Source organism: Ricinus communis, chromosome 6, assembly GCF_019578655.1.
Source record: "Ricinus communis isolate WT05 ecotype wild-type chromosome 6, ASM1957865v1, whole genome shotgun sequence".
Taxonomy (NCBI): Eukaryota; Viridiplantae; Streptophyta; class Magnoliopsida; order Malpighiales; family Euphorbiaceae; genus Ricinus; species Ricinus communis.
In genome coordinates, this window is record NC_063261.1 from 16,331,942 (window position 1) to 16,465,114 (window position 133,173).

Genomic DNA, 133,173 nt, shown 5'->3' on the forward strand with positions numbered 1-133,173 from the left:
TGCTAGTATTACATAAATAAAAAGAATGAAGTATATTTTAATAGGCTCGGTGAGGTGATGTTTCCTTTTGTATACTGAACCGATAGATGATTGATATATATTTATTAGTTTTAATATATCAATTATAGTACTAAAATGTACACTTTTATAAACATGTCATTCTCTTATTTATTGTGATATATACATAAAGCCTAGAAAATTAACACATTGAGAACATTTGTGTAAAGGACTAAGAAAGGGGAGAATCAAGTAACACTCAAGTACAGATCTTCAGTATTCAAACTTCATTTCTTTCATCATTAGCAAGGCAATGATTAGTCTTATGTAAATTTTCTTAATCTCGAAGCTTTACATAATTAACACATGACCTTCTTTCTTAGGTTAGATGCTATAATCAAACAAAAATCTGCATTAAGTTGACCTAATTTTTGTCTTTTTAGATGGGTGTGTAGAGTCTAATCTATTTTACCTACATCTTGTTTACTCTATTTAATCAGATAATTTCAAAAATATAATACCCACACTAGTTCAGTAGATTTAAAAATCACATTTTCTGAACTTAGAATAATATATTAAAAGTCCTTATGATCAAGCCCTGGTCAATTTTAAGCTAATTATAAACTGTTAAAAAATAAGCATACCCTCCAACTTAAACTTGACCATCCAATCTCTAGAGAGTTTAGAGAACATATGAAAGTTGATTTATCAGACTCAATAATGGGTCAAAAAATTTTGTTCTATAAGCCAATTCAAAAATGTACACTGTAAAGGATAAAGAAAAAGGCAAAAGAAAAGGGATGTGAATGAAAATAAGAAAGAAAAAGGTCCAAATGTACAATTAAAAAAAAGAAAAGAAAAGAGAAAAAGTTAAGGGCAATAAGATATATAGGTACCATTTTCTTGGGTAGTAGCTAATTAATTGGTGAGAGAGACAAAATAATTAGAGTATAATATAAGAAATGAAATAATTGGCATGTAAAAGAACATTATTGTCCTTTGACAAGGAGAGCCCTCACTCATGAAAAAGAAAAGCATGAGGCATAAGAAAGACAAACCACATTTTAGTAGCCATCTTTGCTTTGTTTTCAGGCTTAAAACCCTTTGAACACCTTTGGCAATGCCCTAAAGAGCTTTCCTTAAAAGATGGATGGATGCACAGGTTGTGTTCTATTTAAAGGGTAAAAGGAAAGTAAAGTAAGTACCATTGGAAGGTGCCAAATGGCCAAATGGTCCTCATCTTATTATGCAACCGTTGGAAAAGGGGAAAAAGAGAAAAAGGAGAGGGATTGAATTTAAAGGTAAATGAAAGCAAAAAAATAAAAATAAAAATAAAAATATAAAAATGAAAAACAAAGATTGCTTCCAGTAAAGCTTGTAAATGAATAAAGTCTTGTTTATGCTCTCATTCCTTTTATATGTTCTTCAAATTTATGGCCAGTGAAGAAATGAATCTGATACTTGATTTGTGTGTGGCTTGAAATCTATAAAATTTATAGAATTTATTTTTAAATTTAAAATTTATATGCTTTGAATAAAGTAAAAATTAATTATAAATTTTATATAATTAAATTAATATAGATTCAGTTATAGCTAAACTAAATTCTAATAAAATAAGTATAATTTTTAAATAAATTCTATATTAGTTTGTCAACATATTTCATAACACATGACTATCTCTTTCAACTCTATTATTCTATTTTTTTCTCATGCTTTTTTTTTTCAAATAAAATGAACTTCTTAATACATTTCAACCAAACATATTTTATTAAAACTAAGCACAAATATGTTCGGACAAACATATGAAAAAGAAAATAGTAATAACTAACAATAATGAAATCTAGAGATTTACTAATTTAGTTGTTTCTCCATTCTTTATCTCATTAGTTTTTAGAGAAGTTTGAAAAGTGAAAGCAATGAATTTGTAAGATAGAATTTGACTATCATAAAATATAAATACAAGTTAAAATAATTTATTTATTAATTTTCAGATTTTTTTATTTTAAAAAAACTTTTTAGTGCATATTTTTTGAATTTTTCTTATTTTATTTTTTATACATATTTATCTAATTATTTATTCTATGGATGGCATTTGAATTTAAAACAAAATCAACAAACTTTTGGATTAGTTTGTGTGTTGTCAAGCAAATCAATTCAAGAAGATCAATTATGCTATTTAAAGCTCCACTGCAACTTTTTGTCTTTTGCATAAATAAGAAAATATGAGAGCCAATTGGTAATTAAAGAGAATAGAGGGGAATGGCGGAATCTGAATTTTTCTTTTCTTATTATTATATAAGATATTGATATAGTCTGTTCAGGGAAGTTGAGGGACTAATTTGAATTTTTTTATCTATCATGGTACTATTATATAATTATTGCACAAGAAAAAGAAAGAAAAGGGGGCAATAACGTCCTTAGTCACTGTTCAATGACAAAAGTCCCCTATAGATTGAGTGATAATATGGCAGTCTCCTCCAATTCATCATCACACAAAATTTGGTGAGAGCAATCCTAATAGGGCTATGGAAAACTGTAGATACAATATAATTTAAAGATTTAAAAGCAAAGTCACCATTATAATTTTAATTTTCTTCCTCTTATCTATTTTCTTTATGCATTCTGATTTGAGTATCGACGTGGATAGTAAAAAAAAAAAGTATATTTGTCACTAGCTCGAACTTTCTTTACCTAAGTTGATTCACATGATAGAGCAATTCCACATTGAATAGTTTGTTATTGATTATTACTGTATTATTTATTTATTGCAAAATGTATTTTTAAGCCTTTAAATTTTTTAGTTCTGTTTTATTGAGTTTTTTAATTTTTATTTTGTACCATTGAACCCTTTTACTTTTATTTTTGATCTTATTGAGAATCTAATAGTCTTTAATCAAAGTAAAATTAAAAGTACAATGACTCAATAAAATAAATAAAAATTTCATAAAATATGTGTAAGAAGTCCTTAATAAAACTAAAAACAAAAGTATAAGACCTCAATAAAATAAAATAAAAATACAAGAACTCAATAGAATAAAACTGAAAAATTTAGAGATTTAATTTTTAATTTTCCAAATACCTATTTGCCAACTAAGAATCATTATAGTATATTAACCACATTAAAACAAATAGGTATTTGGAAAATGCACAAAAAAATATTATGGTTAGGCAATTTTTTATTATAGTGTGACATTAATATAAAACTTCAAAATTAATTTTTCCTATTAAAATTTTAAAAATATATACTATTAAACAAATAGTAAATCTATGAATGGTGAGTTGAATATAATTAGTTATAAACTAAATCACTCGATAAATAATTTTGTTATTTAAAATCTATATTATATTAATATATAACTGTAGAATTGTTTTTTTGGGGAATAGCATATTAAAGTATAAAAAAGAAAAAAAACTATAAACCCAAATGTCAAATAAAAACACTAACACTTTTGTGTAGAAAATCGTTTAACCAAGCCTTTAATATTTCTACCTAGATTTTCTTTTAACTGATGAATTTGATCAATTTGTATAACCAATACTCATTTTCATTGAATTCAGCGATGATGAACTAAATTAATTTAATCTATGTAGAACTTTTTGACCCATCATTTATTTTTCCAATCAACCTTCCTTATCCCCAAGAAATAATAATAATAATAATAATAGTAATAAAATAAAATAAAAATTAAGGGAAAAAAGAAAGAAAGAAATAAAGAATGGTAGGTAAAGAAGTGGAAGTGGGATTCACTTTCTACAATGAAATTAATGTAGAATCTTTGATTAAAGTGAACATACACAAACTAAACAGCAAAGTAACCAAATTAGACTGCTGCCGAGAAAGAGATAGAAAAAGAGAAAGAAAAGAAAGAGAGCACAGCTCCCTAGTAAGATAGCAGTAACTAGTAGTTCTCAATCAAATAATTAACATACTAAAGCAACAACTCAAAATGGTTCTTCTTCTTCTTCGTCGTCATCATCATCTTCTTCTTCTTCTTCTTCTTCTTCTGTTATTGCACTTCCATGGCTGCCTAGTACACCCCTTTGGAAGTTATTTACAGTCCATACTCCAATAGGTATTCCTGTTTCAAGGACAAAAGTAAACACCTCTCTCTCTCCCTATATAATTAACCTTTTGCATAACTTGCCCTATCCATATTTCTGCATGCCAAATTTGTTAAGATATGTTAGATTGATCATTTTTTTAACTTTGTATTTAGTTTTAAATTTTAATTTGTTCTAGTTTGGTCTTTTAATTTAATTTTTTTAATTATTCATTTTTCTAAATAAAATAATAATGTACATTGTTATTTTATCAATCCCTGATAAAGATTGCTAAATTAATTAGAATAAAAATAAAATTTAAATAATTAAAATCAAATGAATTAAAAATTAGAAACTCACTTGAATGATTGTTGATATAATTACTTTGATATAAATAGATCTCAATCATGGGACATAAATTTTATAACGAAAAATATAAAGAATAGAGAATCAAAATCCTGAGAAAAAAATAGTGAAGTGTTCTTCTATTCATTGCGCAACCAAAGTTCTACTTATATATGGTTTAATGCGGAGTCAATTACTTTTAATATCTTGATTTTAATATTTCTTTAAAAAAATATAAAAGATTTTTTTATTTTTTTATTTTTTATCAAATCTATGGAATTTATAATTTTTAATATTTTTAAATTACAATTTTCATTATTTTTTGATAAAGCAATCGAAAAACAATTGAAGAATAATTTTAAAAAAATTAAAAAATAACTACATCGTAAAATAAGTTAAAAAAAATGATCTTTTCAAAAATAAAAAGTTTACACGGTAAAAATTATATTTTATTAATTTTAAAATATTTTTGAAAAATTTTCTATTTCTTTTAATCTTATTTTTAGGTTGCGTTCCCAAATAGAATATCTTAAGAAATGTCCCCTAATTCATAATTACATTACGTCCCAAACAGTCTAAAATGATTATTAATAATTAAATGGTCATGGCGCAATTAAATAAGTCTTGGCATATAACATTAAATAACTAGAGAAAGAAAAAGCATAAAAGAATTTACGCATTAGTAAATCATAAAAGTATCATTAATGAACTTAATCATCAAATATTATATAAATATAATATATCAATGTTAATAGGGAAATGATTAATTAATTAGTAGCTCGACAATATAATAATACAGATCATTGCAGTCCAATATCAAAACCACGGATATGATTTTGAAGTTCAACATATAAAAGGGACAAGAAATCTCATCCCAGATTTCTTATCCAGACTGTCAAAACCACAGCCGAAACACCAACCTATTGTCCTCCTCACCTCAACGGTTAATTTTCCTATAATCCTCATGGCTTCTTCGTCCTAAAAAAACCCTCTGCAACCTCCCTCACTACCAGACATTCCCATGAATCTCACAACAAGACAAGTCACTGATTTTGCCAAAAATATGATGTTCCATTATTTGGCAACTATCCAACAAACTTTCTCACTGCCCATTCAACCCAATTTCTTTTACCCAGATTACCCTTGGTGCCTAATTCATCACATCTCTCCTTCCCATCCACAGATTGAAAGTGAATTATGGTTTCTATGGTGTCTTTCCACAGTTTGTTATCACGCTATTGACATACCAGTTATGGATCTCCTATACTTCTTCAATAGTGAAACAAATACGGGAACATATCCATGGAAATACCTCACTTGGTTCAAAACCCCATACCAATGGAAAAGGGAACTCCTCGAGGTTATTCATGAAAACAAATTATTTACAGACCTTACCTTCAGTTCTCAGAAGACACTTATGCAACCCAAAACATCTGTCATTATTGGAGGACGATTGAAATACCTTTGCATCTTGCTCCTCCAACAATTACAAAGGATATAAAGCAGGCTCTACAACTAAGAAATGAATTAGGGACGACTGATGTTTCTACACCATTAGTCTGCACTTACAATGGACATCTATGGACTGAACACTCCATTATTGAACATTCCACTTTTCCTATACTACCAACCCCACTGGATGATCCGAATCTGACCAGTGAACAGAAGGATGTCATTATGCAAGATTCTCAACCTATGGATGATGATGACTATGACAGTGTTTTCTGAGCTGGCAACAATAGTGGTGCGTACGCTGGACATAAAGATAAGTCTTCTCCTCAATAATTCAAAATGTAATGAAAAGATGAAATATCAATTTCATTTTTTACAGTGCATTATTTTCTATTTTTCACATGTGTTATGTAAGTGTATCGTCTTATTAGGCATGTGAGCTGTCAGTATATTATTAGACCTATCTTTTGTAAGTGGAAAATCTCATCTCTTCCTCTAAGAAAGACATGTGTCAAAGATAAAATTTTCACCTTATCTTTTTCTGTCGTATTGTATTTACACTTCTCTATATAAAGGGAAGTCGACATGTAACGAAGTAAGCAAGTTTTCCTTTCATCTATGAGCATAATATTCTTCTCTCTCATGGCTTTCTAAATCTTTCATCTCTTCTTCTCGATCCATTGGCAATGAGCTGATTGCTTGCACGATCTATTCTTCTATGATCCAAAAGGGCTAACTCGGCTATAAGAATCAAAAAGAGCAGAAAGACCTGTCATTGCGAGGTGCCTCTATACGGTCTTAGCTTGAGAATTTCTCCTGCCTTGAGTTTACAGCATGAGGATTATATAGAATGAACAGCTCTCGGCCTTTTTTGGTATCAGAGCCATGGTGACAGAGAAGAGAAATCCAGCTATCATGACTTCGGAAATCACTACTCACACCTCTACTCTACAACTCTCTCCTTCTTGCAGAAAAACCATATCCAATAAAATTGACCATCTTGTGGAGATTTCTCATATTCCTGAGAATGTCCAAATTGAAAACACTTTTGTACCTATTATTAACCCATATAATATCTTTAAAAAACAGAACTTTGTTAGAAAAACCTTCAACCAAATCATCCACAAACAACCCTTATCCGTAAAAGAATATGTTCAGTCTTCCTCTCTTTCACAATGTTCTCTTACTTCTACCACTCAAGAGCAGTATGTTATTCTTGAGATTCCAACATCTTTCATAGAACAATGGAGGAAACAGGGATACACACATCTACATCTCGGTGCTGTCAGGCTAGTCCTCTCATATCATGGCAGGATGGGTCTACCAGTTACGGCCCGTATGTCGCTTTTAGATACCATATATCTTAGATACGAGCATGCAGTGATCCCTATCTGTCAACTGCACTCAAGGTCCAAGTCCAGATCACTGGAGCAAATAAAGTGACCGATGCTCTCTCTGTGACCCTGCACCATCAGATTGTCTACAGATTATAAGATCATGCCTTTAATCTCCAGATCCCAGGCTTTCAAGCCTCCTCTGATGCTTTATTTATTATAGCTGAATCAGGCCAAATTCCTACAATAGTCCAGGCCCCAAGGCAACTGAAAAGAGAAGATCTGCAGAAGTTAATCCCAACTGAATAGGTAACCAATTATGAAAAGCTTCAGGTATCTCAGGCCAAGCCTGTTGAAGCCACTGACCTTCTTTTTGTTAACCAAAAAGATGGTACTGTAAAGACAATTTTTACAAAAATGGGAGAATCTTCTTCTGCACCTTCTATCTTTCAGGCATCAATGATACAACATGTGTCTAGACCTAGGGAAAAGATCCCTATCCACTCGTTCCAATCCTCTTGGCATCATATTTATGCAGCCAGAATAAAGGGACACTTTATTTGGGATGTTGACCCAGGAATGTGCAGATCAGACTGCACCTGTGGAGATGATCTCAATTTTGCTGAGCCATGTTTTCAACACTCTAAGCAAAATCCAAGAGGCATGACTCCAGAAACACCATGTTCAGTCATGGAACCAAGACCGGATGATCGGGATCCAGACGGTCCTTGGATTGGCATCCACAGGAAACAAAAAGAAAATCAGAATAAAGCTCCTCTTCCTATGTATAAGGAAGTCTTAGGTCTTCTTGCAAAAGAAGGAAAGACTGTCATTGACATCACCTTTGATGAAATGAAGGCACTTTTGGCCTAAATGGGAGTTGTATTTGGGAACAAGCCTTCTGCTACTTGCAGAGAAGAGACTCATTCTGATTTACCAGGAGTTTAACCACCCCATGCAATCCAAAGCTGCTTCATGATCCAGCCTGAAGATTTTCCTCCTCTAGGGAAGTCCGAAAATAAAAGATCGGAGATCCTCCCCTCAAGGATTACTCCCTCATGATCCATAGAACCTCTCACTCCACCAGAAGAGGTCCTGAATTGGCAGACCTCAAATTCCATAGTTCAGAATTCCTATATGAAGAAAATAGATGGAAAATTGGATCAGGCTCTTCATTTGGCTCACAAGTTGGGCCAGAAGTTGGACACCTTCTCTTAAGAAGTACTCCAACTATATTCTTCTCTCACCGCCAAATATCAAGCCTTGGATAAAGAGCTTCGAGTTCCTCAACCAATTACTCCAACTTTCATTCAGAAGAAAAATGAAATCTCAAGACTCAAAAGACAGATTGATCAAATTGAACATGATCTTAGAAAAGATCAGTCAAATACAATCCCTTCCTTCACATCAGCAGCCTCTACATCTTCTGCTATTGCTCCCTCATATTACTCTTCATTTCCTTTCCTCCCACAGCCAGAATAAGAAGGAACTCTCTACCAACCTTTTGGCACCTTTTCACATTTATACCCAAAAGACTCCTTAACCCAACAAAAGAAAATATCTCCTCCTTCAGTTTCTAAAGAAAAATTACCATAACAATCACTCATCAGTCCTTATGATTCTGATTCTTCCTCAAATGCCTCGGAAATAGCTGATATCACAGAGATTCTTATGAATACCTCTACTACTGAACCCAGCCCAGAAGTAGTGGAACCTGAAGATGGTCCAGAGGATGCACAGTCATTTTTTGCTCCTACTGGAGCCTCATACCCAAGGTCAAAACCGACAACTGGCACAGGACCTTGGTTCTCCTTTGATGATTTGCCTCCATCAAAATGGAAGGATAAGCTTTCTAAATTACTGGCATGGATTGATCTCCATATGACTTTTGATAGTGCCACACTTAAACAAGTTCTTACTGAATTTGTCACGAGATTCACACGAAGTCTAAGAGATTGGTTCCAGTCACAACTTGAGTATACCAGGCTCCAATTTGTGACACTACCAACTCCTTCAGCTGCGGTCACAGTCCTCCATAATCAGTTCCTTAGAAGTTATGATATTGTAATACGACAACAAAAACAAGAATACTTTGATCGAAAGTGTTGTTCGTTGAAAATAAAGGATCTGGAAAGACATTATTCTGCTATGTCAAAACTATATTATGTTATTGGAGGATATGACGGTGATGATACATTGAAATATACTTTCATCACCTCATTACCAGATGAGATACAACCAGAAGTTAACAACATGATCACTGCAACAAAGAAACCAGTCACCTCCATCACTCTTGGAAAAATTTGGCAATTCACTCTCTCTTCCATCAAGAGATTATGTGACCAACAAAAATTATTCAGAAGGTTATCTCAGCAAGATTTGATTGTTCAAAAGGCCTGTAATAAAGATCATCTCAGAATTAAATGCAAAGCCTCAAACTGCATCTGCTCCAGTCATAAAAAGAAGATTGGGCATCATTTTCAAAAATACCCGTGCAGAAACAAAGAATTCAGAGGAAGAAAGCCGCGCTCAAAAGGATTCAGATATTTCCGGAAAAAGAGGAATCAAGGCCACAAATCAGACAGATGCTATATCTGCCGAAGAAAGGGACACTATGCTAAGAACTGTCCCCAGAATCCGGAAAAATCAGTAAAAATGATACAGCAAGTCAGCATGTCTATGTCTCTTCCAGATTCATTTGAAGAGGATATAGAATCGCTCCTATCAGAACAAGACAATCTTACTCCAGAGAGTCTCTTTGGAATAGAGGCAGAATATTCAGACTCCACTGAATCCCTAAACCCTAGACTCTGATGATAGTGAGATTCCAATTCTGATGATCAGTATCTCCTCAAAAGAAGAAGAAGATATCTTGACAAATGTGATGCAGTACCCTTTCTCTCCATATCTACTTCCTAAGTTATCTCAGCTTGCTACCAAAATTCCTCCAGTTCCTTATGTTCCTGTACAAGTCTTGCCTTCAAAGTATGCAAAACCTGTTCCAGTTATAGCTTTCTTTGACACTGGAGCTCAAAGAAGCATGATGAATCCCGAAGTCCTTCCATTTGAATACTGGAGGTCTCATGATCAGTTTTTTAGAGCAGCAAATGGTCAAACTTTCAAGACTACTCTGATCACAAAGCAAAAAATCGGGATACAGTTTTTCCCTGATTGCGTGGTATGGACGTACATCATTGGCTCAAATCTCCCAAACAAAGACCTCTTAATAGTGTTTGATGTTTATCATCAGGCTCAGAAGCTCCAGATTCTTCCCAATGGTATAAAATTCAAGAGACATTTTCGTCCATACACAGATACCTCTCATTTGTTCACTATAGCAGAGACAGAACCACCATTCTTACAATACAGAGAAAAATTCCTTCCTTTTTGTCCAGAATCCCATTCACATCTCCAACATCCTCTTCCCTTATAGAAAAATCTCCAGTTCTATATCAGCCTCCCTTTCAAGCTCAATGAAGATATCAACCCAACAAAGGCCACTCATCTAGGAATGTCTCCTACAGACCTATCCCTTGCCAGATCAGAATGCTTGACTCTGTTACAACAAGGCCTCATTGAGCCCACAACCTCACAATGGGCATGTCAAGCCTTTTATGTGGAAAAAAGGTTTGAGAAGTTACGAGGAAAAAAGAGACTTGTTATAGATTACAAGCCTTTAAACCATTTCTTGCAAGATAACAAATTCCCTCTCCCTCGAATTTCGAACCTAAAAGTCCATATCCAAAAGGCCCAGTTCTATTCAAAATTTGACCTCAAAGCGGGTTTTTGGCAATTGGGTATCCATCCCTCAAAAAGATACAAAACAGCCTTTTGTATCCCAAACACCCAATATCAATGGACAATCATGCCTTTTGGACTCAAAACAGCTCCTTCACAATTTTAAAAAACCATGATAGAAATCTTTGGGCTTATCCTTTACTCCTCCCTGATCTACATTGATGACATTCTCCTATTCTTGGAAACAGCTGAGGAACATCATCAACTTCTGAAACAGTTCCTTGCTATCATCCAAAAGTATGGCATCATGCTGTCAGAAAAAAAAAAAAGAGTCTTACTGGCCAACAAGAGATAGAGTTTCTTGGCATGTACTTCAAAAACGGCCAATACACGTATGGTCCACATTTAACAAAGGAGCTTGATTATTTTTCAGATGAGAATCTCTCTGTAAAGCAAATACAACAGTTTCTTGGAATACTCAATTATGTCAGAGAAGCCATACCACACCTGTCCAGTTACACATGTCATCTTTCTAAGATGCTAAAAAAAGACCCTCATCCTTGGGGAACATACCAGACTACAGCTGTCCGGAGACTAAAAGAATTGGCTCACAATCCTCCACCTCTCACCATTCCATCCACAGGAGATCTTATCCTTCAGACGGATGCGTTTGATCATGCGTGGGGGCCATTCTCCTTGAAAATCTCAACAACAAGGAACAACTGTGTGGTTATGCGTCAGGACAATTTTCTTCTTCAGAAAAGCATTACCACTCAACCTACAAGGAGATCCTGGCAGTCAAATACGGGGTAAAAAAGTTTGAGTTCTTCCTGATTGGACAACACTTCCTGGTTCGGATGGATAATTCTTCATTTCCAAAAATCCTTGAGTCCAACCAAAAGACCTTACCAGAACCTCAATTATTGAGGTTAAAATCTCACTATAAAACAAAAGAAAAGAATTTCAGTTCAAGGTTTTGTTGCTCAATCCTCACTTTCCATGTATTTATTAGTTTATTAATTGATTAAGTCTAAAGTATTATTTAATTTTTATAAAATGCACAATAAATCGTGAACTACATAATAAGATAATCATCTCTCTGTATGTATTATAAAAATAAAAATTTACTAATCCAGAAAAATTAAGGACACATATTTTTACGGTTCGAATTAAGTATCAAACATTAATACCCATAATAAATTTTTAATAACGGATATTTTTTTTGTATCGATTAATATATTAGTAACTTGGTTTTCTCAAAACCTTTATAAAATAAATATCAAAATAAAGGAAATCAAATGCATCAAAAGGACAACTCCACAAAGAAATGTTTTGAGAAACAAGACAAAATAAATAAAAAACCCCAAATATGAATAAAGGCCTTTAGGATTTTGTCACTAAGCTTTGTCAAAGTGAACAATAATGCCTCACAATCTGCAAACTCTTTGTCCTATTATATTTAGTTGATCAATCTTTATTACTTAACTTTTGTGCCATTACATAAATAAATTCCCTAGCAGACCAATGCCACTTTACAAGAAGATCATGTTTTTGGGATACTATTTTTTCTTTTCTTCAATGCCCTTTGCTAAAGATCTAATATGCATTGTAAAAGTTCACAGCCTTATACCACAAACAAACACATTAAAATCTGCCAAGTCTTTTGTTGTTTTCTGGTCCAGAATTTGCATTTAATAATGTCAAAAATTATGCATGCATGTTATTATTTGCATTGAATTTCCCATCAAATGCCTTTTGTGTTTTTTCAAGTGATTTTGGTGCATATTTAAGGATTTTATGTCTTCGGCTAATTTGTCCCAATTACCAATGGAATGTTTATAAATTAATTTATAAACTTACACTAATTTAAATTTGTTCCGTTTTTGTAATTGACGATTTACTTAATAAAACAGTAGAATACGATAAAAACTATTTTAAAAAATTATATTTCTTTTTAAATAAATTTAATATAAATAATATATAAAAAGAACTACTTTTTTGTTTGACAGGACAAAACTAAAAATTTTATTCAGTTAAATAAGTAAATTTTTTAATATATATATTTTTAACACCCAATAATAGAAATTCAAATCAGAAAAATAATCCAAGGTTTCTATTATTAATTTAATATGTATTAGTGATGCATGCAAGATCCTTTTAGGAGGCCGGAATCCTCTTTTTCCACAACTCTCACAGTAAAGACTGTTGACAATTTTATCACTAATTTTTTTTCTTTTTCTTTTTTTGGAATGTGCGAATCAGAGATAATAAATATTTTATTTTCTTATGTTTTTTAACCTTTAGCCCAAAAGAATATTTTCAAATGAAGTAAAAAAAATATTAATAATTAAATGAATTTCTAAGAAAAATTTTAAAATCTCTCTCTCTATATATATATACATATATATATATATATTGTTTCCTTGATGAGATTATATATAAACGAAATGAAAATTCAAGGAAATCAAGATATATGATTCATAGAGCTGAAGGAATTTTGTAGGTTATCCAAGAAGAGTTTGTAGTAAAATTTACGATTTCTGGTTCAGTAAAATAATAATATTTTTTAACATTTTTTTTATTATATAAAAAATATAAATTAGTTTTTGAGCCCGTCTATAAAGCGAGATATAAGATCAATTATTATATTTTTAATTTAATTTAATTTATTATTTTAATTAGAAATAATTATCAATTTTAAGAGAATAAAACTATAATGGACTTACATAACACTAATTATTATGTTTTTAATTTAATTTAATTTGTTGTTTTAATTAGAAATAATTATCAATTAAGGGAATAAAACTATAATGGTATATGTAGAATAGAGAATTGTAAAATGATAAGGTTACAAAACATATAATTTGATAGCCATTTTTATCTTGTGCGTATATATTATTATTAATTACAGTTGTAAACATTACATATATTAATAATTAAATTTAAATAAAATAAAATAAGATCAGTCTTAAAATAACTAAATATTTAATAATAAGATTATTAAAACACGTAACTAAGTAATTTCTATAATTCATATTGATATATAAATTTATAAATAAAATGATTAAATAAAACTTTTAATATAATCAAGCAAAAATAATAAAAATTACTAACTTGAATTGTGCCAAGTCATAAAACTCCTCAACGAATTAAAATAATTTTTTTGAGTATATCTTTTGAGAGTTTTTAAAAATAAGATTACAAATTATTGTAATGCTATTCCAAAGGTTAAAGATAAAATTGAAAATGAAGATGAAGATGTATAATATAGAAAATATGAATGACAAAATAGTGATTCATTTTAAAATGGTTGCGATGATAAACAATGATTTTTTTTCTAATTATCAAAAGGGAGATCATGAGAAATAAGATTAGCAAAATATAAAAATTAGTGTTGTTAATAATATATATAATTAATAGAAGAGATGTATATAATTATATTAATATTAATTACTAATTAATATGATTTTAAAAATGAAAATAGTTATTTTATAAAAATTAAAACTAAAAACTCAGTACAAACTAAAAATATGTCTTAAAAATTATAAAAAAAAAAATTTAAGCGAGGAGAGAGAAAGTAAGAGATAAAATATTCATTTCATATATATATATATATATATATATATATATATATATATATATATATATAGATATAGATCTCTTATTTTTTCTCCATTACTTGTTTTTAAATTTTATTTAAAGATGGAGATAAAAATAAAATTGAAAATGAAGATAGAGATAGAAATAAAAACGAAAAATATAGAATTTATGAATGATAAATGGTGATTATATTAAATTTTTCTAGTGATAAATAATCACTTTTCAATTATTAAAAAGGAGATTATGAGGCACAAAATTAGCTTAAGGAAGATCAAAAGACATAAAATTAGCTCAAAAAAATTAAGAGATAAACATAGTTATATTAATAGTTATTGACAACTATTATGGTTTTAAATATAAAAAAATAATACTTTCATAAACATTAAGACTAACAACTCATTACAATCCAATAAATACCTTAGCTATCATAAAAAAATTTCAAGTAAATTTTATAATATTTAAAAAGTTAGACAACTTATTAATGTTAAGAGTTTTTCTTTGAAATAATTAATGTAAAGAGTTAGCCGCCCAAATAAGTAATTTTAATTATTCTGGTAGAAACTAAATTAATACCCAATAAGATCTAATTCTTATAAATATCAACAAAATTAATGGATTTATATCTTTTTTCATTTTATTAATTATTCTTTCCTCTTTCTAAATTTAATATTGCAGTAAATAGTATTTGACATAATTTTTAATATTTTATCAGGACGTTCGGTAACCCGATCGACTATAAAATGTTTGATATTTATTCTAAAGTGATAATTATATATTTAATCAATAATTGCATTGAGAGAGAAGTGTGATAAAATTCCATATTATTAAAATATTAAAAATGTTAAAGAGCTTATTGAAAATTTTTAGTAATTAGTTTTAATTATTTTAATAATAGTTGAATTCAATTTAAAAAAAAAAAGAGAGAGAGGCTATAGCACTTATTTTAACCTAAATTTTATATTCTGCTCATTTTATTAATTGCTCTTAATTTTCAAAATTCAGTAAAGAAGAAAACCAAAAACGGAATAAAATAAATAAGGAATAATAGAGAAATTGGCAGAAAAGGCGGAACAGGAGAATCTATAGAGAAATATTAATAATAGGATTGGGAACCCTACAATTTCAAGGTCTGCGCATGGAATGGATAAATAATTTTAAAATATTATTATTATTATTTTTTTATTATTATTTATTATTATTAAGTCCCCATTTGACATTATGGGATTGACCTTTGCCTTGTGGGGTTCCCATTACTCTGGCATCAGTGGAAGTCCATCTCATACTGTCCACTCTCTGTCTTTCTTTCTTTTTTTCTTTTTTTTTTTTCCATCTTTACCAAATGATTATTATAGTATTTAATGCTGAAAGAGTTTAATTTTTCTTTTGACAAAAGAATTTAATGTTGTTGTGGTGGTGGTTGTTGTTATTTGTAGTGCAAGTTGAAAGGTTACCCTTTCTCTATAGTATTACTATGCATTGAAATTTCAAGTGGGTACTTGAAATTTTCATTGATATGGTCCTTGAAATTCTGGGTAGTGGGGGCACCTTACTTATAAACAAGTCCTTTTTTTTTTTTTTTTTTTTTGGTTGATGGGTTGGAGATCATATCTCTGTTTGTGTAGTCAATGGAATCTACTTATTTTCTCAAGGCCCTATAATGATAATAAAGAATCTGCACATGCTCTCATGTATATTAGTAATAATAACATCAACATCAACATCAACAACAACAACAACCTCAATTCATCTACATGATTAATTGTAAGGAATTAGACAATGACCATCCACATTTTTAATTTGTGACTTAATGTGAAGCATTTTTTATTTATATCATAGTGTAGTTTGATATGTCAAATATGGCATATTATATGATACATTGCATATCATTTATTTCTAAATTGGACATTGATGATAATACATTGTGAATCATTAAAGAATTTCGATTTTTTTTAATATTCTCCTCCTTGAAATTAACTAGTTAGAGAACTAGAAGTAAATTAATTATCCATAGTTCATAATTTAGAGGAAAAATTAATACTTATGCTTGTAGGTTTTGTTGCATTCAAACCAATTGCTATTCCTAAGCTTGGGTGAACAAATGCCTCTCTCCTCTAATAATTATATACTTGATTGTAAAAGAGCTGAGCTGAGTCGAGTCTATTATTTAATTGAATTTGAACTCCTGTAATTTAAATTTAATTTGTTAATATCTTATGAGCTTAGAATGTTAGCAAAAAAATTAAATATTATAATATTATATTACTTAATAGCTAGTCTACATAATTGATTTTCATATTAGTGAAGTGCTCATAAGCTTTTCAAGTTTTTTTTTTTTTCGTTACAAATTAGGAGATAAAAGATTTCAATTTGAGACCTTACTTAAACAAGATATACACCTAACATAATGTTTGATTTAATTCATGAAAATAAAACTTAAAATTGTAAAGTTTAGGCCTACATAGTGGGGCCATGCTAGGTCTAGACTTGAAAACTTTAAACCCGATCAAGTCCCGCCTGAACTCGGCTCGACCTGAAATTTGAACAGGTCTAGAGGCAGGTTATGCCTCCACTTCTTTTCTTTTATTCTTTATTTTTTTAAATAATGATAAAATAAATTATAAAAATTAATAATATATTAAAAAATAGATATTGAGTAAATTTGTTCATATTTATGAAAATTATCTTTTCACCCACACGTTATATAACTGTCATAATTATTCTAATTTTAAATAATAATATAAAATTGAGTTTAAAAATAAATTAAATAGAAATTTAATATTTTACAATTATTTATTATATCTTTAAAAATAATAATAAATTAAATATTTTTAATTAGTTATACTTTGAAAATATTAAAATCGATATACTTCCGATAAATAATAAAATATATTATTTATTAAATTAAAATAATTTAATTTTAGGAAGTCTTCGTATACCAACAAATATATATTATTAGTGAATGTAAGTAATATTTTATGCACTTAACGATTTAAGAATTTCATAATATGTAATTGATAATTTCATGATTAAAATTTTATATTTTTGCGATGGACATTAATATTTATCATTTATAGGCACAATATTTATTATTTATTGTAAAGATGTTCATTTTTTATTACATGAACTTTTAAGTGTTTATTGTTTTAGTGAAAGTTGTTTATCATTTATAATATGGGTATTCAATATTTATTCTTGTTAAATCAATAGTTATAACTTTATATATATTCTTCATATCACTATGAAATATTTTATTGGATGAAAATGATGTTGGCTCTTTACGAAAGTTAGATTAACTGTTTTTGTGATACATATTAAGATACTTTTGTTATTGACATAAGCATTCATTGTTTATAGACATATAATATTCATTAGTTTATTAATAGATATTCATTATTAATAAACAATATACTCATTTCATTCAAACAAACATATATAACATAGATCTAACATAAATTGTCTTTATATTTAGTAAATAAAAAAACCGAACTAAAATTCTATTACATTTATTTATATTAAATATAAATATTTTTTTAATAAAATAGAGCTAGCAAATGGTAAACATATAACATTTAAACAATGGATACTAAATACATGTTAAATAAACACTTAACACATATTTAATGAATATAAATTATTTTCTTTAAGAAAACACACGTTTCAGAACTTTAAAACACGTATCAGAAATCTGATATGTACTTTAAAATTGTGACGTACGTGTTGTATCTGAATCATATCTCAATATAATGTAATTTCAGGATTAGAATATAAAACTCCTTCTACATTTTAATATTAAATGATCAACGCATAATTTATAATTTAAAATTAGTAAATATAAATTAATTATTTATAACTATTATTCGAGAATTAATAAATATGGGTTAATCGTTTTATGTGGAAATGTATATAAAGGAATTTTTGTTAAGACTGGTAGGTTAAGTAATGGGGTGGCCGCATTTGGGTGCATTGGGCAGGCTACTTCGCATAGAGCTTGCTTTAATGATCAGGTATAATGGCTGGCTGTTAACTCAAATTCATTACAGCCAAAATCACCTTTGAAGCCCAAAAATACTTTAAATTTATTATTTAATAATCTTGTTTTCTTGATTTAGAGTAATAAGTCCGTTAATGAGGCCCAAGTGAAATTGAAGGCCTTGACTATTTACCGTTCATTTATTAAAATTCATTAATCTAATCCCATCATATAGATAATAATAATAATAATAATAAACGAGTCGAACCAATAAACAGAAGGCAAATCGGATTGCCGGTTTTATGCCATTTGATGGTTTTATTTTATTATTTTCAATTATAATAATATCTTATTAATAACATTATAATAAAAAAATAAAATTATGAGAAAAATACACAAAAAATAACAATTATTAGAAAGAAAAAAAGAAGTTAATATGTGCTATGGATGTTGGAAATCACAATGCAACTAAATTTGATTTTAGACTTCTGACGATTCAGGTACAAGAGTAGTTCTATTGTTTTTTTTATATATATTATATTCTTTATTTTAATAAATTATATTATAAAATAAAATTTTAATATATTTTTTATCCTTTAAATATAAGGTAGATAGTCAATTAAATTAAAACTAAATTTACTGTAAAGTTTACTATAAAGTAATAGTCAATTTGAATAGAATCAAATTTACTCTATGTTCTATATTTAATAAATATATCTTAAATTTATATGCATTTAATTTAATTGTTATCTTTTATTCTTATTCTTTTATTGGTAAAGTTAATTTTTTTTATTATTTATAAAAATAAAAATCAGATGTATAATAAAACATATTAACTTAAATAAAATATTTTATTTTTTAAATAAAAATTATAATCTTTAAATAATAAATACCAATGGAAATGCTGTAACTATTCCCCGCCATCCGGTGCGATGTATCAAAGTCTAAAGTCAGAAGCCGTTGAAAGCTCATCCTATTGGATTGGGCTGAAAGCCCAATTCATCTTGTCAAGTCTGCCTAAGCGGCGTCACTGTAACACCCAAAAGAAAACCCTAACCCTAATCCCAAATTATCCATCCAACGGATACTAACTCCCATAGGATTCTAATCTCAGCCGTTAAATCTCATTCAAAAGTCGCTATAAAACGAAAAAGAACCCACCTTAACATTTCTAGGGTTTTCATTATCTTATCATCACACAGCATATTTGCAGCGCCACTATTGTTTCCTCTTGAGGTACTATCGTTCAACTTTGGTACTTATTCACTGCATTAGCTAACTTAATTAACGCTTTTCGTTTTATAATTGATTTAAATAGACTTGGGCATAAATCTATGGTCTTTGATCGTGTAATTTGCTGTGTAATTATGTGTAGAATTGGAAAATTCATTTTTTTTCCTTATAAAAATTATGCTCATTGTTAATGGTAAATATATTTGATATTGCACTTTGCCTAGTGGTGAATTGGAAATGACTTCCCTTATTGAAAACTGGTGAGAAATCAAGGCTGGAGTCTCAGAAAAAGGGCTCTCTTTTTAACCGAATACCTAACATTTGGGTACTTGGAAAAGGAATACCAATGAGCCCTAAGAGAGTTGGTGTTATTTATTTAATGCCATAGGCCTTTGGTTGGGAAGCATCTTTCAATTTCATTTACTGCGGTTCTGGTGTTAGACATCGATATTCTTTACCGTGGTCAATGGGCGAATGTCTATTTCTTTTTTATTTTAAGTAATGTGAATATGAAACCTTTTTGTAATTTTTGGTTTCAGCTTATATCATAAATATTTATATGAACTGTGAAATTTAGTTTTCAAAATGTGTGTGATAATTTAATTTTGGTTTTGATGACTTCTATGTTTGTACTGGTTGAACTACTATCCATTTTAAAATCTCTTATGAGCAATTTATATTTTTAGTTAACTTGAATTTCTATTTTGATACTTGTCAGTATTTTATTATTTTGATGTCTTGTAAAATCTGATATATTAATTCTTTTAAAACATACTTATTGTTGTGTAATTCTATTTCAAAATGAAACTAATAAGGAGTAGCTACCAGATTTGTGATCAAGCCATTATCTGGGAATTTGTTGTTCTATGTTGTTACAAGTATTATTATGTTCAACTGAAAAGAAGTTTGAAGTTGTTTAGTCTTGCAGTTTTATTACCGAGTTTGAGGTGTAATTATGTCTCATCGCAAGTTTGAGCATCCCAGACATGGCTCCTTGGGATTTCTCCCAAGAAAGAGAGCCTCGCGCCAAAGAGGAAAAGGTTTATGTTTACCGATTTTATCATGTTGCATGTAACAATGTAGCTTTGATATTATTTACTAACTTTTTTGTTTGTAGATACTATATTGTTATGATGATACCAACCCTGATAAGTCTTTTACTTGTATGATTAATAATCCAGTAGTGAGGATTTGGGAGGTTCACATGCTCTTGATGTCTTGTCTTGACATATATTATTTTGTTTGCTTTGAACTTGTATCAAAGATTGCTGTTGCATAATGAGGCTGTCTTGAATTCTAAAGTTATTGTCTTTAGTAAAGATAGTGTCTGAAAACTGATTTACTGTTTATTTAAGTTTTTCTTTTCTTTAATTTTGGTAATTCTGTAATTCTAATAAACCCAATACGTGATTTTGTTAAGTAGTGAGAGAAATGTTTGAAGGGTTAAACCCTGTTATAACAAACAACAGACTCCTTTTAAATCATTTTGTTAGTTTCTTGTTACTTCACAAAGAATGTACATTTTTTGACCTGTTATTATATTATACTATCCATTGAGGAAATCTTGATTTATGTTCTGGACCTGCAATCCAATTTTGATTTCTCACCGACTATTCTCAGTGAATGTTCTTTATTTGCTGACCATCTATGCTTTGCTGTTGAAATTAAAATTTTTTACACCGCAACTGTTGATATAGTATTTTGATAGTTCAAGATTTTGATACAGCATTTTTATGCTGTATATCTATAGTTTGTTGTTCACGAGGCTTGTGTTACTTTTGTACAATTTGCATTTATATGTTCTTTCATATGTTTCTTTGGTGCGACTTGACGTATTAGTTCTCATACTTCTGTTGGTGTTTTTACAGTGAAGGCATTTCCCAAAGATGATCCAAAAAAACCATGCAGATTGACTGCTTTTTTGGGTTACAAAGCAGGGATGACCCACATTGTCAGAGATGTTGAAAAGCCAGGCTCAAGTGAGTCTTCCTTGCATATTTGTTTTGGTTATATACTCGTTTCTTACTATATTAGAAGCTAAAACTATTCTAAATGAGGGCCTGTTTCACCATTTAGTTACAATTATGCATGTCTGATTTTTAGGTAGTCTCCTGTCATTCCCTTCTCTAAGTGTCATGCATGCGTTGTAAATAAACTCAATGTTGTATGCTCATTAGTTTTTTGTATTTTGAATTTGTGGCTTTCAGAGCTACATAAGAAGGAAACATGTGAAGCTGTTACGATCATAGAAACACCACCCATGGTGGTTGTTGGTGTTGTGGGTTATGTAAAAACACCTCGTGGTCTCCGTTCACTGAACACTGTATGGGCCCAACATTTGAGTGAGGATGTTAAGAGGAGATTTTACAAGAACTGGTGCAAGTCCAAGAAGAAGGCATTCACTAAGTACTCGAAGAAGTTTGAATCTGAGGAAGGGAAGAAAGATACTCAAGTTCAATTGGAGAAGATGAAGAAGTATTGCACTGTCATTCGTGTCTTGGCACACACTCAGGTACTCTATTTTCTTACAAGTTCTAGTTCTTTTTTTCCCTTCTAGCAATTAGTTTTTCTATTTTCTATAGGATATCATAATCTGGCATTACGTAATGAACTCATTATGTTAGCTATGGTTCTCCTGGTGCAATATCTTGAGGATATATGGTTTTACCTTTTGCTAATTTTATCTTATGTTATGAGGTGCACATTGTTTCTCCTTGATTCTATATTGATGGACCATGATTTTTTAGGTGCAAGTGTTCAGAACCTTAGTCTAATTCTTGTGTTGAAATTGATTCTGCGACTCCTGCAGATTAGAAAGATGAAAGGACTGAAGCAGAAAAAGGCTCATTTAATGGAGATTCAGGTGAATGGTGGTGATGTTGCTCAGAAGGTTGACTTTGCATACAGCTTCTTTGAGAAGCAAGTTCCTATTGATGCTGTTTTCCAAAAGGATGAGATGATCGACATAATTGGGGTGACCAAGGGAAAGGGTTATGAAGGTGTTGTTACTCGTTGGGGTGTCACCCGACTCCCTCGCAAGACCCACCGTGGTCTTAGGAAAGTGGCTTGTATTGGTGCGTGGCATCCAGCTAGGGTTTCATTTACTGTTGCTAGGGCTGGGCAGAATGGTTACCATCACCGCACAGAGATGAATAAGAAAATCTATAAGCTTGGGAAGGCTGGCCATGAGTCTCATTCGGCAATTACTGAATATGACAGGTTAACTCTCCTGTTATTGGCCCTCCTAGTCTGTTATAAGACGATATACCTGTTGCTGTTTTTCTATTGCATCTTTTATAGATTTCAGCATCTGTCTATGTTTCTCGTTTTCACATGGCTAATATCTGCAAATAACAGGACTGAGAAGGACATCACTCCTATAGGTGGATTCCCCCACTATGGCATAGTGAAGGAAGATTTTTTGATGATTAAGGGATGCTGTGTGGGCCCAAAGAAGCGTGTTGTAACCCTGAGACAGTCCTTGTTGAATCAAACTTCACGGGTCGCTATGGAGGAGATTAAGATCAAATTTATTGATACATCCTCGAAGTTTGGCCATGGTAGATTCCAGACAGCACAGGAGAAGGCCAAATTCTATGGACGCCTGAAGGCTTGATTTTACAAGAGAGATTCTATATTTCTTCTTAGTTCATTCTGCTGTTGGTTCAGTGACTACAGTTTTGCTGGTTCTGTTGTTATTCACTAAAACCTGTTTTTGAGATTTTATAATCAAATTGGTGTGAATTTGCAATATATTTGCGGCAGAATCATGTGTATGAGCCTATTGTCTGCTTAATGCAAATTATGATTGGACAGTTTTGTTAAAGACTTGTTTTTATCATGCTTTTTCTTTATTGTTTTCATCTATCGGGACATTTTTCCTTCTTTGAGTTCCACATGGATTAGTAGTATCTTTTTGCAAAGATCTTTTGTTTTTTAACTTCCATGAGAAGGACTAGAGACTGCAGCTTTTTAAGAGTTAGTTATAGTTGTTGATAATTAAAGTAACTGGCAAGTATCGCTGCTGAAGCTTTAGAGGATGATGCATCTCTAAGTGGTGAAAAAAGATGAACAGTGACTAAGAGTAGCAGCAGCAATGTCTGTGGTGGTGGTGGTGGTGTTGTGCAAATCCTTTCTCTTTTAGCTAAGTAATTAGGGTTTCTTGCTTAGGTTTTTGGGCTATATTTAATTTTCTTGAGCCTTCTTCAGCTTTCTATTTCTAGATGGAGTTTTAATTTAAAAGAATTAACATGAGTTTAGTTCTTATTATTCTAAACTGAGAATGCTATACTGTTTTTTGGGTGACCCATTAATTAATTAGCTTATGAAAATCAGCTTGAAAGTTTCCTTTGTTTTTTGAGAAAAGATCAACTTTATTCATCAATGCTAAAGGTGCCTTGATAAAAAACCTTCCAAGTAAAACCCAAAAGAAAAATATCTTAGAAAACCTTCCAAATAAAACCCAAAGAAGGAGAAAGAGTGCATTGCCAAAATAAGGTTATACAGAGCATACAAGAGTTAGCAAGGATTCCGAAAGAGTTGATTTGATGGAATTACTATAGAAAAAACCATCACTATCTGTTATGAAAAATAAAATTTGTCTACTGAAAAGAAAATAGAAAAAAAAAAAAGGGTAAGTTTACTTAAAATACTGATAAAATATAAAGCAAATTCCTCACTGAAATCTTCTTCCTTTTTTGTTTTAATAAAAAAAAGAAAAAAGAAGAAGAAAATATAGGGATACAGGATTTATCCTGGACATGATTATTGGCTATTATGTTCTCTAGTTTTATGTTTGTTTTTAGGATGATGAGAACATAAAAATTGTATTTGATCTTAAATAATTTTATAATTATTTTGTAAGAGGTTTTTAAAGTTAATTTTTATATTTTTCCCACTAAAATCTTATAGTTAGTCATAGTTTGCAATGAGACACTTTAATAAGTATATGAAAGTTTTGAGTTTTATTGGAGTGTAAGAACATAGAAAAGTACATAATTATGCAATTTTGAAATTTAGTTAATCAATATTGAATATCATTTTTAGAGGTGTGGCCTGTGGGCAATTGAATGATAATTTCAGTATTAATTTTTGAACCACCCAATTGCATCATTCATACACGTGTGTGCGAGTGAAGGGCACATGAGCCAAGTGGGGAGTCACTTGTGAATGTGCCAAAACAGGAAAAGCAAAACCATATTATTCAACAAAATAATCATACACCATAGTAATAATAATAATAATAATAATAATATAGAACAACATATGATGTAGATTTATCATACAAAGGTATCTTATTGTACAAAGTCTTTTGTTTTTGCTAGTAAATGATATTAATTACACATTTAAATTCCATCAACAATGGATTTTGGATCATTCATGTTAATTAGTCATCTATAAATTATGTATACACCACAGTTATATATATTAAATAATAAATAAAACTCATTATTAAATTTTCATCATTTATTTTATTAAATTTTTAATTATGTTATATTTGTTGAAAAATAACACTAAAAAATCACAGGAATATGAACAAACAAGCAAAAAAATTAAAAATACAAGGATTTAACGATGTTCGGTAATGTGCCTACGCTGCACTCCACTCGCTCATTCCGCTCCGCTCCAGCATCTGTCCCTTAAGCTGGTATATGAGCCATAACTAATAGTATTAAACCCTTCTTTTTTCTTATTTATTTATTTATTATTTTTACATTTTTTTTTTTGTTACAAAATAGGGAAATACCCAGAAAAAAGAGAAATTAAGCCAACACAAGTCTTGGTGGTCTCATGGCTATCAATGCAAGAGATCCTTCCGTTGGACAATGTTTCAAATTGGCGCAGATGTGTCGTTCGTTAATAAATTCTTTTTGAGAAATTCAAATTTTACATATGTTTCGTGAAGGTAATCCTCTCGCTAATCATGCACTGAGTCATGGGTGTAAAATTATAAAACACATAGTACCACACAGTTGCTTTTAAAAAAAATAATATTATTTTTACTTTTATTAAGGAGTTATTTGACGGGCTTAATAAATATAATTAACACTGTTAAATAAAAGAAAGTTAGACTCTAAAACTTTAAAATTTATTTTATTAGGTCTCTATATTTTTAATTAGGACTCTAAAATAAATAAATTGTGAAAGAGTTTTTAAAACCTATGAAAAATAAGTTCCTCATATGTGCAAAAATAAACAGATTGGAGGTTTAATAGAATAAATTGAAAGTTTAGGAGCTAAATAGTTAATACAATTACATTTAAGTATTTAATGAAAATTCAAGGGTTTAAAAACAAGTTTTGCCTAAATAACATTAAAAGTTAAGTAACATGCACTAGATTGAATAGAAATATTATTTATGCTAAATTTGGACTAACATAAATGCAAAAACAGAACAGTCATCAATGGCTAAAGTGTAATACGCCGAGAATAGCTAATAACTTTTATAAATCTTATCACTCCAATATTAAAACTTTTGACGTAATTGAATAAAGACTTTACAATTCCGAGAAAATTATAATTTAGTGAAGGTTTTAGTATTAGTTTTTTTTTTAATTTAATATGGTGAAATGATAATAACTAGAGATAAGATACATTAATATCTTGTCATATTATATAAATAAAACTGAAAAGACAAAATAATAATACAGTAAAATAAAATATAGTATAATATATATTTTATAAAAATATTACTATATAGATGACTATGTTCTTAAAATGAGACTTGAAAATTTTATAATTTATTATTATTTATAGCTGCTCTAAATTAAGATCTATGCAAAAATTATTGCTATATATAATATTACTATACAAAGGTCTTATTATATATATATATATATGAAACCCTTTTGGTTTCACTTTATAAATATTTGTTTTGTTATAAGAATATGTAAGGACATACATATGTTGGTAAAATTGTTGGAAAAGCAAAGGGGGATTGCTTGAGATGGAGACTTTAGATTGAAAAGAAAGAAGAGAAAAGACAGACAAAAGAAAAAGGAGGGAAATATATGCTTCAATCTATTTTCAACGTCTGCTTTAGAGTGCTTTCTTCTCATGGGACCCCCTTTTTCTCTTTTGCAATATGTCTTACATGAAAATGTAAAGCAATTATCTATCTTTGAAATGACCTTTGTGCATGAAAAATCTCTTTTTTTTTTTCTTTTGTTTTGTTATAATTTTGTCGTAAGAAAACCAAATGAAATGTCACTCTTGCTTTTTTGATCTGATAAGGTATGAATCTTGGGTTCCTTTACTAATGCTGTGGGAATTTTCTTTTTCTTTTATACATCTAAGAGCTCACTCCACAGTATGAAAATCTCAGAAACATTTTGCTATCAGAAGTTGAATTCTGAAACCCAAAAACACACTAGGTTACGAACATTCGATTATTGAATTATTAAATAAACAATAAAAGATTAGTTTTAGATTGAATATTCATATGGATATAAAAAACAAAACTTTTTAGGTTAGATATGTTTTAAATGTTTAAACTTAAAAAAACCCAAACATTGCAAAGGTTGTTTGTTTGCAACATCAAAGGAATGATGTCCACTTTCAAATTTGAGGATTCTGATGGGATAATATAGGTTTGGATAGGCTTTCATGATCATTATCAGACAAGGTGATTGTCATGTTGACAAAAGAGTCCCATTCAATGTTTTGTAGGTGAGCCCCTCTCCCTCTCTCTCTCTCTCTCTCTCTCTCTCTCTCTTGGGTCTTTTTAATAATTTTATTATAATTATTACTACAGTTGCTTCATTTCTCTTATTGAATAATTTCAACTTCAGTAGCAGAGAGGAATCTTATTTTGGTACTAATCTTTGTGTGTGTGTGTGTGTGTCTTTGTTAGCTGAGGTGGGTGGAAAGTGGCTCAATTTGGCACAGTTGTGAACATAATAAAAGGAAAAAAGAAGAAGATATATTTATAAACTCACTCACTCTCCTTCAAGAGAAAGAGGAATTGCTGTGATGTGCATTGTTCAGAGATTATTTGGGTTTTGAAATGATGCCTATTGGCTCTTTAGTAGTGTTCCTAACAAAAGTAATGGGTTGCTCTCAACAGGTTATTCTATTTTCATTATTTTCTTTAACTAGGGAATGTGGGGAATAAATGTGGTCTACATCAACCCCTTTTTCTAGCTCTGTTCTTTTTTGCAACTCTCAATTTTTCTTTCTTCTCTTGAATCATGGCATTTTGGTACTGCATAGCTGGAAGGTGTTACCAAACATTTATTCTCTCTCTCCTTCTCTAGCCACCTCTCTTTCTTTTCTTTTCTTCTTGTAGATCTTCTTTTTTTTTTTTTGGCAAAAAGCATAAATGAGCCCCCTAATGTTTGCATGTTTTTATAATTGGGCCTTTCAAGTTTAAAATAGTAAAATTAGATCGTCTTACTTTACAATTTGGTCTCCTAAATTAACAGACGTTTGCACGTTTGTTAAGTTGTAATATACAATGTTTTGAACTACCACTCAATCTTACACCTTTTTTTTTACTACTCTCATAGTTGAAAAAGAACAAAGTCTTTCTATCTTGATAGTAGTACGTGGCTCCTTTCTATCTTTAACCTCACAGTTAATGATATGTTCTTTAAGACGATGCACACCATCTCTAATAGCTTGACTGGTAAATTAATGTCTTCTTCATCTTATAAGTTACTTGAAACTATTTCCGTTGCTTAAATTATATGAGATAAGTAATTGTTACTTTTTTGCTTCTTTTTTTTGAATCTTCCACCATCACAATTAAGAAAATCGTGTTGCCTTTTCTTTTTGTTTTCTTGTTCTTGTCAGACCGTTTCTTGGATCTCAAGATTTATTGGCTCAGATTCTTTTTCCATTTATTAAAATTATAGGATCATATTCTTCCTTTGATGAGTACTTTTCTGTTGAATCATTTCTAATAACTTTATTATAATCAACAACAATGCCAAAAGCACTTAAAGGCTCTGATTCTTGGTAACCAGCTTCTGGCCATGGACATAATTCCATATTTAAATCAATAATCAATATTATATTATCATCAAGATGATCTGAAGAAAAATATGTTGAGATATAGTATGGAGGGTATAAAAATAATTTATAGAATCTTTTGTAGATATATTTAAGACTTCAAAATTCCAAGAGTGATATACGAGATAGGAAGAGAGATTCTCACTTTCAATCTTACTCACATTTTCTTTCCTAAGTTAAAAGAAAGATATAACCCTAATTCTAAAACCTAAATATCTCTCTTATACACATTTCTGTTTCTATTTTCTAAAATTATGAAAAATCCATTTTTTATTTACTCTTAACAATGCCATATCAAATATAATACACTTTTTTCTAAGGGTTTAGATAGGGAGTTGGTGACACAAAATCGTAAAGTAAGAGTACCCAAATTTACAGTTTTAAACATGAAGGGCTTATTGAAAAAAAATGTGAAGTTCATGGGTCCATTTATGCTTTTTGCCTTTTTTATTTTTATTTGGGTGCTTTAAATTCTTTGTTCTTATGCTTGGCTCTTGTTCACATGCCTATTAACTACCGAAACAAGACTCATAAGCTTACTACTTATTTTATGTTTTTTTCTGTAGCAGAGCAGCTTTTGCTTTATTTATCTTTTCTTTATCTTTCTTTCTCTTTTATTTAGTGGAAGATTATGTGTGATTATCTATAAGATATTGGCATCCTTTCACATGATTACATCTCAATACTTATGTTGGATTTGAATTAGGTTAGATTAATTATAATCCAGGTTAGTCATTAATTATTATCCCATTCCATCACAGTTGACCCTTTTGAAGATTTAATCCACAAGGTAATAATCATACTTAATTTTCTATCTCTTGGCGCCTAACCCATGTGTGTAATTTTCTTCCCGTATATTATGCAGTAACACTTGATGATAGTTGTAATCATCTATCATGTGAAATTTGATCAGGGTTTAGTGACAAATAGTGCATATAATTATTTGTTAGTTCATGATTAGATTTAGGAGAGTTCCTCAGAGTCTAATCAATAACCAACTGGTTTTAATGAAAGGTTAATGGGGTGGATTAGTCATGGTTAGGAAATTCTCAATATATATATATATATATATATATATTACTAACTCTTATGTAATTCAGAACATAAAAAGGTGATCACTTTTTAAAGCACCAAGTAAGCTTTAAGCTCTCCAGACATGAAGGCCCATGCTTTTGATTTCTTTTAAGTCTGGTTCTTGAGACAAAGGTATAGTATCTATTAAGTTAGGCATCAATAGCAAGAACATCAAAACATGAATCTTTTTTCCTCTTTTATTATTTTTTTTCTAAAGAAAAAGAAAAATTTTATACTGTTGAGATTATCATATAACTTTGTCTTTACATTTTGTATATGGGTATAAAGCTTTTTTCTTTTTTCTTTTTTTTTTTCTAGCTGGGGCTCAGCTACATTGGGTTTAAATTATTCATTGAGAAGTGTGGATGTCTTGTTTTTTCATGGCAGCTAAGCTATAGGATCTCAACACTTAGATTAAGTTCTGCTCCTATTTCTTAGGACCAAAATCAAAATGCCTTCCAACTACACCAACTACTACTCCTCCTCCTCCTCCTCCTCATTATAAGGTTAGTTTATTTATTTATTATTATTTTTTTGTATACTTTCAGTTTGATATATAGCTTAATGTAGCAATTCACTTGCATCACCATTTGACCAGAAGAGCTTCATTTCAAGTTTCTGCCTCTATTTGATTTCTTTCTGTAAGTTAAACCATATGTTTTTTACTTTAATTTTCTCTTGATTTCTCTGACCATTTTAATAAATCTTTAGCTTGTGAAATGAAGTGATGCTACCTTACATTAGCTTACACTATGTTACTAGATTGTCAGAATCAAGAGTAGAAAGTGAGGATAAGTTTATGCCAATTGGACTGTTTTTCTATTTGTTTTAGCTTCTGCATCTTTGTATATATCATTTTGCCTTATTTACGATGAATCCTGTTTCAGTCTGATCTTCATCTGCAGATTCCATCTTAAAAGACCCATCATTGGATTCTTCTTCTCTTCTTTCTTTTCATGGCAATTAATACGAGTCTATTCCTTCCCTGCAGAATTCTTTTGCAAATAGTTTTTTTTTTTTTTTTTTTCCTAATGATGATTGCTAATCTTCTTAGAACAGAGATTTGTAATGGATTGCAATTTCTTGCAAGGTTACTTTCCAATATTGGTTTCAGATTGCATTGTTTCGTGATTATTAGATAGCTTTTAAAAAGGGCAAGAAACTAAAATTAACAGATTGAGGAAACTCCCATAGAGACAGGTTTCACCTGTAAATCTTCTGGCACACAAAGAATGATATATTTTAAGTGTAGATTTTGTGAGATGTTATAGTTCAGAATTAGAGTAGCTGGAGTCGTCTTTAGAGCTGCAGGTGATTCGAACTCCAGTCAGAATTAAATGAACTCCCAAACAAAGAGTAGCAGATAACACCTAGTTCAGTCAGTAATCATCTTGCTCAGGATAAATCCATTTCTTGAAATTTAATACTCTCATTACTTTTGTTCCTTTCGAGAATCTTCTTCCACAGCAAGTAATCGTAATTCTTTTATGTATCAGAGTCTTGATGCTTCTTTTCATGGTAAACCTGTTTCAGGGCTACTGGCAATCCACAAATGAAAAAGGACATTTCTTTAAGACAAAACAAGTATTGAGCAGCAAGTCTGTTAGTACATACATTCGACCCAAAGAAAAGTTTCAGAGAAGAAACAGGACAGGACTATGAATGAGTTTGGTTCTGAAAGATCAAAGCCCTGGAACATATACACAAGTTCAGACCCTACCCCATCTCAGACGGGAGTCATAGACCGTGAAGCTCCATGGAAAAATTTCGGAACATCAATGAATGCAATTGCGTTTGGTTTTGTTGCAACAGCTATACTAATATCAATGTTCTTGATCATGGCCATCTTCGAGCATCTCTTTAGGCCAAACCCTTCATTTTCTTCCCCTCAAGAAGTCACAACAACGGACAGGTCCCTGGAATCAGGACCTGCAGACAAGCTTGGAAATCCACAGACAGTAAGCCTTTCTCTATTTCTCTGATGTGTCTGCGGTTCGGACATATGCGCGCGCCCATTCCCAGCAGCAGCATCTGATGAGAACATGTGCATCAAATGCTGCTAGGAATGCGTCTGAAAGTATCAGTTGTATGATTTTATTGGATTGATCGTAACTGATTTGTGAATTTGGTGACAGGTGACAACCTCTTACGCATCAGATTTTTCTGTAGTGATGCCTGGACACCACTATCCAACATACATAGCTCAACCGGCTCCTCTTCCTGTTCCATGTCCAAGGGAAGGGATTTATTGGCCTTCACATGAACATAACAATCTTGTATTTCCTTAAATTTAGTATGCTATATTTATATGTATACTTTCATTATGTGCACCAGAAAGAATTGCTGTTTATAGTATAATTATACAGAATGCCTCATCACTTCTACACTCATTTTTCATCAGTTTTGAGTGACGTTATCTTATCTTCTCTTCAGGAATTCCCTTTCATTATAGGAACTTGTGATAATTTATAGATCCCAAATGGATCAAAAAGTTCATCTGTTGCTTCACAAATATTCGCCTAATTACTAAAATTTTAAACTTTACTTTTTTTTTTTAATTAATTTATCCAACTTAGAATTTGAAAATAAATATTTTTATTTTTTATTTTGTTTTCAAAATACTTTTCTGTGATAATTTTATAATTTTACAGTAAAAAAAATAATACGGTAAATAAATTGTGATTATTAAAAAGAAAAAATTAATAAATTAATAAAAAATTTGATGAATTAATAATTACACAATCAAATTTAAAAGAAAATTTTTTTTAGGGACTTATAACTTTTTTTTTTTGGTAAATACAATCTATTTGGCAAATCATTTACAAAAATTATTGCTAGGAAATTCTTCTTAAAATAAATCAAAAGCATAAATATTTTATTTTTAAATTCTTAAATAATTTGAGAAAAATAATTAAAAATTTAATTAGTAATGAGGACTATTATTTTTTTGGGCCAGGTTTGTTGAATATGATATGCCGGAGCAGTCGAGTCGAGTACTTGGACAGGTTCATAGTCTGTTATCCTAATTTTGAAAATGGCAAATGAGCAATTTGATACAAAAAGCAAGCATAGCATACCAACTTACAAATTTCTACAAGATCGATAGGCAAATTCAAGACTAGAGGGAAGAATAAAAGAGATGCTATGGGCAAGGAAGTCGCATAGTCTTGTAGATTATACACATCTGCTTGAACCTTGCATACAATCTAAGTGGCTATCTCAAGGAAAGCTAATTCATCAAAATCTCCTTAAGCATCATATTGCAAAGAATAATGATACCCATTTTAGGCTAGTCATAGAAAAACTCATGCATTTGTATTTAGTGTGTAATGAGGATCAATATGCACGCCACCTGTTCGATAAAAGTCCCCAGAGGCCAAGAAAAGTCGTTATATGGAATATGTTGATAAGGGCATATGCTTGGAATGGACCCTTTACTGAAGCTATTAATTTGTACTATAAAATGCTTGAATTGGGTATCCAGCCCTCTAAATATACTTACCCCTTTGTTCTTAAAGCATGTTCTGCTCTTCAAGCAATTGAAGAAGGTAAAGAGATTCATATTCATGCTAAAAGACTTGATCTTGATTCTGATGTTTATGTTTCTACTGCTGTGGTCGATATGTATGCGAAATGTGGGTGTTTAGATGATGCAGAAATGGTATTTAGTGGCATGCCTTATAGAGATGTTGTTGCTTGGAATTCTATGATTGCCGGGTTTTCTTTGCATAGGGTGTGTTATAATGAGACAATACAATTGCTTGCCCAAATGCAAAAGGATTTAGTAAGACCAAATTCTTCAACAATTGTGGCAGTTCTTCCTGCAGTTGCTCAAGCTAATGCTTTGAGCCATGGGAAGGCACTCCATGGTTTTTGTGTAAGAAGGGGTTACATTGATGATGTGGTGGTTGCAACTGGGCTTTTGGATATGTATGGAAAATGCCAGTGTATAATTTATGCTAGAAATTTTTTTGACATGATGAGCATTGTTAGGAATGAAGTCACTTGGAGTGCTATGCTCGGTGCGTATGTTATGTGTGAGTTAATGAGGGAAGCTTTGGATTTATTTCAGTACATGATGAGGATAAAGGATGCTGCTGTGAAGAGTCCGACAGAAGTCACTCTTGCTACTGTACTTCGAGCTTGTGCAGAGTTAACTGATGTGAGTAGAGGGAGATGCATACACTGTTACACAATTAAATCAGGGTTTATTTCGGATTTAATGTTGGGAAATACTCTACTTTCAACATATGCAAAGTGCGGCACTGTCAGTGACGCTATAAGGTATTTTCATGAAATGGAACTCAAAGATGAAGTTTCATACAGTGCTATTATTTCAGGATGCATGCAGAATGGTAATGCAAAAGAGGCTTTGTCTATGTTCCATAGGATGCGATTGTCTGGTATGGATCCAGAATTGGCAACCATGGTAGGAATCCTGCCAGCTTGTGCTCATTTGGCTGCTCTACAGCATGGTTCTTGCTGCCATTCTTATGCACTCATCAAGGGCTTTACATCTGAAATCACAATTTGTAATGCTCTCATTGACATGTATGCAAAATGTGGAAGGATTGATACTGCTAGGAATGTTTTTGATAGGATGCATAAGCGGGATATTGTGTCATGGAATGCAATGATAATTGCTTATGGAAATCATGGGCTAGGCATGGAAGCACTATTGTTGTTTGATAACATGCTGGCAGATGGTTTAGAGCCAGATGATGTGACTTTCATTTGTCTCTTATCTGCTTGCAGCCATTCAGGACTTGTCAAAGAAGGTAAACGATGGTTTAATACCATGAGTCAAGATTTTGCCATTATTCCTAGGATGGAGCATTACATATGCATGACTGATCTGTTGAGCCGAGCAGGGCGATTTGAAGAGGTCAAAAATTTTATTGAGCAGATGCCATTGGAGCCTGATGTTCGTATTTGGAGTGCCCTGCTTGCTGCTTGCAGAGTCCATAAGAATGTTGAACTTGGGGAAGAAGTGGCACAGAAGATCCAGAAGCTAGGATATGAAAGTACAGGAAATTATGTTCTTTTGTCAAATATGTACAGTGCTGTTGGGAGATGGGATGAGGCAGCGCAGGTTAGAATCACTCAGAGGGATCAAGGCTTTAAGAAAAGTCCTGGGTGCAGTTGGATTGAGATAGGTGGGGTTGTTCATGCATTCACTGGTGGAGATAGGTCGCACCCACAATCACCTAAGATAAATGAAAAACTTAATGAACTATTAGTGGAAATGAAAAGGTTAGGCTACCATTGGGAATCTAGCTATGTTCTTCAAGACGTTGAAGAAGAGGAGAAGGAACAAATCCTCCTTTATCATAGTGAAAAACTGGCTATTGCATTTGGCATTCTTAGTCTGGGCCCCAATAAGCCCATCTTAGTGACTAAGAATTTGCGAGTTTGTGGTGATTGCCACACTGTTATAAAGCTTATCTCTCTGATTACCAAGAGAAATATTACAGTTAGAGATGCAAGTCGATTCCATCATTTCACAAATGGAATTTGCAATTGCAGAGATTTCTGGTAAGGATGAGGATGCAGATTCTACTGGATGGGGCCTACAGTTAATCTCATGAAGCCTTGCTTTCACCTTGCTGGCTATGCAATTATTGTTTTACATCAGGTAAATTTCATTTTACATTAGATTGGCACTTTGAAATGCTAGCTATTAAAATATTTTTGATCTGGTGGAATCAAATGTTCGAATAAAATTGGGTTGGGTTTAAAGTTGAGACTGCCTCCTGGTTTAGTAAGCAATGGCTCTCCAAACAGAACGGCAATGAAATTTTTTCTGTCAAGAAATGCCACTTCTATAGATTTTGCTGATGCTGTCATCATCTTGATATTGATGTTTTAACTCTTACTGTCATTAATTATCTGCTTAGGCCTAACCATTGTTTTTTCCACCTGAAGAACTGATCAAGATCGCTGCAGAATCTGGAAACTAGGAGGTACATCGAAATCGAGAAACAATAAGTCTTCTTTCACTTCATTTCCTCAGGAGTTGATGGAGAGAGGCATTTTTATATTGGGCTACTTATGCGTCTGCGCCCACACACTTTCACAATGCTGTCTTCATTTTTTCGAGTCCTATATTCCCTGCCTAATCTTATTCAAAAATACTCCCCAATGAGAGAAGCAGACAAACATAGAGAATTAGACAGAGAGCATCTGAGAATCTTTTCCTTCTTCGTGTTATGCAACAAATACAAGAAAGAAAAAAGAGAGCTTCCAGAGAAATGGACGCTAATACAGAACTTTTGAACATTAGTCTCTCTGAGAACTTTCTCACAAACAAAACAAAGAAATTAGTTTGGTTTTCCCAAATTCAAAAATAGATGTTCTCCACCACCATCCCTTTCCCATTTACTTCTCCATTCTCTGTCGTGTTGAATTCATCATATCTTAGGCTGAACTGAGTGATCCTTACTATTAGGAAACATCTCTTATTTCCGCTACCAATTGATGTTGGAAAAACAAAAATAAATTGAAGATCAGGAAGTTTATATTTAAATCTTCTGTTCTGCTCAGAATCAAATGAATTTGAAGTCCATTTCATGGTTTCCTTTGTATATGAATGATTGAATTATCATATCTGGTGTGTTATAAAAGTTAATATCTGAAATTCATTTCAAATTATGAACCTATTACGACAAATCTCAAAAGTATTCATCTTTATAGTTTACTGTATTTGATAGAGTTTTAACTCCATTGAATTAACGATGAGAATTGTAAACCAATTGTGTGAAACTCCAAACATGCAATTATGGAGTTCATTTGTTTTAAGGAGCCTCTTAATTTGTGTTTCTTGCTTTCAATACTCTGTTTTAAATCAATTCCTGAACGTCCTTGCTGATCTCTCAATGCAAGGTATACTTTCCGTGGGCCTCAGCGGCTTTATACTTATTGATTACTCAAACATATTATTTTTTGGTCATATTTTCTCCTCAATTCCCATTGATTCCGCAAGATTGAACCTTTAGATGAAAGTGACCTAAATCCATATCTAAAGTTGGGTATTTTTTTTTAAATGGTTTGACTACTTCTTTAGATCAGTAAAATGAAAGGAATAACGCTAAAGATGGCCGTTTTGATGTAATTGTTGCCTTTCGGCTAGCTCTTTTTCAGATGCATATTCCTGTAGCTACTGTTTGTGAACAAGATGATTGACAACTTCGTAGAAGATGGCTGATGAAGATGGGGTTGCTCCCTGGGTCGAGACCTGTCTTCTGCAAGAACCATATGATCATCCTCAAATATGGCTTTATTGGTACATCATGGCATCAAGCTACATAGTATAGCAGGTGCCAATCCCAGTATGAGCAGAAGTCTTGCGATCATTGCACACAGATGAATAAGAAATGATGTCGGAGAGTTCATAGCTAAAAGTGCTTCTGTTTCAGAATCATCATGTTTTGGAAATTGCCAATGGAAACTACATATATTTTATGAGTCAATATTATTACTATCTGATCCGAGTTGCTGATATAGTTGAAAGAGAACTGGGGAAAATAGATCTAATTAGTTCACTTCGTTTCGCTCTGTACATTATAAATGGAGAAAATGCCTTTCTACATTTTCAATTATCAGTCCTCCTGCTATATCTTCAAACTTCAAATGCCTTCTTGGACCCAGTTCTTGTTGAATTTAATATGGATCCATAAAGAAAGCTGCAAAATTATTCACTCATAAATGCAGAAAATTTTCAATCGTTATCTTTAGCACCAGCGGGAAGAAAAGACTCCAATGAAAATTTGACCTTATGATTTGCCACTTGTATTGTATTATATTCGGATCACATTTGAGTTAGCTTCTGGCATTTTTTTCTAGGCAGCATGGGTTATTCTGGATAATGTCAATTTGGCATTTTAACTGATTGAGGTCACCAGGAGTGGAATGCTAAAATTTTACTTTCTTTAACTCCCAATCCCATGGTTATACTCAAAAGAAAGCAAAGATGCTAGAGATATGCAAAAAATACTTTGCATACCTGCATGAAGAAGACATAAACTAAGCTCCACATTAGTGCCCGCTCGCGATTAACAGCTAAATGAGGATGTAATACCTTGTAATCAGAGCGCAGGCAGCAACTTGAGGAATCTACAACAGAAGCAAAATTACATTTCACGGGGAAAATATCAGTGAGCAGCAAAATATTACAACAATTTCTCAATCACTTCCAATGCTATTCCTTACATAAGCTAAGGGACCTTCCCACATTCACAGCCTGAAACAAAGCCAATAATTCATGACCTTTTTATCCTTTTTTCCCCCTTGGTTCATTTTCTAATTTTCTTTCGTATTCTCTCTTTTGGTCAAGGGCGTGTGGGAGAGAGGAAAAGAATCAGCTACTGCTCTGGTTCCAAATCTTCATCAGGTAATACTACAGTCAACAAGGAGTACTTAACCCGGAGAGAAATCCTGCCCTTCTCAACAACTAATCTTGCCCCAGATACAACCCAATAACCTGGAGTTTCCTGGGGTCCTCTTGTCATCTCTGTTGTGTCAACAAATTTCAGAAGCTTAGGGACTTGAACAGGCACTGGCGGGCCCCCAGGGTACACAGCCGAATTTATATTTACATCAGCTGGTCTTGGAGGTGGCTTCTGAACCGATGTAAAATGATGGCTAATTAGTGTTGAAATGAGACCAGATTTAGGTGCCAACCCTGGTGATCCATCCCACTCTGGATGCTTTACAGCTGCTGCTCCCGTCACAGTTGAGAATCGCAGTCGTAGAAAGAGAATATTTTTAAACCCAGAATTCTCAACTTGTAACTGACCTCCGGTTACTATAGAAAGTTCCTCATCAGACTCAACAGGAGCTGTACAGACATGAGAGAAATTCTTCCATTGGACTTTCTCATAGTATTTACGATCATAGGACTCCTGATTGAAATTACCATTTGGATCGTCTGCAAGTTGGAAGACTTTTGGAAGAGATGAAAGGTGCTGCAAGTGTATCGCTAAGCGATTGCTCCTTTTACCTTCTAAATAAAGTCGAAGGCCAGTCACTGGCCTCTTACCAACATCGACCTGTTAAGGAATTTACAAACTTGGTTCTTAGCAATAAAAAAATAACAATTCAAAGCAGATCTACAGCCAGTTCTGATATTTTCTGTGTCATCAGTGACTGCATAATCTAAAATCACGATACATAGAGGCAGCACCAATAATGGCCGTATCTTTTTCCTAAATCTCCCCATAAATTTCATATTACAACAATAAAGAAATTGAAAAATGCCAGTCTATTAGATATGTATACTTAAAAGTTACACCTCGTGACTGTGGCAAAAATCTATTCTAGACCCCAACAAAGCATTATTATGTGAGGAACGCACACAGTAATAGTCCCTTAGCCAAGTCAACAATTTCACTATAAAGCCACTAAATCTGGTCGATGTAGCACACCTCAAAATATTCTATTGCATGCATAAAGTAACACATATTGTGCATGCGTGTGAAAGTGAACCCTTTACAGTAAAACAATCAAGTGCATCAATGTGAGAAATGCAAGATATAATTCAATAAGGAGAGAGGCCTCACTGGAGTGGTATTCACAAAAAGCTTAGGCCCCATGAGACTAAACTGTAAAGATGCTGTGCTTTGTTGTTTCCGTTGTGGGCCAAGGGGAAGTTCACTGAACACTGGAGCCCACTGCCTTGGCAGCTGAAATTCCAAAAACTGGTGTAGCTCTTCAATGGGGGGCTTATCTGGTAGGCATAAGCAAAATGGTGAAAGTTATTTTCGATGATCTAACAATACCTTGCAGCATTATGAATATACGAAAGCTATTGATAGATCAGATTTTATATGAAGAGATATCAACATTAAGAACCACATGCCAATGCTACAAAGACCTTATGGAGAAAAAGGGCAAAAAAGAACGGGGTGGGGGGGTGGGGGGTGGGGGTTGGTGGTGTTCTGAAAAAGAAGAAATAGATTATGCTGTTGCCAATATGAAGATCAAATTGGTCACAAATAGCAAAGATGCTAATCCAACAAAGTAATAAACTGAAGAAGAGTTTTACTCACATCGCAGGTATAGATTAATGGCATGGCTCAAGAATCCACTCCCTGGGATTCCATTCAATAGGGAGGTAATAGGGATGAAGGACATTGAGATTACATCAGGCTCAAATTGAACTGTGTATAACCACTCACTATGGGAAAGACGTTTATCGTCATTTCCACCTCTCCTTTTGTAAATTCTCACGATATCCTGCAATTTCCGTAATCAAATGAGAATGTAACCAGGGTAAAAACATTCAGATCTTATAATTGACAATATAATATGAAGAATACTATGGGAGACGGAACAAACCTCCTTATGTGAATAAGAACTTGAGGGACTGGTATCAACAAACCTCAGTCGTTGCTCCCTGACTTCCAACTGAAACAGCAACGATTGAATAAGATGCCTAGTAAGCATATTATTTCTGTGCATGTATCTCATATAAAATGCAGGATATTGAAATTATGCCAGTATTACCTGTTACATATCAGTTTTTTGCTTACTGTTACATGACAGTCAGTTTCACGAAAAATATTTGAAAATCACAGGAGAAACAATCCATTGAGGTTGTTATATCTTGTTGCAGGTCATAATATTTTGCTGCTATGACCATTTCAAACATCACTTTAAATGAACCCTTTCTTTTTCACCACATAATATTCTAAAATTTTCATAATAGCACCAGCCACAACCATTACAGATTGGCCATGACCCAACAGCCAAACTGCTATCCAGTTTAAACCCCTGGTTTTGCATTATAGAAAAGGGCCATATAGGGCTGATGAAGAAATTGCAGATCAGCGCACATTATCAACAAGTCTTGATCATTCCATCAAAATATACAACCTTATGAAGATAATTATTACTTTAAGAGCATCCTGACTTTGAGAATTACTAAGAGAACTTTAAACTTTTCATTAGGTGAAATTGCCAAAGCCCGCAATTACAGGCAGACACAAAAGGCAATAAATCATTATGGGACAGCACTGCAACTTCTCTTGCAACTATTGAAAACTGAAAAGGTACAACTAGAAAAATCTAGAGGATGCATTTTCAGCTAGGCAAGCCAGTATATTATCTCGTCAAAAACCATATGCCCTTCCGATATCTAGTTCAATCAGCATTTCACAGATTAACATGGAACAACACTTCTACTCTCCATCTTATCTCCTGAATCTCAATGTGAACAGCGTATTAAAAGACTTCTAATCCACTTTGCAATATAGGGTTAAAGGTATATTCTGTCGGCCCAATCCATAATTAATAATTAAACTATCCTGATACAGATCCACCTCATTAACAGTCTATCTATTCAGCAAAACCTCAGTGACCAAGTATTGAGTAAAGATTACTGAAGTTCCAAGGAAAGGAATATACATTTTAGTTGGGCAACCATTGCAATATCAGTGTACCAATTATAATCAGATTCTAGGAATTCAAAGCAAATAATAAAAGTTACTGATGCCAAAATAAAAATTCAGTGCTCAAACCCAAACCAAAATACAATAAAATTAAAAAACTTTCTGTACCTTATTATTCGGGAAAACTTGTTCAGAAGCCATGCCATATGGTCCACCGGTATCTAAAAATCTCTTATCAGCCATTTCCTTTAACCTCTTCTGTACATCAGCTGGCTGAAGAACTGATGAATGTTGCTGTTTCATATATACGACGTCCTTCCCACCCATCTTCACACCAACAATAATATGCGTGCCAAATGTCTCAATAAACCTGGAAGAGTTAAGTGTCAGAATCTCATTTCCAAACTGAAAACATCACGCTTATTTTGGTTTAAATATTCATTGATTCTCCACCTCCTCATTGTGTAATATAAGTAACCAAATAGAGTAAATATAGTGAAGATCTAACCAAAATAGATTGCAATATTTTACTAATGCAACATAAATGCATGTTATTCAATGTGGATAATCATTTCTAATCAGATTTCAGGATAAGCTACATCCATAACCATTATATGAGTGATAATTCCCATCATTCCCGATGTTATCATTTCTCAGGAGTTTATCAAAATCCTGGTTTCACAAATAGTTTATGAATCTACCTGTGACAGTAAAAAAGTGTAAGTGCAGCTTGATATGAGTATAGTCAAATTGATCATTTGAATAAACAAAGAAAACTATTATCCGATAGAAGGTGCAGGTCCAAGAAGTTATTATCAGAACACAAAATTAAGTTTTTACAACTCAGCTGAAGGATGAAGATTGACATCAATTTCATCATTTGACTGAAAATGGATCCCTGAAGACTTACTTTGCTAGTGCTGCCGGTTCCCATGATGAAGGGACAGCTTTCTTTACATGATCACGGAGCACCATTTGAGACTTTTCTAATGCAACTGTATAAAGTGTAATGAATACCCCATCAAAAGCTAGGGTTTTTGTGTTAGCTGCATCTTTCTGCCAACAACCTGAGAATTCAAACATGGAATTGAAGAGACCAGAAGGAATTTTTCCAGTCAATGACATTTCCTGATTAAATTGCTCTGACATCTGAGAAAGACAAAAACAAGAAAAGATGAGGTCACAGGATAGTCACAGATACAACAAAACATGACGGGCACTCCTTATATGTTTATAATATATTTTTTCATCTGCCAAAATGCATAGAGTGCAGTTCAAGGGAGAAGAAAAGTGAGTCCTTCATACAGAAAACTCAGCATCTTAAACAACAGTATGCAATCTCAAACGTCACAAATCCTCAGCATTCACAAACATGGGAAAGTTCTGGTTACCAAAATAAAGGAAAGCATTTATTTCCAATGGCAACCTCTATCAAAGGTTAGTCATGATGTAGCAATATTATACCACATAACTTTCAATCTATGTGATCAGAAATCAAATTAATTGATGATCATATGAAAGGTAAAGAGAGAGAAATAGAGAGAAATCACCTGCTGGAATGAGAGGACATCAGAACTAAACCTTGTTCGCTCCCCTTTATCACATTTTATTGATTTAGACACCTTTGGAATTGAAATTCCACCCGGCAAAATAATCTCTCTGCCCCCACCGTCATCAATCTCAATTAACTGGCAATTATTTCCTTCCCCTTTACAGTATTTCAACCTCAAATCTGCTGTTATATCATATCCACGCCCTATGGACCCAATTGCAATCTTAGCCGCCTCTGGGGCTGGACGTTTAAGCGCCATTAATCAGCACATCACTGCACTTTAGCAAATGCAGATCCAAACGCTACAGAAAGTTCAAATTTCACATATTTAGCCTCCAGTCTCTAGCTAACAAACATACAAGCGTCTCCAACATCTAAAATACACATGTGCAGGCAAAATTCATGATTTTCAAGAAACAAAATCAAAGCCCTAATCTTAGTTAAGAAAATATATATATCCGGTAAATTTAAAAACAACAAACACATTCTTCAGTCAACGACCAAATATCCAAACTTTATAAATAACACAAGATATACAATGCAAGTGCAAATCAACACAAGTACATCTAAAATAAGGAAGAAAAGAAAAACATAAATTTAATTCTCATACTTGTAACAAAGACAAGCAACAAATTCACACATTTGATGATAAAAAAAGAAAACAAATTAATCATAAATTCTTACAAAAAGTGACCAAAATTTATAAAAGCTCTCAACATTAAGCTGATCCAAATTCTCTACTTGTACATCTAAAGCAAACTTATTTAACTAACAATTAAGCAAATTAAACTCCTTAAGCAACTCAAAAACAGATCTAATTAAGCTTTTTAAAATAAATAATAGTAACAACCCAGCACATGCATATATTCATATTATTGATTAAGCTAAAATCCAAGCAAATTCCATACATTTTCCACAGTGCCAGAATGAATAACTTCTCTCCAAATCACTTTCTTCCAAACCCACCAAGACCGATCGAGCTCGAAATTACACTAAAAACTAAAGCAAAACAAAGCTCAATAGTATCCTTATTTCATTACAAAGATCACTAACAAGCTCTAGATTACAAACAAGAAAGAAGGAGAAGACAGAAGGAAAGTTAGAGAGAGAAAAACCCTAAGCTGAAGAGAGAGAGAGAGATTTGAGTAAATGGTGAAAGAAGTAATATATTTTTATTTTTCTTTTTTAAAGTTTGACCAGAAGGAAAGAGAGTGAGTGAGACTTAACTCTCTGTGTCTTAAAAGAGAGATTTTAAAAGAACTTACTGTTCTCCAACGGATGAGTTGAGGAGAGAGTGGAGATAACTTCACGGGGTTGTGGGACATTGAATAGCACCCACCTATTATAATTGAAATAGTAAATATGATAAATAATCAATTTTCATGAGTCATGAGTCTGTATTTACCTCACCGCAGTTCAAATCCACTATCAATCCCTAATCAACCTCATCGCTACTTAATTTAATTTAATTCTAATCGGTGATTTATACGATTGTTATTATTATTTTAATTATAAAATTAAAAATAAACTTTTTTTAAAAAGTAACGGTTTAAAAACCCAAATCAAATTTTAAAAACAGAAAGAAGAACGGAAGTTAAAGTTCTAACTTATCGGTAAAAAAATGAAAATTGGTGAAAATGAAAGAAAGCTAATTTTGGACAAACGCAGGATTGCTTCAACACTATTTTTGCATTAGGAAGAAAAATAGAAATTTAATTTAACAAGCTGATACTTATTTGAGTTGGTTTCAAACTTAACTGAGGTTAAATAATAATTTTTTTTTTTTTTTTAAATTTCTTAACATATAAACTCTTTAATTATTAAATAATTTTATAATTGTTATTATACACACGATTATTCGTACTTATATAAAATTATATATTTTTAAATATTTATCATATATATATATATATATAATAAAAAAATAATTAATTTATAAAATATAAATATAAATATTTTATACTAATCATATATAAAAATTTATGTTAAAATTAAAAAACTTATTAACTATTTCATATTATAAGATGTCAAAATATATACATATATATATTATATATATATATATAATGAATTGGATAAAGCAATAGTTTATTTTTTAAAACTCGATTAAGCTTGCAGGCTGAGTATTATGGAGTTTGAACTCGACTTGATACATCGAATCGATCTCAAATATTTTTTAAACCAATTTTAAATAGCTCGCAAATTGGCTTAACTCGATTACACATCTTAGTTTAGATTTTTCCTTACAAGTACATGTAGCTATATATGTATTCCCCAATACAATATACACATATTCATACACTAAAAAGTATTAACAACTACATATAGATAATAATAATAATAATATTATTATTAATATTAACATAACGAAAAATAATAACAATTCAATATATATTAGTCAATGCTAATCCGAGTAATAATTAATCTGAAATCATGATTCAAGCATATGAATGAATTTGCTTAAGAAGAGGTCTAATGTGGCGGCTTCATGCTCTCCAATGCCTGCTGCAACAACAACAGCAGCAACAATCTCTTACCAAACTCAACCAATATTCTTTAATCATCAATAATTATTAATTAAAAGTAGTGTTTGTGTTGTCCTCATCTTCCACAAGAGGAAACTTCATTGCACTAAATTAGCTTCCAAAGTTGAATAGGATGAAGTTGTCAACCCTTCATATGCAAATGGTTCATCAATTTTAACTCATTTTATCACCAAATATTGATAGTAATAAAGTACAATAATCTATATTTGGAATTCCATTTTCCTAAAGAAAAGTGTGAAATTATGACATTAATATCTTTGCTTGTAAGTAATCTTCAATGTCACTATATTGCTCAGAGAAAATTATTGCAAACATGTATAGCAGGGGATTTCTTTTCATTGAAAACAATGTGAATATTTATCTTCAAGCTTTCTATTAATTTTCATTTCTACATATTTGTGTCTTTTGGTAATTTTTAATTAATTCCTTTATAATGTTTTGAGACTTCTCAAATAATGATCTATGGTACTTCCCTCCTTCCACCTCCACCCATATGAATATCAAGAAAATTAGTCTTTATTATACAATATATATATATATATATTTACTTTTGAATTAAATTAAATTATATCATAAGTTTATAAATAAAGAAAATCATTAAACCGGTCGTAAATTTTTTTAATTGGTGCTTTTATTGTGAGAGGTTTCTAGTTCTTTAGTCTTATATTTATAAATATTAATAAGAATTTATTATCTTTTATGATGAATGCTAGGAAATATAAAATATAAATTAAATTAAATTAGAAATAACAATGTGTGGAATAGGTAAGGTTTGAGAGTCCTATTTTTCGTTTCATATAAGAATTAGGAAGGAGGTGACATTAGATAAATAATTTTTGGAACATATGTATAGTGAAGAAAGAATTTTTATATGTTTTTTTAATAATTTTGATGCTCTTAAAATTTTATAATTTATATATTTAAAAAAATAGTATGTATTAAGTTTTATAATATTAAAAAATAAAATAAAATTTTTAATAATACATTTCCTTAAAAATGTTCAAGAGAGACGAGTGAGGAAATACTCTATCCGAAAATCTTCCGGTAAAATATATATTTGGATTCTTAAACTTTGGTCATTTAGTAATTTTATATTTTAGTCATTTTAACCTAATAAAAAAATAAATTATATTTTTATATCTTTAAATACTTTTATTCTATATTTGGTTGAAATCTATAAAAAATTTAATTTATTTTAAAAAATATTAAAGAAAGTAAAATAAAATTAATAAAGTTAAAAGAGATATTTTGGTATTATGAAATATATTAACTTATCAATATAGGAGTGTATTTAGAAAATCTATCTATTTCTTTATAATTTAGTTTAATTATATAAAATTTTAAATTAATTTTTATTTTATTCAAAGTATGTAAACTTTAAATTTACAAATAAATTTTATAGATTTCAATCGAATACAATATTAATTTTCAATTTAAATTAGAGAACTTTCAAAAATACTTTAAAATCAATAAAAAAAGTTATTTTTACTATGTAAACTTTTTAAAAAAAATAATGTTTTTTAATTTTTTTAAAAATACTATATGGTTGTTTTTTAGTTTTCTTTGATTATTTTATAAAAATAATAAAAAAACTAAACAACCAGTACCGTATTTTAAAAAAAAGTAAAAAATTGTTTTTCTTTTTATATTCTTACATAGTAAAAATGAAAAGAAGTTTATGCCATATTCTTAATAAAAATTTTATCAGGCACTTAAATTATGTTTTTAATAATATTTGAATACAATATTTATTAAATAGATATAAATATATGGAATAAAACCACATAATAGAAAGTATTTAAATATTTAAGAGAAAAATCATATGAAATATCTATTAAATTATATTAAAGATTAATAGTCTAAAGCAAGCAAATAGTAAAGTTTAATTGTCTAAATATAAATTCGGCTTAAATTTTCCCATGGATTCGCGGCATGCACAGAATTTATATTCGGACCAATGCGATTTTACCATGTGTATTATAAATACATTATCACTAGCAAAGATAAGGGCTTTCTGGACATGATACAATAAATTCAGGGATATTCTAGTCAACGTAGTCATCATACAGTCCACACTACTACAACAACCTCGATCTTTCCATCCGGGCAGCCCGAAATTGCAATCCGACGGTCAGTATACCTGCCCCCGGAGCAGCCATAGATGATTCTAGAATAAGTCCACGTGTCACGACCTAACCCTTAACTCTCTCTCTCTCTCTCTCGCTTCCTCTATTCTCTCTTTCTTTCTCTATAAGCCCAAAACCCTTTCTTTTCTCTTTCTCTTATCTTCTTTATAGCAGCCTCTCTATCTAACCACAAACTCTACTAAATTTAGGTTTTTTTTAACAAATTCACTCTCTTTTTGAGTTGGGTTTTTGTTAAATTAATCTCTGTCGTCAAGTTATTGCTTAAAGTTTCAATCGTGACACTTTAATTTCTTAAAAAACCCTAAAAAAATGGCATCATCAACAGCTCAGATTCATGTTTTAGGTGGAATTGGGTTTCCTTCATCAAAATCAAGAAAACCCAGTTTTTCTTTTCCAAAAAAGACTGTATTTTTAGGTTCTAATCTAAAGTCTCATCAAACGGCGGCGTTTTTAAGACAAAGCAATACTAATGCAAGGAGAAAGTATGGACCTTTGAGAGTAGTGAATGAGAAAGTTGTGGGTATTGATTTGGGTACTACTAATTCAGCAGTTGCAGCTATGGAAGGTGGGAAGCCAACAATAGTGACAAATGCTGAAGGGCAAAGAACGACACCGTCTGTTGTGGCTTATACTAAAAATGGCGATAGGCTTGTTGGACAGATTGCAAAGAGGCAGGCTGTTGTGAACCCTGAAAATACTTTCTTTTCTGTGAAGAGGTTTATTGGGAGAAAGATGTCTGAGGTTGATGAGGAGTCTAAACAGGTTTCTTATAGAGTTGTTCGAGATGAGAATGGAAACGTTAAGTTGGATTGTCCTGCTATTGGTAAACAATTTGCTGCTGAGGAGATTTCAGCTCAGGTATCTTCTATTGAGGAAATGCTAATTTGTTGAGTTTCGTATTGTGGGTCTGTTGAGTTATTGCTAAATTAGCTACTTTTATATGTTTTTTGATGTGACTTTAGCTAAATTTTCAGAGTCATATCTATTGTGTTTTGAGATGAAGTTATGAGAATCTTATGTTCTTGTTTGCTTGTTAAATATAGGTTTTAAGGAAGCTTGTAGATGATGCTTCAAAATTTTTGAATGATAAAGTGACTAAAGCTGTAGTTACAGTTCCTGCTTACTTCAATGATTCTCAAAGGACAGCAACAAAGGATGCTGGTCGAATTGCTGGCTTGGAAGTTCTTCGCATAATCAATGAGCCTACTGCTGCTTCATTGGCATATGGGTTTGAAAAGAAGAACAATGAAACCATCCTAGTCTTTGACCTTGGTGGTGGTACATTTGATGTTTCAGGTACCGTAACTGTTACTGTTGCTTGAATTAGTTGCTTCCTGCTTATACAAAAAGCTTGTTATTGTATTATATTGGAGAAATTCAAGGTTGTAAGAGAATTTTGCTTTCCTTGTGTGTAATACTAATGTGAACTTTGTCAAACGAAAACATTCTGCAGTGCTTGAAGTTGGTGATGGAGTTTTTGAAGTGCTCTCTACTTCAGGAGATACACATTTGGGTGGTGATGACTTTGATAAGGTGGGATTGCAATGATTGTCTTAATGTTCATTTCTCTTTCCATGATTAAGTTGGTGTTGAGAGAGTTAAACTATACTCCTGGGTTTATGCAGAGAATTGTTGATTGGCTTGCTGGTAACTTTAAGAGAGATGAAGGCATTGATCTTTTGAAGGACAAACAAGCACTTCAGCGTTTGACTGAGACGGCTGAGAAAGCTAAGATGGAGCTGTCATCTTTGACTCAGACTAATATTAGGTAAATAGCTTGCTCCTGTTGATCTGTCACTTCTACAGTTACTTGGACTTCGAAATTTAATGTATGAAAATCCTGCTGTTTTCTAGTTTGCCTTTCATCACTGCTACTGCTGATGGCCCCAAGCACATCGAGACCACAATCACAAGAGCTAAGTTTGAGGAATTGTGTTCTGACCTGCTTGACAGGTACCAAATTTTTCTTGCAACCAAGTCAATTTTTGATGCTTTAGTCCAATTTAGTCATCTTGCATACTTTTACCTCATCTTTACTCCTTGAATTCCTGGAGTTCATGAGATAATTTAGTCCCTATCTGATACTTGTTCATTTTATCTTGTCAGGCTTAAAACACCAGTTGAGAACTCTTTGAGAGATGCTAAACTATCCTTTAAAGATATTGATGAAGTGATACTTGTTGGTGGATCAACTCGTATACCAGCTGTACAGGAACTTGTAAAGAAAATGACTGGAAAGGACCCAAATGTCACTGTGAACCCTGATGAAGTGGTTGCCCTAGGTGCTGCAGTTCAGGTGTCCCATAGCTCAGTTTGCTCATATCTTACTTTTTTGTTATTATGCTTGGTTATATTTTCCCATAGGTTAGTTTCTCTGAGATTGTCTATCACGATTGACTTGTTCCCTGATCCTTCTTGTTGGAGTTAGGCTGGAGTCTTGTCTGGAGATGTTAGTGATATTGTGCTGTTGGATGTCACACCGCTGTCCCTTGGTCTGGAGACTCTTGGTGGGGTTATGACAAAAATCATTCCCAGAAATACTACTCTGCCCACATCCAAATCAGAGGTGTTCTCAACTGCTGCAGATGGACAGACAAGTGTTGAAATTAATGTCCTTCAGGGTGAGAGAGAGTTTGTTAGAGATAATAAATCCCTTGGTAGCTTCCGCCTTGATGGTATTCCTCCAGCACCACGTGGAGTTCCTCAAATTGAAGTTAAATTTGACATTGATGCCAATGGTATTCTCTCTGTTACTGCCATTGACAAGGGCACTGGAAAGAAGCAAGACATCACCATTACTGGTGCTAGCACCTTACCCAGTGATGAGGTATGTTTTATCTAGTACCATTGAGGTGCATTGTTGTTGAACTTAGGTCAAAACTTGCACATTTTTTTCCTATGAGCATGGGGATTTAAGTTATCAATATCAGTGCACATCATATTTGAACTGATCAAAGATTAAACAGTATTTAAGGATGCATTGGTGTGAATATGCAGGTTGAGAGGATGGTGAGCGAAGCTGAGAGGTTTGCTAAGGAGGACAAGGAGAAGAGAGATGCCATTGACACGAAGAACCAGGCAGATTCTGTTGTCTACCAGACAGAAAAGCAGCTGAAGGAGCTGGGAGACAAGGTTCCAGCCCCTGTCAAAGAGAAGGTAGAGGCAAAACTGAAGGAGCTCAAGGATGCAATTGAGGGTGGATCAACCCAAGGGATGAAAGACGCCATGGCTGCCCTGAACCAAGAAGTCATGCAGCTTGGCCAGTCACTGTACAATCAACCAGGTGCTGGGGGAGCTGGTCCCGCACCGGGCGGTGAAGCTGGACCTTCTTCTGACTCATCAAGCAAGGGACCTGAAGGAGATGTTATTGATGCAGATTTCACTGACAGCAAGTGAGAAGGCAAGATGAATTTTTCTAATTTTGTAGCCCCTTCCTGGTAATGTGTATAAGAAAATTGATTCTGTCTGGATCAAGGGATAATGACATTTCCAGACATTTTTGCTCTCTGGGGAGTGAGAAACAATTATTTCTAGGAATATATAGAGGAACAAGCACCTAATAGCAACCCATAATAGTTAAAACCGTGGGTGTTCAATTCAGTTCTTTTTCTTTTGAATTATAGTATTTTTTTTTTTTTTTTTTTTTTGTTTTAAGAAAAAGGTTCTTGTCTGTTGATGTTAAATGGATTAAGCACCAAATTAGATAGTTTTCCCAATACTTTAAAAAGCTGCAAGTGCTGTGTATAAGCAAATCAAGGAGTTGCCTTTGGCGATATGGAGGGTCGACTGCTTCAATGTGCATTGGTTCATCCATTTTGCAGAGATTTACAAAGCTATTGAAATTTGCTTTTGTCTATTATCATTTGGATGTTCTTAAATCGCTGTTTATTTTTCAACAATCACTGTGGATGTAGCACGTTACCGCTTACCACTATTATTTATTCTCTTGTTACCTTCGACCACCACAAAACACTCTACATATGAAAATAAAAAGAAAAGAAAAAACTCCCAACAAATTCAATTTTCTCACACATTTTATGCCTAATTTCTTGAAACTTTAACGAATCCTTATTTCTAGAAAAACAAATATTTATAATAAATCAATGCTCGTGATTCTTTTTCTATAAAGCCTCTCATAGTGTTGGCAGAATGTATGTTTAGATAATTAAATTTTAATTATTTTAATATTTTAATATTTTAATTTAATTTAGTATTATTTTTATAACTTTTTAAAGTATTTTTGTTTTTATCTAAGTTAATAAATACTTGAATTAGAATTTTTTTATAATATTAGGACAAAAATGACGCCACATTGACATTATTGAAGTATTATAAAATTATAAAAGTTATAAGTTAAAGTATTTAAAAATTAAAATATTAAAACCATCAAATAATTAAAATTATGGTGTTAGGATGATTAAATAATTAAAATTTAGATATTTAAATATTGCATTTCGCAATAATATTCATATAATCCGGCCAATAAAATTGTTGAACTTTTACTATTTTCTAGAAATTCTGTAGATTAAACAGTAGAAAGGTCCATGGAACTTTTTTTAAGAAAAAGGATAATAAAAAGCAAACAAATTAGTATCAATATGCCTATGGCATACGGAATAACATTTACATAGAATTCCACTTACCACGTGAATATAAACGATGCGAAATGTTTGAGCAAGCTCTTATCTACCAAGGCATCAATATACCTTATGCCGCAGGTTACAACATTTACATAGAACTCCACCTGCCACGTTCAAGCTCTTATCTCACAATTTTCCAGGTTTGGCAAATCGATTTCGGATCGTCTCCTTGCAGCAACACCCAACTTCATCCCAACACAAACTAACGTCTCAAGTGATCTTGCACTATTGGCTAGGAGGTCCTCATCAATTAGAATTGCATCCTGCACAAGGTCCTCCTGATCAGATTTCAGACATGTACAGACCCAAATTCACACCTATGCATGTTGGTTTGGACCCTTCAGAAAGCGGAACTCAACCCGAAACTACTTTTGTTTATGTTGAATTTCAGAAACACTCATATTGGGAGATGCACAGCAGGCAGTGACAAAAGATTATAGAAATATCCATCAAGTGCTATGCTATCCAGATACAAGTTCAGAAAGCATGACATATCAATTATTCCATTTACCAATATGAAGAAAAAATGGGAATGTAATATGCTCCTTATGCAGGTAATCAAAAGATATAAGCTTTCTACAGTGAGAAAAGGATCAATGCAGTACCAACCTTTTCAAAGACACAAATCACAGTGCTTCCACCAAATGAGAAATATCCAAGCTGTAATATAACACATGCAAAGGTGATCACAGAGCCAGGATTGTATTCATAGGCAAAAATATTATCAAAGACAGTAAATTAACCTCATCTCCTTTCTTGATGTAGTCACCCTCCTTTTTCAAAAAGGTGATGCTGCCAACCATAGTCGCTCCAATTGCTATAAATGCCACCTTATGCAAATATACAAAGAGATGCAGATGTCAGTCAACTGAATAATCCGAGCACTAGTTCCATTTACTTTTCAAAAATGGAGCTAATTGTTGAAGTTAAAAGACAATATAGAGATCAAAGCTTTATTGTGCAGATAAAAATGGCCTTTCAGAATGTAAAGCGTGATGCTGATGACTACACATGCTAAAAGAACCATCGTTTGATTATTTCCACATCATATGCATGAAAACTCCTGAGTGTGACCCTAAACCATGTAGAACGGATGAGAAGAGCCCACACGGACAACTCAATTGCAGATTAGAACCATGGCTTAGTCGAGTTGAGCTACACATGAAAAATCAACTGACAAAAAATGAGCAACAGATACTATCCTAAAAAAGAAAGCATGCCAAATTCAGATGACTATAAAATAAAGCATGCAAAAATCAGATCATTGCTTTATAAAATACTAGTCTTTATCGACACTTGATAAGAGGATGGTAAAACTTGCAACTTTGCAAGTCAGATGAACATGACAATAAACCTTTCCAAATTCTGCAGTAGAAATTATTGATACAACCCGCTTATTCTCGGTAAAGACATTGCAATACTCGCTATTGACAGCAATAGGATTAACCTGAGAAAACAAAATATAAAGACATGAGGAGCAGAGTCATGATATCAGAAGAGCTGATTACAAATAATTAGTCATACATGCACCGTAAAGTGCATTAATCCACATACTGTGTATAAATGTCCAGGCACATCTACAAACTGTTCGATGGTTCCAGAAACTGGAGTATGAAAACGATGATAATCCTGCAACAATGCACGAATTAAGGCAAGCATTGCAAAATCAAAATATATAAACTGAGCATTTTCAGAACAAATGAGGCTAATAGACGAGAAAGAAGAGACCCAAGAGCTTGTTGGCTTCAAATAAATACCTGCGGTGCCAATCGAAATATGACTAAAGCTCCATCAACAAAAGTGCTAGAACATATATCCTTTCCCAGAAGTCCTTCAATGGAAAATTTTCGCCCCTAGAGGTTATAACAATTGATACCAGAAATTAGCTACTATAATAAGAGAATCCACAATTGGGAATGCATAATTAATATGGGGCAAAAAGGCATAGTTACATTAAGAAACTTTTAATATTTGATTCTTACAGTTATGCACACATTTCAAGCAGCTTTATTTCATGCTACGGTTCCATAATAGTCTTGTTGCATCTCAGTTTATGTGGAGTGTGTTTGAGAGAGAGAAGAAACATTAATATTTTTCCCTATTAATGTTAGTCTAAGATCTAATCACCTTATGTACCTCCTCCAAGTAATTGCCAATATCACTTTTTATGCATGAGACATATTGATATCAAGATATTATAGCAGAGACTCCTTCCAAAAAATAAAATAATAATAATATAGCAGAGACCTTAATAATCAGTATGCTTGGAAAAAAAAAATACCAATTTTAAATTTATAAGCATTAAGGAATACCTTTCAAAACATAAAATTGAAGCTAGTTCAATCCCATTGAATGTAGGCTAAAAAGTAATTGAAATTTGACTCAAGTTGTGCTGTTGGAATAAAAAAAATTCTGAGGACTCAAAATTATCCATTCATGTTTCCAAAAATGGTACTAAAGGAAATACCTTAGTGAAAGAAAGAGTTATATAGTCATTTAATGCTACAACAACAAGAACTATAAAATGACAATGTGTGTATATGTATGTCTATATATATGATTTCACATAAAAATAGTAATAATTTCAACAATCTATAAAAATAGAAATTCAGAATGAAGCGCTAAGAGAGAGCCAAAATCTCGTTATTTCATATTTTAATAAAAAAAATTTTAATTTAAGATGTTAAGTATATAATAAATGGATAAATAACTTACATAATTAATTCTTAGAATTTCAAGATCCAATATTTGTAATAATAATTATATCCACTGAACAATAAATCTGAAAACAATAGTTACTTAACATTGAACAATAACATTATATAGAATAATAAATAATAATTCATTACTTAACATTTCATAGCAAAAATTATAATTTCATACATAAATCAAATCAACTAAATTTTTTTAAGATCTTATACATGGATTCAATGCAAGACTGTATTTCTTTTGATATAATTATTAATTAGTGTGCATTTTATCAAAAAGATAAATATGAGATTTATAATACATAAATATAGGACTATAAGCATTATATAATAAGCCTATATAAAATTTATATTACACCAATTATCAAAAGAAATTTTCAGATATTAAGTTCAATATATGATATTGCAAGCTTTTTAAAATAAATATTAAGAGCTCCCAAATCAATGTTCTCTAATTAATTTTAGTATTATAAGCTTTTTAGAATAAAAATCATGAGATACAATACTACTTTTTTTACCAAATAATGAGCTAAATTATTTGGTTGTTCAACACAACAGTTACAATGCATTAAGATTATAATAAAGAATAGAATGAATGAATTATAATAAATGTCTAAAGTTTCATTTTAATAAAATCCAATTAAATTCTAATTTATATTCATATTATTATTTTGGAAAAAGTTCACATTAAAAGACCTTGTGATTTAGAGGTTTGACACCTCAAAGACGATTTGTTTTGTATCAAATTAGTTTTAAAGGTTTTCTATGGAAATGGTCGACTCATAGTTTGAGTTCTGATGTTCGATTAAATTGAGTTTTGATATGTCAAACTCGTCTCCTTGTCAGCTTTCAAATATGACTAACTATGAGGTCTGAAATTGCCTAAATTGCATGGTCACCACAAAAAGTGTCATAAATTCCCGGTCAACTGCAACTATAATTGGAATAAATAATTATATCATCATGATTCTTGAGTTATGAGCTTTCTTTTGATACTAGTCTTGCATTCCTAAGAGGAATTTTTTATTGGAAAATGGATTTTAGATCACAAAGTACTAATTTTTTGCCAGTAAAAACATTTCGTTATTGAGTTGATACAAAACAAACCGCAACCCTCAAAGTGTTAAACCCTACAATTATATGGCATCAATGCAAATTTTTCCCTATAATTTTAAAGTATATTCAAACTTATATCATTTTATTTGTTCTTAGAAGTATAAATAATTCATGTGTCAAGTGTTGTAAAATAATTCATGCGTGAAGTATCAAAAAGAATAATAAAAGACATTACAAGTTTTGGTTCCAAAAAGGTAGGGTCCTATGAAAAGATCATGGGTATCAATTTATAGGATTCAATATTTTAAATGGAGGGGCTCAACTTCTGACCATGAACATGCAAGTTCCTAGTCTCATAGTAGCCTTAGTACTGCTACTATCTACTTGGAAAGTTGGTAACATGATGATAATATTAACGAGAACAATAATAGGAAAATAAAATGACCTAGAGAAGTAAGATAATTTATTAGGTCCACAAGAACCCACAAGATGCTGTTGCGTAGGAAGCAAACAAGTCATACAGTTGGTAATCAGTAGATTCAACCCATATGAAGGAGAATAATATCTAATGAGAAAATTCTGTGCAAAAAATACCAGATGCATATACAGAATTTAGTTAACTACATTTATCAAAATGTAGAGCCAGTTAGAAAAAGTCCACAATAATGTGTTCTCTTCCCAGTAACAGTCTCATTCTAATAAGACACCAATGTCCAACTGAAACTACATTTTGGAAAACAAGCCATAATTTGTTGTTTAAAGAAAGTAACAGAGAGAGAAAAGAGAACCATTTAATTATAATATCAAGTAGTAGAAATACCTTGATCCAAAATCTTGAACTATCGTCTACATTTTTAAATGCCATCAGACGGCAATCAGCTGCACATATGGCAACATCATCATGTTCCAAGAAAGCAATTGGTCTTGCGCTTGGCTTTAATTCCCTTATGAAAAACTCATTGAAAGTCTGCATATAGAAGTAAAAAAAGAATCATCACATATGAATATCTCTAGGATTCATTAGTGGTAACAACTATGACCCCTCCATCCACAGGCTACACTAAACAACAGAAGACAATTTACTTGATTGCTAATAATGTCAAATGGCAACAAAGGTTACAGGGATAGAAAAGATCTTTAAGTTTATAGATTTTGATCACCCATGCAAAGTTAATAGAGAATGAGTAACAGATAGCTTGACTACTTGCCAACTAGGTAGCAGAAGTAGGTTGGTACAGTTGGTTTATATTCAATTACAACCTTATTAAATTGAGCTACATAAAGTTTTATGTCTCCCACTAGATAGCTTCTAAAAGGATCAATAGATGTTATACAAGGATGGGGTATATGATAACCAAATATAATAAGGTCATATTGCTCACTCTTTTGGGATTAATTACAATGTCAAAAGGATCAAGATGCCTATGGTTAACGTCATCTATGTCCAAGGAAAAGGAATAGAGCATCCGAAAACTAGACACCTCCATATAGTGAAGATAATTATCTAAAACTTCTAACAAAATGCAATATACAGTGGATACAAGCTACAGCAACAAATCTATATCATGAAACATTAGATTCAGGATTGATGCACAGATGTACAAGGAAGGAAGTTAGGTGATTGCATTAGTTATTAATTTGTTCCATGGTACTAGAGAAACAGCATTTTGACATTCAATCACTCAAATGTAACACCACAAGAAAGAGAAGATGCATGGAAGACGTAGCTTGGCTGTTGAATTCCTGAAAGTTCATATCTGCAACTAAATTTACTAGGAAGGAAACCCGTTCGCACTCCAATAGCCTATATTCTCTCTTTTACATCCCTCTCTCTATATGACAGAGAATTTAAACCAAACACTCAAAAAGCACTTTACAAAATCGGGTAAGGAAGAAATTTCAGTAAAAGCCCTTTCTCCATCTAGTTTCCTTTCTTCTTTGATAGTTCCCCAAATTAACTCAAACTATTCTTCATGCTTGAGAAAAATGATCAAATTATTCTTCTATTTGTTAAGTTATAAAATTGCACTGGATAAATCTGCTCATTTAAAAAAAAGAAAGGGTAAATTAAAGAAAAGGAACCATTCAACTATAGAACTATAGAAAGGTAAATAAATTTGAATGACTATAATTGATGTGAATTATTTCTTATGAGAAGAGAGGGTAGGGAATGAAAAAAGCCAAAAGTCTAAAAGAAATATAAATGTGTCCGTGCAATATTACATATTTTGAACTTGGGAATCTTGAAATATTTCTTGGGTGTTAAGGTAACAAGAAGTAAGAAGGGGATACTATTGTCTCAAAGGAAATACATACTTGACTTATTGTCTGAGACGAGAAAGTTGGGAGCTAAGCCATGCAGTACTTCAATGATTCCTAACTTGCAGCTTATAAAAGATGGTGAATTATTTGAAGATCCTGAGAGATTTATAAGATTAGTTGGAAAGTTGAATTATCTAATTGTAACTCATCCAAATATTGCATGTTCAGTTAGTGTGGTGAGTCAACACATGTCCTCTACAACAAGAATATTGTATGGTAATCATGCTTATACCAGAACTGAATGTTTTTCAGATGTTGACTGGGCAGGATCCAAGGATAATCGAAGGTCTATTTCAGGTTATTGTATATTTATTGGAGGGAATCTGGTTCCATAAAAAAGCAAGAAGCAGATGCCTCGCGTAAAAGTGCAGAATCAAAATATAGAGCTAAGGCTAAGTCTATATGAAATAATATTGATATATCAGCATCTGACTAAAGTAGGTCTTGAGACTTCAGTACCATCAAAGTTGTGGTGTGATAACCAAATTGCTCTTCACATTTCATTAATCATGTATTTCATGAACGAGCTAAGTATATTGAAATTGACTACCATTTTGTTCATGAAAAAATTCAGCAAGGTTTAATCTCCATAGGTTATGTAAAGACAGGAGAACACTGGGAGATATCTTCACAAATGCTCTTATTGAGGCTTGGGTTGATTATCTCTGTAACAAGCTGGGCATGATTAATATCGATCCTCTAGCTTGAGGGGGAGTGTTACAATTATTGTATATAACATAGGATTGTACACATCAATTAGGAGATTGATTCCTATCAATATTAGGATTGTACTTCACATATATATATATGTGTAAGTCTATTGATTAATAACACATAAGAAATTCTTCTCAATTTGGATTTCAATCATTTTACTCCCCTCAACTTTTACATTTGCAATAGGTTGTATCATTACTATCATTAGCAAAAATGGATGTAGAAACAGACATGATAAATAAAGTTCAGAAAACAAATGAGAAGTCTTGCAATTTAGAAATTGCCTGTCATGAACAAGGTCATAGGGTGGATGTTCTAGCCATCAGCAGTTGTTCATGTAGGAGTCATGCTAAAGACTTGAACTCATGTCATAAAGCCCAAGATTCTACTGTAGCGATAACAACAATCTCAATTTACTACTCAATCCTCAAGAAAAAAGAATTCAACAGTACAACAGCATCTACATACTATCTACACAATGATTTTTTTTATAGTAACTCAATGACCCTTTAGTTTTAGCTTTTAAAATTAAAACTATGAATCCATGTCCAAAAAGATCCAGATGATAAAGTCCAAGGTTCCATGGAGCTCAAATGCTTTCTCAACCAAAGGATTAATATAAGTTAAAACAAATCAAGCTTTGTCATGTACTAGGTTTTTCAAGACTAATACATTTACTCTACAATAACCTAAAAGAATCCAATTTTAGTTTGGTACTCTTTTCAGATCCAGAATGGTTAACATACATAGTAAATCATTTTAGCAATCAATTCAACATATTTTTAGTTTGTGGTTCCTGTTTTTTGCATCAATAGTTTATGCTACAGTAGCAACAAATATCAAAGTTTTTTCAAGGATTTATTGATGGAACCTAATTGAAATCCATGAGAAGCAAACAAGATATATAATGAGTTTCAAAAAGGCTTCATTGAAAAAAAAAAAAAAAAAAAACAGAAAGGCTTCATCTGGACGACAAGGTAAGCGAAGTGGGTTTACATTGTTATCCAAAAAGAAAAGGAGAAAAGAAAAGAAAGACATCTATGCAATCAAAATGCTCCATAAACTCTCTTTTTGGAATTGACCAAAAAAAGTCACTACAAATCAAGTTGGACCACAAGGCAAAAGGAAGAAAATTGAATTGTACACATAAAGAATTAATATTTATTTGTTTACCTTAAAATGTTCCAAAGGGTACTTGATTTCAGCCAAATTGATTTGATCCTACAAACACCATAACTTAACTCAATCAAATAAAGAAAAAAGGTGTATGTTGATCACATGAAACTAAGAATGTATAATTCCAAATTTTAATATAACATCAAATCAGCTAGGAATAATGTAAAACAAATTACATCATTAGTCCACTAGCATTTGTCCCATGAGACAAGGACAACTTAACGATTTTGAAAATTCATTTCATTTTAAACTAAATAGCCATGACAATGTACTTGCAGAATCTTTACTTGCAAGTAAGAACACCATACCTTAAAAGATTCAATAAATTTTGGGATTTGCTTTGCAGATTCAGCTGAGTTCATTTTCCTTCCCTGCTTCTCAGAAATGCTACGCAAAAGATCATTAGCCCCTGCATCCAAATTAGACCATCATATAGTGCAGGACTGCAAGTAAGAAAGTACTAGCTTTAAAGTAACAGTTGCAATCAGTCTTATATCGATGCTCAAGGGTGCTGGACTGCCCTTTTGAATTAGAATAATGAGGAATGATGAATGATTTTAGTGTCATTACAAAGAGAGTAGGAGCAAGGTAAAACATACTAATTCTTGGAAGGATACAAGATATGTGCTATTGACAGAATAGAATGGAAAATATTTTTCCTGAATGAATGTTGGCAGGAGGATCTTGGAGTAAAAAACTGTACCTTTGTCCATAAGGCGAAGTCCTATTTTTGATTGGTAAATTGTTCTCATTGACATCACAATCTTTCCATCAATCAACTCCTCCACTAGTCTCTTTGTCTTCCGATCGAATACCTACAGCAAATTATTATATTAAAGATTTTAAACATTAGGTCTAAGTACCAGTTCATGTAAGAAAAAAGTTGAATGCTTCAAATTCTTTTTAAGACCCTAATTAAATGGACATAATTCAGATTACTTTCTATTTATGTTGCATAATGACTATTTTTTTAGACAAAGGTGATGCAATAAAAACAAACATATCTGGAAATCAGAATGCAGTCTAACACCTTCAGACAATTATGAAAAGTCTTAGGCTTTTTCTTCTTGGTTAATAACCCAAAAACTCACACATACCTTGGTTTATGATTAGCAAATACACAGAAGTTTGGGAAAATTTTGGTGATTTGCTCACTTTTGTTTGAATTTATTTGGCCTTTTCGTGTCAATTAAGAATTCTTCTATTCAAAATTTTAAGTCGGAACTTTAATTTTAAATGCATGTTTTAAATCTTCCCCCCTCTTTTCCCCTTTATCTTGTTCCTCTATAAACCTACAAACATTGCTACCAAGATTTCACCCATGATTTGCAAACATGATCTGAAAATCAGGTGGCATATGTTCCTAGTATGCTTTATTATATATGTGCATTGTTCTGTGCATCTCTTTTGTTGTTCTAAGTTTCACTGAATTCAACATTCAATTGCTGTCAAGTTTCCAGTTCCCTTTTTGTTTGTAAATTTCCATCTATTGCAACAAAATTGCATTATTTTCACCTACAATTGCAGGCCTTAAAACTCTAAGCTAACCACCAGTAATCCAGCATAAAAGATATGTGCAAATGTGTCCTTCACAGCTGCAGAAATTCCTAACCTCATTAAGACCTTGAGAGAAAGACATGCTCTTTTGCCGATCTAGCTACATAAATATCTAAAAGCGGCCACTAGGGAATCAAACACGAAACTTTTCAGTACCTTGTAGAATTGTTTTCTCTCAATTACTTGAAAGGATTCTACATTCCCAGCTGTCGAGCAACTCAAAATGCAATTCACAAATTCCACCACCTAAAGTTTTTGGATCTAGTTGATTCAGGCAAAATCTTATATTGATTCCATTGTGATTCTCTGACCCATGGCTGTCTCATAAAAGCTATTGCTGGTCCATGCTTAAAAATTCATTAATGGACCCGTAGAAAGAAAGCATTAATCTCTAAATCACAGGGCAATAGCCCTTCTCTCACCAACACAAGAAAAAGCAAATAAAAATGAAAAACAGACTCCATGACTTGGAAATATTTGTCATTCTTCAGTAGCCCAAATTTTAAGAGAAAACTTCTAAGAATTATCATAAAATAGATATAGTTACCATAGAGCAATAGAGGAGAGAAGTGGAAGACTTGATAAAGAAAACTTGGTAGCTTGAGGCTTCCATCAACTCACAATCATAAAATAATATAAAAGAAATGAAATGCGCTTATAGCCACTATCATATATTATCAAATTGAAGTCTCATAAATCAAAGGTATAGCAATTGGAAGATGAAATTTTACACACACAACACACAGAGAGAAAGAGAGAGATCCAAGATAACATGCAACAGAAAAAGCATACCAGGATATGTGAAGCACTGGACCCAAGGTTTAAACCGACATCATATGATGAAAAGTGTGCCCATTCACTCAGTTTAAAAATCCACCTACAAAAGTATAGTTCAAATAGGCATTTCAACTATATAATCCCAGCATAACACCAGAGAGGTTACAAAATGAAGAGATGCAAATCTAGAGGTCAATGTTAACAAAAATCGCACCCATATGAAGCCTGCTTGTCAGTTAGAAATCCTCCAGTCATAACTTGGTTTCCAGTCCCTTCATCAAAACAGAGACTCAAATGAACCACAGTGTTTAGCCTATCAGACACTTCAAGAATCTCACCGCAAACAGGGCAACAATTAATAAGAGGCTCTCTGCAGTACAGGAATACAGAAAACAGTCATCTTGAAAACATAGCTCATCATTTCATGTGGGTACCAGAAATTGACTTATGATATTTGTAATCAAGCTTACTGCTTCTAGATTTAGAAAATTATTACTTTTCCTGTTGAATAGCAAGAAGGTCAGCCAACTCATCCATGCTCACAACACCATCCCCATTCTTGTCGGCAGCTTTAAAAAGCTCCTCTTTCTAGTAGACAAGGTAAACATAATGCTAAGACAATTCAATTCTACAAACAAGGCTCCAAATAACAGCATACATACTAAACTTTTAGTAGGAAAATATTTGAGGTTCTACTCAAATCATTGTACTGAAACATATGCAAAAGTAGAACTGAACCGAGAGAAATTCCAATACCCAAAAATTCAAATACATAGGTCTAGGTGGTGACATAAATTGCAATTTTGCAAGTCACACCCCAAATCCAATCTAGGTCTGAAAACAAACTAAACTTACTAATATGCCTATACTTTCAGCAATAATGTTGCCAGGTAATGCAAAGAATAAAAATGCAGCGAGTAAATTACTAAAGTCCCCTTAGTATGCAATTACACACCTCTCAATGCTGTTTCAAATTTCAGGACTAATGCTTGTTAACTTCTCTACCTTTAAAAGAAATCTAAATTTTTTTTATTACACTTAAAGTCCTTAATTTTATAAATAGAACCACTTTGTTCCTGAAGTTTTAGAACTAAATTGCACCTTAATCCCTGAATGATATTATAAAATAGTTTGTGCCTCAAAATCTTACACTTCGTTGCTGATGGTAGCATAAGCCTAAAGTTAACACTTCTGAAACAGCAAGGACAAATGTTACGTCAAACCTAAGGGACTTCTAGTAATTTACCAGAATGCAAACAAAAGTACTTGTGATCGAACCTTGTTAGCTGCCAACTGATTGCCAAAAGCCTTAATTAAGTCACAGAACTCGGAGAATGAAAGCTGTCCATCTTCATTATAGTCCTATGCATGGTACAAAGGATCAAAGAGAAAACAGGATTAGATCTTATAAAGGATTATATATCAACAGTTTAGTCATCGCTATGAAATCATTTCATTCTTGTCCATAATATATAAATGTAAACTAAAGTTTTGACTCCAAAAAAAGGAGTGAAGAACAAGAGAAAGGAAAATTTTAATTCAAAAAAGAAGTAATCATTCTTTATCATTATTAGAGGTAGTTTCTTAAAAATTATTATCCTCTTTATCAACATCTTCATGAATGGAATGCGCTTCATTTGACAAATTAATGTATAATCTCAACACTAATCCAACTACTTAAACAGCTTGTCAACACAAAATTTAACAAGCACAGGTCAGTCACACACAAACAACTCCAAATCCAGTGGGTTTGCAACTAACCAAAAAACCTGAACAATATTCCTGGTCCCGGTTTTCGGATCCCCATTTCCCTGTACCCTTATTCCTACTCGAATAGAAAATCTCCAGAAATCTTATCAATACCCATAATAGAGGGTAAAATGTAGCAGCAAATTATGTTTCTAGTAACAGGCACATGTCATGAATCTTGACAGTCTAACAACTCAGCATACAACATAGTTTTGATAGCCACAGATGTGTAATTTAAGACATCATCATACCACAATTGCCAAGATGCGTCTGGCAAATCTTTTCTCTGTTTCAATTGGATCCTGTCAATGTTTCCACTTAATGTTAAAACATATTAAACAGTCTGGTTCATCTGCTCAACTAGAGGATAAGTTTTATATTGCACACCTCAACAGAACACGAAAGAGAAATTTTGCCAACTATATCAGATGAAGAAGGATCAAAAAGTTCAAAAACCTCAAAGTCAGAATCTGAATCCTGCAACCAAAGAAGAAAAGCCATGAGGAAAGACACGAATGAAAAAAGAAGCAAACTCATAAACAAAAAGATTTCACACAAAATTCATGCCAAATATGGGACAAGCACACCCTGAATTCTCCAATCTGAATAAACAGCTCAAGAACACGTGAGACATGAATAATCCAGTGGAAAAACGAAAATTAATTCAAAAACAAAACCACAATTCACTATATCCTAAGCAAATAATTCGTATGAAACCATGAACCATGTATATCCATGTCAACTAACAGCTAAAAGCATATGAATGCAAATAATGCAAAAGTATGAGCTATCTTTGGTCTATTTTTGACTAGCTAACAGTCTTTATAAGTAATAATTCAGCATTTCCACACAGATAAATGTTCTAAAGCTTGATTCAAAAGCAGAATCATTCTTACCATTTTCCATGCTTCTACCGGGTCCAAACAAGCTTCTAAGATATCCTGGTTGTTTTGTTGTTTAAGGGAAAAATGCTAGGTTTGTTAAGCTAACATAGTAGCATATTATCAAAGGATAAAATGACTTGTGTAAAGGCATTTAAACATAATGGTAATATTAGTTTTAGTCAGTTTGATGGTTATTTTCTTTGTTGTTAATTACATATGTAGGATATGTCAGAAATTTCATCAACATAAAAAAAAAAGATTACAGCCTTAATGTAACTGCTTTACATACAGAAATTTGGAGAACACACCCATAACAGCTGTTATTAGCTCTCCTGGTTGATGCAATAGCTATTATACTTTAAACCCCTTGTAGCCTAAAATTGATTCAATTCTATAAAAAATTTACTCTTTTCCCAAGTTCTATACATGGCCAAAATTATAAGTTGAGGTCAAATGTACTTGTATTTTGAATTGAAATTATGAAATTCATTATAAATGTTGGAGAATTTAATCTGATATAAGAAAAGTATAAGGAAATATATTGGCATATAAATGGTGAAGGTTGGGCCTTAACACAAGACAATTGGTTTTATGCAAGATGGTATTCAACCCCACTAGATAGATGGCTATTGATGTAGTTTGAGCTAGTAAAGGAGTCTAGCCTGTTTGTTGACCTAGAGCCTCCAAGAGTGGGCCTAGTTATGTTTGATATGGGCCTGCAAGAGTAGGCTCATGTTTGTTATGGGCCTGCAAGAGTAGGCTCATGTTTGTTAACCGAAAACTAGTTCAGGCCTAGTTGCACTTGAGGGGGAGTATTGAAGAATATAATTCCACATAGGAAAATACAAAGAAATAAAGCAGCATATCAGTGGAGAAGACTGAGCCTTAACACAAGTAATTGGTTTTGTGCAAGATGGGTTCAATCCCACTAGATGGCTGCAGATTTAATTTGGCACAACACTCTGAAGGCCCATGAAATTGCAATAAAAAGTATAGATACTAAAGTTTTTTTAATCATATTCCAGAATATGAAAAATTTGTTAAGCTTTAGAAAAAGAAAATTAGAATCAATAACCACCATGACTATGTAACTCACAAAAATAATGTATGCTGCTGACCTTCTAGATGATGATTCTGCACAATCTATGGGATGATGCTCTACAAAAAAAAAAAATGCTTCTATGTACAAATTGTACTATTTGAGTTTCCAGTATTGAAAAATAGTTGTGAGAATTGCATTTCAAAAAAATAAAAATCAAATAAGCCAATTCTTGATATATTCAAACTAACAGTAATATCAATATTCATTATACTAATTTCTGAAATTTCAGACTGCAATGCTATCAACATGTAATTCACTGAATCAGCATTTACTTTGTCAAGCATTTCCTCCACCATATGCGGTATCAGTTCTACATGCTATAAAGGCAAAAAGCTCAAAACATGGAAGAACTGTATATCTATACACAATTATATTGAGCATTCATTTCAAGATCAGTAGCTTACCTGTGTTAGAAATTCAAGTAGATCAATCTCACAGTAGCCTACAAGATTATTCTTTGATATTCTATTGGTCTGCACCATATGAGAACTATGTTATAGTAAAGAGTAATACAAGAAATGATACGATCAACACACTTCTGTAACAGAAGTAAGATAAAAACCAATAAGAAGAGTTCAAAGTACAAGATCAATAATGCAAAGCAATCAAGACAAAAGAGGTTACATGTTGATGAATAATAGATCCATCAAGTAAGCCTAGCAACTATACATTATGGACACAATGTTCTCAAAATTGGCAGAAGGAGCAGTTGTGTTTATTACATGAATGGAAGGAAAAAAACTTTGAAAAAAAAAATACCACTGAGAGTGAAGATTAATGAAGTAAATAGTGGGATCCCATGCTTCTTTTAAGATCTTAACAAGAAATTGCATAAAAAGTTTATAGTTTTATAATGTGAACCACTTCATTAACAAAACGTTCCAATTGATTCCAAATATTGGTAATAAAGAAATATAAATGAGTCCTGTCAAAATTCTTAGTCATACAAAGATACTTATCATCATGCTTGTTCTAGAAAGCATTACAAAAAAATAAAGGGGTATAAATACTAGACATCTTAATCAACTAACATTCTCGCCTGGTGTTGGAGAACAAGCAAGTATAAGAATATAGAGTAACATTTTGTCAAGTGAGGCCCCAATCCTGCTTATATAGCCATTAATGTGACTCTGTGCCAACACTCTCCAGCCCATATAGTGTCTACACATGTGAATTTAGTATTGGCCCCACAGTAGATAAACTTATCCATTTATCCAAGCTAATTTTTGTGATCTAAGTCGTAAATAAAATTAGTTACCTCAAATACAGAGATTCTAGCAACATGAGGTCCATCTTTTTCCAAAAGAAGTTTCTTTTCCTGTGCAAGAAAGATGAGCTCAATTTTCATAGATGAAAAGCAATTAGCAATCTACATAACCTAGTTATTCATGGACAGAATGCTGAATCTATCAAATATATAACCACAAGTATGAGTAGAACAAATACATGCACATGCTATAGAAATGTGGAAAAAACAGAAAGGAAAGGCATGCTCACGCATATGCAAATGGATAATGGATGTTCTCATGCCATAATGGAAATAATTAGGAAAAAAAACATGAGAAAGTGCATCGGCAAATCTAGCAGATTGTCAATTTGACAAAATTGTCCCACAAGGAAAAGAAATGCACGAGCTAGTCTAGTAACATCATAAACCAATAAACACTAAATATGAGAGTACAAATATCATTGAATTTCTAAATTTTCCGCAATGCAAGATAAAAGAAAGGCATCTTATTGGCTTATTCCTAATACATAGTAATAATGAACTAACATGCAATGTTATGATGCTTAATTTATTATCCTAAGAATCTATATACAAAAATTGACAAAGATATATTAATGCCTCAAAATATACAGTCAAAATGAAAAAAAAGAAAAAATAGATTAACACTTACTGCTGGAAAACAGTAAACATGAATCTATTATGGCATGCATATTTAACCATATGTGCAGCTTGTAGTCCAATGTATAAAGAAAACATATGAAAATAACAAAAATATATAGCTTTGGTGACCACAAGAAAAGGTAATTGATAAAAGTACTCACTGAGTTCCAAACAGGCTTTTCTGTTCTGCAGCACAAAGAAAACACAAACAAGTCAACACTTTACAGAACTTGAAAAGAAGGAGATAGGTTCTTAAAAAGACATTGTTGTAGGAAGAACTTCTAGAGATTAAGCTAACAAAAATTTAACACGAATATGAGTTCAGAGATGCATAATATGTCATTCTTTTCTGGATAGTGACAGAAAACAACAAGAATCCATCATAGAAGTACTAACCTTTTGCCCTTTTTACATAGGCAATTTCATTTCTGTAGATACCATTAGTTAAAATGCAAGCTTGCAAGTAATCTTATTCTCTTAAACTATTGATGCAATGGTTTCATCACGATCATGAAGAAAAGAATTGGCCTTTAGCTCTATTAAGAAAAGCAATTGAATCCAAGGATAAAGACTTTTCTTGGCACTTCTGTCTAATAAAGATGTTGCACCAAAATTAAGAGGCCAAAAAGTATGAACTGTTGCTAATATATGATCAGAAGTGTTACTCTATATCAATCACATGGCTTATTGGGGAGCACAAATCCAGTCACTTTCAGGTATACTTGTTCACTGCATTAATTAATTTAACACTCCAAATTTATAATAATATTTATAGTATCGAGAGAGAGAGAGAGAGAGAGAGAGAGAGAGAAATGATTTTAACTGGTCAGAAATATCTGTACGGAAAGTTTGCTCTCCAAGAGAAACACAAGCTAGCCACTTGTCTTTAAACTTCATCTCCGCCTATAACAATAAATAAAATAAAATTCCAAATCTAATTCATTTTATTTGAATGTAATGTAAACAAGTACAAAGTAATTAAAAAAAATGAAGAAATAATAATAATAATAAGAAGAAGAAGAAGAAGAAAGGAAACATACGCTCATAAGAGTAAGGAGAGCAATTCCTGCGAAATCTTCAGCAGAGACAAGCTTAAGACAAGAAGAACCGGGAGTAGAGCCGTTACCATTGGAACGACGGAAGATGCGACGTAGATGACGGCGGTGAATATGAAGTTTATTCTTCAATCGAGAACGGCGCGAGTGCGACTGTGAATCGTCTTCCTCGGATGATTCTGGAAAACCTTTGGAGCTTCCATGTCCCATTTTTCTTTTGTCCTCAGCTTCTTCTATCTAATCTTGACTAAATCAGTCTATTTATCCGTGTGTGTCTGTACGGTCGAAGCAGTGAATCGGGAAGAAGAATATGAATATCTGTTTGATACCGGACAAGTGGAAAAGACGAAACGGTTTGCCTTTTATCGGCCGGTATAGACTCGTGTGGTCCCCACACAGTTATATCTAATTCATCATAAAAATGATGGCCACGCTGTACTTCTGTTCCATTAAGATTTTTCTTTATTTTTTCTTTTTCTCTGTGATTTAATATAAGGAAAAAGGACAAATGGTACATGATTCTTTCATGCCATGGCTTTTTCTTTCCACTTCATCAATTAACATTATAATTCTTTTTGTTATAAAAAGTAATAAAATATTAATTTTCTGAAATTAATATTTAGTAATTTATTATTAAATCAAAATAAAAGTGAAAAAAAAAATGCACACTTATAAAATATCTTTTGTAGTTTTTCTTTTAATTTAACACAAAAGTTGTGTTAAAAGATATTCTATTAAATATAAAAATATACTTTTCTCAACCACCTTGGTCATTAGTCAAATATGCAATAATGGTCAATTTGTGCCAACTGCTAGAAGTGGTCTCTCTCGTCTTAAGGGTGTTATTGTGGTGGATTCTTGATTTTTAATTAATTTAACTAGTATTAAAAATTCTTATATTTTAATTTGATAACATTATAATTCTTTTTCTTATTCGCTTTTGAAAAATCTAAAATTTTTATATTTAAGCTACAATAACTTTGTTATTAAGAGAATTTTCGAAGAGTATCCTATAAAATAAAGAGCATAATTTCTATACTAAAGATTTTGACTAAATTTACTTAAAAAGTCAAAAAAGAAAAAAGCTAAATTAACTTCACCTGCAAAGTTCAAGAATCAAATTAAATCTCATTTTAATTATTTTGTAATTGTTTTTACTTAGCTTGTATTTTTCTAAAAAAAAACTCAAAATGAATATAATTAATAACTCAAGAGTAGAGGTGCTCGTGGATCGGGTTGATCGGTTTAGAAATTATATACTACCTCAAACTATATTAGTCGGATTGTATATATTTCAAACTGAATTCAATATTTAAAATTAGAAAATTAATAAATTTGGATTCATCAGTTTTAATCAGATTCGGTATTATTTAGTATATATAGAGTTAAATAAGTAAAATCTAAAATTTAGTATTATTTTTTTTATAACAAAAAGTAAAACTGAAAAACAATTCTAAAAGTTTAAGAAAAAAAATGGTAAAATAAAATTGAGAAACTATTGTCAAAAACTTTAGAATTATGAAAAAAAAAAAAAAAATATATATATATATATATATATATATATATATATATATATGACATTAAAATGACATACTTTTATATAAATTAATATAAATCTTAACTATTAGAAGTTTAAAACTGAATCCAACTAAATTTTAAATATTTTTAAATTATTTTTAGTTTAAAATAATTTAAATCTAATAAATTAATTACAATTTTTATTAAATTTTTTGAATTGATCCCATTATCGGTTTAGTTGAACACCCCTGCTCGACTGAGATATGGTCGAGATTATCTTGATGGGCCACGTAGGACAGCAATCAAAAGCAACAAATGACTCCATAAATCAAAATAGTCCTCGAAGGTGCACTATGAGTGCAAATATAGCTTTGATTCTAAAAGCCATATAGACTCTAATACTAAAAGAACAAAAACTTCCCAATCTGTTCTTCAATATGGAGTCAAGATAATAGCTACCCAAGTTTGCATCTTGTCACTCTATCTAATGGCTAGCTGCTTGCCTTTAATTGATCATTTTTTTTCAAGTTATATTGATGTTCTTAATCTTTACTTTTTGATATATGGTGTTAGTGTATCAAGAGAGAAGTCCTTTTTGTTTTGAGCTATGGCTCTCTCACTCAGAAGAATCCTTTTTCATGTGGAAGATATTTGGAGAGGAGAAAGACTCTGCAATTTCTAATAAATGATTTTTTTTTTGTTAATAAAAACAATATATTCTATCTAATTCTATAAATTAGTTTATTGTAGATATAATAATTTCATATATATTTATATTTAATATTCTTATGAGTTTAAAATATTGTAATAATAATAATGCACAAATTTTTCTAATATAAATTCTTTAAGATCAAACTATAAAACTTTTAGCATTATCAAAATTAATTAATGATACAAATTCCACTTTAAAAAAATACGATAAAAATGTATTTTTTATTGAAAGGAAAATAATTTACATTAATTTAGCCAAAAAGTCTAAACAAGACAAATACAAAAATAACAAAATACATAAATATCATATTGTGAACCTAGTTTTAGTTAATATTTAGACCTAATTTATTTAACAATTTTATTTTTTTAAAAATTGATGTATAGCATGCGGTGGCAATAGCTCTCTATAAATAAATAAATAAATAAAAATTAAAAATTATATAAAATCCAAAAAAAAAAATTGAAATTTAGAGACCTAAAATGAAAAGAAGTTGAATTGCATAGGATAAATTGGAAAATATTGAAATTTGTCAGAGATAAAAAGGACATACAGAAAAATTTCAAACATTAGGAAAAAGGAGAAAAAGTTCTTAAGGAGGCCAAATTTTATGAAATTCTTTTTAGGGTGGCCAATTTTTTTTTTCTTTTACTTGTAAAGTAGAAAGATTTTTAAAAGTATTTTTGGTTGAAATCTAATATATAAGAAAGAAAATAGAATAAAAATATAATAAATTTGAATGAGATATTTTTATGTTCTAAAATATATTGACAAACTAATATGAAATTATTTAGATATTCTACCTATTATGATAGGATTTAATTTAGCTATGACAAATTCGAAACAAATTTGAAATTAATTTGTACTTCATTCAAAACATGTAAATTTTATATTTATAAATAAATTTCATAAATTTTATGAACGTAAGAGTAATCTGTTGAAAAAAACCCTTTATTTCCATTTAACAATTGTTATGACTTCAAAATAAAATAAGATTATATTTGCAATCATGAACTGCTCTATTACAACTCAGAAAAGAACTTATGCAATCATAATTATGATCAGAATAGCACACATGCCATAAGCTGCATCTTAAGAAATCTATAAAACCATACGACCATGGTGCAGCAAAGCATCAAAAGAAGCTTGAAACTAACTCTAAAAACCAAGAAAAATTCTTCAAACATAATAATAACTATAGTTTCTTAAATGTGTACAAAGCTTTTGCAGCTGCTTCACAAGCAACATTCAAACCTACTCAAGAACACAATCATATAATACACCCAAAACATAAGGTGAACATGTTTCAACCTTATCTTTTTCTTTTTTTCTTTTCCTTTTTCTGGGGAAAACAAACAAAATATGTATAGAAAGAAGGGAAAATAATAAAGAAAAAGAACCAAAAACAAAAAAGAAATCTTCTATACCATCTTTAAGCTCTTCAAATCAGCTAGTCGATAATTGTATGACTCTACTCCAGAATTTTATTCTTGGGACTTGGAGATAGACCATCCAGTCTTTCAATTGTCCTACACCCATAACCAGAGTGCTGCTCCTCATAGCAGCTATGTCTGTTGAGACTTCCACTCCCAAAATTATGTCCGCTTGAGCTCCAATTGTTATGTACATTCGAGCTCCCCGCATTGTTTACGTTCGAGTGGTACTGATTGAGAGGACTAAAGGGTGTCCTCCCAAAGTCAGGCCGCCCCAGCGATAAAGATGGTAATAGCCTCTGAGGTTCATGAGGTAGTCTAGAAGAAGATTGGTAGCTATGTGGATAGTGCTGCTGATACTGCTGATGATGGTGATGGTGTTGATAATAATGGGGATTGCCGTGGCTGTTACTTTGATGGTGAGGAGCATTGAGATTGTAGAGACTAGGAGAACTATGTACTTTATGCATAGGAAATCTATTACTATGATAGCTATTCATGAAAATATGCTCATGGGTAGTAGCATCCATGGTGTTACCATCAGGGGAATTGCCTTTCGGAGAAGAGGAAGCAGAGAGGCTAAAGGAAGGACGGTTTGCAATGATAGTGGGAGGTCTACAATTGGCTGAACGAACCGTGTTGTTGATGGCATCAATGTAACGCTGTTCTACTGCATGAGGATCTGCAGGGCCATTTTGGTTCTCGAGTATTACAGGAGTGGAAGGGAACAAGAAGGCTCGAAGCTTTGAAGTTCCTCCACTTTCATGGCGATCATATTCGTCGAGCATGTGCTTCAGATCCTCATCAGTCCTTACAGACACCAATACGTCAAGCTCTTCAGGCATCACCTGGTACTTCAGGACCATGTCCCCTTCAAATTCTGATTTCAGCTTCTTCATTAACTCTGCACATAAAAAACATTAGCCAACGAAACAAAATCCACAAGAACAAGTTTAAATAAAAAAAGTTACCATAAGAAAGAAAACAAATCACCGAATAACTATCAACAGAAACCACTCAAGAGAAAGCCAAACTTTTTCTTTCTAACTCGGAGAAGGCCAAGGGGAAATGTACAAGTCTATTTCAAGAGGAAAAAATAAAGTCACAAAACAATAAGTAGAACTTGCAGGATCGATCAAACTTGTTGAGCCCATGAAAGAAAGAAAGCTTAACAAAACTGAAGAATATACTAGTCCAAAAAATTGCTTTATCACTGCAATTATTCAGGTCTCAACACTTCAATCACCTATTATGTCACTAGCATTGCTGATCAAATCACTTAACTGAGTACAGCTAGGTCCTTATATCATATCAGCTCTCTCGTTTCCTTTAGCTTCACCTAAGTTGGAACCCAACAATCCAGCTAATTTGTTTTCTTCTTTGGCTAAAGTAATCCTTCAAATTCTTTTAATGACCAAAATTGGAGCATCGAAATCTCTATGTTACTAATTTAAGCCCCGTATGTGCGATTTTTAAATCATTCAGAACAATGCAAAACCTTACTTGTCCTCTTGAGTTACCTAATAACAGAGTTCATGACTCTATAGGGGTTACAATTGAAATAGCCTAAGTAAAAATACATTGATACCAGTTTTTATCTGTCAAAAAAGGATAACAGACACACACAAATGCATGGGCACTATCTCAGAAAAATAAGTCTCTTGGCATCATAATTACACATAGATGCATGGCCACAATCCCTATCTTCACTAAGAAAGACGCACCCACATACTTAAACTAATGAAAGGGATACCGACAGGCTTAGCCGGACAATATATACATATCTCAAAAGCCCGAGTTTGATTGTCCTTACCATCTTGTACACTACCAAATCTGTTTCATGGCATATCATTTCAATGGAAGGCCTAGTACAACTTATAAGAAAAGCAAAATAAAAGGCAAGCACCCTAATTTCTTTTCAATCTCCCAAGTAATATTTATACTTTGCGAAACAAATTCAATTATATATATATATATATATATGCGTGATAATCAAATTATCAAATAACTTAATTAATCTTAAAGCAAGAACATAAAAAATTTAGTAATAAAGGAAGTTATTATTAACCTGAGAAGTTGGTATCTCTAGGAACGCCAATGACACGTGTCTCTCCACCAACATATTTAAGGAGGCCATCAGCAGGTCTGGGCAATATTTTCCCGCCATAACTACACAAGAACTTCATTCTATTCTTTGGCGACGAACCACCCGATGACGATGATGTTCCAACCTCCTCCCCACCACCGCCGCCGCTGGCACCACCGCTAGCGACAGCTTCATCAGCCATTGCTCTTTATTGTATCCAACTCCCCCACTAATTGCTTCGCGCCCTACAAAAATCAAATCCCATCATAAGAAAACCAAAAACCATCTCTTTTTCTACAAATCAATACTTAATTGCCTCTGATCATTTGGAAGAGAAAAACCACAAAAAAAAAAAAAATGAAGAACATAAATACGTACTTGTACGCATAGAAACTGAGATTGTGATGGGAAAAAAAATTTATTAATAAATAAATTTCTTTTTTTTTTAATAAAAAAAAACAACTATAAAGAACGAGAAGAAAGATGAAATGGGCAGCAAAATCTTTTTGTTTTTAATTTTTGTTTGTTGGATTTACCGCGCTATTGATGGACAAGGCTGACAAATGCGAAAAATAGGAATAATAATTGGGAAAAGAAAAAGAAAGGAAATTAATTTTTATGGAGAAATTGCTAATTCTGCGGTAGCCACACAAGTTTTTCTCTCTTCTCTCTGCAATTTTTCTCCTTCATTCTTTTTCATTTTAGGATTTGCCTTTTTCTTTTTTCTTTTTTTCTTTTGTTCAGTGTCTACGCAATTTCTCTGCCACTGTATTTTCTTGAATTAGGTTAGATTTTGGGATAAATCTATTTATATTTTAGTTCTTTGCGCTATTGCGGCCATGAGATTTTATTTTATTTATTTTTTTAATATTGCCCGTTTGTCTAGGGTTTCTGTTATTTATTTAATTTTTAAATTTCATTTGTCAAATAACTGATATACCCCTGTTATTTTTATGACTAGATACACGTTCAATAAAGTATTTTTCAACAAATAAAGATATTTACTATTTTTAGAAAGTTTGTTCATAATAATTCTATTTTTTAAACAAGGGACATTTTATTTATTACTATTGTTATTGGATTAAAGATGTCTTAGTAATAATTTTTTAGATTTTTATTGAAAAAAAATTATTTTGATTTTTAATATTGAAAGCAAATAACAATAAACGAAAGGGCTTTAAAAGGAATTTTGCCTTTACAATTTTAGTTTGCTTTTTTTCAAGATTTAGGGCAGAAAATGAAAACAAATCAAAGAAAATGCAATTACGTAATTTCAGCTAACAGCACACAAATAGTAAACTTCAGAATCGTGACGTCAGTGACAGAGGGCAAACGTGCCATCTGTCTCCGTCATTTTAGCCTGTGTCCGAATCCAAAAACTCAAGAGGATACACCCCGACACTGTACGACACGTGTCGAACATCTCTAACACTAAAACAATCAATGTGGGGCCCTACTAGCTAGCGTGCCTGAATCTGGGCTTCCTCCTCCTCCTCCTCCTCCTCCTAATGCGAATGGGAACCGCAGATTCCAAATACGCCAATTGCGTGGCAAAAAAAGCCGGGAGAATGGAGGGAGGGATTAAGAAGTGGGACCCAGCAGCCGCATTGCTTAGCTGGTGGTCCACCGAGAAACGGCAGAGCATATCGGCGTTTTAAGGCATTACTTTAAAATTGGAATTCGAGTGATAGGCCCAAGTGTAAGAAGTAACATGTATGTTTACATATAGTATAGAGTCTTTAAGTCCAATCCTAGACAAAAAAAAAAAAAAAGACCTTTTAAATAATAAAATAATAAATAATAATTATTATTATTTTCAATTTAAATGGCTTTGCTAAGGATTCAAATAGTTTTTCTTTTAAATACTCTTTTTATGGATGTCTTCAACCAAAATATATTCATAAATGTTTTTAGAAAAAAGAAAATAAATTATTCAAATGAAGAATAATTTTCTTTTGTAATTTGGTCAAGTGAATAATTTGCAACTAACAAAATACAAAGGAAAAAGATGATAGGGTAAAATTGTAAATCAATGTATAGGCTTTGATTATTATTATTATTATTATTATTATTTTGGGTTAATTATGAGAATTTCTAGATTAAAAAATCTTTATTGAAAGCTAATTTATGAATCCATTTTTATGTCTCTCTCACACTCTCTTTGCTGGGTTGAAAATGGATATAGGAGTAAAGTACTAAAGCATGAACATATGAAATAAGGTGTGTAAGATCTTAAATACTGATAATGACTTATCAGAAAATAAAAGATATGAAGTCTTCACATATATATGACAATGAACTGAACAAATGAGCATTTTCTATTTAGTTTGTCCCTAAAAGGGACCCAAAAAAAAAAAAAAAAGAAGAAATTAAAGATAAAGGGAAAATAGCCATAACTCAGAAACTGTAAACACTGATGCATATTATAGACAAGTTGGCAGGACTCAAAGGCAGCAACAAGAATTTGGGGAAGATTGATGAATCCAGCTTGGCTTTTGTTGGCTTTTACCTTTTATACTCTTACCAAGAATTTGAGTGTCTATACAAAAGCATCCTAGGCAAATTTATACCCAAAGTTTATGTTTAGAGTGATTAATGCAATGAATTTGGCACTGGGGTTTGGCCTTTCTTACTATTATTAACTATTTAAGGCACATTTAGTTTGCTTTGAAAATGAAATCTGATATTAAATGTGTATTTTTTTTTTCTAATTATAGCTATTTTAATTATTTCTCCTTCTGCTTATTATTATAAACTATCATTAAAGTTGGTGAATACTAATAAAAAGACTAGAATTATTTCAACAAAAAAGAAAATAATAATAAAAAGACTAAAACTTTTATAAATGAAAAAACCAACTAAACTATCCTTTCATGTTGAATTATTTTAAAAAAATTAAAATAAGATATTTTTTTATGAATGTAAATTTTCATTTTATTCGAACGCAAAATATATAGTAAACACTGAATTTTATGTGGTTTATTATAATGTATTTTTGGAGAACTCGAAATATATATTTTTTTCATTGGAATTATGAAAAGTAGTTTGGTAGTAATATATATAAATATAGAGAAAATAATTATGATGCCATAAACAACAAAATATGCAAATAGTTCAAGATTTAGGAAGGAAAAATGAAAAAAACAAACAGTTCTTAAATAATGGAATCATGAATTGGATATACTATTCAAGTTTTGAATCTGTAGTATGCAACCTGTAATTGCCTCTCAAAAAGGACAAAATAAAATTACACAAAGTCAAAATAAGGTACTCTTGCCCTATTGCACCACAAAAACACATTAAGTAGATCTATAAATCTACTTGGATCATCACTATTTCACAGATTAATGATCATTACAGCAGCTATGCAAAATTTTTTTACTTTGTCTTTTCTTCTTAAAGTACTCCATAGTAATAATACAACTCCATAATGGAAAAAGGAATAACAACCCATTACAGTAGCAGCAGTAGTGAAAAATATACTAATGAAAATGGACAAAACTAGAGTCCAAAAAGTTTCTTACATGCTTTAAAGATTCTGCCTCTGCTATTCTTTTGCTTCATAGATCTTGTTGTTTTTGTATCACCATCATCATCATCATGATCGGCATCAGCATGATCATCATCATAATGACCATCATGTGTTGGTGATTGCAGAGTGACAGATTGGTCATGGATTCTACAATACCTTTCAGTAACTGATGAAGATCTTCTCATGGAGAATGCTTTCTTTACTGAATGAAGTACAGAAGAAGCTGAAGCTGAGGAAACTGAAGAGTTCCTTTTCAACTTCATACCAAACATCTCTTCTTTATACCTTCCTTGATCTTCTTGTAATCCAAGGAATGAATCTTTGATATTATTGGTGTTGTTGTTGTTGGTGGTGGTGGTGGTGGGGTCGGTTTTAGCATCACTGCACTTGATTTTCTTGGTTTCTTGATGAGTATCGGTAGCAGTACTGTTGGTTTTTGTGGGTTCAAGAGATGTTAAGAGATCTGAAAGATCCATGGTTCTTGAATTTGTTGAGCCAATGATTTTGATCTTGGAAGACCCTTTCATTTCTTGATATTATATTCTTTTATCTCTTATTTCTTGGACAAAAGAGGGAGAAGGAAAAAAAAAGAAAAGAAAAAGAAATAAAGGGTAAAATAAAGAAAGAAAGAAGGTGGGGTTATGACCTAGGATTTTTGTTAATGTTGAGGGTTTATCAGAGATATAGAAGATGCAGTGGTGATATATATGCAAAGACAAGGAGAAGGTAATGAAGGTGGGTCCTAGTAATCTGGTTTCTAACACTCAAAAAGGATGGGACATAAAAGGTTAAGAATGCCCTTCACAAACACATGGTGTGGATTTAGAGAGAGTGCTTTGAAATGAAGGTAGATGCAGAAAATGAGAAAATGTTAAAAAAATTTGGACAATTTTCAAGTTTTAAAAGTTTTGGTGCAGTTAAAAATTGTTGTGAGTTGTTCTTTCATGTCTAGGAAAATGGAACTATATAATCATTATAGTATAAATGGTTAAGAGGGGAATAATCTCCTCCACAAGATTAAGCCCTTAAAAGCCATAATTGAACCAAAAAAGATAAATGCAAGACCAAGTCAAAAATCCATTGAAATCCACCATTGTTATTTGGTCTTGTTTATGACCTTTACTAGCTATTCATAGCAATTTTGTTGAAAAGTATTCTCCATATTAGCAAAACCCTGTACTATATTATAAATTACACTTAGCATTTTATGTTAGTTGTTTTAAATGTATAAAACCCAATTATTTTCTTGGCTGTTTCTTCCAAGTTCAGTTAGATTTAAATATTATCTTTCCTTTTCTCTTTTCTTACCATTTACAAGCATTAAATAGTCAAATCCATACTTGTCTTATAAAATTAGATATTGAAATATTTAAATTAATTATGATAGTTCACTTTCAAAATTTCTTTTGTTTTAAAATATTATCTTATCTAATAGTTTCAATTACTTCACTTTCTTTCCATCCTAACAGGTCAAATTCAAGAATCAAGTGGCTGTGGTTCTAAATTTTATCTCAAAATATTTGTAAATTCTTTACATTCATTAAAAAAGAACTGCTCCTACATATATATATATATACTGCCCTTGTACATGATGGTGATATGGTTATCCCTATACTTAATGCCATTGGCCATGACTGCAAGGAAATTTCTGAGGCAATGGGTGCCAACAACAAATCATCCATTTCTTTCAAGCAGAGAGGTTGATGACAAACTTTTCAATAAGTACTGGCTAGGACCATCTCTGCAAACAAGACATTCCAAATTGACTTATCTGTCTTTACTCCTTGCCCATGGATAATGCCATTCCACTAGTCACTACTCTTCATGTCTTTACCAATTGCATAGACTGCCAAACAAAATTGCCTCTTTCTCCAAACCAAAAACTAAAAAAGAAATGTTCAGAAACATTCATATCAACCAACAAAAGCTTAATTAGGCAAATGTTGCAAAAGATGAGCACATATATTGGGTCCAGATTATTATGAAATTTGAACCTAACACTCACTTCTACAATATAGTCTCCTTTTACTGCTAGCGTAAGACACTAGTTATATTTTTTCTTCTTATGACGATAATGAATTTTTCATTCATTAAAATACAACAACAAAAAAGAAAACAACTTAATCGTCTCATCGAATAAAATATTAAAAAGTATATAGATATATCATTTCATTCTGAGTAATGAAGATTTATTTTTTAAACATTCTTCGATAGCATTTATGAAATTATTATAAATTGTGACTTGGGCATTACAGTTAATTAGTGTTGATCTACAAAAGTTTTCATTGTTGAATAGTGTTAGCATGTTAAAGTAGTTCACACTAGGGCTAGTTAAGTACTCAAGCACATGATCATCAAACACATTTCTTGATCGTGCCTGTCCACATAACAACAATGAGAATCAATAAATTACATTATAATAGTCCAACTATAGTAGGCTTTATAAGGGTTATTTTTTAAAAGACAAATGGGAAAAATAAAAAAAAGAAAAAGAAAAAGAAATAATGTGCATGTTCAATGCCATGTAGAGAACAAAAGAAAGAAAAAAAAATAGGGAAATAGAAGAGAAAAAGTCCAAAATGATCTTCTTCTAGGTAATGCACGAGGAACACCTTAAATCTAAGATCCAAAAATGTTTTGAAGTCAGCAATAAAGGCCAAAAGCCAACCGACATCACCAGGAATTTAATAAATTTGCAGGATTTGGAAGATGTCAAGTGAAGTTGATGTAATGATATAGTCTTTTGACTACTAAATTCATCCATAAATATTAACACAAGTCTTTTAAATTTTGTTGGTTGTTGGATCCTTTGACTTAAAGATGTTTTTTTTTAATGAGGTTAAACACTTAATTTTATATCAATTGATAAGGTTGGAGAGACAAAAATTGTAAACCATTTTAGGGTTTGCTGTTTATAAATCTCTCATAGTGAAAATAATAAATAATAAATAATAAAGCGGAAAATAAGAAAGAAATTTAAAAGAGAAATCATTATATTTTAATGTGTTTAGACATAGCATTACATGAAATTATGGTAGTCTCTCAAATGTACGATAGTTTTATATAGGTGGTTATGGTAGTCTCTTCTTTTTATTCACTTAAATTCATTTTATAGTTCACAAAATTAGAATAATCTTGAGCTCATGATTGCATGGACCTTGCCTCTTCTCAATTGGATAAAAATTAATACAGATGGTGTGATGAGGCCTTTTGGTCGAGCTTGTGCTGGCGACTTAAATAGGAATTTCAATGATATTTAGTGTTCAAGTTTCAGTGCCAAGATTGGAATTTGCAATGTGGTTGTTGAAGAAGCTTGAATGTTATCCACTGTCTGAGAATGGCTTGGAATAGAGAGCAATACATAGGGGCTCTTGGAAGTGGATAATAAGGTTCTAGCTCATCTGTTGACTAATTTTTTGATTTTTCTCTTTAGTATTTTTCAATAATTGCTGAGATTCGAAAAATAGAATTGGTATGTCCAAATAAGAACTGGTATGTCCAAGTAAGCCATATTTATAAAGAGGATAATAGGAATGCAAATTGTCCTGTTGCTATGAGTTTCACGTTGCCTTTGAGATGCCATTACTTTGATCAACCTCCAGATGATTTGAAGGACGTTCTCATGCAGCATAAGCTTGGTGTTTCTTTTTCTAAATTTGTGACTATTGTGTAATCTGTTCCATAGGCTTTTGCCTCTTCTTGATTGAAAAAAAAAATGAAATTTTTATTTGATTATAGTTGTGAAATATTACAGTTATGTATGTTTGATTTAGATTTAATTGTATATTATTTTTTCTTTTAATAGAATGATTTTATTTATTTATTAATTTTATTTTCTAAATTAAATTTTAATATTTAATTTTTAGAATAAAAATTATTTATAATATTAATTATAAAATAAATGTAAATAGATTAATAATAGTTAAAAAAATTATATAAATTATAATAAAATATTAGTCAAAAATCAATTCTAAAATAAAATCAGAGATGAAATATATGATGGTCTCCAATTTTAGCTACCATATGATGTGGTTGCTGAATGGCCTCTATTTTATCTTCGTTAGTCTCCGATTATTTTCAATTAGCAACCATAATGAGACAAAATAGCGACCACATTAATTTTTTATCGCTATTTCATTTTGCGACTAGCGTTTTAGCTATCACTTATGTGGCCACTATTGACCTTTAGCGACCACTTAAAGACCATTTTTTATGGTAACTAAATCTGATTTTTTTTATAGTGATTTATTATATATTTATTGAGTCCTTGAACATTTATTTATCGTTCTATTAAGGACTTTCTTCACAAAATTGACAACATCATACTTAAAGAATATTAATTAAGATCCACATCATTTTTTATACGTAATTTTGTATATGGTTGGACTCTTAAATCTAAGTTTTCTCTTCTTCTTGAAATCAATGGGTGTCATAAAAAAACCCTAAATTCTTTGCATTTTGAAAAGTTTAAAAACTTTCCTTTCTCATTCAATTTCTTGGAAGCAATTTCTTTGCTTCTTTAAGACTTCTTTCATATTTTTATTTAACTTACCTTTTCTTTTATTTGATACAGCTTTAAATTGTCCTTCATTTTTCACTCCTCTATTATATAAGTAATTTCTCTTCTGTATTAACTGCATTAGATTCTTTGATAAGGACCGAACATCTTTTTTTGTTTTCTTTTTATACATTCTAACTCACACAATCAAGTTATTTTCAAGAAAACATCAAAACCTTATGATCTTAATACCTTTCTAAGGAGGTTCGTTTTGTCGTTAGGATTCGTTTTCGATCGCCATTGCGCTGCCACATTTTACTTTGCTTTTTTTTTTTATTAATATTTTTTTAAATAAAAATGAACGTGAGTTAGATCTTGTTCAATTGTTGATGCTAATAATCCTAGTCGGCTCCTAACGTGTTGCGCCTCTCTAACGTAAAGTGAAAACAAACGCTCTCAATTTCTATGAAAATAGTCTTTAATAAAATCAAAATTTATTTTTAAGGGTCTGAATAAAATACAACCGTTATACAGAGTTTAATTGCAACAAACAATGGTTCTGGTGTCTTTTAATGGGTTTTCCCTTTTTTTTTTCTGATTTTTCTAATGTGGTTAAGATGCTTAATTGTCATGTGGTTAACTGATCGTTGGGCTTTTACCATTGTTTAAGGCCCATCTTTAATTGGATTACAAACGTGGCCATGAAAGTCTGATTGCCTTTCGGCCGAAATGATTACGGCCCACTTTCATCAGCTTATCGTCTATATTCAAACCCTACCAAAATAGTTCTTCTTTGAATGGATATAATACGAAGTTAGACGGAATATATCTTCTTTAAACATATTCACATGGACTTACATAATTGGTTTAATAAATAAAATTTTAAAGATATATATTCTTAAATAAAATATTAATTATCCAAATTCTAAAAATATATTTTGAATATAAAATAACTAAAATTTAAGTTAAGATATCAAAATATAATTAAATCTTTAAAAATGATAAAAATATTTATATAAATATACGATAAGAAATAAATAAATCTTAATATATTTATTTATACCATATATCATTTATTATTTTTAAACGTATTTAAATATATATATTTATTTTACTTTTAGGGTAATTTTAATTTACCGTTTGCTGTGTATAAAATATTTTAATGAAAAAGTTATTTTTATTTTACTGTGTATAAAATATTTTAGTGAAAAAGTTATTTTATTTAGATCTATCATTTTATTTATTTATTTATTTATTAAAATCTAATTACTAAAAACTCTTAGAAATCACTGAGGGCTTCAGTAGTTAATTTAAAAAATTTCCAAGATAAATAAAGATTTAGAAAAAAATAAAAAATTAAAACATTACAATTTCTACCCAAAAGATGGTTCCAAAAGGGTCACTAAAAGTATATAATAAAAAAAAAAAAGCAAAAATTTCCAAAAAATTGTTGCTTGCTTTGTTATAACGTCGGAAGGAAAAATCCAATGAAAATGCAAAGACCGATGCTCCTTAAACCGCGAGCTTGGCACTCTGGATTGGCTTCGAGTTTGTTGAGCTTGACGACCACAGGAACCAAAAGCACCTTGTTTCCTTCCTTTTTTTTCTTTTTTATCAAACACTTTCCTTTTCTTTTCGTCTTTCTTTTTTCAATTTCATCGCCATTAATTCTTTTTCTTTCTGTATATTACCTTCTTTTTATGGTTATATATATATAGAGAGAGAGTTGCAGTCTCACTTCATTACCCACTCTCATCACTGCTTTTTTTTGCCAGATTTTGTTTTTATAAGAATCCCTTAAACCCTACATAAACACTTCAAAAACCCTTTTGCTATTGGAGTTCGATGTCTTCTTATGTTACTTTAAATTTTGTACCTTCACTCAAACTCAATGTCAACACCACCACCACCACCAATACCAACTCTTTTCATTTATCAAACAATTTCTCTTCTTTCTTTGGGCACTCTTCCTATAATTCTTTCAGACATTTGAGTAGTTCTTCCACCTGCAAAAATCATTGGAATGTGATTACGGGTTCTAGATCATCATTCTCTTCCGTGTTCAAGTGTATTGCACGGAAATCTCAGCCTGAGGTTTCAATTGATGCTCATAATAATGGTGGTTACGGTAAGAGTTGAAGTTCTGTTTTTTTTTTTTTTGGAAAAATGTTTCTTTTTTTAATTTATTCTTTTCGTAATAAGTGAGACGATTTTGCAAGAATTCAATTCAGTTGAACTTTTGCACATGATTTGTTCCAAACAAGGCCGAAGAGTTTAAATTGTCTGTTTCAATTTCAATAGAGTTTAGGTCAATTTTCTGCGTTGCACATTCAAATAGTCCAATGAAATGAACATGTTGATGAACTTTGTTACTGATTTTGGTGTTAAGTTACCTTAAACTGCTACTTGCATTAGCTCTCTATGCAAAAGTTGGTTATGCTACGCTGTTGTTGTATTACTGATAGAGGATCGATCTTTTACTGATTTCTGTCTCTGAGAAGACCAAAAGTTTTTCATGTAACTATTTTCTTTTTCTTTATTTGGTTTTCTGTTTTTTTTTTTTTAAATTGCATATTGTGTATGTCTCTTCATGTTCATCAATGTTATTAGATGTTACAATTTTGTCACACTAGATGGCCAAAATTAGGAACACTTTCAGAAACTAGCAATTGCAATGGCTCAAACAATCCCTTATTGGTTTTGGTAGCTGGATGGCTTTAAATGAGCTTGTGAATCCCCTTATTTTCTGACAAACTTGGGAGGGTAGCGGGTAATTCAGGGGTGTGACTCACCTATATTCCCTTGAAACCATGTATCGTTGAATATTTTTTCCAAAACTTCAAACCAGAAACAGTATTGAAACATCTTTGATCCTTCCTTGGATTAGCCTAGATGACATGCTGCTATAGGATGGTAGTATATTAGTCCTGAACAGGGAAATAGCCATGGATCACATAGGAAGTGAAGTTGTCTTCTGATTGATGATAGTAGGTACTGGTAATACTGAAGTTTTTATATTGTTGCTATAGTTTCTGTGGCCTTTTTCTTTTTCTCAAAGAAGAAAGATCATTAACTAATATCTGAAAGGTAGATCTGATACAAAGGGGTGGGCACATCTGATTTCCAACCAACATAAAGACGTAAAGAATTCCCTTGTCTAGGAACATGATAAAGATCTGAACAAGCATAAAACTTCCCTAGTGAATTTTATCCTTTCCACAATACGAAGAGTCTCTAAGGGACAAGTATATTGGGAGAGAAAAAAATTCATCAGAGTGAGATTATCCGACTCAAAAAATAGAATATCAGAAACCCCTCTGCCTAGCTAACAAAACTGCCAGGAGAAAACCTTCCCCCTCCGCCTGAAGGGCCCTCGTAACAATTGGTGCTCATAGTTCCACTAAGAATGAAGTACTGATTTTTTTTTCGGGAAAAAAGATTGTGTTTTTAATTTCTTTTTGGGTTAATAAGTATGGCATTTTGTTGGATGTTTTTGTATGCAAGAGAAAGAGGAAATTTTGTGCAGGAAATGGCAAATGGGGCTTTGAAAAGATTGGCCCTTTTTACAATTTTATACTATCAAATTATATGCTTTTCAGAATGAAGGTTGTCTAATGACTATGAATGTGTGGAATTTGCTTTCTACGAAAGTGTACTTTTTGGTCTAAGCAATAAAGTAATAAACAATAGAATTGAAAGAAAAAATTAATCTTGGATATGTTAGTTCCCTTATGAATTTTTAGGGAACTACTCAGGAAGAATTATTTGCTACATTTTTGTTGGTATAGATTAAACAATGATAAAATATCGGATTAAATGGTCCAAGATAATTCACTAATTTTTGTTGTTTTTTACCTGGTAATGTTACAGAAGAGAGAGTGGTTGTGTTGGTTATTGGTGGAGGGGGAAGAGAACATGCACTTTGCTATGCCTTGCAACGATCTCCCTCTTGTGATGCTGTCTTCTGTGCACCAGGCAATGCGGGCATTGCCAACTCTGGAAATGCTACTTGTATTCCAGATCTTGATATCTCCGATAGTTCAGCTGTGATATCTTTCTGTCACAAATGGGGTGTAGGATTGGTTGTTGTTGGACCAGAAGCACCTCTTGTTGCTGGCCTTGCAAATGATCTAGTGAAGGTTGGAATTCCTACTTTTGGTCCTTCGGCAGAGGCGGCTGCTTTAGAAGGTTCAAAGAACTTTATGAAGAGCTTGTGTGACAAATATAAAATTCCCACTGCAAAGGTACTCTTTTATCCTCTACTTTTGAGATGGATTACAAGATGGTTTAACGTTTTATTTCCGACGGAATTTGGATAGCATTCTGCTATTGATGTATCTTTGTTCAGACTATAATTTTAAGTCAATGTTTTTTTTTACTTTGCTAGTCTTTTGCAATTTGTGACTTTCTTTTAAGATGTTTTCTTCTTTTTCTACAGTACAAAACATTTACGGATCCATTTGCTGCAAAAGAATATATTCAGGCTGAAGGAGCGCCTATCGTTATCAAAGCAGATGGCTTGGCTGCTGGAAAAGGAGTAATTGTTGCTATGACACTAGAGGAGGCAAATGAAGCTGTTGACTCAATGCTTGTGAAAGGTGCTTTTGGTTCTGCAGGCTGTCGTGTTATTGTTGAGGAATATCTGGAAGGAGAAGAAGCATCTTTCTTTGCACTAGTGGATGGAGAGACTGCTATTCCCTTAGAATCTGCTCAGGACCATAAGCGTGTTGGTGATGGAGATACGGGGTCTAATACTGGAGGGATGGGCGCATACTCCCCAGCACCAGTATTAACTCGAGAGCTTCAATCAATAGTTATGGAAACTATAATTATCCCCACCGTGAAAGGAATGGCAGCAGAAGGCTGCAAGTTTGTTGGAGTTCTATATGCTGGATTAATGATTGAGAAGAAGTCTGGCTTACCTAAGCTAATTGAGTACAATGTGCGCTTTGGAGATCCAGAGTGCCAGGTTAGCTATAAACCTTCTATTAAACATTTCTATAATTCTCTATTGAATTGATACCGATGATTCAGGGGCCTGTCAAAACTTTACTGGGCACTAAAGAACATCTATGATTTTACTTGAAATTCAATTTGAGATCTGTTATCTATAATTTACTAGCACTTTAAAATTGATATCACTACATAGAGGTTCTTTTTTAACTTATGGTACTAATTTTCGAAGTTATTGAAGAATCTTTGATTTTCTTGACTAAACTAAATCAATCATAAAATTTCTTGGAAGTGGCAATTCTGCTGCTTTATTATGTAAGAAAATAACTAGTCAAGAGGATGGCCATCAGCAGTGGCGGACCTAGAAATTTGTTTGAGGGGGGCAAATAAGATGTCATGCCTATTACAAAGAATGTAAAAAAATTACAAAGGAAATCTAAAATTTTTGGAAGGGGTGAAACAAAAAATGCAAAAGAACTACACGGATCTAAATTTTTTTTAGAAAGCTATGGGGTCTATAGCCACCCCTAGCCCCCCTGGTTCTGCCATTGGCCATGAGGCTTGTCTTCATCTTGTCAAGTATTTTATACCTTTCTTTACCTAAATCTTGTTCTCTTATTTTATATTCTGTCCCATTTTTCCCACAGGTCTAGTGATTTTTGGTATGAATTATGTGGTCTATGTCATTGCAGTATCTGTTGCATTATATCAAGATCCATTTTTCTGTTTATTTTTGTGCATATGGTGTCATCTGCATCTGGATTTTGTTCCAATGTTGCATTCCTTATTATTACATTTATATAAGATAGTTTGGGGATTTAATCTTGCTGTTGTTAGTTGTATCTTACAATCTTTTTTGTGAAATTGGTAGGATAAACCATAGGATATTGAGGTATTAGTTGGTGATGCTATTAGGTTATGCAGAAGATTTTAATGCTATGCACAACTAAAATGAAATGTTAGTTTTTGGTATTCACATAGTTTCTTTATGCCTTCTACAATTTATACCATAGTTCAACGACACCAACTTGCTGTTGTTATTATATATTTGTTGCCATAAGTTGGAGAGATTTCTGATAATCTCTTTGGTGCTGAGGTGATATATTTTGTTATAACAAACAGATGGAGTATTACAGTTAGTTATCATGATCATTTTTCTAAATGCTACTGAAATTGATACTGAAATATCAATTTCAGTAGTCCTATGACCCCATAATTCATGCGGTTTCTTTTGTTTTGTCTTAAAATGCAGGTTCTAATGGTCCGTTTGGAATCTGATTTGGCACAAGTCCTCCTTGCAGCTTGTAGAGGAGAGCTAAGTGGAGTATCTTTGAATTGGTCCCCAGGGTCTGCCATGGTGGTGGTAATGGCAAGTAAAGGTTACCCTGGGTCCTATGAGAAGGGGACTGTAATTGGAAACCTTGAAGAAGCTGAAAATGTAGCTCCAACAGTTCAGATATTCCATGCTGGAACTGCTTTGGATGCAGACGGAAACTTCATTGCTACTGGGGGCCGTGTTCTTGGGGTTACTGCCAAGGGAAGAGATCTTCAAGAGGCAAAGGATAGAGCATATCAGGCAGTTGAAGAAATCAACTGGCCTGGAGGATTCTATCGGCGGGACATTGGGTGGAGAGCATTTCCACAAAAGCAATTTGCGACGGAAAGGTAAAATTATTACTGATGTACTTGATGTTGCCTATCTAAGAATGCAAACTTTATATACTATGGAATGTTCGAAATTCCATGAAAGAGAAATGGTGATCATCTGGGGCCAGTCAGTCAAATGAATGAAACAGAAAGGTCCTCCGCAATTGTTCTTGTATTTGAAAGATACGCCTCGGATCTATTTTCTTTTTCTTTTTCTTATTCTACTGATAAAACTAATCTCCACTTTTATACAATCAAGAATAACAAGAGAAAATCAACAAATTTTTTAGATTGTGCACTTGTATTTCAAACATTGTAATGAGGATGCAGGGTGGTTAGGTTGGCCAAAAGTAGCATAGGACACAGCATCCTCTTGATTATTGATAGTTAATTTTTCTAGTCTTTCCATGTCGTAAATGAATAATATCTCAGAGCAAAATGGTCTAACTATATCTGAATTTGGCAATTGTTTTGCAAACAAGTAATTGGTTTATTTGATGTCTTAATAATTGCAGCATTTCATGTCTTTATATTACATTGTCAATCTTCAAGGAATAATCATCCAGCGTCACACCTTTATTAATTTTTTTGATTGGAAGCACCTCTTACATCATGAAGAATAATTTCTGGTATCTAATTATATGAAGTGTTTAGTTAATAACACTAAAGCAAACTTTTTAATTAAGAATGCTATAGAAATTATTACATATATTTTATGTTTCCAGATGCCTGTAAAAATTAAATTTAACAAACGATGGCCTAAGTTCTTTATTAAGTTTTGAAAATGATAAAGAATTTAGAATTTGGAAAAGAAAAAAAAAATGCTAAGAAATGAGATAATCAAGAGATTGAAAATGAGTGTAAAAAAGATTCCTTCAATTATAATCACTGCACTGCCTGTACTCCTTGCCACCACGAGCGCCATACTCACTGCGGTGAATACGTCCAATTAACCCAATTACTTCACCACCATGTTTTAATTTTAAATAAGTTGTCATGATGTACGGTTTAAATATTAATTTGCCCTTTCAATCGGGAGTCTAAAAAATGGCCAATTTACTTGGATTAGATATTCGGCCTCGCCTATTCGATAAAAGTTCCGAATGAAGCATCTCTCTCTAAAATTCTGGCATTAATGATCTGAGTTTTTGGGTGGAAAAGTAATTGTTTGTAAGTTGAAATTTGCTTCTATTATGGGTTTAAAGATCAATTTGCTTTTTCAATTTGGAGTTAATGACCAATTTTTAGCCAATTCAATCTAAATTTTTATAAAAATTAAGATATTGGATTCCATATATCACGTAAAGCAAGTGAATGAAAGACCTAATGGATAAGTAAAGTTTATTTTAGTTATTGAACTTTATATTATATATTAAACTTAGTAAAATAATTTGTAATAATTTTTTTAATATAATCTAATAATAATATGTAACAAAAAATAATTAATTTTTAATGTTTTAATAAAAAAATTAAATTAAATAGAAAAATTAAACTCATGCAAGTTTAAATTTTTATTAAAATTAGAAAAATTAGTTTCTTAAGAATATTAATCTTAATTACTAATATTTTTAGCATAATTTAGTCAAGTGAATAAGAAAATTAGTAATTAATTACTATTATTTAATTTAAATTATTTAGTAATTTCATTTTAACTGAGTTTGATATTTAATATAAAATTTTAAAAACTAAATTGAGTTTTACTTATTGATTAAGTCTTTTAATTGAACTTTTACTTGCTTTGCATGATACGTGGAATCTAATATTTTAATTTTATAAGAATTTGAACTGAATTAACTGTTGTTTTTGCCAGTTGGTGGATGAAATCAGCTAAAAAATTAAAATAAGAGTAAATTGGCCATCCACTCAAGTTGGTCTTTAAACCCATAATAGAAGCAAATTTCAACTTATGAATTACTTTTTCCACCCAAAAACTTAATGCCAAAATTGTCATGCATAAGCTCGGACAATATAATTTTAGAGAGAGATATCCTTCATTAGGGCAAATACATGTACAAACACCTCAACTTGTATAAATAAATCCATTATCCTCCTAAACTTCTAGAAAAACTCCTCACACATCTGAACTTGTACATTTAACTATTTTTAAACACTTCTATATTGAGATGGACACAAAGTATGGCAGCAAAATTGATGCTATATGTTCTACTTAGTTCTTATAATTCTTATAAAATATCTCTTTGCATCTTCAATGTTTTCTATATTTTATATTTTTTAAAAATATTTTTGGTTGATTTTTTTTCTAATATTTCATAATTTTTATAAATAATTTTTCAATTCTTCCAAGTTTTTTTTTAATATTTTATAGTTTTCATATCTTTTTTACCTCTCTAAAATTTTAAAAATATATTAATTTATTAGATTTATAAAGTTGATTGGTATAGCTTATAATCAAATTAAAATTTATATCATATATAATTAATATTAATAAAAAATAATAGATAAATCATAAAAAAGTTTAAGGATTATATATCGATAAAGCAATTCAATTATGAAGATTAAAATATAAATAAAGTATTTAAATTTTTCACTTCGATTGTTTTTGAATCTTACAAGCACAAAATAAAAAAAAAATTAAGAATTTCAATATCATTATTGAAACACATTATTCATCTTTACAAATCTAAAAATATGTATTTTAAAAAAATTTGGAGGCTTCAAACAAATACTTTATAAAAATTATGTTAATATTTATTTTAAGGGTTAAAAAGATATTTTACAAAATATAAAAAAATGTATTGAGGGTTCAAAAAATTATTTTATAAAACTCTTAAGGACCAAATATAATATTTTGTTGACATAATAGTAATCAAATATACAAATTTAGATGGTTGAAAGATTTCTTCAATAGTTCAAGAAGATTTATATTTTCTCGTGCAAATTGAGGTGCCAATAAATGTATTCAACCGAATAGGTTGCATGCAAAAACTATTGATTTACAAATAATCTCATATTTCTTTCTTTCAACTTCTTAATGACCAAATATTCCATAACACACAAAATTAAATGAAATTTGATTGAAAGAGAAGAAAAATAGGAAAACAAAAAAGAAACAAGAGAGAAAGATGTCAAAAACTGCATCAAAACACTTTTAGAAAGAAAAAAAAAAATCTATATGCTAAGTGAAACTTTTCAACTATCTCGTTGTTATTAAATATTAAGATACTTGTAATTGTCGTTTTTCTTTATGCGGCGGCGGTCTCAAACTATGATATGATTGTTAGTGGCGGCACAAGTGAGCTTTTTTTATTTGGTAATATGTTATATACGCTCAAATATTATTAATTTACAGGTTTATATATTTAATTATGTTAAATAAAAATTTAAACACTAAATTAATAAATTTACACGCTAAATTTATAATTATTTAAAAAAAACTTAATTATTTTTTTAATAAAATCTCGACCATTCCTTTAAAAATAAAGAATAAAAATTAAAAATATAATATGGTATATTTAGTTTAAAATATAGAAAGATCTCACATCTAAAAGAATTACCCATGATTTAACTTCCGCGCTTAGAGAAACGTAAAATCTTGTTTGACAATTGATGCCTTGTGTTGGAGTCTCTTTACCTATAAAGTCCTTCATAAGATAAATTGGCAAGGTTATTTTGGAAACTTCCTTAAATCTCTAATTAATTTGGTCACGTGACATTGACTGATATAATAAAAAATAATTCAATTATATTTTAATATTAATAATAATAATAATAATACTAATAATAAGTCTGGATATTATGCTGCTATTATTTTTATTTTAATTATAAGTATTTTAATTTATAAAATTTAAACAAAATGTTTTTATTTAAAAAAATAATATATATGAAATTTGACTAAAATACTACATTAAATATTTATAATAACAGTTCAATAAAGTATGATAGATAATAATATTTTATTAATTAATTTATAATTATATCATATTTTTAAATATAGCACCATTACTTAAGTTAATTAGAAAAATAATATATTAGTTCACGTATTAGTTATAATTGTAATTTTATTTAATAATCTGAAAGAAAAGAATCTTCATTTGATTCTGGGTTATCTTCTTCTTTTATAAATTCACGTTAAAAACAACTTGTTAGACCTCTGTAATGCTAAGAATTCTGATACTTCGTCATGCATCGATTGATCAGCTGTAGTTAATTAATTGTTTAGCTAATGATCATGTTACATATGTATTCATAAACTAATTCTTGTATCAGCTCGTGAGAAGTGTAAGAGCTACAGATAGGAAGTTGAGCTGAGATTGTAGAAGATATAACAGTTTTATCAATATTCTCATTTGCTGAATTAGCTTATGATCTGCAACAATGATAAAAGGAGAACCAATGGATGTGAGATCGGTTTTGATAGTTGAGGCAGAACTCCTGGTTGTTGTGATTAGATTGGCGATATAGTCAAACTACAAACGCTGTATCTTTGTGGAGGAGTTGCTGGCGGCAAGAGGGGATTTGGTGGTGGTGCTAATAGACTTGCTTGATTCGACGACAACCGTGGAGGTTAGCAGTAGGAGGAGGTTTAAATCATTTCTTTTAGCATATGATTTAATTTTGAACTTTTCGCCAAAGTGTAATTAATTTTTACATTTTAGAGTAACTCAATTGCATCTCTAAAATAGAATAATTATATCTTTTAAACTAACGATGATGACATTAATATATTTTTTGGGTCAAAATAAAAGAAATTTTTTAAATTTTTATTCATTAAAAGAAAAAGTTAGTAATTTATCCCAACGATTCTGCATAAATCGAAAAGAATTACATCACTTTCTTCTAGCGCTTAAAATTAATTAAGTCTCGTACTATTACACTGTGAAATAGATAGAGTTAACTTTAAAGAATGTAAATTTTAAAAGTGTAATTGACCCACTTTGAAATATACAGATTTAATCGTGCTTTGGCTGAAATTTGAGGGGCTTATCCGTTACCTTTTAGCTTCTGATCAAAATTAATTAGTATTTACTAATTTGTTCAACTTTTTTCTTTAGCACAATAGCACAATTTAATCATACTAGTGTTTAAAAATATTAATAAACTAATTAATTTATATCAATATTTAATTTTATTTCAAATTAATAAAATAATGATACTAAAAGAATTAAATAACCATTTGTACTAATTCTTCTTGCTAAAAGTTAAAATTTATAACCAATTAACAGAAAGTAAAAAAAAATCAAGTTATAGTTATTATAGAATTTCAAATAAATAAAAATTATACATGCATTTGATATATTTTAATTTCACTTTTTTTTTTAAATATGAGATTATAATATTATAATGAATATTCTTAAAATATCTGATTTTTTAGTTTAATGATGTAAAAGTATATTAAAGATTGTTAAATTAATTATATTTTTGTTATACATTATATAAAATTAAGTTAAACTTTTAAAATGTATGCTTAAATATTGATAATAAGAACATATTTCTATTGAATTTGATATTTAATATTAAGTCCAAAAATAAATTAATTTTTCTTATTGATTAACTTTTTAATTAGATCAACTAAGTCCAAAAATAAATAAATTTTTCTTATTGATTAAAATTTTTAATTAGATCAACTAACATCAAAATGTAATAAAATTATAACTGTCTTTTTTTAAAAGGTATAAAATTATAACTGCTGACAAAATCAAATTACCAAGAAGTGTTTGCTCCATCGAAAATTAGGGTCATATCTGTACAAACCTGGGCTTACATTTTTTTAAGTGTTTAATTTTTTTCAATTTTATTTTATTGAGCAATAATAATTTAAGGGCTTATTTGAATAAAATGAAAAAGTTCAGGGGCTCAACAATGGGTTTTTAGTTTTACTATATAAAATGCCTCTGCTGCCACTTCAATTCTCCCTTCTTTTCTTTTCCGCTTTATCGTTCCCAGAAACCACCTTTCCACCACACAAACACAATGACCTCAACGACAACACCCCGTCTCCATATCCTCTCTGCAGCCTCTCCCTCAAAACCCACAATTTTGTCATCTCCAAGAACACCAGCAACAGTAACACTCTTCTTTACCAGAACGAGGCCGTTGAATCTCACAACAGTCGCATCTCCAAGACTAGATGTTGTGTTGGCAGCAGCAAAAGCAAACCCAAGTGGAGAGCAGAAGTGGACGCACGAAGGTTCAATTACAGAATCATTGCCCAATGGCATGTTTAGGGTTAAATTAGATAATCAAGACTTGATAATTGGGTACATTTCTGGTAAGATTCGTAAGAACTTTGTTAGGATTTTGCCTGGTGATAGAGTTAAGGTTGAAGTTAGTCGTTATGATTCTTCTCGAGGTCGCATTATTTATCGTATGCGTAATCGTGATTCTGCCAATGATTAACCATTTTTTCCCTTCTCAGTTTATTATGTTGTTGAAACACAAAAGAAAAAAACTTGTTTAAATTCAAGTTTTTTTTTTTTAAAATTTCTGTTTTCATTATTTAAGCGTATAATTTTTGTGTTAAATCTCAATTAGTACTGCTATAGTGTTAATTATAAAAAAATATTGGAGGTTTTTATCAATCAATGGCTGATAATACAATTGGAGTTTTCCATTCGACCTTATTTGTAAAGTATAAAAATGTTGTATATGTAAGAAAAGAAAAAAACCTCATAATTTGTAGAATTGACTTCCGTAACAGTCTTGTAGAGAATAATATTTGTTCTTGGCCATAGAAATACATTACATCACAGTACTCAAACATGGGTTGCTATCCGCTTGATCCGCTGCTTTCTCATTATAACATTGGTGATACCAATAAGCAATTTCTTGAGCAGCCTGAACAAAATTCCAAGGACCAGAAAAACAACAATAACCACTATCAACCTTATAACATTGGTGATACCAATAAGCAATTTCTTGAGCAGCCTGAACAAAATTCCAAGGACCAGAAAAACAACAATAACCACTATCAACCCAACCCAAAACACAATATAATACAAAATGGTTCCATTGTAAAATGAACTTTCCTGCTTCTCTGGTCCTTGACTCAAACTGATTGAGACTGCAAAAGTAGCAGATGTGAAGATCTAAGTGATACTAATTGCTACAAGCATAATCCACAAAGAAAACTTTTGTCTGAGAGGAAGTACAGTGAGCAAAAAGATTATACTCAGAGATGCAGAGAATGAGATTGTGTTACAGATAATGAATACTTGGCTGTTATACTGGTTGATGCATGTTATTGCCATATTTCGTGCTTTGAGCATATCGCTTACCATAATTGCATCTTTTATCTCTTTGGCTTTGCATTGTTTGTCATGAGAATTATTGCTCCAGAGTTTACCTGGTGGGTTTATTGCAGCTTGGAATGCCATGGATGCTATAACAGTAGCAACAATCATTAGATTGCCCCGAGTGTTTTCTAGCCAATCAGCTTGATAATCTAAGTACTTAACCCACTTGGTTTTTGGTGGTTCCGTTGATTGTCTAGTTTCTGCTGTTGCATGATCTTGATCTTGAACTGGCATGGTTCTGATATTTGATGTGTGGCCATTCTCTGCTACCTCCATGATTAACTTCCACAAAGAAGGTCTGAATTAGTGAAAAAGAAAGTGGTCAGAGATGCAGGTTATATCATATACATTTAGAATTGTGTTATTCATCTGCTTGGAAGCTGCGTGCGTTAACAAGTCAATTAGATAAACATTTAGAATTGTGTTATTCATCTGCTTGGAAGCTGCGTGCGTTGACAAGTCAATTAGATAAACATTTAGAATTGTGTTATTCATCTGCTTGGAAGCTGCGTGCGTTGACAAGTCAATTAGATAACCATAATGTAGTGTCTATGACTAATTCTTAGCAATTTCTACCGATAGACTATATGTATATATCAATGACATGACTAAATAATTTAATTGGTTTTTAAAAGAATTTCCTTCTAAAGGTGTCTTCTTCATGGCATATTATGCATGCAGTGCCTTCACCAGATTGTAATTACAATGTGGTCAACCACATCCAAATAGAGATGACAAATGGCGGTCGGAGTAGATTCTCCCCACAATAAGGGATCTGTTGCCTTGGGGAGAGTTGAAGCTTGCTTCTTCTCCAGGATTTTCTTGGTCATCAATACGACCTGTCCTTAATAGAACCCTCTGATAAAATTGTTTTTGGGACGATCTCATAATTGAGAATTATTTAAATGTGGGGTTATTTTGATTATCTTTTGCTCATTATGATTTCCAGTCATTGTCCTATCTGCTTGTTTCTAACTCGCATGCTTTGATATCGATCATTGTCGATTGGGGCCACTTTGTATTCGAAGAACTTTGATTTCACGTTATAATAGATTTTGGAACATATTTTTAGGTTAAATTATTAAATCTCGACCATTTTTATCTCAAGTATTTTAAATAAATTTAATTGTAATAAATTAGCTTTGTTTATTTATTTGTTAACACCTGTCTAAATGATATCAAATTTTCTCTCTTTTTATATATATAAAAAAAAAAAAACAAAATAAATGCTTCAGAAGTTTTTTTATAATTAATTTATTATAAATATAAATAAATAGCAATAATTATTCTAAGGAGCTTCATTAGGTGAAATCATATGATGAATTTTTAATTTAAGAGAAACTTTTAAAACAGTAGTGTCAACTTCAATTATCAATTCAGACTAGGAACATGTAATTGACATTCAAAATAAATTAATGATCCTAAACCATATCTTAAATATGGATCTAATCTTTGGCCCGATTAAGTCAAAGGACTTAGTTTGAATTTACTATTGTGGATGTCATAGTTCAAACTTTAGGGATAATTAATTACATTTGTGGTGTTTGAACTTTTTAAAATTTGATAAATCAGTGTCTTAATTTTTTTTTTCTAGATTGTGAAACTTGTAAATCGCGGACGATTTGGTGCCTTTTAGCTTGATAGAAAATGAATTGGCACCATGGGAAAATATAAAAAAAGAATAACAATTTGATGAGCTGGCATAATGAGATGAAAAAGACATCAGTACCCTTAATCTCATTCATGTAAGCATAAAGATTTAGGGATTTCGAATTTAGGTATCTTTTCTTCTAGTTATTCTTTTACATTCTACTTTCCCTTGATTTCTATCTTTTTTAGAAAAATAGATAATTTTGTTGATGTTTGCATATGCGATCGACATAAAAACCTTATGGACGAACCATAATCCAAATAGAAAGTTCATGACATCTGAGAATAGATACCGTTCATATTTTAGGCAGATTGATGAACCCATTTATGAGAAAACAAAACAGATCATACTAGGTTCGTTGAGGGGATCAGAAATGTAGATGCAACGATTGGAGAGAAGAAAAAAATGGTTGTGGCCATATGGATCTTCTTGTTAGTTTTGATTATTTTATATAAATAATAAAAAAGAATGGTGTAAACAGATGTAATTATAGAAAGGTCGTCATAGTTAATCTCAGGAGATGTTAGTAAAGAACAATCTTATACTACACCAGAAACCATGTCATTTCTTAATAATTTAAGAATAATTGACTTCAATTAACACTATAAGAGTAAAAGAAGAAAGATTACATATGCCTTTCCACGATGACGCATAAAAGTAGCAATTTCCTTTATTGGGTTTGTTTGAATAAATCTTTCCTTTCAAGATCAGCTAGTTCAATTAGGGATTTTAAAAAAAAGTAAACATATTTTTTTAATTAGTAATTTCTATTTTTAGGGTTAATTGAAGGAAATAGAAGAGAAAGGTATTTTTTGTAATTTCATCCTTAATAGAAGCACGTGAAACTCATGTATTTTTGTTACAAATTGGCAACCATGTCGGACCTATTGACAATCACATCTCTTGAATTGCTTTCCCTCCATGATTCCACTGGCTCATAAAAAAGCTAAAACAAACTTAACTTAAAGCAAACAAATAATATAACAGACCTTCAATTGGTAACGAGTAACGGATCATTATACTGATATAATATAACAAAAAATTTATTTTCAATAAAATGTAAAATTAACTTTTTTCTTTAAAAATTTATAAAATCGGTAAAATAAAATATCAATCTTACTGAATTTTTCATCTATATTGCTTGTAACTAATAAAGAAAACAACTTATCATTTCATCGGTAAATTTTTCATCCAACAGTTATGATTAGAATAACAAATCTAATGACTCAAAATATTTATGATATTAAAATCAATTGCTATGAATACTACATTTAGATTATTTTTCTGTCCAAACGATTTTAAAATGTAAATGGTGGAATCCTTTTTTTAAAATAGTAGTGTTAACTTCAATTATCAATTTACACTAGGAACATATAACTAACATTCGATTACACCGTTAGCAAGTGTTGATGCAGCAATTGAAAAAACAATATTTATTGCATGCCATGTTAAATTTTTTTAATAGTATTATGTAATTTGTCGTAATTTGTTAAAAGTCATATTCACATAGTACTAAAGTGAAAAAAAGTAAACCAAAGACTTTAAAGTGAAAATACGTTAAACCATAAGGTAGTTTAATGAAAAATTTTCTAAATTATTTAAATAATACGAATTAATTATATATAAAATAAAGTTTATAATAATAAGGTACAGTTGATACTCTTAACATAATCCAATATTAATAATTTATGTGTCTATGAGGTTAGTTTAATTTTTTATACCCTCTCAGCTAAATTTTCTATACAAAATTACCTTTTTCTTCCAATCAGGAGTTGTTTCTAAGTTTTAATCTTCAAGGCTCCTAATTCATGGGTTTTCTCCTGATGAGGAAGGTGACTAGCCTCCCTTCTGATGATATCATAAACTAGATGCATTTAACTGATGCACAACAGGTTGACGCTGCAAGAATCATATTCTCAGGTTAAATGCTAGCATGTACAATGTCAGCAAGATCGCAAGTCTCTGCATACAGTGAAAAAGAAAAGGAAAAAGGAAAACTACTGATATTGTCACTTTAAGATCAAATGCCACGAGTTTATGGGAATTAGAAAGAAAAGACGAACTTAATGCTATTACAACCCTTTCCAAAAGTAACTGTAAATACTATGTAAAACTCCAAAATTTGATTCTGATACAACTGGTTCACACGAAATCTTGAATGAAGCAGAATCTAAAGGCAAGCTTATCACCTCTTCCTTTTCTTATTTCCTTGCAGACCACCCTTGTTGAAGCCTCTCAAATTGCCAGTCGTATCAGCTGTATTCTGCTTCTTTAGACCTTTCCTCCCACCATATCCAAATCTGGAATCTCTTGCATCTCTTTTGTTCTGTTTATTCTCAAATCCTTTTTTGCTCCCCTTTTTCCAATCTTGTCTTGATTTCCCTCCGGACCGATCGCCTGGAGATACCCCTGGTCTCCTCTTGTTTGGCCTTCCCAATGCCTCTCCATTCTCGAAGGGCAAATTCATTTCACCATCTTTGTCACCCCCAGCAAACCCACTTTGCTGCCTCTGCTTCCTCCACTTCTTAACATTCTCTATCTCCATTTTTTTCTGCGCAGCTCTTTCTTTCTGCTTTTGTGCCTGAATTTCTTTAGCAAGTCTCTTAGATTCTCTAGCTTTCCTTCTCTCCTCAGCCTCCTCAATGTTTCTCTTCTCAGCCAAAAGCCGACCCTTAACTTTCTCCATGTGAATATCAGATTTCACCATCTCGGCATAATAATCAGAAGGCCTAAGAAAAGGAAGTCCCATAGTTTCTAACTTCTCAAAAGCTTTCCTTGTTCCCTCCAATGCCTGAGTGTAGAAAGCTAGCTCTCGTGCCAGGTCATCATTCACATCCACCTCTTGCTCTTGCTCAATGTCAACGGAAAGCTTGTGTATCCAACTCACATTCTCCGGCCAGCTAATATCTTGAAGTTTATCATTAAGAGCATCTCTATTATATACAGCATTCTTAGAAGGTTCAGATAGCTTCACATCTTCCTCCTCTGATTCGGACTCGGGCTCAGATTCATACTCAGAATCTGACTCGTCTCCATCAATATTATCTATTTCTTCATCGTCTATTGGCTCCTCATCATAAGCGGTTAAGTCTTTATCTCTTGCCCCCATCAAATAAATCTATCACAATAACCAAAATTAATCCCATTAAACATGAACAACAAATTCAATAAAACCATGACAGACACATCCAAAATGTAGCAAAATTACTGAAATAAATGTAATTATTATTTTGATTCTCTTTTCCAAGAAAATAATAAAAAAAAAGCTATGAGAAAGTTGCAAAATAGCTTGTTTGAGATGAAAATTGAATTTCGTAATGTATGATCAAAAGGAAAATCTTCAACCAGCTGAGCAGAACTTGAGAGATAATTTATCCAAAAAAAAAATAGGAGAAGCAAAAATAGCTAAGCTTCTCTCTTACATTCCCCAGAAGCAGCAAATATAAAAATAACCCACATCATAGACTGCATAATCATGATACAACAAACCACAGTTGCCATGATTTGAGTCACTCAGACTGCAATTCCATACAGTTAACCGTCACAGCATATATTACCACTTAAAAGACACAAAAACACTTCATGCAAAAACAACAAGAAGCAAATACATTAACAAAACCATAGCCCAAAAAAAAATAAAAAGACCAGCAATAGCAAACAGAACCCTAGAATAATACAAAAGGCAATGTCTTGAACCAACCAATCAAATCCCTCAAGCAGCCCCTCCCCAGTGTATGGCAATGACTGCAGCCCATGAGTTCGTTTTATTATCGAGCCGAACTCACTATAAATTCATTAATTTTTTTATCTTTTGTGAACTTAAATGTATTTAATTGATTCTAAATGAGCTTAATAAAAACTTAATTGTTCATCAAACCACTATAAAAAAACTAAGTAGTTATATATAATCTTTTTAGCATTATCTAATAAAATTTATAATACGAAGACATAAAATAAAATATTAAAGAATTCCATTTTGCATAGATTTTTATTACAGCTATAGACATGCATTAATACTACTAAAACGTCTAATAATTGAAAAGAAACTTTAATAACCCAATAATCCCAATCATCAATTCCAAACAAAATAACCATTCAAGAAAACAAAGAGGAAAGAATAGTGGGAGAAAGAGAGTACCTCTGAGAAGAAGAGCTTGAAAAGAGTGAAAGTGATAACAACAAAAACTAGTTAGAACTGAACTAGGGTTTCCATCTTATATTAATATGAAACGACATAGTTTTAGTAATTTTATCGGGTCGGGTTCGTGCAGATTTCTTAACCCTAGTATTGAGCCCAAACATGATACATTATAAAAAGAAAAATAATAATAATAATAGTAATTTATTTACGACTAGATTATAGTATTATGCTTTTTCTTTTAAAAAAAAAAGGACATACTCTCTCATTTTAGAAAATAACTTATTTTTAATTTACATGTGGATTAAAAATATATATTATTTAGTTTATGTCACTAATTTTATTATTATTATTATCTTAAAACATTCTTGTTAATAAAGCTGCAATTTTAAAATATAAATTTCAATTAATATATAATAAATAAAAATTATATTTTATAATTATAATTATTTACCAAACTAATTATTAAAAAAGTGTAACTACATTTTAGAATAGATTAAAGAAAAAGATAAATTGATTATCTTAATAGTAATAAATTATTCTCAAAAAGAAATAAATAATCTAAGATACATTCTAACTCCAGCATTATTTGTACTTTAATAATTTAGGTAAGTGTAAGGTTGTATGAACTAAGTTAATAGAAATACCCTTGGATGTCAATTTTTATTAATATATTTTTAGCACTTGAAATATTTGAAAAATATGTATTAAATTTACTCATTTATATTCTCAAAAAAAATATTAACAGCCTTTAATGTGGAAAGAACAATAGAAATTTAAAAACAAAAGTTCACCTATTGGTTTTTAAAATGCCAAGAGCGCTATATTTTTTTTAAAAGATAATAATTTCTCTTATCATTTTATTTTCGTGCTGATTATATTTTCTAATCCAACTCAATTAAATATATTCAATAATAAAAGTAAATAAAAAAAAAAAAACTCATGAGCAAAGTCCATAATTTAATGGATAAATATTTGAAGAATAAACATACATGGGAAAGTAAAAACTACTTTTCTTTCCTTCATTTTTTTTTTGGATTTTTCTCTATTGTTATAAGTTTATTATTTTAATTATAGACTATTAATTAATATTATTTTAAATAATTTAGTTATTCTTTATATTTTTCTATTAATATAAATTATCAATAAATTCATATATAATTTTTAATTATTTATACGAGTTAAAATTTAATTGTTGATTCTTATAGTTGTTAGGTAACATTAATTAAATTTTAAAAATAAATAAAATTAATTTATTTAATTGATAATAATTAAGCAATGTATATAATTAACTAATCTAATATTTAATTATATTAATTAATTATTAAAATAAAAATAATATATGGTGCCGAACATCTATATTAAATTAGAATAATTCCATTTTTTTTATTTTAATCCTTTACAAATGTTAAATTATTTTTATTAAATTTTTATGTAGGCTACCACCAATATTAGTAATCAGGTAGTAGCCACTCTGTTTCTCTTTTCATACTCTTTTCTACTTATTTCTTTCTATTTTTATGTTTTAGTTTTTTGTTATTTGTAATGTTTAAATTTATTATATATTTTTTTTTCATTTTTATGTTGTATTATTTTATTATATTATTTTGGATGGAGATTTATGAGTCTTTCTTTAAGAAAGTCTTGTTTATCCTCATCATATGTATAGAGTTTTTTTAATATATATATTTTTTAAAAGTAATAAAAAAATTATTGATAATGTTAATACAATCGAGTTTATTCAAAAACCAAGAAGTCTATATATAACGACTATTTGTGAATTTTCTATCAACAAAGTTGAAAAATATTAAAGATAATTTTTTTTTAAAGAAGATTTTACTCAATATAATTTTTGAATGTAGTTTTAAATTTCTATTATGAGGATTTATATTTTTCCTGTAAAAGAGACAAATGGTGGAAAGCAGGAAGTGTAGAATAGGAACAAGAATTGAAGAAGTGATAAACAAATTATGGTAATTGAGAAATATGAAGAGATAGGAGTAGTCTACAGATCATCATCACAAGCTTTGATAAGCTATAGAAACCAAGACAATTATTTGGTTCAAAAACCAGTAAGTCAATCAATCAAACAAACATTAAGAATTAATTCTCTTTTTAATTTGTCAATTCCAATTTTAGCTTTTCAGTTTTGCAATTACTTTTCAATTCCCATTAGCAATAAATAAAGATTCTGTAATTGTTTTATAATTAACAAATTTTATTTTTATTAAGAATAATCCTCAACATTAACTGTTAATATTCAACTTTTTTAATATAATTAGCCTGCAATTTTATTTTTTCTCAATTTAACAAAACTGCATCAGTAGAGCAAAAAATATCAGAATAATTCAGTCCTCTTCATAATTTATATAATTTTCTGTTAAAAGCCAAAAAATTGCACTTAATTTATAATTTATATATTTTTTTGTTAGAAGTCAAAAGAATGCATTTGATTCATATTTAAAATTAAGTCAAAATTCAATTTTTCTCAAAGACGATCCTTTTTGTCTGCCCTTTTTTTTTTTATGAGATTTTATTGTCAAAATACCTATAAGGTTGGTGAATAAAGCAATCAGTCCTGGTTCAAATCTTTGTATAAAATAATAATAATAATAAATAATGTAAACAAGCGCCGAGAAGAATCAGGTCACAATAAGATTTTAGCACATGGTAAAAAATACAAGCATTATCAAATTTATCAACTTACTAACAGAGGGCCCTTTATAAATATACATCATATGCTAAAGTTTTGTCTCAGATAATGACCACAAAAACATCTTACCAGCACAGCAAACTCAAAGCCTCAGGTCTCCCAGATTGTCCTAAAGAAACTCCTCTTTAAACACTCACTCTCTCACAAGAAAGAAGAGAAGACAACAAAAGCAGAGATTTTTTTCTTTTATACAAATGTTGATACAAGACAGCAGTGTGGATTACAAGAACAAGCGAAGAAATTCATAATATTTGCTAGGTGTGCAAAGCCATGAACAAATTCTGCTTACGAGCATGCTCCGGAATAAGTCGGTTCACGACATCTTGTGGTATGCCTGATAGCTCTGCCAAAAACAAGACTACATCAACAGACAAGAAAACTGAAACATGAAAACCAACTAAGATACCCTGTTAAAGTGCATTTCCGCATGATGCAGCAACTCAAAAGGCTACTACGTTCTGGTAGCAGAGTACTATAAAGTTGTCCCAAAGTTGAAAGGACATTAGAGAATCAGATCCTTTATCATCATATGTGTCTGCCAATTAACTAATCAACAGGTGATGGAAGTGTTACTCTACAACTTACCTTGAGCTTTAAAATTAAACAGTGGAGGAAGAGGGCGGCCATTGGGTAGGCGAGTGTTTGGATCCCTTAATTCATCAAAGAAAGGGTGCACGCAAGCTTCTAACTGTGATAGCAAGAAAGTGAATAAAATAAATTAACAAATCAACTTTACCACTCAGGCAAATAAGAACTAAGAAACATAGACTTACAGCAGTGCATCTCAAATTGGGAGAGTACTGGAAGAACCTACAAACAAAGTCCACTGCTTCTGGGGGTAAACGCTTTTGGAACACCTGGTGGTAGAGAATAATGTCAGACTGAATCTCAGCAGCAAATAGCCATCGCTAAACACATGACAAACTTCAGGGAAAGTAAAATGTAGAGGGAAGTATCTACTGTAAAAAATATGATTAAAGTTACCGTTGCAGCCATAAGTTGCTTTGAGAAAATAGTGTTCTTGGGAAGCAAATTATAGCAAGGAATTAATGCAGCTAGAGTAGATGTTTCTAGCAGCCTATTTTGATTCTAGCTGCTTATTAAAAATAATGTCTTACGAAAATCATACATAGTATAATAGGTGCTTATCATTATTTCTAAGATTCAGGTAAATTAGGAGCATGTCAGCTTCAGTCTTTTGGACAAGGCTTGGGCCAGCTGTTCGTGCTTTATTTCTTTTGCTTATTTTTATCATTTTTTTTCCACTTTTTGCAAGACTTTAGGCCATAGAACATGCACTCGCAATTTTAATCATAGGAAGGCATATATTAGGGCACTGTTTGTTTTGAACGGACATACATATAGAGAACCTAAACAAGGGATATAAGATAAAGGAGGAACAGCATTTACCTTGTGCCATGGATGAGGCTTTATCTGCGGAAACTTAAATTCGGTATAGTTTGGATTCATGCACTTTATCTCCTCCCTGGTTGGAGTTCCCAAAACCTGAAATCCAATACACACAACTGCTATATAACACTCGGTAGCACAACAGACATCCAGTTTCAATTTGGGGTAATCAGAAAAATTAGAATAACTAGGTGTTTTTGGTTGTATTCATTCTTCATATAGAAGTGGCCTCTATATGTAAGTTTAACTTCGCTACAAACTGGCAGGAAAGGATATAGGTTAAGATTACAAAACGCAAAGTTCAACATCTAGCTATAGGCTATTAAGATATTGACTAATTTAGAGAAGATAATAAGTAACAGCATTTATTTTCATTTTCAAAGTGGCTGAACTCAGCCCAGCAAAAAAGTCTAAAGAATGCCTTCCATGTGCCAAAGCTTGAAAAGTCCAAAACTTGTTTCGGGGTCAAAAGTTAACTTGGAAAACACGTATTTTACAATTCCAAAGGCAAATCAGAATCAAGAGATAAAGATACCTTAATGATCTCAACTAGTTGATCAACTCCACTTTCACCAGGAAACAATGGCTGTGCATAAGTTAGTCGAAGGAAAGTAGTTAATATTTAGAAGTTACAAGTAAAGACACTTGTCAAACCAAAAATCTGAACAGTAACAACGAAAAGAAGAAAGAAGTGATGACGAAATTGTAACCAGTATATGCTTATTATCAATCTACCTGCCCAAGTAGCAACTCAGCCATCACACAACCAGTAGACCAAATATCAATAGCAGTTGTGTATTCAGTAGCACCAAATATCAGTTCTGGAGCACGATAGTATCTCGAGCAGATGTAAGAGACATTGGGTTCTCCTTTTACCTTTAAAATGGCAAAGAGAACTTATTCAAGAAACCAAACAGCGCAGAATCATTAAAGACTGTTGTATGAAAACTTACCAATACTTTCGCACTCCCAAAATCACAAAGTTTCAGTTGATGCGTACTAGGATTTACCTGGGAATGAGGAACTGCTATAAGAAATTATCAAAAACCTTGTATGGAAATTTATGTACGTCACTGTAATATTAAGAGTATTCCATCATGTAGAAAATTATTTCCATTTGGCCAATTTTACAAGTTACAGGATGCAGATAATCCTCTTTGATATAAGACACATCGACAACCAACCAGGTGCTAATCACAACAAACTGTGCCATGCAAGTAAAAAGTGCAAATTCTAGAAAAGTAAGCATCAGGTCCCAAACAATGTGCATTCCTGGTTTTCTAGTTATAACACTGAATGTGAGGTGATCCTCGATTACCCAGTCCTGCAGAGAATGACTGGTGAAGATATTGACAATGCACAAATAGCCCCATTCTCCAATAAAATAGAAGAGACACATGTTGCATAAGCATCTAATGATAGGATAATGGGTGACAAGCCACGCATAAGAGAAGTAATTCTGGCTCCATCCTTACAATAGAGGCAAAGATGATTTGACATGGTAAGAGAAGCCAATGACATATAAGTGATACAAATTATAAACCCAGCGATTATAGAAAGTAAAGCATCACGACCAAGTTACTGACTTATGTAAGCAAGAGGCAGAAGAAGAGGGTGGGAAGAATGTACACGAAGAATAGACTTGACTGCTCTTTTGTGTGTAAGAAATAAGAATGCTGCTTATGAGGGATTTAGGCTATGAAGGAATCCAACCTCCAACTATTAGAACTTAGTCTAAATAAAATTTAGTATTAAATATACTTTTCTGGAAGTCATTTAACCCACACAAAGACTTCTTGTAAACTGTGATTTTCAGATGAAAATTTTCTAACTTTAAAATACATGAAGGTGTAGGTACTGTATGACTTGGAGAATGCAGTACAGTATTAGCTCTACCGTAAACTTTTGTGTTTGCTTTTGTATTTGTACGAGAAGTCCTCATATTGTTCTTTGTAACAGCTTCAACTTCATTCAAGAATTTTACTTTTCATTAACTCTTATTCGGGTTCAACCATTTCTCATCCAACTTTCTAGAGATACTACAATGCCAACTGTTAGTTTTACTTCGACTTCCAAAACTGCCTAGGAGCATACTTAGTCTGACATCAGCTGAAAGAAAACAACCATATCAGCTGCTTAAATTTCAAAGAGGATACACTTCAAGAGAGCTGGGCCCCAGATAACTGTTTTAAGGAGGTAGATCTCCAAAAAATAATGTTTTCTCTCGTTTTTCTTCTCTTAGTTTCTAAAATCCATATTGTATACTAACAGATAGTTTCTAAAGCCACACTGTATATTACAGATAGTTTTTGAAAGCCATATTGTATATTATAGATAGTTTCCAAAGCGATATTTACAGATAGTTTCTGAAAGCCATATTGTATATTGCAGATAGTAAGTAGATACCCTAATTATTCAACTACTTAGGATATTTAACCATACTTTACCTAAATTATAAATACGCATTTGTAGCAGAAATAAACACTAAATTAAGTGTTTTTTAAATGAAAGATCCGACTAAAATATTACACCAAAAATCAAAACATTGTTGATAGCAATTTTGGTTAATTAGACGTGCTATACAGGTAAACCAGATGCTATATGCTCAAGGATTTCATGTCACAAAATCTTCCTTCTCAACTGGAAAGTAGTCTTACCAGTAAGTTCTGAGGCTTGATGTCACGGTGACAAATCCCAATGCAATTGTGTATATAGGCAAGTGCCCTGCAGATCTGCATCCAAAAGAACAAAACAGAATAAACATTTAAAAATAAAAAATAAAAAGACCGACTACTAAAAATTTATGGTAAGTTCTTGTAAGTGCCAGCATGGAGACTAATAAAAAAATAAACGTCGGACAGCAGATTGACAACCTTTGTTAAATAAGTTTAGATATTTTAGACTAGACGCATGGACTTTCTATAAGAAGCACCTTGTACACCTAGTGTTTTCCGTAATGGATTTATGTAACCAACCGTCTTTGCCTGTCATATGATCCTCTTGCTCTTGAAGCACCCACCCCAAAAACCAAATATAGAGAATAGAACTCTTAAACAAGAAAACTAAATTCAGAGAAATGAAGTATTAAACTGCTCCCATAATGATTTTTGTCAAGAAGATATTCAGAGAATTAACAGAAATAACAATGTGAGTATTGTCTGTCCTTTAAAACAACTACTTCATATATGATGCAAGAGAGGCTTAAGTTTTGACATTAATTTCCCATCTCCTTGTTAACAAAGTCAAACATTGCATTGTGACAATAATTCATTTTAGTAAAAAAAAAAAAACCGAGTCTTTGCTCTTCATCAAGAAGAAAGTGCAGGTGGAGTCACTGATCTGCCTTTCAGCGGCCATTCTCAATCTTTCACAGAATAAGAAAGAAAGTGAGTAGTAGAACTTATTTCTTCAAATTAAAGTCTTATCATCAAAGAGCATTTCTTCAAATTAAAGTTTTATCATCAAAAGAGCATAAAATTCCTAGTGAAGCAATATCTTTTCCAGTTGAACAACAAGCTAGATTCGTTAAGAAGCTTTACCCCACTAGTCATATTCCTGAAATTCTTCCCTATTATCATAAAAGCTCATTCCTGGCTGTCTTCAATCCGATAAACACACCTTTCCTTTTATCAATAAAGCCATTGAATGCAACCCAAATTTATGCAAGCAACTAAGTTTTAAAACCAATATAAAACATGGCTTGTGATGTATCTAAGAAGAAAAATAGTAAATGCATCTTAAAATCTACAAAACTAGAAGACTGAATAACTCTAGAGCGTGCTTGTTCCTTTAGTGCGCATAGGACGCGCGCACACATTGCCTTTAGAACAGACTGTGATAGTTTTCAGAAAACAGGATCACAAAAATTAAGCTCAACTGATGACTTCAATGGGCTTTTTTTTTCCCTATTTTTTTCTCCTAATTGCATCCTAGTATTCTGAAAGCCATAATTTAAAGATAGATTTAAGAGCATCCTCTATTTTCTGCTTAGCAAGAGGAATTTTCAGTTAAGCAACCAGTATGGCTCTACATATGGGAAGTGTTTGTGACTGCTGGATTAAAAGTAGCCAATTCCTTCTAATTGTGAAGGAATTAGATGCTCCCAGATATCTAAGAGCTACTGATCAAGTTGCTGATAACTAGATCCTTTCCCTCCATCAATTGCTTTTAATATTATTTTATAAGACGACAAATTGTTAACTGAAAACTCGTTCCAAGCTACTCTCCCAGTCCTATGGACATGAAGGTAGTCATCAGAATACAGCTGGAAATCCAAAACTGCATCCCATCCCTATTTCCTCCCTTGCCTTAGCTCCTCAAACACAGATGTCCACTTTCCAATTTCAACGAGTACACCCAAAAGAAAAGTATTCTCTCACAAACAAACAGAACCCAGCATCAAACCCTAATCCACATACTGATTATCCAACCCATAGTTTTGAAATTGGCAATTATACCTTATTGCGTTAGTAGAGAAGGACCTGGTTAACATTCTTTTGGAAATCAACAATCTATCAGAGGCCACCAGTAAACCACCTAAGTTTCCTGTTATTACTATCCAGAATCACTCAACTGTTTTACCAAGTCTAACCAATATAGAACTAAAATGTTAACCAAAATGATGGCAATATAGAGACTCAAGTAGACTATCATGAATAAACAGAAAAATGATAAAATCAATATGTTAAGCATCATTACAAGATAAATTGTAAGAAATACAAGTAACAAAATCAGCCTTTACAAAGAAACAAAGCATATAAACCAAATAGAAGAACAGAAACTGGAACATCTTATTATATTCCCCATTCTCGCTCATGGTAGTGACATCCATTCAATTAAGAACAAAAGAACAAAGCATATAAATCAGCGTGTACCTGATAAGTATAGAGCTTCACGTATATTAAAGGCATTCTTTGGTTCATCCTGCTGTAATTCCTTGCAACACGATTGACAGTTTCTGGAACATATTCGAGTACCAGATTTAGGTAGAGCTCTTCCTTGTCTGTTGTCGAAAAGAAAGAATGCTTAAGGGAAACAATATTTGGATGATCCAACATCTGCATAATCTGTAACTCTCTATTCTTGTATCGCTTGTCTTGGAGAACTTTCTTGATAGCAACAATTTCTCCAGTTTCCCTACATTTTGCCTAACAAAAAATTGAAAACTGTTTAAATAACAGAGCCCAAAATAACATAGTTGATGACAAATTCAGAACGGGAACAGCAGAACAGCTCTACTTACTTGGAAGACAACACCAAAAGAGCCAGTTCCAACCACATGCTCTGCTATATAACTGATTGTCTGTCAACCCAAACAAAACAGAGATTGCAGAAGATGCGAAGTTCATTGACTATAATAGTTACAATACAAAATTACAAACTCCATCTTAAAATATATCCCCAACCTGTCTAGATTGACCATTTCGACCGCCAATAGTTGTTCTTATGACATGTCCTGCTTCTGCACCCACGCCATCAATTACATCTGGTTCACTATCCTGCAACAAGGAGAAAGAAAAGGCCATATTAATGGAACAAAATTCTCAACAATTTCTGCCATGTTTCTGGATCAATAGAAGTGCCCTTTAGAAAACAAATAACTGTCAAAAGTGTTCGCCAAAGTGTCTCTAATTGCGCTAGATATTCAACGGAAACAGATGTCTATAACAACAGCTAGAAAAAGGAAACTTTTAAGTTCACAATATCAACCATAAAGAAAAAATAAAAATATTAAAATGTAGCAACTTACTCTGTCCTCGTCATGGTCCGCCTTATCCCTCAATCTCATCTCAAGCATTTCTCTCCCCAGCCAATCAACTGAACTTGATGAACTCTTGAAGCCATTAACAGACCTAGAGCTTCCAACACCACCATTTCCAAGGCTCGCAGATGCCATAATCGTACAGCGTTAAGTATTAAAGTTGCTAGTATTTACCACCCTTGTGATAATTCGCAGCACTCCCTTCCATTCGATCAAAGCACCTATCTTCCTAATAGAATCGCAAAATTCCAAGTCAGAAACAGAAAATTGAACATATGAAACCCATGGACAGAGTATTAGATCATATAATATAATACTCCTATACAACATAACCTGGTGATGAAAATTAATTGGAAAAAAATACCCAAGTAATTGTTAAATGCTAATACTTTATATAAATTATTAACAATTGGATTAATAACGATATAAATTCAGTGAGTATCTACTAAAAAAGAAGTAATAGATGAGTGTAATTTCCACTTAAAACTAACTAATTCTCGTCATGATCTGGCAATAACAAATAAAACCTACAAATCCACAATAAACAATTTATTTAAAAAATTTTTGGAAAAAAATTGAAAGCTGAGACTGAATTGAAGAAGAGAGTGATCAGATCTAGGCTTAAATTAAGCAAAATCAAGCTGAAATACTGGAATATAAACACTACATTAAAAAATCTCTATTAGTAGATAAAATTAAATAAAATCAATCAGTTCATTGGTTTAGTTAAAAAAATCCAAGAAAATAACCTGTGATTAAACCATAGCTACACAAATACAAAAGATTCCAAAAAAGAAGAAAAAAGGAAAAAAGGAAATCTGACCTGAAAACGTTTCAAGGAAAAGCTGAAGCACATTTCTCGCATTTGTGGGTTCCAATTTTTATTTTTATTTAGAAAAGAAAAACAAATAAACAAAAATTGAAAGCGAAATCTAGTGATTAAAATTGATGCAGAAATAGAAATAACCAAGAAATGGAATTGCTTGTGTTCTTTTGATTTTTGTGATTTTATTTTTGGGTTTTGGATTTTTATTTTATTTTATTTAAGGAAGAAAAAGGGAAATATTTTGGGATTTCTGTTAAGAGTGAAGTGCTGACAGTAACCTGACAATGTTCAATCACCTCTTGTTTCTGACATGAATGAATATTATTATCCTCTTCTGCTTTTAATTACTTACTTCTTATTCCCTCTTTTCTTTCTTTTTCTTTAATACGCTGTATTTATTATCACTTCATATATATATATGAGATTTAAAATAAATTTAATTTATTATATTATTTATAGTAAAACTAATTATATATTAAAACATAATAGTAATATTTATTAAATATATTATTTATATTAATTAAATTAATTATTATTAATTATTATGATTAAAAATTAATCAATAAAAATATTAAACCTTATAAAATTTTATATTATTATATAATAAATTCTGTAACGTCTTCTGTATATTTATTTCATAATTATTTTTATATTTTTTATTTATTTATTATACATTTTATTAATTCACTATAAATTTTTTTTTTCAAGTACTATAGGTATATAAATATTATTTTATTTAAATTATATTATATTACTAATATAGTGTTTGCCTCTAGTTTTAATAATGAATTTTACAGTGGATACATTTACATGTGTTGTTTATTTTTATTTTTTTTATATATTTCTTGATTGAAATTTTGAAAATAAAATTCATTTAAAGAATTTTTTAAAGAGGATATATATATATTATTTTACTTTTATATATTAATTTTATTTTTTAAATTAATAAAATAATTAAATAATATTAATATAAAAATAAAATAAATATTATCACTTCATTAAAAGAGTATTTGGATTTTATAATAATTTTTCTGGTCTGAGAGGCTGGGAGGAGCGACCCACGCTCATTCTTTGATATGGGCCAATTTACATTGTGATAACTTCATAATTTATTATTTTTTATAAAAATTATTACAATTAAGTCATAAAATTTTAATTGCTACTTGAATGTGATAATATTATCTAGAATTGTATTATAGAATTATTTATATTAAAATTAAGATTTCATCCTACGTGTCTTGGATTTTGAATTCTATAGAAATAGTATATTATTTATTGAAAAATAAATAAATAAATAAAAGTATATTTTTAACTCAGTTCGACTTATGTGATTTTTGGGTGATCGATCTAAATTGTATATAGATATTTAAAGGTATTTTATAGCTTTAATGATATGTTTCTATATATAATATAGTATAAAAATGTATTTTACCTCATTTTAGTTTTTCTTATCTAAATTCAAGAAATAATATCAAAGAGGAGAATTTGAGCTAAAAACGCACAAATAGGTGTTAATTGCGGCTATTAAAGGCTTGAAGAATCAGACACGTTGGCTATTAATAGTTTGGACCTAGCTTAATTCATTAAGGCCCAAAATGGGAAAGTTTAAGTAATTATTATGTAATTAGTGGATAATTATCTTTTGAATTGTTTAGTTTGTTTAGGACAATAAGGGATAAATTATAGGAGTTGTGTGTTGAGAAAAGAATTCTAAAAAGAGATTCTCTACAAGAAGTAGAGGTTAATTATAACAGGGAGTTCCTCGGCTACTGGATCTCTCTAGAGAATGGTTCTATTATTCTCTGCAAAAAATTTCTAGAGTTCATCATCTTTGACATCTAGATAGCTTGTGTTACATCATTCTTTAAAGAATCAGAGAAGCTTTTCGAAGACGTGGAGAAAGATGACCAATTTTCTTCATTCCTTGAAGAGCCTTTGAACTTTGAGAGAGTTTTAGTTTTCTGTTTTATAAATCTTAAGTCTTTCTATTTAATTGCAATGATGGTTGGATTAAGTATGTTAGGCTAAGTCACATAAGTGTTTAGTTTGATTTTTTACTTATATATGAACTTTATATATTTTGAGTTTAATGAATAATTTATTTGCCTTCATATGTTTATTAGTTTCATATATTATTATTGGTTGACCATTGATAAGCATCATACTACACATGTTTTCATGCCCGATTGTTCACATTTTTATGCATGATTATCCCGTTTTATGCTAGAATCACCTGTCTTTTGTTTCCCTTTCGCTTCGTGTCATTTTCAAGGACACCATCGAATCAAGGGAAATACGTGTGATTACGGAGCAAAATCCATCAAATTGGGCGAGAACAAGCACCCCGAGGGTTGAGCACGGCCTGGACTCCGGTCGTGCTGAATTATCAAGAGGCTATCCCCAATTGTGCCATTTCAGCACGCCTTCCGTAGCCACCACGGCCTCCAGCACGGCCTGTGGTGGATCAGCACCGCCTTGGGCACGGCCTATGGTGGCTCATCACAACAGACTCCACAGATTCAAAGACCGACTCGGCCGTCTTGAATCAAGACACCTGGACTCGTGGTCAATCAACTATATAGGCGATTTTGAATTCTAATTGAAGAGGACGATTTTGGACTCAATTCCAAGACACACACTTAATCAAATATTTCATATACCTCAATTGTAGACCTGGAGAGATCAATTTTCATCAATTGAAGGGGGGATTCCACTTATTCCAACATCGAATTGAAGATCAAGACAAACTTTGGGAGCATTCAAGAGGCAACTAGGGTTTGAGATTTTGAATTTGCAAATTTAGGGTTTCTCATTCGACTTGAAAGAGAAGGGTGTACATACCTTTAATTTGTTTTTCCTTATTTTGTTCTTTAATTGCTTTGACTATGAACATGAGCTAGATCTTTGAATCCATTAGGGTTCACCTTTGTTGATGGATTATGCTTAATTGTTAGTTTTTTTATAATTGTCATTCTTGCAATCTTCTTGCTATTCAAAGAATAAAAGTTTGATGCGGTTAATTTGAGACGTTGGATTAATTGTTTATTAGGTTGTTTCTTGACATTAAGAAATGCTTGTTACAACTGGATTTTGAACAAGAAGGACCGGTAGTTAACACTTAGAGATGAGGTTGATTTACTCACGGATTAAGAACTAACAACTCTTAATAGTCTTAAATCATACTTAATGCTAATTTGTAGTAATCCGATAGGAAGAGATTCCATTAGGTTAGTGCAGTTAAGGAATCCGGTAAGCTCGAGAGAGGAACCGGGATTCAATTCAGATTTAGCACGGGTAAGCAAGATCGGCAATCCATAAAATTTATCTTTAGAATTCCATCACTTAGGCTCCCTTTTGGATTTATTTCTCTCTTTACAATTGTCTTTTAATTGTCCATTGTTGTCCTTCATTTACTTAATTGCACTCATAACCATTACCGGTATGTTAGAACTTTCACACCCTATTTCGGACTAGATAACATAGCAAGCGGTAGTAACTCTAGGTTCACCCGATCTCCGTGGATACGACCTTGATACTCACTAGTGCTAGGCTGCATCAGGTTCACCGCCTTAGGTGTAGGTTGCATAAAGAACCCATCAAGTTTTTGGCCGCTGTCGGGAACCCGAACGGTGAACTAGAGTGAATTGTTTTGTGTTAATTTAGTCATTATTTGTTTTATTCATTTATTCTTTAATTTTATTATTATTTATTATTATATTATTTTTATTGATCGGTGGTTGTGTGGACTTTCGGTTTCGGTGTAGTTTATGACCGGGGAGCTCAAACTCGAATCTTATAGAGCCTCTATCCGATCCGAACGATCCCTCGGACTCTTAAGGAAGAGGTTGCAATTGAAGAGGAGGAGATTGAGGTTGAGATACCTGTGGATAGACTAGACACGATGGAAAACCATGACCCCCATGCCGATGAGGATCAGAGGACGATGTACGAGTTTTCTCGACCATCTTTGGATGGGACGAAAACTAGTATAGTCAGACCTGCTGTAGCGGCCAACAATTTTGAGATAAAGGCCAATGTTATCCAGATGATCCAACAAAGCGTGCAGTTTGGAGGATTGCCCAACGAGGATCCCAATGCACATATTTCCAACTTTTGGAGATTTGTGACACATTCAAAATAAATGGAACAACTGGATGATGCCATTCTACCGAGATTGTTTCCATTTTCCTTGAGGGACAGAGCAAAGAGATGGTTGCAATCTCTTCCACAATGACGATCACTACCTGGAAGGCGTTGGCCGAAAAATTTTTATATAAGTATTTTCCTCCCGCTAAAACTGCTAAACTTAGAAATGACATATCTTCTTTTGTGCAGTTTGATGAGGAAAGCATGTACGATGCATGGGAGAGATTTAAAGATCTTTTGAGATACGCCCACATCACTGATTGCCGGTGTGGATGCAGTTCGGACCTTCTACGGGTTGAACCTCGCAATGAGGCGATGGTGGATGTCGCGGTGGGGCGCTAAATAAGAAGAGCCCGAGCAAGCTCGGGAACTTGATAGAGGAAATGGCCATGAACAACTATCAATGGCAATCCTCTAGAGCCGACCAGGAAGACAAGGAGTGGTCAACCAAGTGGACTCTATAAAGAGCCTTGGCGGCTCAAGTGGAGCTTCTAGCCAAGAAGATCGACCAACTCAGAGCACGGCTCATGCAATGAATGTTGGTCATGAGTTTTGTGGTGGCCCGCATTACAAAGGCGAATCGCATCATGCGGGAGGTATGTTTGCTTCATCTTCTATTAGTTTTCCATCTAATTCTACTATATCTTCCCGATGTTGAACAGTTGATTATATGGGAATGCCCCAAGACAGTAGAATAACCCCTACAAAGAATACATACAACCCTGGATGGCGCAATCACCCCAATTTCGGATTGGAGGAACAATAATGCCCGTGGTCCGCCAGTTTCCAAAGACTTCATCAATGTACCACAACAACAACCACCGGGCTCGCACAAGCTCCTCCTCCCCAAGAAAAGAAGTCAAATTTAGAGGAGCTCATGATGAAGTTTGTGACATCTACAAACAAGATTCCGGTGATAGTGCACTTAGGAATCAGCAGGCCTCGATTCGAACTTGGAGACTCAAATTGGCTAAATTTCTAAGATGCTTTCGGAGAGACCTTCAGGATCGCCTCCCTAGCACTACAGAGTCAAACCCAAGGGAGCATTGCAAAGCTATCACCTTGCGTTCGGTGTAAGAATTTGACCGGTTCTTCGCCTTTTAGGCCGATAAGGATAATACAATCGTGCGAGGTCGAGCCGAGCTAAGGAAGGACCAGACCTTGAGATGGTAGAGAATGAGAGAAAGAAAGAAGACAGCAAAGAGCCATGAGCATCAGCCCGGTACCATATCCCTGCAAGGTCAGAGACAAGATATGGTGGACAAGCAATACAGTAAGTTTCTTGACTTATTTAAGCGGTGAAAATTAACTTACCTTTTGTTGAGGCAATTTCACAGGATGCCAAAATACGCCAAGTTCTTAAAGGAGATTTTGTGCAACAAGAGGGAAGTTGGAGGATCTTGGTCAGGGTGGTGCTTAATGAGGAGTGTTCAGTATTCTCCGAACAAACTGCCACTCAAGCGACGAGATCCAGGAGTTTTACTATCCCTTGTATGATTGGTGATTTATCAATTAGTGGTGCATTGGGCTGATTTAGGAGCCGATTAACTTAATGCCCACTAGTTTATTTGCCAAATTAGGGTTGCATGAGCCAAAGCCTACTAGGATGAGTGTTCAATTAGCGATCGTTAAAATTCCTAGAGGTATTGTTGAAGATGTACTTGTAAAGGTAGATAAATTTATCTTTCCTGTAGATTTTGTGGTAATGGATATGGAGGGTGATAGCACTGTGCCTCTTATCCTGGTAGGCCTTTCCTAGCTACATCGAGGGTCGTTATCGATGTAAGCGATGGAAAGCTTAAGCTTAGAGTTAATGATGAGACCATTACCTTTGACCGGCCACTTCCACGAGATCAACGGACTATCATAATACCGTATGTTCTATTGATGTGATTGATGATGTGGTTGAGTCCCATTTACAAGAAATTTTATGTTCGACCCTTTGCAAGTAGCATTAGTCGAGGGATGAGGAGGAGTTGTCCAACGAGAAAGTGTTGGAGCAACTCACGCTTTATCGGCTTCCGAGCCGAGCTTGTCAACTGATCCCTATCTTTTTCTTGATAGGTCCTGGTGCGGAAAGTAAAGACTTCATTCGAGGACCCACCAGTTTTAGAATCAAGGAGTTACCGAGCCACTTGGTTTATGCCTTCCGGATGAAGAGAAGCGCTTACCAGTAATCATAGCGTACCGATCTAACTCCCTGAAGAATAAGCCATGCTGTTGGAAGTTCTAAGGAAGTACAAAAGGCCTTTGCTTTCAATATAGTCGATATCCCGGGCATAAATCCAAGTTTCGCCTCATAAGATTTCATTGGGGGACAGTCGTTTAGCCTCAAAGACGACTCAATCCGAACATGAAAGAAGTGGTAAAGAAGGAGGTAATTAAACTTCTTGATGCAGTTTGATATATCCCATTTCCGGCGATTCGTGGGTTAGTCCTGCGAGTTGTACCCAAGAAAGGAGGCATCACAGTGGTAAGGAATGAGAAGGATGAGCTGATCCCGACTCGAACGGTAGGGAAGCCCGAGTTTGCATTGATTACCGTAGGCTTAATGATGCAACTCGGAAGGACCACTTTCCTCTTCCTTTCATTGATCGGGATGATTGAACGTTTAGCAGTCACATGTTTTATTGTTTTCTTGATGGCTTTTCAAAGTTACTTTCGGATTCCTATTGCACCGAGGACCAAGAGAAGACTACCTTCACCCCGCCCTTATGGGACGTTTGCTTATAGACGGATGCCATTCGGACTGCAATGCACCGGCCTACATTTCAAATGCGGTGCATGATGGCTATTTTGAGGACATGATTGAGGAGTCTATGGAGGTATTTATGGATGACTTCTCTATTTTTGGTAATTCTTTCTCTCTTTGTTTGGAAAACCCGAGCGCATGTTAAATTTGGATGTATTGAGGCTAACTTGGTACTAAACTGGGAAAAATGTCATTTCATGGTGAGAGAGAGGATTGTTTTAGGGCATAAGATCTCTCGTGCTAGGATGGAGGTGGATAGAGCTAAGGTAGAAGTAATATCTAAGCTACCTCCTCCTAGTTCTTAAAGGTCATAGGAGTTTTCCCGGGCCATGCAGGGTTTTATAGGAGATTTATTAGAGATTTTTCTAAGATTGCTAGGCCCTCACTCAATTGTTAGTTAAGGATGTACCTTTTATTTTTGATGACGCATGCGTGGCGGCTTTTGAGTTATCAAGAAACTTATCTATAACCCCAATCATGGTTTCTCCCGATTGGGGGTCGCCTTTCGAACCGATGTGCGATGCTAGTGATTATGCGATTGGAGTCATGCTTGGACAGAGGATTGAAAAGAAGTTTCAACCCATTTACTACGCTAGCAAGACCTTGACAGGAGCCCAAGAACACTACACCACCACAGAGAAGGAGTTATTGGCGGTTGTTTACGCCTTCGACAAGTTTAGATCATACCTCGTTCTCTCCAAAACCATTGTCTTCACGGACCACTCGGCATTGAGGTACTTATTCCTGAAAATGATGTGAAACCGAGATTGATTCGGTGGATTCTTTTATTACGGGAATTTGACGTCGAGATCAAGGGATAAGAAGGGCGCGGAGAATCCGGGCAAAGGACCATTTATCGAGATTGGAAAATCCTCACTTAGATGCACTTAATGAGACGACCATAGATGATCGATTTCCGGAAGAACATTTGTATGTCACTCGGTGTATACACCGATACTCCCTGGTTTTCCCGATTATGCTAACTATTTGGTTGCTAGGGTTCTACCAGAAGGGTATGACGTATCAAAGAAAAGAAGAAATTCTTCACGATTTGAAATACTATATTTGGGAAGATCCCTTTTGTTTAAAGTATGTGCGATCAGGTGATTCGCTTGTGTATATGGCGAGGAGACTCTCCAAATATTGAAGCAATGCCATGAGGGACCCACCGGATGTCATCAAGTAGCAAACCATACTGCGAGGAAGGTGCTTTAGAGGCGGATTCTATTCGCTCACGCCTTCCAAGATGCATGGAAATTTGTTAAGGTTTGTGACCGCTTGCAGTAATATCTCTTCTCGTGATGAGATGCCCCAAACCAAAGGTGCAAGTCGTTGAGATTTTTAATGTCCGGGGCATCGACTTCACGGGACCCTTTCCCTTTCGTATGGTAATAAGTACATTCGGTTGCTTTGTTGAATATTTCTCTAAGTGGCCTCAAGGTCAGTCATAGCCACCGATGATGCTAGGGTTGTCTGCAGTTCCTTAAGCGATTGTTTGCTAGGTTTGGCATACCTAGGGCGCTTATTAGTGATAGAGGAACACATTTCGCAACACCCAATTAGAGAAAGTACTTAAGCTAGACGGAGTTACTCATCGGTTCTCTACTCCCTATCACCCCCGGACTAGTGGGGCGGGTTGAGGTAACTAATAGGGGTATTAAACGTGATTTTAGAGAGAACCGTTAGTACCGGTAGGAAGGACTGGACTCTTAAATTAGATGATGCATTATGGGCGTTTAGGATCGCTTTTAGGACATCTATAGGTTTTACGCCCTATCGCCTTGTTTATGGAAAGTCATGTCATTTGCCTGTTGAGTTAGAGCATAGGGCACTTTGGGCCCTTAGAACTTGTAACTTTGATATTGATTATGCGGTAAGGAGCGGCAATGGCGGTGAGTGAGCTAGATGAGTGGCAGTATACGAAAACTCCTCAACTTACAAAGCAAGGACTAAGAAATGGCATGATCAAAGGATTCGTGAGCCTAAGGAATTTCAGTTTGGGGATCGAGTGTTGCTTTACAACTCTCGCCTTCGTCTGCTTCCTGGAAGCTGTGACTCGCTGGTCTAGACCATTTCGGATCGGACAAGTCTTTCCATATGGAGTGGTAGAGTTGCATCATCCGGAGAAGGGAACTTCAAAGTGAACGGCCATCGGCTAAAGCGATATCATTGTAACTCGTTGGATAGTGAGCAACGAGTTGACTGGCTTTGTATGCACAGAAGGGTGATCCGAATGAGTCACGCTTAAGACTCTGCAACTAAGCACTTCTGTACATTCGACTTGGATTATACTTTCATGTTTTTAATTAGTTGTGATTGTTTTATTATTTTCATTTGACTTTATTATAGTTGCTTAAAAATAATTAGGTTAATTTTAATTTTCGGACTTATAGAATCAAGAGGACAAACTCTTCCGTTTGACCATATCTACTTGTTTAATGATCTAATTACATGCATATGTGTTAATTATAGGTATGGGGGCAAGGCGACTCGAGTCGGCAAAAGGCAAGCCCAGAAAAACTCTGTTTCACCATGGTTTCTGTGGCCATCACGGTCGCATCACCAGCTTGATGAGCACAGAGTCAAGACCGTGTTGAAGGATAAAGAGTAATTGTCACGGCCCGGCGTACGGACACAACCCTAGCCGTCTTTGGTAAGCACGGCCAAGGAGCATCCAAAGAGGCTAAAGGATCGACGGCCGAGTCCTAGCCGTCGATCAAGACGGCCTTACCCTCACCCGTACAAACCGTGCCTATAAGAAGTGGAGGCCTCCAAAATTTTGCTTCCCTTTTGTTTTTCTTAGCTCAAAGGTGTTGTTCTTATACCCCTATCTCACCCTTCTCACTTTCCTAAGCGAACTCGTAAGTCCCTTCATTTGTTGCATTATATTTTTTTTTATTATTATGATTTCACTTCTATTTTAGACATATACTTTTGTTAGGACATGCTAGGATATTTTGGTGGCTCTATATTGTAACTATATGACCTTGGTTAGGTTAATCTACATTAGTTGTTGTGTTTGTGGTGTAGTTGGTTATGAAATTGATAAGTGTGGGGTTTTGGTGGAAATAAAATGTGCCTACAAAGATGCAAAGCATGAATAATGTTTAGATTTAAATTGCAATTGCTTCGGTTCATGATAAATTGGATTGATATATATCGGTTTATTAGTTTATACAAGTTTTGGTTAGTCAAGTATAATCATTATACGTTGATTCGGTAGATTATTTCTTTCATTAACTTGAATTTTTACAAAAACTAATAATTCGTTGCATTAGGTGATATGACGGACCGCGATAAATCTCGTAGAAAGCCGCTACCAAAGAAGCGATCGCGTGGTGAAGGAACGTCTTCCTCCACAAAGACTGTAACCAAAGACCAAAGACTTCCACCTCCACCACCACAAAGAAATAGTCCGACCTCGGAGAGCACTACTGTGAATCCATCCACACCGGCCGTCATCCATTGTGGACATTCCCTAATGCGCATAAATGAAAGTAGATTCCAAGTCATGAGATGGAAGTAAGTGATGGCGGGCCGTTGCATAGACTTCACATCCCTAGAGAGTGGGATTGGCTCAAGATGTGCACACACCGATCGAGACTCGCCATATGCGAGATTCTTTGACATCATTGAGCCAACCTACCGTGAGCTTACGATCGAGTTCCTCAAAGACCTTCTTCCCGCAGCACAGATCACAACCGGCATCACCGATGCAATTTATTTTAGGCTTGGGGTAAGGGAGTTCTCGATGTCGGTCCCACAATTTGGAATGCATTTGGGATTATGGACTAAACAAGAAATCTCGGGAGGAGTATCAAGGTTGTCTCTACATCCACCCAATTTCATATGACGCCATGTGGGATTCATTGGTAATGAGGCCGGAAACATACTACCCAAGCAGTGTCTAAGGCATCTAGCCTACCGGACCATCTCCGCTACATTCATACCCTACTAGCTTACACCATTACAGTGTCACAGATCGATGTCTTTATTCTCTGGGCTATGCAACATCGGAAGAAGCTAGACTTGGGATATTTATTAGCTCGCCAAGTCCGTTCATTTATAGTAGACGCTCAGAAGAAGATGCATTGTTGTTTCGGTCCGTATGTGACTAGGTTAGCTAAGAGACTAGATGAATTGGACGACTGTCTGTCGGAGCTTTCAAATATTGGTGACATGACACCACTAGGGATCAGACAAATGATCAACATACAGATGATCACGACCACTAGACATCCACATGGTATTGAATATAGGCTCGTGAGCACAATAGTCAGGGAAGCTAGAGAGGCAACGGCTAGAGGAGCCCAACATCCATCGGCTGGGATTCCGGATGTTAGGATTCCTAACCCAGCTAGAGTGTTTATGCCTTCATCTGGAGCCTCATCCTCTCATTCGGTAGAGCCATCGAGGGTCCAGATCAGTGCTTTGGCCGACCATCTAGATCGAGTCTGCGATTTACAGCAGCAGCAGTACACTGAGTTTGTGCGGTTTCAAGAAGAAACGAAGGCACAAGGGCTTGAACAAGACACTTCAACAGCTCCCGAGTGGTTTAGAAAGACAGGCCATCCGCATGTGACTTCATAGTAGTGCGATTCAAAAGATGCAAGAGGCTGGAGCACAAAATCAACGGCTCATTGATGATATGGAGTTCGATTTGGCGACATGCTTCACAGACCCTGATCCACCACCGCAACCTCCCTCAGCAAATTTCCCTGCCCCCCAACTTCCAGCAGATCCAACCGTTGAGGATACACCATCGCAGACTCTGAAAGAAAAAATCATGTGATCGCCTCAAACCGCCCCCTCTACCTGTAATGGTGTAAGCTAGTAGGGTATGAATGTAGCGGAGATGGTCCGGTAGGCTAGATGCCTTAGACCTGCTTGGGTAGTATGTTTCCGGCCTCATTACCAATGAATCCCACATGACGTCATATCGAACCTTGTTCGGAAGAAGGCAATGAATAAATCTCTCAACTACAATCCAGACAGGTAAAACTGGTATTTTTCCTTAATTCTTCCATATTACTTTATCGTAGATATAGAACACTGTTAATATTGCTGCTTATTATTGTGATTGACTATTTAAACTTTGGGTTGAGAATTCATGCAATTTTAAATCACTCAAATGGTGAGATTTTGAGCCAATTGGTGCATCACTATTATGCTCCCTTTTCCTTCATTAGTGAGCATTTTACAGAATCTCTGTTTCTAGAACTTGCTTTACGATATCTGTTGAAATTACATGAATTGTCAATAATCGTGAGATGATTTGGGCACTTAGGATTTACACAATTTGGCCAAAAAGCCTAACCCTATTTTTCCCTCAGTGAACCAATTTTGAGCCTTAGCCATTCCTTTCGTGACAATAATAACAGTGACACTCATCTTATCACTTCTATTCATTTGACCATTCTTTCTACCATTGTTGCTGGAAATTATATAAGTTATGCTGCATTTTACTTTGGATCAATCTGCATTCATATATTTCACTAAGTTGCTAGATTTTTTATAGATGCTTCCTTCAATTATTGTATGTGTCAAAAAAAAAAAAACAAACAAACAAACAAAAAAGAAAGTAGAAAGTATTAATTTAGTTCATTTCGAGCATCATCTTATTTTTAGAGCAACTTAGTGTTCATTTTGATACAGCACTTGATCCTTCATTACTTTCTTGCATTACTTGCTTAACTTCCAGTAACTTGTAGCCTACTTTCCATATTTATACGTACCTTACCTTAACCCCATTACAACCTGGCTCAAGACCCTTTGATCATGATTATTGATTATTTCGTAGTAGTGGAGATTGAATCCATAAGCAAGCCTATGGTAAGCACTTTTTCTGTATTTTTGCGTTGAGAGCTTGGCGATCTTCTTTCACCTATATACACTTGTGTGTTTTGAGTGATATCTTGTGAGGTATGATTCTCAATTTCTTAATTTAGATGGTTTATCATTTTAACTTTAGCAACTTTATTAAGTTTGCTCTTTCTCTTAAGGATTTAGTGATTTGGGGATTTTGGGAAAAATCATTACGGAGTTTTGAAATTTATTTTGAGCTAACCTCCTGCAATGCAGTTGATTGAGTTATTTGATATCTTTTGAGGAGTGAGTTGTAAATTGCTTGAGGACAAGCAAAAGTTTAAGCATGGGGTAATTTGATAAGCATCATACTACACATGTTTTCATGCCCGATTGTTCACATTTTTATGCATGATTATCCCGTTTTATGCTAGAATCACCTGTCTTTTGTTTCCCTTTTCGTTTCAGGTCATTTTCGAAGGATACCATTAGTAATCAAGGGAAATACGTGTGATTACGGAGCAAAATCCATCAAATTGGGCGAGAACAAGCACCCCGAGGGTTGAAAACGGCCTGGACTCCGGCCGTGCTGAATTATCAAGAGGCTATCCCCAATTGTGCATTTCAGCACGCCTTCCTTAGCCACCACGGCCTCCAAAGATGACTGTGGTGGATCAAGACCGCTTGGGCATGGCCCGTGGTGGCTCAAAGACAACAGAGCCTACAGATTCAAGACCGGACTCGTACGTCGAATCAACTATATAGGCGATTTTGAATTCTAATTGAAGAGGACGATTTTGGACTCAATTCCAAGACACACACTTAATCAAATATTTTCTATACCTCAATTGTAGACTGGAGAGATCAATTTTCATCAATTGAAGGGGGATTCCACTTATTCCAACATCGAATTGAAGATCAAGACAAACTTTGGGAGCATTCAAGAGGCAACTAGGGTTTGAGATTTTGAATTTGCAATTTAGGGTTTCTCATTCGACTTGAAAGAGAAGGGTGTACATACCTTTAATTTGTTTTTCCTTATTTTGTTCTTTAATTGCTTTGACTATGAACATGAGCGGCCTAGATCTTTGAATCCATTAGGGTTCACCTTTGTTGATGGATTATGCTTAATTGTTAGTTTTTTATAATTGTCATTCTTGCAATCTTCTTGCTATTCAAAGAATAAAAGTTTGATGCGGTTAATTTGAGACGTTGGATTAATTGTTTATTAGGTTGTTTCTTGACATTGAGAAATGCTTGTTACAACTGGATTTTGAATAGTAAGGACCGGTAGTTAACACTTAGAGATGAGGTTGATTTACTCACCGGATTAAGAACTAACAACTCTTAATAGTCTTAAATCATACTTAATGCTAATTTGTAGTAATCTGATAGGAAGAGATTCCATTAGGTTAGTGCAGGTTTAGGAATCCGGTAAGCTCGAGAGAGGAACCGTGATTCAATTCAGGATTTAGGCACGGGTAAGCAAGATCAGCAATCCATAAAATTCATCTTTAGAATTCCATCACTTAGGCTCCCTTTTGAATTTATTTCTCTCTTTACAATTGTCTTTTAATTGTCCATTGTTGTCCTTCATTTACTTAATTGCACTCATAACCATTAGCTGGTATGTTAGAACTTTCACACCCTATTTCAGACTAGATAACATAGCAAGCAGTAGTAACTCTAGGTTCACCCGATCTCCAGGGATACGACCTTGATACTCACTAGTGCTAGGCTGCATCGGTAGGTTCACTGCCTTAGCTGTAGGTTGCATAAAGAACCCATCAATCATCATATCAATTTAGTAGTAATATGTGTTATGAAAATCTTTAGGTTAAAAGTATTAGAAACATCATCTTTATTTTAATCTATATTAGTATAAGAAATCTAAGTTGCATTATTAGCTTGAGTGACTTAGGAAAAAAGACACATCACCATCTCATTTGTTAAATTATAGCTTAAGGGAATTAAGGGGATTACTAAGTAAAAGCTAGACTAAATACTATTTTATCATATATTTCATATTAATCATTCTAGTTGCATATTTACTTTATGGTTATTTAATTTCTTTTATTAAATTAAAAATTATTTTTAAAACATCGTTTAGAGTGTTTATATTTATTTTCAGTAATTTGTATAATAATTGGTCTTTATAATATATGCTCTACAATTCTTTGTGAGATCGACCTCGTGTGAGCTTACCTGAACTACTATTCGGTTCGTACACTTGCGACTACTAATTTAGACACATCATTAGATAATCATTTGTTTAGTTGCTAGTAAACTCTTTCCCATGAAAGTTGATTTCTATTGTCCTTACTTAACATTAAATCTTTCTTTAAATATGTGATTACTATAGATAAGATTAATATATAAAACAATAAATTATTAGATTTTCCATAATATTTTTATTACTTCATTTTAGAAGAAAAAAAAAATTTATGATGTAATAATCAAAGATAATAAAAATTAAATTTGTATCATAAATGTGTTTTCTTATATTTTTACTAAAAAGCAGTTTTTTTGTAAAAATATAAATCCACTAATTAGTGAATTGAACTTGAGAAAACTAAACTCATAGTAATATTATGTTTTCATTTTAATTTTAATTAACAAATCAAACATATGAAATTTCAATTCATTTTACAGAACGAACAATTTTGAAATGGAATAATATTTGAGTAAAAACTAAGTATTTTAATATTTGATTTAAATCAGAACAAAAGATTTCAGTTAGTCAAATGAGAGAGTTGCTGTGAACAGATTTTAATATGTTGAATTTCAAACCCGGACCAATCCCCAGGAACTCCTACCTCAAAATTCAATGGATATGTTTTATGAAGACAAGTTGTGCAGTAATGTTTTAGGGTTTGTATGGAGTTGCCAGGGGTATTTGATATTTGTTTAAAGTGGCATAAATGTTACTTCTTTTTGTTGAATTGTCGGTCCATTTTATATTTTTGGTCATAAATAGCATTGGATTTGCCTTCTAATGAACTTTGACTACTCTATTCTTTTGAACACTTGTCCTCCCTATTTTATTTTGCATAGAAAAATTAATTTTCCATTCATTATCCATTGAGGTTCTCATACATCCCTCTTGGACAGATGGATCATTAATTTATTTAATAGTTCATATATAATTCATTTTGTCTTGTCTTGTCCCCAAATAATTTAAAATATATTAGAGATCCTTGTAAGAGTCAATCATGCTTTGATATTATTAACAAAAGAGAAAAAAATTTATTTTCATCCTACAAATTTATGAAGACACAGATGAGATTTAAATATTTTTATTTTTCAATAATCTCATTTTATATGAATAAAAATTTTAATTTTTAATTTTAATTTTGATGTATATATTTATTAATACAAGTGGTGAATACATTTCTTTTAATGATGTGATGGTCTTAGGACTAACTTTTTAAGGATATTCAGAGCTGTAATCTCATATTCTGCCAATGTATTTAAATTTAATTTTAGGTGTTGGTTGCAATCTATATAAATTAAATATAAAGTAATAAATAAAAAATAATTTAATTTCCATTGTGATTGATACTAACATAATGAGCAAATTATATCTAACATTGTGCATATTAATTCAATATAATTTGCTCTTTTTTTTTTTAATTTCTTTTGTTTTGCTTTTGGTTCCTCCTTCCTTGTATGTAAAATAAATGATTTAGTTTCATTATCTTTTTATATATAACATTGTGCATGGACTATAAAGGGTAATCAAAAGAAAAAAAGAAAAGAATTAGAAACATTATTGATTTTAATTGTATTTGAATATTGAAATTTTTAGGAGGGAAATAAGAGAATGAAAATAGAAAAAGAATAGTTTCTCTTCATTTTTTTTATAATAGAATTTAAAATTGATTACATCCTATTGAAGTATAAATAGTTTTAACTTATAGTAACAAATTAAAATTTAATTAATTTTTTATTTCTATTATTGTAATAAAAAAATTTAAAATTCAATTAATTATCTTCTATGTATGCGGATGAAGGACAGTTGAAAGAAAATATAGGAAAATAGAAAGGAAATTAATTTATTCATATTTTACTATTAAAGCTTTTTAGGTTGGGAGGGAATAATTCTCTTCGTATAAATTGAAATTAATTAAAATTTGATTTTATAAAAAGAAATTAAAATTTAATTAATTATTTCTTATCACTATTATTATATTAAAAATTAAAATTTAATTAATTCTCCTTCTTTTATTTAATGATTATTTTATATAACTAAATACAGAGGGCAATATTTTTTTCTTCTTTCTCCTTCATTTTTCTTTCCTTCTCTTTAAAATACATTCCTCTTCTTCTATCCTTTTTATTACTGTGTATGGTAATGATTGTATGTAATTAAATACAAAAAAATAAATATTTTTATTTTTTCATTTCTTTTCAAATAGTTCCTTCTTTCTATCTCTTTATTATCATGGATAGTGTAAAAACAGGAAATAGTAAAAAGAAAATGACATCAAAATTTTTTACCATGCCAAATCAGCCACTTACTGGACATATCCAAGTGAATTTTCTACTTCGCCTGTGCCATGTCGGATTTCTTAACACCATAATGTAATTATTTTATCTATCCATTAACTGAATAAATTTTTAGAATATTTTTAAAATATTTTTTTTCTAAAATTAGAAAAAATTATTTATTTTAGAATACGTATGTCTATTCTTTATTTTACTTTTAATTAATTTCTTATTCATAAAGTGAAAAGAAATAATTGACTAACGAGTAAGAAAATATAATGTGATTTTTAAAATAAAGATAGAGAAATGGCTCTTAAGTTATTATAGTAAATGGCAATAAATTTTAAGACTTTTTAGAAACTTAATTTTTATATTATGCTTTTTATAATATAATAGAAACATACACTGTTGGAATACTTTTAGGTATCATTTTACCGTTAAAATTATTATATTTTTAAATAAAAATGAACCATGTCACCTAATATTACTCTAATTAATATTTATATTTCAAACCAACTGACTAGAGGCATTAGAAAGCTCCATATCTTTTATTTTTTATTTTTTTTTATTCACATTTGTCAATAATAATAATAATAATAAGAGTTAATAATTTATATGGGTAATTGATATATAAAAAGATGTTCAAAGTCTACCATCCATTGACCTAACTAAAAGAGGATCAAAAATTTCAACTCTAAAATTGATAGTGTTGGTGCTTTAAGCATCATTTTGACTATTCAAAACAGTGATTTTTGCCACTCCACTTTGACCCTTCCATTTTATATTTGAAAGTTCAAAAAACTAAATTAAAAAAATTAAAAATGAAAAAAGAAACAAACAAAAAAAAAAGATCTTCTTTTCCTGTTTTGTTTTTTTTTTTTCCTTTTTTCCTCACAAGCTTAAGCTTAAATAAATATTTGTAGTGATTTATTGTCACTCAATATTAAAGTAATAAATGAAATGGCTCAAAGGCTTTGCAGTTTGCCAAAAGGAAAATGAGAGCTGCCTCAGCTTTCTCATTCCCCTTTTCCTTAACTTCCTGTTAGAGTAGCAGATTCAGGCCTTTTTAGTTTTCATATATAAAAGATGCCAACCAAATAACTTTCTATTAATCTTTTTTTTTTAATTGATAGGCATGTATAAAAGATTTTTTTTTTATTTTTTAATTCAATTAAATATCTTGTATAAGATTTAGGAGATAAGTACTAAAATATTCTTTATCACTATCTCAAAACATTAAATTCAATCCAACTCGTTCTAAATTTAATTTATCTAAAATTAAATTAAAATATAGAATAATTTATTAAATTTCTTCAAAAATATTTTAGTCCGAAGATCAAAACTCTTTAAAATCGAGTATGGCTCTGTTTCTTCTATTAAACTCTTCTGGCCGCTTATCATTTTAAAATAAATTTATTCAACTAAAATAACAAAAACTCTAAAAAGTTGAAAATGTTATTAGACATTGAGCCAACTATTTATGAAAACATGTATTTATGTGATGATTTAAACCATTTACGTCAAAATCCTTATCATAAACACTTCGAGTCCCCATATAGTTGTCTTAAAACATAATAAAAAGATTAGGGTAATATATATGATTCCCACTATGAACCTTTTTCAAAAGATTAGGGGCAAAAATGAAAAAAAGAGTAGTATTCTGTCATTAAGTGAGAAAGAAGTCAACAAAAGAGATGTTTGGAAGATCATCCAATGATGGAGCAGGGTAGGACCCATATGGATGAGGTCCTTTGCTTACTTGTTCTTGTGTTTGCCACGTGGCAACCGTAGTTAAGCTTTAGGAATGAGAGGTGTTCAACTGCTTAAGCTTAGGTGTTGCCATGTGACGTGGCCTAAAGTCTTAGAGAAGATAAAAGAAAAAAAAAAAACACTGTCTTGTTCATGAATCGTGATAATGATAATGATAATAATAATAATAATAATAAAAAGTAGTTAAGGCTGAGCCCATCTATGATCTATGGCCTTATCTTGTAGAGTGCCAAGTTTGCCCCTATGGATATACATTTTGATTAGATTCATTTATTTGTTAGTTTTTTAAACTTTTGTTTTAAGTTTATTATATGTTTCGCCTGCTGTATTTACAATAATAAAAAATCATTTAGTCCTCAATTAAAAATTAACTTTGATGAAAATCTAAACTAAGTTTAATATATAATTTTTTTTATATATAATTGATGTGAAGTGATCTCGTATTACATCGACTGCTCTTATTAGATTTGTAAAAAATTACAAGTAAAAAATTCAAATGATATTTTAAACAGTCAGATGGTAAAAAAAAATTGTTAACTATTTCTTATGAAGTAAAAATTAGAAAAACACTTGAAATTGTTAAACAAATTGGGCGATACAGCGAGCCTAAGAATCGCCTGAAATTAATTTATTTTAGACGAATATGTATCAATAATTAATATAAAATTAATTTTTAGAAATTGTTTTGGTACATGTTAAGCCCGACTAACATGGGGCATAATTATATGTGATAAAATGCAGTGAATTCGCCATTCTTCAAAAGAATATGCAATTATAATTGAAGTACCAATCATTTAGGTTGGTGGTAAAATTGAAAGACACATTATTGAATAATTAAATTCACCTAATGCATAATAATTGTATTATTTTTTCTTTAAACTTCTTTTATATTTTATTAAGTTATATATATATATATATATATATATATATATATATATATCTGAAGTTGATATTCTTGGGAAAATAGAAAACAAGAAAAATACAATCTTCTTATTTGGTTGGGAATTACCTAGAAAATGCTTTTTAAT

General features: G+C 32.0%; 12 protein-coding genes, 1 non-coding gene and 1 pseudogene across 22 annotated transcripts; 6 read left to right on the plus strand and 8 right to left on the minus strand.

Annotated features, from left to right (window-relative positions):
• The first annotated feature begins 19,558 nt into the window (after positions 1–19,558).
• On the plus strand, positions 19,559–23,536 carry LOC8263278 (60S ribosomal protein L3-2). Of its 2 annotated transcripts, none has more exons than XM_002526404.4 (6): positions 19,559–19,713; positions 20,639–20,750; positions 21,579–21,689; positions 21,918–22,222; positions 22,520–22,929; positions 23,068–23,536. In XM_002526404.4, exons 2-6 carry the CDS (start codon positions 20,666–20,668, stop codon positions 23,324–23,326), a joined length of 1,170 nt encoding a protein of 389 aa, XP_002526450.1. In that variant the 5' UTR covers positions 19,559–19,713; positions 20,639–20,665; the 3' UTR covers positions 23,327–23,536. The 2 variants fall into 2 exon arrangements, with proteins under 2 accessions (XP_002526450.1, XP_015579221.1); XM_015723735.3 differs by having other exon boundaries at positions 19,572–19,713; positions 20,631–20,750.
• A 5,607-nt stretch (positions 23,537–29,143) lies between these two features.
• LOC8263277 lies at positions 29,144–32,186 on the plus strand. Of its 3 annotated transcripts, none has more exons than XM_015723719.3 (4): positions 29,144–29,512; positions 30,184–30,302; positions 31,330–31,754; positions 31,932–32,186. In XM_015723719.3, the coding sequence occupies exons 3-4, from the start codon at positions 31,455–31,457 to the stop codon at positions 32,082–32,084; spliced, it is 453 nt and encodes a 150-aa protein (XP_015579205.1). In that variant the 5' UTR covers positions 29,144–29,512; positions 30,184–30,302; positions 31,330–31,454; the 3' UTR covers positions 32,085–32,186. The 3 variants fall into 3 exon arrangements, with proteins under 3 accessions (XP_015579205.1, XP_015579206.1, XP_002526449.1); XM_015723720.3 differs by lacking the exon at positions 29,144–29,512 and adding an exon at positions 29,572–29,928; XM_002526403.4 differs by lacking the exons at positions 29,144–29,512; positions 30,184–30,302 and adding an exon at positions 30,321–30,437.
• A 525-nt stretch (positions 32,187–32,711) lies between these two features.
• Positions 32,712–37,451, plus strand: LOC8263276 (pentatricopeptide repeat-containing protein At3g16610). Of its 2 annotated transcripts, none has more exons than XM_048375774.1 (2): positions 32,712–35,431; positions 36,937–37,451. In XM_048375774.1, the coding sequence occupies exon 1, from the start codon at positions 32,936–32,938 to the stop codon at positions 35,333–35,335; it is 2,400 nt and encodes a 799-aa protein (XP_048231731.1). In that variant the 5' UTR covers positions 32,712–32,935; the 3' UTR covers positions 35,336–35,431; positions 36,937–37,451. The 2 variants fall into 2 exon arrangements, with proteins under 2 accessions (XP_048231731.1, XP_015579192.1); XM_015723706.3 differs by lacking the exon at positions 36,937–37,451 and adding an exon at positions 35,722–36,444 and having other exon boundaries at positions 32,713–35,431.
• A 448-nt stretch (positions 37,452–37,899) lies between these two features.
• On the minus strand, positions 37,900–44,081 carry LOC8263275 (MACPF domain-containing protein At4g24290). Of its 2 annotated transcripts, none has more exons than XM_015723730.3 (8): positions 44,001–44,081; positions 42,734–43,037; positions 42,094–42,332; positions 41,352–41,553; positions 40,132–40,200; positions 39,843–40,029; positions 39,354–39,520; positions 37,900–38,843 (listed from the first exon to the last, which is right to left on the minus strand). In XM_015723730.3, exons 2-8 carry the CDS (start codon positions 42,992–42,994, stop codon positions 38,157–38,159), a joined length of 1,812 nt encoding a protein of 603 aa, XP_015579216.2. In that variant the 5' UTR covers positions 42,995–43,037; positions 44,001–44,081; the 3' UTR covers positions 37,900–38,156. The 2 variants fall into 2 exon arrangements, with proteins under 2 accessions (XP_015579216.2, XP_002526447.2); XM_002526401.4 differs by lacking the exon at positions 44,001–44,081 and adding an exon at positions 43,644–43,940.
• A 3,437-nt stretch (positions 44,082–47,518) lies between these two features.
• LOC8263274 (stromal 70 kDa heat shock-related protein, chloroplastic) lies at positions 47,519–51,028 on the plus strand. Its single transcript, XM_002526400.4, has 8 exons — positions 47,519–48,286; positions 48,472–48,724; positions 48,882–48,961; positions 49,054–49,196; positions 49,283–49,381; positions 49,535–49,724; positions 49,857–50,255; positions 50,426–51,028. Exons 1-8 carry the CDS (start codon positions 47,738–47,740, stop codon positions 50,822–50,824), a joined length of 2,112 nt encoding a protein of 703 aa, XP_002526446.1. The 5' UTR covers positions 47,519–47,737; the 3' UTR covers positions 50,825–51,028.
• A 925-nt stretch (positions 51,029–51,953) lies between these two features.
• On the minus strand, positions 51,954–69,400 carry LOC8263273 (phosphatidylserine decarboxylase proenzyme 2). Its single transcript, XM_048375684.1, has 21 exons — positions 69,042–69,400; positions 68,825–68,904; positions 68,163–68,187; positions 67,372–67,431; positions 66,518–66,586; positions 64,515–64,604; positions 64,379–64,429; positions 63,657–63,740; positions 62,875–62,966; positions 62,593–62,748; positions 62,394–62,478; positions 60,748–60,859; positions 60,353–60,453; positions 60,042–60,089; positions 56,653–56,799; positions 53,826–53,921; positions 53,623–53,697; positions 53,423–53,515; positions 52,812–52,898; positions 52,678–52,728; positions 51,954–52,331 (listed from the first exon to the last, which is right to left on the minus strand). The coding sequence occupies exons 1-21, from the start codon at positions 69,264–69,266 to the stop codon at positions 52,182–52,184; spliced, it is 1,977 nt and encodes a 658-aa protein (XP_048231641.1). The 5' UTR covers positions 69,267–69,400; the 3' UTR covers positions 51,954–52,181.
• A 3,042-nt stretch (positions 69,401–72,442) lies between these two features.
• On the minus strand, positions 72,443–75,837 carry LOC8263272. 3 transcript variants are annotated; one of them, XM_002526398.4, is made up of 3 exons: positions 75,181–75,837; positions 74,785–75,047; positions 72,443–73,620 (listed from the first exon to the last, which is right to left on the minus strand). In XM_002526398.4, the coding sequence occupies exons 2-3, from the start codon at positions 75,002–75,004 to the stop codon at positions 72,755–72,757; spliced, it is 1,086 nt and encodes a 361-aa protein (XP_002526444.1). In that variant the 5' UTR covers positions 75,005–75,047; positions 75,181–75,837; the 3' UTR covers positions 72,443–72,754. The 3 variants fall into 3 exon arrangements, with proteins under 3 accessions (XP_002526444.1, XP_015579194.1, XP_048232095.1); XM_015723708.3 differs by having other exon boundaries at positions 75,339–75,835; XM_048376138.1 differs by lacking the exon at positions 75,181–75,837 and having other exon boundaries at positions 74,785–75,159.
• Positions 75,838–78,059: 2,222 nt separating this feature from the next.
• Positions 78,060–79,172, minus strand: LOC8263271. The gene has a single exon (XM_025158655.2). The coding sequence runs from the start codon at positions 78,859–78,861 to the stop codon at positions 78,304–78,306; it is 558 nt and encodes a 185-aa protein (XP_025014423.1). The 5' UTR covers positions 78,862–79,172; the 3' UTR covers positions 78,060–78,303.
• A 5,135-nt stretch (positions 79,173–84,307) lies between these two features.
• LOC8263270 (phosphoribosylamine--glycine ligase) lies at positions 84,308–89,882 on the plus strand. Its single transcript, XM_002526396.4, has 4 exons — positions 84,308–84,960; positions 86,703–87,076; positions 87,271–87,801; positions 89,038–89,882. The coding sequence occupies exons 1-4, from the start codon at positions 84,678–84,680 to the stop codon at positions 89,452–89,454; spliced, it is 1,605 nt and encodes a 534-aa protein (XP_002526442.3). The 5' UTR covers positions 84,308–84,677; the 3' UTR covers positions 89,455–89,882.
• A 5,407-nt stretch (positions 89,883–95,289) lies between these two features.
• On the plus strand, positions 95,290–97,610 carry LOC107261831 (translation initiation factor IF-1, chloroplastic). Of its 2 annotated transcripts, XM_015723713.3 has the most exons (2): positions 95,292–95,661; positions 97,367–97,610. In XM_015723713.3, exons 1-2 carry the CDS (start codon positions 95,364–95,366, stop codon positions 97,453–97,455), a joined length of 387 nt encoding a protein of 128 aa, XP_015579199.1. In that variant the 5' UTR covers positions 95,292–95,363; the 3' UTR covers positions 97,456–97,610. The 2 variants fall into 2 exon arrangements, with proteins under 2 accessions (XP_015579198.1, XP_015579199.1); XM_015723712.3 differs by lacking the exon at positions 97,367–97,610 and having other exon boundaries at positions 95,290–95,867.
• Positions 96,040–97,276, minus strand: LOC107261830 (annotated as a pseudogene).
• A 2,705-nt stretch (positions 97,611–100,315) lies between the features above and the next one.
• Positions 100,316–102,602, minus strand: LOC8263268 (probable rRNA-processing protein EBP2 homolog). Its single transcript, XM_002526394.4, has 2 exons — positions 102,475–102,602; positions 100,316–101,454 (listed from the first exon to the last, which is right to left on the minus strand). Exon 2 carries the CDS (start codon positions 101,443–101,445, stop codon positions 100,522–100,524), a length of 924 nt encoding a protein of 307 aa, XP_002526440.1. The 5' UTR covers positions 101,446–101,454; positions 102,475–102,602; the 3' UTR covers positions 100,316–100,521.
• A 2,540-nt stretch (positions 102,603–105,142) lies between these two features.
• On the minus strand, positions 105,143–113,555 carry LOC8263267 (shaggy-related protein kinase kappa). Of its 2 annotated transcripts, none has more exons than XM_002526393.4 (13): positions 113,463–113,555; positions 112,347–112,587; positions 112,003–112,095; positions 111,840–111,899; positions 111,472–111,744; positions 109,255–109,329; positions 107,551–107,607; positions 107,333–107,473; positions 107,133–107,183; positions 106,598–106,693; positions 105,961–106,044; positions 105,773–105,875; positions 105,143–105,530 (listed from the first exon to the last, which is right to left on the minus strand). In XM_002526393.4, the coding sequence occupies exons 2-13, from the start codon at positions 112,491–112,493 to the stop codon at positions 105,442–105,444; spliced, it is 1,269 nt and encodes a 422-aa protein (XP_002526439.3). In that variant the 5' UTR covers positions 112,494–112,587; positions 113,463–113,555; the 3' UTR covers positions 105,143–105,441. The 2 variants fall into 2 exon arrangements, with proteins under 2 accessions (XP_002526439.3, XP_048231721.1); XM_048375764.1 differs by lacking the exon at positions 113,463–113,555 and adding an exon at positions 113,182–113,454.
• Positions 113,556–117,486: 3,931 nt separating this feature from the next.
• On the minus strand, positions 117,487–117,592 carry LOC125370489. The gene has a single exon (XR_007216516.1). It is a non-coding gene; the product is annotated as a small nucleolar RNA R71 (small nucleolar RNA).
• Positions 117,593–133,173: the final 15,581 nt, after the last annotated feature.

Coding starts and splice junctions, on each gene's coding strand:
- LOC8263274 (XM_002526400.4), top strand. CDS start 47,738: ATGGCATCATCAACAGCTCAGATTCATGTTTTAGGTGGAATTGGGTTT. Junction 48,725..48,881: donor TGGTACATTTGATGTTTCAG/GTACCGTAACTG, acceptor AACATTCTGCAG/TGCTTGAAGTTGGTGATGGA. Junction 49,725..49,856: donor CCCTAGGTGCTGCAGTTCAG/GTGTCCCATAGC, acceptor TGTTGGAGTTAG/GCTGGAGTCTTGTCTGGAGA.
- LOC8263272 (XM_002526398.4), bottom strand. CDS start 75,004: ATGGCTGATGAAGCTGTCGCTAGCGGTGGTGCCAGCGGCGGCGGTGGT. Junction 73,621..74,784: donor TAGAGATACCAACTTCTCAG/GTTAATAATAAC, acceptor TTTTATGTGCAG/AGTTAATGAAGAAGCTGAAA.
- LOC8263267 (XM_002526393.4), bottom strand. CDS start 112,493: ATGGCATCTGCGAGCCTTGGAAATGGTGGTGTTGGAAGCTCTAGGTCT. Junction 111,745..111,839: donor CTTTTGGTGTTGTCTTCCAA/GTAAGTAGAGCT, acceptor ATTTTTTGTTAG/GCAAAATGTAGGGAAACTGG. Junction 107,184..107,332: donor CTGAGTTGCTACTTGGGCAG/GTAGATTGATAA, acceptor ACTTATGCACAG/CCATTGTTTCCTGGTGAAAG.
- LOC8263273 (XM_048375684.1), bottom strand. CDS start 69,266: ATGGGACATGGAAGCTCCAAAGGTTTTCCAGAATCATCCGAGGAAGAC. Junction 67,432..68,162: donor AAAAGCCTGTTTGGAACTCA/GTGAGTACTTTT, acceptor TTTCTTGCACAG/GAAAAGAAACTTCTTTTGGA. Junction 62,967..63,656: donor ATCAGTTGGCAGCTAACAAG/GTTCGATCACAA, acceptor CTTGTCTACTAG/AAAGAGGAGCTTTTTAAAGC.
- LOC107261831 (XM_015723712.3), top strand. CDS start 95,364: ATGACCTCAACGACAACACCCCGTCTCCATATCCTCTCTGCAGCCTCT.
- LOC8263277 (XM_015723719.3), top strand. CDS start 31,455: ATGAATGAGTTTGGTTCTGAAAGATCAAAGCCCTGGAACATATACACA. Junction 31,755..31,931: donor AGCTTGGAAATCCACAGACA/GTAAGCCTTTCT, acceptor ATTTGGTGACAG/GTGACAACCTCTTACGCATC.
- LOC8263278 (XM_002526404.4), top strand. CDS start 20,666: ATGTCTCATCGCAAGTTTGAGCATCCCAGACATGGCTCCTTGGGATTT. Junction 20,751..21,578: donor CTCGCGCCAAAGAGGAAAAG/GTTTATGTTTAC, acceptor GTGTTTTTACAG/TGAAGGCATTTCCCAAAGAT. Junction 21,690..21,917: donor TGTTGAAAAGCCAGGCTCAA/GTGAGTCTTCCT, acceptor TGTGGCTTTCAG/AGCTACATAAGAAGGAAACA.
- LOC8263276 (XM_048375774.1), top strand. CDS start 32,936: ATGCTATGGGCAAGGAAGTCGCATAGTCTTGTAGATTATACACATCTG.
- LOC8263268 (XM_002526394.4), bottom strand. CDS start 101,445: ATGGGGGCAAGAGATAAAGACTTAACCGCTTATGATGAGGAGCCAATA.
- LOC8263275 (XM_015723730.3), bottom strand. CDS start 42,994: ATGGCGCTTAAACGTCCAGCCCCAGAGGCGGCTAAGATTGCAATTGGG. Junction 40,201..41,351: donor AAGTTTTCCCGAATAATAAG/GTACAGAAAGTT, acceptor TTGCTGTTTCAG/TTGGAAGTCAGGGAGCAACG. Junction 40,030..40,131: donor GTTCTTATTCACATAAGGAG/GTTTGTTCCGTC, acceptor CGGAAATTGCAG/GATATCGTGAGAATTTACAA.
- LOC8263270 (XM_002526396.4), top strand. CDS start 84,678: ATGTCTTCTTATGTTACTTTAAATTTTGTACCTTCACTCAAACTCAAT. Junction 84,961..86,702: donor TCATAATAATGGTGGTTACG/GTAAGAGTTGAA, acceptor GTAATGTTACAG/AAGAGAGAGTGGTTGTGTTG. Junction 87,802..89,037: donor TTGGAGATCCAGAGTGCCAG/GTTAGCTATAAA, acceptor CTTAAAATGCAG/GTTCTAATGGTCCGTTTGGA.
- LOC8263271 (XM_025158655.2), bottom strand. CDS start 78,861: ATGAAAGGGTCTTCCAAGATCAAAATCATTGGCTCAACAAATTCAAGA.